The sequence below is a fragment of the Ochotona princeps genome, chromosome 28, assembly GCF_030435755.1.
Source record: "Ochotona princeps isolate mOchPri1 chromosome 28, mOchPri1.hap1, whole genome shotgun sequence".
Classification (NCBI taxonomy): domain Eukaryota; kingdom Metazoa; phylum Chordata; class Mammalia; order Lagomorpha; family Ochotonidae; genus Ochotona; species Ochotona princeps.
This window is the reverse complement of record NC_080859.1, coordinates 9,263,507-9,407,685: the sequence shown is the minus strand read 5'-3', so window position 1 is coordinate 9,407,685 and position 144,179 is coordinate 9,263,507.

Genomic DNA, 144,179 nt, shown 5'->3' with positions numbered 1-144,179 from the left:
GAAAGATTTGTTCTCTCTGTGTCTCTCTTTACCTCTCTGTAACTTTGTCTTTCAAATTATAAAGGAAAGAAAGAAAACTTCTTAAATTATTAATTTAGGCATCTTAAATTGGAGTTTACTGAGCAGATCTTTTTTTTTTAAAGATTTATTTATTTTTATTGCAAAGTCAGATACACAGAGAGAGGAGAGACAGATAGGAAGATCTTCCATCCGATGATTCACTCCCCAAGTGAGCCACAACAGGCCAGTGTGCACCGATCCGAAGCCGGGAACCAGGAACACAGAGAGAGATTGAGGAAATTTCCCATTCACAGATCTACTTGATCTGGACTGAGGCCAAGTTCAAGAGACAGGAACTCAATTTTATCACTGTGTGTGTGACAGAAACCCAGTTGCATGAACCATCACTGCTACCTCAAGAGTCAGCATTGGAAGCAAACTGGAGCCAGCAGAAGGAGCTGGCTGTGGAGTTTACATACTCCTAGAGCTGAAACTGCCAGATCAAACAGCCATCCCACAGGGAAGTTTTAATTCAACATTTCCACGTAGGAAAGAAAAAAACCACAATGAAAACAAAACTGTCATGAGGTTGAGGCAGGAGGAACTATAAAAGTGTTATTCATGGGATTATCCTAATTGTGAGGAGAATTGATCTTCATTCTGGCTCCTATGGCTATCCCTTGCCCAACACTACTTTGACACTATCTATTCTTTGTATTTATGATGTAACCTGGTGTGAATATAAATATAAGTATTATACTTATAGGTAAATTCAGCTTAGATATTATCAAATCAGACAAGAGTTAAAGCACTGCTTTTGTTCAAAAGAGCTTTCAATGATGGGATGGTGGATGGCTTCAGTAGGCAAATATTTTGGATTTTATGGATATTAGATGAATTTTAGCAAAAACTATTCTAGTTCCAGAATTTTCTTAGTAAAAATATAGATGCATTGATATTGGACCATTTTCCTTATGAACACATACTGCTTTACTTCAATTTAATGACACTGAAGTGTATTCTGTATGACCAAGGTTATAGTTGGGGGGTGCAGATGTAACATTGTACTATTGAAACAAAGCTTTGTACACTTGGATCACCTTCCATGCTTCTATTATTTGTAGGGGAAACTGCAAAGAGAGCAGAAACAGAACTTTTTTTTTTTTTTCCCAGTTTCCTTTGGTTTATCTTTTAAATGCTTTGACAATGTGGATTTTTTTAAAAATAATTTTCTTCACTTTAAAAAAAAAAGCAAATAAAGCCTGGCAACAGAATGAAGTCTGCTGCCAAGTTGTTCTCGGAGTCCAAGTCACCCAGGGCACCCAGGTTGGCGATGAGGGACAGAAATCCGACACGGAAATCAGAGCCAGCCCAAAGACACCCCAGAAACAGAACTTTAATTAGACTTGTAAAAATCTATTGAGATAAAGCAAAATAGATTATCCATTATCACTTGGACAAAGGAATGGTCTCATCATTCCGTCATTCATAATACTCTACATAATGGACTACCCTGACTACTTACCTCTGCATGTGTTGTCGTATGTAAAACCTTTAAAAAGTAATCTGTAGTTTATATCTTTCCTCCCTGTAAGTTCAGTATATTGTAACTTTTCACAAAGAATCCTATTACAATGTTCCTTAATTTCATGTGTCAAACTGGAAGTTATTTTGATCCATATTAAGTAAGAATTTAAAAAAAAAACAGAAAGAAGACATTGATGATAAACAGTATTTAATTCCATTTTGTAGAAAACAATCAACTCTCTTTCTGTAGGATAAAGGTGAAAATGGCACAAGCTCACACAAATATACAGTGCGGTATCATTCTCAGGTTAATAAAAACAATTTATATGCAGGGTAGTGAACAAGAGGAAAGTTATGGAAAACATTTCTCACCCAAGGACAGTATGCCATATGTGCTAAGACTTATGGGAGCAATCAGAAGTGACCAAGTCTCTGTGGAGGGCCTTATTAAGTTAGACTGTGACCCAGCACCTTCAACTTATTAAGCTGTCGGGAACTTCAGTGATTAAAACCAAGGAAAGGTCAGATGCAAACCTTCAGAATGTCCTTGCACTGGTATTTTGTCACAGGCATTAGACCCTCATGGAGATACGTCTCTTGATCTACAGACATTTAAAAATCATATATTTGAATTGGATTTACCTTGACTTGGAAGGTCATTGTAGTGGATGGTGCTTCCTCAGTTTTTCTTGTTCTAGTTCCAAGACCTTGCCAGAGTCTAAAGGCATACTCTTCTAAGGTAGTTTAGCGTATCATCAGAAATGAGACCAGAGGAGCAGATTCAAGCATCTGAACATGTTTAGTTGGGGGCATAGAGGAGCTTTAGAGACAGATGCTGAGGGGGAAATTTTTTCAGATTCTGATAATCACTGCATGTAAAGGAAATAATTACATTTGCGCTGTCCTGGACTCTTCTTTACTTCGTCCGAGAAAAACCGCACATTGTGGATAAACTATGCACGAACTTCAAGAAATGTTTGCCACAACATATAGATGTGATCATTTTACTTTCATGAACATTTCTGAGTTTTCTTGCATGTCTATACACCAAAATTTGAATATGCTCATCCAAATATGGGTAAACAGGAGTGTCCTATGTTGCTGCCATGATTGTATCTAACATAATGCTTCGTGTTACTCTTCATATTGTTTTTGACATTGCAGCAGAAGTCAACTCAATCAGCAAAGCTTTGACTTCCAAAAGCAAACAGCTATGCTCCTTCTAAAGCTTGCGCTAGGATTGCGAAGTTGGATGGATAAGCTCTAACCTATGGTTTATTTCCAAGTTACAAGAGAGTTGTTGAGAGCACCATGGATCCCTGCAATTCTTCCCCTTTCTCTTGTGGCCTTTTTTTCTACTTTGCATCAAGGGGGAGGGTTGACTTTAGAGTGTCAGAGAGGAATTTTGCAAGTTGAAGAGTTTTCCAATTTGAGAGTCCTGGGACCTGGACCTTTATCACAGATGTGAGCAGCAATTCCATGCCATGCAAAATGCTTAGGGGAAGCCCAGTGGAACCTCCCTTGAAGGGCTCCCACCTCTTTATACAGCAACCTGAAAGGCAAAGGGATAACGCAGAAGTGACGGAGGACTGGCTCTGTGACTGTCAGCTGGAGGAGATCAACAGACACCGTGGAGTTTCCCAGGAGAGAAGGGTTCCGAAAGTGTGTCATTCTTACTATGTCGGGAATCAAATGGACTTGGGAGAAAATTGAATTTGCTTAGGAATTTGGAGTTAAGTAATTTTTGGTGAACTGGATTTTAATTGTCTAAGCAGAATATGAAAATTTGTGGAATCTGTGCATCAGTCTCATCGAGGTATTTTTATACATTGGTCGTAATGAAGCAAACAGAAAAAGTTTTTCCAAAGGAAAAAAAAAACTAATGAGCATCAACAATTCTCCAGAAACTGTTATTATTTTTTAAAAAGATTGATTTTATTTCTATTAGAAAGTCAGATATACAGAGAGGAGGGAGACAGAGAGGAAGATCTTCCATCCACTGATTCACTCCCTAAGTGATCCAAAGTCAGACGCCCAGAGCCTCTTCCCAGGCTCCCACAGGAGTGCAGGGTCCCAAAGCTTTGGGTTGTCCTCAACTGATTTCCCAGGCCACAAGCAGGGAGATGGATGGGAAGCGGGGCCACAGGGCCATGAACCGGAGCCCATATGGGATCCTGGCACATGCAAGGTGAGGACTTTAGCCACTAGGCTATTGTGCTGGGCCCAAAACGATTATTCTTTAGTTTTTATCTCTAAGAATGAATCCTATGAAACCCAAGTTCAGATGATAATGCATACAATAATGCTATTTCTAATCATAAAAACACAGAAATAACTTACATGTAACAAGAAAAAGGTTCAATATGATCGATTTAATGATAGTTTTTGGAGATCAATAAGCAAATTGTCTACATAATAAATTAAAAAGATGCAAAATTATATATTAACTGCACTATCAATGAAATACATATGCTCAGAAAAAAACACTAGGAAGTTAAAATCCATGCCCAAGTCTGACGTGGTGCACCTCAGCTCAGCATTTGCTGGCAAGTGCAGAAAGTAGCCTTGTCCAGCCCGGCCTGTCCCCAGTTCCAGCGCATGCTGGTGGGTGCTGCTGCCCAGCCCAGCCCAGCCAAGCCTGTAATCCCAGCTCTACTGTAGACTGGCTGATGTTGCAGTCTGACTCAGCCTAGCCTGCATCCTGTCCTGGTTCTCAGATCTGCAGGTGGGTGTTAGGAACTGGCCCAGCTTGGCCTGCCCCCGTCCTGACCCTCAGGATTTGTTCATTTCTAACAGAAGTCTTTCTTCTCATCTGATATTTTGGATAGTGGCCTAGTACAGGGCAATGACTTACCACGGCCAAAGCATAAGAAAATTCTCTAGTTTTATCAAATACTTATTCTAATTGCATTCATAGTTTGAGTTACTCAGATCTTATTCATATATTGTCAAATTTCTGTTGTTGTTCTTCACATGCTAATCTCATGGTTAGTGTGGAAGTGTCAGGAAGTTCATAATGAACAAGAACTTGGCCTGGTAACATTGCTTGTGTTTCCCCCTCCCTTTTTAAATGTATTTATTTATTTGAAAAGTAGAGTTACAGAAAGACACAGAGAGAGAGAGAGAGAGAAAGAGACAGAGAGAGAGAGATCCTCCATCTACTGGTTAACACCCCAACAGGCCTGGCTATAGCTGGGAGCCAGGAGCTTCATTGGGGTCTCCCGAGTATGTAGCTGGGGTCCAAGCCTGTGGGCCATCTTCTGCCGCTTTCTCCAGGCAACATGTTGCAAGGAGCTGGCTCAGAAGTAAAGTAGCTGAGTACATGAAGCACGCAACTCATATGAGATGTCAGCATCCCAATTAGCAGATTGACCCACTATACTATAACACTGACCTCAATGTTAGCAAACTTCTGGAAGGTGTTCATACATAAAATCCCATTCATACTACCCAAGTTATACTGCAATTTTTGAACTTGTTTCTTTTACAAATTTTTGTTAAAGGAAGAAACTTTGAGTTCATCAGGACTGGAAACACAGGACAAGTATGAGAAAACGTCTCTGTTTTCGAATTTGCCCTTGACTGAGGCAGGTGTGGGTGGCTGTAAAGAGGCATTCGAGTAACTTTAAGCATGAGAACAAGCCCCGGGGAATGAGCTACCTGCCTGTCCTGTTGAGTGTCTCCCTGTATGTTTCCATAGCACTTAACACCACCAAGGATCTCGGCAGTTCACAATAACCAGGGCGGGGAGGAAGAGTGAAGGAGTAGCATTCGCATATGACTCCTCTGGCTAGGGTTAACAGGTAAAATTCTGGAAAAATGTTCTTTTCTCCAGGCATTCAAAATTTTAACTATAATACTGCATTAATGCACAGCAGTAATGTTGCTTGATAGAGTTGTCTTTTTCCTATTCAATGTGATGACCTTGTTTGGTTGAGACCAAGGGTTTGTTTATTGTTACAATTTTTTCATGAGATTAGCCAAAAGAAATTTCGATCTGAAAATAACAGAGAATATTGGTGTTGTTTTTTCCCTGCTTATGTGCTTGAGATGGGACTTAGGAGTAGGGATAAGTGCTTACCTTCCAAAAATCAATCCAAACAATATCTGGTTTCCTCCCAATCCCAAACCACCCTATACACATCACCTCCTTAATACTCCTCTTATCATTGTACTCAGTGTCATGATTCAAAATCTGACTTCTCTTTACTGGGTTATAATTTCTCAAAAGGTAGGAAACTCTTTGGGTTTTTTTTTTTTTTGTATCTTCAAACTTCTGCACAGGACAAGAGATACTGCAGTAGCTTGTTGAATGAATCAGCTGTTCATTAAATAATCATTTTAGTTTGTTCTCACATTCCTTCTGAACTTGATCAACATCACAGTCTGCCAAATACTGTTACAACTATTATACTTATATGTCGAACCGTTAAAATTTAAACAATTTTCTATAAAAAAAAAGGAACGGTTGTTTTCAGTCTGCTTCTCTTCAACTTACAGGGTAAATTCATGTTTGCTTTGATGAGTAGGTGTGTTTAGACATTTATCTGGCAAACATGAGGAAATTCCTCTGGGATGATAGATCAGTACACTGTTTTAAAGTAATAATATAGCATGTGGAATTTATTCTGACAGGTTCTAGCAACAGCAATTGCTAACATTTACGTAGCATTTACCATGCGGCAGGCTCATAACTACATCAAAAGCACTTGCCAGGGTTTTTTATATTTCTCGAGGAACTCTCCTATATTTGTTAATTCTATATATTAATTTGTCTAATCCTATCATTGCTTCTATAAAGTTGACATCATTCTCATTTTCACTTATGAAAAAAAAAAGGAAGCAGAGAAAGGTTAAGTGGAGTGGTGCAGGTCGTTCGCCAGGTAAGGGGTAGGGTAGCATTAGATATCAGACCCTATGGGCTTTGCGCTTTAGGACCACACACTTTCAAAGCAACAATATAAGCATGACCCTGAGGAAGAAAAAGTATTAGGTAGCAAATTATGGTGACAGAATGTCACCCATCCTGAATTCAGTAACATCAGTGTTAGGCTAAGGGAATCATATGCTTATATGTAATACCTTGAGATGAAGTAGTGGTACATCGTATGAGTATGGCTTTCCGCAGGGGCCCCAGCTAGTCTCAAATCTTAGAACAGACAATCCTGTGAGATCTTGGGGTGCGCTCATGTAAAAACAGGGTCTTCCAGTCAGGACAGATTGTTGAGTCCCAGGTAAGAAGAACTCCACTTGGAGGCTCACAGTCCCATTCCAGATCTTACTGCATCTTGGTGGGAATGAGAGGGTCCCAGAGAGGCCAGCCCTTCCTTGCCACTCTGCTGCCATCTGTCCAGCAACATTCCGCTTCCCAGTCGACATCCAAGCCCTCCAGCTCGCAGTGTACCTTGTTAGCATGGCCATCCTTTCTTGCAGTTTTGTTTTTAGATTCATTCTGTTGATTTGAAAGGTGGAGTATCAGAGAGAAACAGATAAGTAGAGAAAAAAAATCTCCATCCTCTGATTTACTTCCCATATGGCTGCGTCTATAGTACTGACCAAGGTCAAAATTGTGAAGTAGGAACTCTGTCTAGGTCTCCATGTGGGTAGCAGGGTTGCAAGTAGTTTGATCATCATCGGCTGTATTAGCAGGTCTTTGACAGGGAGCTGGGCTGGAAGTGGGCAGCTGAAACTTGAATAGGCACCCCAATAAGGGACACTAATTTTACAGGCAGCGGCTAAACGCTCTGTGACATAATCCCTAACCCCGAGAAGTGCTTCTTTTGAAAGTTGCTTCTACTCTTTCCTCTGATTAGAACCAGCAGCATGCCAAAACCTTTTGAAAAACAAATTAGAACATGGGTATAGCTCTCTGCATTGTTATAAAAGGTGACATACAGAATGAGTAAAGCGGGGATTGCTCTAGAGTGTTAGAAAGATGTTCTTATCTGCCAGCTGTGCCCACCAGAGACTCACCTTGACATTGGTATGGTCTGCAGCGTCGTATCATTCCTGAAGAGACACCTGGAAATAGCAGCTGGCATTAATATAAATTGATATCAAGCTGCAAGCAACCACTGTTTGAGCATTTGTGTTGTGTGGTACATATCCTATACACATCATTTCATTTAATCCTTGGCAGTTGCATTCTGCCAAGGTCTCAATCTTTTCCAAAAATTAAAAGAAAAGGAAAAAGTGAAATGTTATATTTCTCAGAAGTTTTAACGTCAGTGGGTTACAAAGCTGTAACTTGCTATTAGCACATTTTCACTCTAAGTCCAAATTGCCTCCCATAATAACATGATAAAGAGAGATAAAGAGACAGAGAGAGAGATTTTTAAGAAGTGACACAAAAAAGCAGCCAAAGATGACTCTTTGTGACCAAAGAGTCAAGTAGCCTAAAGGAGTTTCTGAATATAGACAAAATATGGAAGATGTGTAAAGAACATGTGTGTTTGCAATGTTTCGGGAAGCTGGCTGTTGATTTGTCTGCAGGATGAGACTGGGAAGGAGATGTGGAAACTTCATTGTCATTTTCAGCTTCACTAAATTTAGAAAAGTGTACTGTTTACAGGTACTGCTATTGGCTAGTTGAGGGAGTGTGAAGAGTATTGATAAACATAAAACAGCCCGAGAAGCAATGGAAGTTGAAGCCATGAGATTTAGCATCTATTGGAATGTGTGGTCAAGGAGGTACTTTGCAGAGATGTCCATGGTTGTAGAACTCAATGGGTTGAGTGAAGAACGGGCCTCAGTTTGTTGTGTTTGCAGGACATCTTGGTACGTATGCTGAGAAAGGAGTTTTGAAGTTTGAGAAAGTTCTCAATAGAGGTGACAGTCAATGTTAAGTTTTTCTCTAAAAAAAAATCTTCAAATCTTCTACCGGAGGCTATTTGGGGAAAGAACCCACAGAGATTAAGTCAAGAGGACCAAGCATAGACATTTGGTAGTTCATGTTGAGGGCACACAGTCCACAAAGATGGCCCTGGAATAAGTAACTGAAGAAAGCAGCATTGTAAGGACAATGGAGGAGAGCTCTGATGAAAGCCATACTGCAGAGAAGCTAGACAAGGAGAAGAGAAAGTGTCCTGCACTGGGGGAATCATTGATACACCCCAGCGAGAGCAAACTGCCAGATCAATGATAAAAAAAAAATGTAGCCAGGAAATGGAGGCTCCACTTCTGAAGGCAGTCGTTTGAGAATTGTGGCTGTCAAAGGGAGCTCACAGGTACGTCAGTGATGTGGCATGTGCAAGCACTGTGGTAGGTTTGCAGTCCCGGAGACAGAATCCAAGAGAAAGAGAGAGCGCGCAGTGGGGAAGATGTGTGAGAGAAGAAAGTTTATCATTATCAGGACACACTCGGGAGCTGTGGGAGAGATCTCAAGTGAGGAAGCCCCGACGTTTTTTCATCTAAGAAGGAACTGAGAGAAGAGCAGATGAATGGAGATGCAGAGGGTTTTTGAGAGAAGCAGGGGACATCAGGAAAACTCAAATACCTAGTGTGGATTTTATTTAAAGAACAGTGCAGTTATGTACAGATCTTAAGTGAGGATTGAGTCTTCATTCTTAAAGGAATGTAGCATATTTATGCAAATGCATCCAGTCCAAGGACAGATGTAAATGTCTGTTAGCATCAGTGGATGGTTAGTTGTGGTTTAGATTTCTCTCTATTATAATTTGAGAACCGAAGAGCAGAAAATTGGCCAATAGTACTTAGCAAGGTTAAGGATTCAGTATCTTTCTTGCTTCCTATGAGTGCTTGCATTTTTGTAGCATTTTTTAATACTCAGCAAAGTATTTCTTATAATCATAATCATTCTTGTCTACCACCAGCAACGCATCTGCTTTAGGGATCTCAGCACATGGTTCATGACCTTTTATGTAGCTTCATCATCCTCCAATTCTATCACTGTCTCCTTACTTTCTCAGCTCTAATGAAAACTGCGAGACCATAGCAACCAATAACATACCTATGCTACATGCACCCCTGTTATTCCTCATGGCTGCAACTAAACCGTGAGCTTGAGTTGCAAAATAGCAAGAAAGGAAGTTTTAATTTGCTGATTGTTGTCATCTAAGTTATCCAGTCAACGTCAGGCACTGTGGCAAAGTCAGAGCTGCAGCTTGAAATGGTGCATACCACACGAGAGTGCTAGTTCAAGTTCAAGCCACTGCACTTCTGATTCAGCCTCCTATTAATGTGCCCTGCAAAGTAGCAGAAGATGATGTAAGAACATGGGAACCTATCATTGATGGCCCTAGTGGCTGTGGACTCTGTGACTACTAATATTATCAATGTGTCACTCTAACATTATTTCCCAAAGAATTTTTAAGCCTCTTCTGAGGACCAGTTAGTTTCACAAGCCTCCAGAAGACCCTACTGAATTAGCAAGTAGACATCCTTGGTTGAAATATGTGTTATATAATATGTGTTATGGTATATTTAATTGATTATTATCAGAGAATTCTTAGACTTACATAAATTTTTTCCTAGTATAAACAAAAAATTCCTTATGTGACAAAAGAAAAAAGAAAAAAAAAAGGAAAAGATAGACCTCTGGTGTTCAGAAGCCAAAGTTGCTGTACAGCTGTAGTTCCCAGCCTGGATCTTTCCCAGGTTCATGTTCTGGTCAGGGAGAGGGGCTTGAGATTCAATATTTAGGGTCATTGTCTTAATTTCCTCCAATCCCTCTTCCCCAACACACACACACACACACACACACACGCACACACACACACACGAAGACTAACATATATATATTAAAAAAGAGCAATGTTTAGGGTTCAGTGCAATGGCTCTATTGGCTGATCCTCCACCTCTAAGAGCTGGGACCCTATATGGGCACCAATTCACGTCCTGGCTGCTCCACTTTCCATCCAGATTCATACTTGTGTTCTGGGAATGCAGTGGAGGATGGCCCAAAACCTTGAGAGCCAGCACCCACGTGAGAGATCTGGAAGAAGCTCCTGGCTCCTGGTTTGAGTTGACTGATCTCTGGCTGGTGTAGCCATCTAGGGACCGAAGCCACAGATGCAAGATACTTCTTTATGTTTCTCTTCTCTGTTAATCTGTCTCTCCAATATAAATAAATAAATCGTTTTTAAAAAGAGGATACCGTTTATGAAAGAAGACCTCTCTTGGGTTTATTGTAGCTAAAAGTTGCAGTGTCTTGGAAGTAGTTCTTGGACACCATAATCACAGAAGATTCTAGAATAGAGGAATGACATGATCTGACCCAGATTTCCAACACTCTGAAGGCAATGTGAAGAACAAAATGCAGGAGAGTCCAGAGGTCTCCTCTCACATGACATTCTCACTTGCTCTTGTCGAAGTGTGCTTTTTTTTTTTTCCAACTGGAAACACTCTCTAAATTGATCCTTTTTCCACAGTAACACCACTGTCTGGTAGACTCTGAAAATCTCTGGTGACAATTCACACCTTGGGTTTCACAGTTGCCTTGGCCTGTTGTCCTGAGGCAATTTGAAATTCTAAACAATTTTTAACATGGTGTTTTAGTGCAAAAAGTTCTAAGGGACAATTTAAGCCTCAAAAATCATTCCTAAAACATCACAGTGATATCAAAATTCTGATATTCTGATGTCTGAATTTTTCTTTTTTCCTCATACACATGCTTTCTTTGCTAAATTATTTATTTTATTCTGATAAATTATTTATTTTCCAAATAATTTAGGTGAAGGTACACATATAATTATCATGGAAATGTAGGTCATGGATTTCTGATGAATACCCCTTATAAGTATTTACTAAAAGTTATTCCTGAGCATGGGTGTTGATTTGCTTTAAAAACATAAATAAAAAATTGTGTTACCACTATAATGAAAATTAGTGTCATATTCATTGTCAAAATATCCTTAAATTATTCACAATTATGTAAGAATCAAGTATAAATAAGAGGTGAAAATGAGAATAAATTTAATTACCTCCCTCTATTGTGTTCAACAGAGTTATTATAAAATTGTGGTTTTTTCAAACTTTCTCAGGGATTCTTTCTTATTTGTATATGTTTTTCAGGCAGTTTAATTCACATGTGATTGAAGATCAATAAACTGAACATATTAAGGTAAACAACTTGAAAATGTCTTACAAATGTGTATGTTCCTGAACCATCACCATAATCAGGATGATAAACACTCCTTTGCCCCTGAAATGTTTCTCCTGTAGCTGGTAATACCTTTCTCCTAGACCGCCCTATCCCTACATTGGCCCCATAAAAGTGCTGGTCTGTTTTCTGTCACTATGGATTAGTTTATATTTCCTAGAATTTTCTATAAATGGAATCACACTGTTTGCATCACAGTTTCTGTAGCTTCTTTCAATAGCACAATTATTTTTTCTTCATCCGTGTTGCAGTATGAAGTAATGCTAATTCCTCCTGATAGAGGAATCACATGCCATGTTGATACGTCATTTGCTTCTTTACCTATTCATACCATGACAACCTTTTGGTTGGTTTACATATTTGAGTTAAAACAAATAAAACTTCTTCAAGCATTCAAGTACAACTGTTTCAGTGGACATACACTTTAATTTGTCCCAGGTGAATACCTAGCAGAGGAATCACTGCATTATAGGGTATATGTCTATTTCATTTTTTATTGCGTCATCAAATTGTCTTGCACTGTGTGACCAGGCCAGTTGCTGTACTTTGTGGCCAATACCAGGTATAATCTGTTCTTTTCTTAGCCTTTAGGAGCTCTGATTACAAGCATGTAAGGTAACTTGATCGCATACATATGATAATCTGCTCACTTAAAATTTTATTTTTTATTGAAAACGCAGATGTACACAGAGAAGGAGAGACACAGAGAGAGATCTTTCCACTGGTTTACTCTCCAAGTGGTCTCAGTGTCCACAGGTGAGCTGGTTAATTATCTGAAACAGTCTACTTCTCTTCAAAAATTCTGCCAGGTAGCAGTAAAATATATCTAAGAACTACACAGGCTCTAATAAGATACATGCTATGTGGAGTTTAAACATAAAATATTTACTAATAAAATACACACTTGGCCTTGATATTGTTGTATTTTAGGGTGTATTATGACAGTTTCACTGTTCTCCATTCTGAAAGAGGCACCTGTGATTCTTAACATGTACATATTGTAATTCCTGTGTGTATGGGTATTTAGGGAACCTGAACTAGTCCAGAAAAGCACAAGACAATAATCCTATTTGATGGACTTTATGTCTCTGGTGCCATTTGGGTAAGTTTTACAAAGGTCTTACTTGCTCTAACATGGTCAAAATATGTCTTGAGTCTCAGGGTGATGAAAAAAGGAGAAGGTTCCTTGGAGTCCATGGTTGACTTAAAGGTCAGCATGGAGAATTTATTCCTCTTGAGCAGATAGGTTTTGGATTATGAACTAATAATAATAGGGCCCATCTATCATTTGTCTATCATAGCTATTATCTACCTGTCAGCAGTTTCCCAATAACTTTCATATACCCTAAGTAATTTTAATCTCATACAATTTTAAGAAATAGACACATATGCATTATTAGCATTAATTTGCAGGGTAAAAATTAGGAGTTCAAGGACAGTAAGTAACCTGCTCAAGGTTGCATCATAAATAACGAAGTTAGAACTGTAACTTCAGACTTCTGATAAACAATCCAAGTCTGTCTCCTACAAGACACAATTTGTGTCTTTACTCAAATCCAAAGTAAGAGAATTGCTAAAAATCTGTGGATGAAATCTAATCACCTCAGGCAAAATCCAAAATAGTAGGTTAGATTCTTAAATGTTCCAACCCACTGTTGCTTTTTAAATCCACAGGTCTGATAAAACACGGATATACACTCCATGGCTCTCAAGTTCCATCAAATAGGGCTTCTTAAAGTTCTATGAAACATTTTTTATAAACTGTTTCAATATCTTTTCTCTGTTCATACTTTGTTAGGAGAAAATGGAACTCCTTGCATTGCTATTTCAATCAGAAAGTATTTCGTTAAACAGAAAGGCTTCTGTTACTGAAGAAACACATCTTTGACAGAGATCCATGGGGGTGAACACAACCTAGCAATAGGTCAAGGATGTCTCCCTTCCCTGTGCTGGTAGGCTAACCCACTGGGATGTTAGAACAGTACACGTATGAGATAATCTGAATACAAACTGTTCTGTGACGTTGTGAGATCATAACATTTTGAAAGCTCATTCTGTCCTCAGGTAAACTATGAAAGGCTAAAAAAATTGTGTTTTTTGGCAGTTGATTTTCATGATGCAATTGATTACTCTGTTATCATCATGATTTAAGATCTTTTCTCATCCTAAAGTTCATTTTATATTACAGAGTCTGTATTTTCTTCTTTTGTGTTCTGTGGTCTTAAACTGTCTGGTTAAGGTTCTTAAGCCTATAGAAACAGCCAGAAGATGTGAAATAGATGTAGGCTTTCCAGGTTTACACTAGTTGACTGTGAAGGAAGAGGACAGCATGATGCATTACTCCAGAGTTTCACTTCTGGAGCCGTAAGATCCTCGGCCATCTTGGTTGTCATGTGGGTCCTCTGGGCATGCAGCTTTGCCCAAGCCCCTCGACATGCAGCCGGGTAGTGGTTGGTGCTTATATCAGGGAGAGAGGGTCATGTTCCCTTTTTATTTATGTTCCAATTCATTTAGCATGCATACTAGGCATGGTGCCACTCTGACTTTTAATCCTAATGGAGAGAGCACACAAGTTGACTGGGAACCTCTAGGGAAAACGAGCTTTAATGACAATTTGAGTGTAAAATCTGGTCTCTGGAAGAAAGGTCACCACATCTACATAGCCCCTGGAGTCAGGCTTACAGACCTGTCCGCTTTCAAATAAAGGAGCATTTTCCTATGTCTTAAGGCTGCTTTAGTTTGAGGTACAAGGAGCACATGGCAGAATCAGGGGAACTCAGTGATGTTTGTGCATGTGTGACTGCACTCTGCATTCTAAGAGAAGGCTTTGGAGAAACCCAATCAATACTACAAGCATGTCCTGGACAGCAGCAATGCTGTTTTCATTCTGTTACAATAATGAATTGAAGTCTCCCAACAGCAGGTATAAGAAGCACCACTCAACCCTTGATATTCAATCACCTCTAACTGGTTCTATCTATCTAAAATTCACTGCTCACGGTGGTTTTACAATACTCCATTGGCAACCTTTTTATGGCTCTCTCTGCACAAAAATGCAAAAACATCAAAAATGCCTCTCGGTGCCATAGACTTAGTACTTTCCTATTTTTGCTAAAATGTTTTCTATTTTTTATTTAAAGTCCAGTGGAAGACATTCAGACACCATGCACAAAATGAAGTGACTTTGACTTCAGTTTGAAATTATTTTCTGCCATTACCGTTAGCCTAGAGTTCCTATCTTCATCGTTTCTGGTTGTGAAGTTATTTCATGTTGCCTAGATGCCCTAAAGCAAGCTAATCTTTTACAAATAAAAATGAAGCAACCACTTTTATTCTCCCTTCTAAGGCCCACTTACATTTTTCTTGGAGGTATCTGATCACATTTATTTATTTAGAGCATTTACTGTCTTTACTATTAGTATTATAATAATTATTATCATTTTGCTATAAAATGAAATGAAAAACAGATTAGGACATGTAGTCTTCCATAAAAAATTGCTATTTACTTCACCTTACTCTATACTGCAAATGAGACATGAAATCAAGCTCTCATGAGCATTCCTGGTCGAATCCACTTTCTACAGACAATCTGAGGTTAGAATTTGTAGTCATGGTAGGAACAACTACATCTCCCAATTTTACTAATCTATCGTTTGGTCTCTTGTTTTATTTTAAACACCAATAATCTATTGTTTCAGAATCAATTCGATATTTGTAATTCAGCAAGGTTTGAAAAGTCATGTTAAATTATGTTATTAAGTGTTAAGGTTTCAATTTGAACAGCTCCCAGAAACAGACAGTGCAGAGGCAAAGTGAAGAGCCAAGCAAGAATCTTTAGTTTACTTAACATAATTGTTTCATAATCATATTTTTATTTCTGATTTGATTCATAATTTTGTGGATGCTTTTAGTGTATTGTTTGAAGTGATTAATTTACAACATAAAATATAATACAAAGCAAAAATAACAAAAGTTCAAATCAGTAGCACTGGGAACATAATAGAGCAATCATAGTGCTTCGAAGGTCTCTCTGGTTTGTTTGTTTGTTTGTTTGTTTGTTTTACTTTAATGATGTAGGACCCGAAAAAATGTCTAGTTTAATCTCAAAACCAGGAAAAAAAATCACACTATGTAGTGAAGGTAATTAAGGAAGCTGTTCAAGAATTTTATAAATTTATACATTACAGTATTTCTAAAACTATTAATATGAGGATAGATTACAACTATAATAAAATATTTTACATGTAGATTAGATTTTGCATAAGATTTAAAATAATTCATTTACTTTTTATGTCTTGAACTTAGAAGAGTCAAACTTATCTTTCTGAACAAATTAAAGCTAAAGGTTTCATCAAAGCGAGAGTGGTAAAACCAAACTTAGCTTTTATAACAAAAATAGTGTCAAATTCAATTTCCCGTCCTCCTGCCATGTAATTGTGAAATGTTTTGAAGTGGCATCAGGCTGTAGGGTAATGCAATCTGCAAAATATCACCAATATTTTCAAACATGTGGTAATGATTTTCCTCACACTTGAAAGTGGCCCCAGTTCTAACAAGAAACTTCATTGCTTTTGAGAATATGTTAACTTTGACAGGTATGTGGGCCATTTTTGCTTACGTTTCATGAAAGATCACTAACTTCTTATAATACTTCAAAAGATCAGTACATGTTGGAGGAGAGGCGGCAGTGATCACCAGGAATCCTTATTTCCCAAGCAAATAGTGGAGACACAAGGCTAATGTGCTAATGAATGAGGTTACTTATATTTAGGAACTTCTCATTTAATTATTACAATTTCAAATTTTTGGAACCCATATAATCTATAGGAGTTATATTTTAGAATATGTTTTGTTCTTACAATGTCTACAATGCAAACTGTAGTCAATATATAATACTCAAAATTATGAATGTGTGTATTAGAAAACAAACATGAAGCATTTTTCTTAAATTCTAAAGAAATCTACATTATGTAAAAATTTGGAAATACATCCATTACCATTGCTCTCCAAAGAATTTTTTAAAAACAGGCTAGTACAATAACAGCTACATTAGTGAAATAAAATGATTTGGCAGAGAAACATTCAGGTTAATAGAAGCACAAAATGTGTATTTTATACCATATATTAATGATTGGAAGCATAAGAATGTAGAAAGTTGTGAAAAAAAATCTTCATTTTTGAAATGATAAATGTTTGTCATTTTGCTCTACCTTCATTCAAGGTAGTGAAGTACAATTCATTGAAGTTCAGCCACTGTAGAAATGTGTTTCATAGCTAGAACACAGAAATGATTTAATAAGTTCTACGAAAAGTCTATTTGCATGAGATCGGCACCTAGCCTCCAACGGGTGCTAATGTAATGGATTGTTGGCTTGATTTTATACCATTTGACATCAGATTACAACACACTGAATAAATGTTAACCTGTAATCCCTTTAGTAAAGGCGAGCATTGTTTGTCTTCCCTTGTAGAGACCACATTGATTTTCTTTTATTGGATGCTCGACCACTGCACCTTAGATTGATTACTTTGAATTGAATGTGCAGAGAACATTTTTATTATTCTAAATCAGCAATCTTAACTTCTAGAAGGCCACTTCCTCTGTAGTACACAGTGTATATGCAGCCATATCATTTAGATTTCTTTAGTTTTCTCATTTCATTTCAGGGCTGCTGTCAAGTTGACCCTAACTCTGCCCCTGCGACCCTTGACCCAGACGCATCTGACCAGTCAAGGCTCTGGGGGTGGCAAATTAATAGAAACCCTGCTTGTTAATTGCATAAAAGAAAAGCCAAAGAATTCATCACCTCAGTCATGGCCATTGCTTCCCTTTGACCCGCGTCTCCCATAAGGCTTTTGCTGGTGGTCACATCTGTGGTTTTCCTATAGCCCACATATTTGCCATATAATTATTCAGCATCAAACCTTATTAATCAAATCGATGCTGTGTTTTAAATGGAAATTGCAGGATTAATACAAGCATTCATTTCATCCTGAAAATCTTGATGGCTTTAGCACATGGAATCCAATTGGAATATAAAAGAAGGGATGTAGAGGCCTGATTGAATTAGGGGAAGCATGGTGTACACTAAATTACATATGCCAGCAGGGTTCCTTGCTTTTATAGTAAAATACTGCCTTGAAGTCCATCCATCCTAGACCTCTTGTGATTTTTTTTTGTAACTCTCCAGCACTCTCAGGACAAGTGAACACATGAAAGATATCTGTATATTTTTAAACGATTTTTTAAATACCCACTATGTCATGCATAAAAGAACTAATGCCCTTGACTACCTTACTGAACGCAAAAGATTATCACAAGAAAATATAGCTGAAACTATGCATATTTTCCGTCTAAGCAGTGCTAGATATCTCTTTGTGTAATGGGAGGAAACAGGAAAATTTGTAAAAATTAACGTTCCATAAACCTTTTCTTTTTAAGTCTAAATGCCTTCACATAGGAGATGAATAAATGTTAATTGAATTAATAAATAGGAGTTAAATTTTGAGTAAGGCATGGGAAATTATTTGTGTTGAGTATATTGTATTTATTATACAAAGGACAATTTTAGATGGAGGTTTGGGAACCAGAGTCACAGCGGTCATTGATGAGTTTCACAAAGATATTCGCAAAGCTCAGTAGTTTATTCTTTGGGGTTAACCCTGACCTAGTGCAAGATTAGCATCAGCACATCAATAAGCTAAAGAAATAAGGTCAAATTATGTTCTTTCGTTCTTGGATTTGAAAATTTGGTGATCTTCTAGAAATTCTATTCTCCCCAAAAGGATTTCTTAGTTAACCACTTGTTTTCCTCCTTGCCAAACACATGAAGCCTAAGACTTTTAATAGCCCCACTAGCGATGTAGATAGGTAGCCGGCACATTTGTACGTAACCATTTGAAAGGGCTTTAAATATAGGGGGATTAAAATAGTCACAGGGAGACTTATCATCACGAGATAGTTTTGAGGGCGAAGGGGTACACGTGATCTAATTAAGAAGTTAGATTTCATCCCGGTGCAATGGCTCAGTGGCTAAATCCTCATCTGTGTGCACTGGGATTCTGTATGGACACTGGTTCATTTCCAGGCTGCTCCACTTCCCTTCCAGCTCCCTGCTTGTGGCCTGGGAAAGCGGTCAAGGATGACCCAAAGCCTTGGGACCCTGCACCTGAGTTGGAGACCAGGAAGATGTTTCTGGCTTTGGATCAGCTCAGCTCCTGACCTTGCTGCCACTTGGGTAGCTAACTAGTAGAAGGATGATCTTTCTGTCTCTCCTTCTCTTTGTAAATCTTCCTTTCCAATAAAAAATAAGTTAGGTTTCATAGGAGGCTTTGTGTCTGGAATTTTCAAATTTCATGCTGTTTAAAAGTCAATAATCCAGAACATCATAGTTATAATACCTTAAGTTCTTTAAGAATTATGTAACGCTAAGGTTAACTTCACCATGGATTGGGCTATACCATCTTCATTAAATTCTCCTGTGGCTTGCTTTACCATTATAACTATGTCACCATCATTTGAATCAGGAATACAAAAAAATCCCTCCTTATAGCAGTATCTAGTTCTATCTGGAGGAAAAAAAAAACAAAAAAAATGTTGTTCACATTCATTTATATTGTCAATGTGCTTTGTTGGAAAAAAATTAAGAATCCTAATTTGGTAATGTATGGATAAACAATTTCTCAGCACTTACATAAAACTAAGGCATGAATATATGGAACAACACTTTCTGGGAATTTGTTCTTATACCCATACATGACATTCCCCCTCTGAGTTTAAATCTAAAGGATTAAATTAATCAATTTGTCTAATTATTGGACTTATTTGATGTTATCCAGTTTAGGTCTTGTCCTGGAATCATATAACAATGGTTTAATCTGATACACTTTGGAAAGAGATGAAAAAATAAATGTGTACTTATAACTTCTAGCTGCACTATTTCAACAGTATGGAATGTTCTCTGTTAAACTATATGCATTTCAAGATGATGTCCTAATGAAAAGATGCTTTCTTTTGCCTTTGCTAATGAGACAAAGGAATCTTAAATTGTTAATGTATTGACCCAATTAGGGAGTAGATGGCCTATATTTATGATATTAAAAAGTACTGTTAAATAAGTAACAGTAAGGAATAATCTGTTCTTTGTTTCTCAATAGAGTACAATGATAGGGAAAAGCATGTTCTAAGAACAGTCACACAGATAGCAAGGCATGAAACACAACGGTTCAGTGGAATCATTCTCAAACAAAAAACTGATAAAAGCCAGACATTTTTCAAGGAACTCATTTCCAATGTACAGATGATGCCTTATGTCTAGCAAGAGCCTTTGAAAACCTGTGAGTAATAGATTTGCTCAAAGTGTGCACATGGTTCAGGTCTCAACTGACTGTACTATGTACAAGCTTGAACAGTGCAAATGGACTGTGATAGTTTTACAGGCATCGCACAACCAGAGGTATTGACAAGCGCAAAACAGTGAGTCTACATTGTAATGTCATGTTTCAAAACCATTTTTTTAAAGCTTAGAAACAGAATTAAGACTGGATCTGTCCATCTTATAGTCAGCATTTAATAAACAGCTAGCCATTCGTTAATGAGGGCTCCTCACCCCCAACGAGGTCTTCCCTGCTTTTACTGACCAGATCGTGCCATAAGCAAAAAGGTTTAGTCTGTAAAGGCATCCACCCTTCCACCAGCCTCCGGGATCGTCCAGGCCATCTCAGCAAACACTTGAAATGCTACCGAACCCAAGCCGCCACTTCACATGATTTATGATGTCATTAGTGTCAAGCTATCAGTGGACAAGAGTAAAAGAGACAGCAGCAAAGCTGACTAAAAACAAATAGTTTTGATTAAACTCAAGGACGCTCAGTACAGCTTTCAGCAAAAAGGCATTCATCATTTCTGAAGCTGACCTTGTTTTGTTTTGTTTTGTTTTTATCCCTCTTCCTTTCGTTTTTTAAAATCCTAAATGCAAGCACGGTGCGTGTCAGTGTTCTTGCAGACTCTGAACTTTAGTAATTGTTTCCACTCTTTAAAGCAAAACGAATGAGGGGAAAAGCTACGATACCTTCTTCTATGGGGCTGATTGAGTAGCTAATTGACCCTTTTCCTTAAACTCTGCCTTCCTCTCTCCGTTCACTTCGAAATCATTTCAAAAAGATTGGCTCATCTCTCTCTCCGCTTTTCTATTTTTAATACCCTTTCTGTATTTAAAAAGGAAAGGGGGGGCTTAAAATAGACAGGGAAGATAAAACATATGGAAAGTAAAGGAGAGAAGCACATTATTTTCATGTAAACAGTTTTAACTACAAACAGTTGTAGCTGCAAACCTTGTTTTCTGGAAACAGTCAGATTAGTCCTCAGAGTATGAGCATGTTTACAGCTCCTGTAATAAACGGCCGTGATGCTCCTTCATCTGATGTGGGCTGTGTTTGGAACACACCAATTCTCTTCTAAGCAAGAACTAAAATATAAAAATGTGAAGGAGAAACAAATGATATGTCAGAGATTTTATTCTTTGTCAACATCCAATTGGACCAAGTCACCCCAGGAAATCTTATTTCATGCCCTTGTAAAAGCTGCCATAACTCATTCAAATAACAGGAGAAAACTAATAGTTCAGGCTTGAAAAATATTTTTTAAAAATCTGTCAGTTACCTTCTCTCTCTCTCTCTGTCTCTCACTAATGTAATAAGGGTTTAAAACTAAGTACAAATTCTAAATAGCGTTTCTCCCTACACATTTCTGATATCTTTGTGAGAATCTGGACTCAAATTATCTTATTCCAGGATTTCTTTTACTTTGTTAACATGACATACTCCAAAGCCATAAGGATTTCTTAGTAGATGTAGCTTTCAAAGGCAATACTATAAAGAAAATTATATTTCAATAACAGAATAAGATTGCGTGTTATGGTATTTAAATTTCACTCTACATGTGCTCATGTAAAATTTCAAAAGTAACTAATATCTCTTGAAGGTTAACCTAAAAACAGTAACACTGCATGTTTAAAAAAATAAATACAACATATTCTGAAATACTGCCTGTTTCGAACTGGAAGAATTTACTCACTCAAATATACTCCTCAGATTAGGTGTATTTACTCCAATGAACATAAACTTTATGTGGAGATTTTTTCATGAGAAATAAGACAGTCTGTTTCATAAGTATTAACTGTGCATGAGAACATTTGTAATATCATCCTTGGAGAATAATAAACAGATACTAGAGATTGAAATTCTGACATAGTTTACAGAACAATAATCCAAACATCTGTTACAATGACAAGGGGTTTGAACAGAATAGAGAATACATGAGAAAGCCATGCTACTTTTCGTTCAGTTATAACATTAAATCAAAGCAGTGCAGCTCAAGGCAGCTTGCTGCTAATACAAACAATTTTCTACATATTCCTGGGCCACAAGCCAGATCTCAGGATTCAGTTATAAGCACAAGGTCAAGAGGGAATCAACAGTATGAAATTACTGCCTATGAATCAAAAGAATAAATGGATAATTAAATATGAAAACAAATTAGAAGGTATACTCTCATTTAATTCTTCAAATGAATTTGTTGAGCAATTTTATATATGGAATTTGTTGCCAGAGCAGGATCAAGTAAGAGCTTTAATGTACTTATTGATTAAACCTGAGCTATTAGCATTTTCCCTGAGTCAGGCTTGTCATGCCATTTTTTCCGCATATATATATATATATTCGATTTCATAAGAAAACCCAACATCTAATCACAACCATGAAGATAAATATGTATGTAATTTTCTTCATGGAAGAAAAGAAATGTTGCTGAAAAACTACATACTGATACTATAAGCCAATTTCCTTTAACCTGAATTTCTAAGACACACTGTTGTACAGAGAGACCACAATCCAATTTACTAAAAGACCTAAAAATATTTAGACTTTTACTAACATCTGTGTGATCTTTCTGCGGTCTTTAGATTCCTTAAAATACAATTTCCTGTCAATTCAGGTTAGATTCGATAGAATTCAAGATACTTCCCAGTATCAAAAATTAGTACATATATATTCAGAAATGTTTGTAAATACACACTCATGCATTTATATATGTATGTATCTAAATGTTTGAAATTCAGATTCTAATGAAATTCTCAGTTTGGTAGCAGATGTATAACATGTTATATATACATATGTATATATGTATGTGTGTGTATATATTCACCTGGATATACACACATATATTTATGTATTTGTTTGGATATGAGTAAAAAAGCCACCAGTGACCCCTTAGAATGATTTCTTTATTTTCAATTAGTGGCTACATAATTTGCTTTTTACACAGAGAATTAGTTCTAAATTGGCTTCAACTTTCAAAGGACATAGCGCAACATTTATGCTAAAAGTGGGGAAGAGAACTCTTGTTATTTTTAAAGCTAGAGTAGAAATGTTCTGAGACCAAAACCTGTGCCTGATGCTAGCAGAAATTGTTGAAGACTGAGTTTCTAGAATGTATGTGGAAATGAGCTTCCATGAAATAGTAACTTTGCTGAGGGCCTGAAAAAGGAAACCAGAAGACACCTTTTTTTTTTTTTTTTTTTCACAGAAAGCATGCTCTGTAACCTTGGAGGAAGTCTATACAACTGGTGCACTTGTAAACATATCAAGAGGTCATATCCAATCTTGAAAACCTATCCTGTGCTAAATGAAGGCGATCTTCAATGTCCATTCCTTCAAAAATAGCTTCAGAAAATATCAAAATTTGAATATCTTTAATAACGGTTTAGATTTGCTAAACCAATTCATTATAAAAAAAGAAGTTAGGCCTTCCAGTTTCAGCAAAGACCAACACCCACCTAACTTTCTGCCTCGTTCAATGTGATGATTAAGCCTGCACGAATTGCATGCGCTCAGTTTGAGAACACGGAAACTTATTTGCAGGAGGAAGTTGGAAGTATTAGAACTTCCACCAGTAGCCCCTGACTTGTATTGCGGTCATTGTGACTACTGCACTATGAAACTTTGGTTCATAAATGTAGCTTTTTGAAAAGAAGAAATACAAATGGTAGCAAACACTCAGAAAAAAAATATTTAATGTTGGGTTCAGTGGCTGAACAGTCAATGTTAAATGACTGAATAAATAGGACAATCATCTCCCAGCAAGTGCCAGCATCCTGGCTGCCTCACTTCTGATCCAGCTCCCTGCCTGTGGCCTGGGAAAGCAACGGAGGACGGTCCGAAGCCTTGGGACCCTGCACCCGCGTGGGAGACCTGGAAGAGGCTCCTGACACCTGGCTTGGGATTGTCTCAGCTTCAGCAGTTGAGGCTATTGGGATGGATGAGAGAGAAGAGGAGACTTTCTCTCTGTATCTCTTTGTCTTTGCAAATCTGTCTAAGAAAAACAAATATTTTTTTAAAAAAGAAAAAATGTTCATTATCACTAGTCATCAGGGAAAAGCAAATAAAACCATGAGGAACTATTGTCTCATTTCAGCATGGTTATTATCTATAAGTTAAAAATAGCAATACCCATAAGAATCACAGAAAAAGAATGCTCAAACACTGTTGATGGAGATGCAAACTGGTATAGATTATGAAAATTAATATGAGATTTCTAAAAATATATATAGCTGACATATGAACAAGTTATCTCATCCCTGGGAATATATCCAAAGGAAATGATGTCAGCATATGGAAGAGACAGCTGCACTCCCATTTAATTGATCCAATCCACAATAGCAAAGATATGGAATCAACCAAGATGCCTTTCAACTTATGACTGACTAAAAAAATGTAACTACATAGTGGTGAATATATGCAGTGAAATATTACTTAGCTAAGAAAAGAATGAAACACTGACATTGTGACAAAATGGATAGAACTGCAGATCATTGTGCGACGTGAAATATATCAAACACAAAAAGGCAAAGTTCACGTGGAATTCAGTATCATGTATATAAAAATGCGTAATGCGAAACTAACAAGTCGGTGTTTTCATAATTGCATAAATCGTCTTCAAGATGTTATACTTTTAACTCTTTATTTTCTTCATGATCCTAGACATGAATCCTGTGTTATGTGACATTAATACATCTGCTTTCAGGAAAGACGCTATGTGACTATATGTATAGATAATATTTGCGTATGAATAGAAATGGAAATGTGAAAATAGTAAACCTTTGTGTTCATTTAACTCCTCTTTAATCATTTATGTATTAAGTGGAATATTTAAAGTATAAATTAAATAGGCAAGATGAGAAAGCCTGAAAACAAATTTATGGCTATTGCCAAGTTACTTTTTGAGGAGGTCATAACAATGATGTTCTCATTACCAACAAGCTGCTTTTTCATCATTTCCTTGTTGGTTGAAAGACAGTGGACGGCTTAGCTTGACTTCATTTATGTTCCTATAAATGAGCTGTGCATCATTTTAACTTATTTATAAGCCATTTATATTTCTTTCTTTGTCCATTTTTATTGGATCAGTCTTTTACCTTAACGACACATGAGACTGGAAATACATAGTCCCTTTATTTTTCGTAGCCATTGCAACTGATTTTTTTTTCCTGGTTAACCCCATTTTTTTCTTTAGTTAAACATAATGTGCTGTGAAAATGAAAAAAAAATATATGGATTCTGGATTTTGCCATCCTTGTAGAAAATTTCAAGTCTAAGGTTATTTAAAAAAATTTTTAATGATCCATTTTATGGCTCACCAAGTTGTGAGGTAGAAAAAAGTATATTAAAATCTAAAGAATCCTATCATTAATAGCTAAATTGAATTTATAATTTTAAAACTGTCCAGGGGCCCAGTGTGGTAGCCTAGCGGCTAAAGTCCTCAGCTTGAACGTGCCAGGATCCCATTTGGGAACTAGTTCTAATCCCGGCTGACCCCGCTTCCCATCCAGTTCCCTGCTTATGACCTGGGAAAGCAGTCGAGGATGGCCCAAAGCCTTGGGACCCTGCATCCACGTTGGAGACTGGGAGGAGACTCTGAGCTCCTGGCTTTGGATCGATGCAGCTCCGACTGTTGTGACCACTTGAGCAGTGAATTGTCGGACGGAAAATCTTTCTGTCTCTCCTCTCTGTAAATCCGACTAGCCAATTAAAAAAAAAGAAAAAGAAAGAAAAAGAGAAAAAAAAAACTGTCCAGGATATAATCTGGAAAATGTGCTGTTGGTTGATCTCATCTTTTGCAGCACTTTGAGATGACGACAATGTGATGAGGCCATGTAATTCTGCAGGTCAACCTCCGCAGCCCTGGGTGACATGTCACTATGCAGAGCATGACTATGGGACGCTTGTACCCTCTCTGCAGACGGCCTCTTTGTCACTGAGTGAGACTTGTTGTGACACTTGGCTGTCTTTACTCGAGTGTCTACCTTGTCCAGCTACCATACCTTCTGTGGCTAGGGATCTTGAGCTGCCTCTCTCTGCCTCTCTGCACCTGAGTGCCTGAGTCTTTATATCTGAAGTGTCTTTAGCATAACATAACATGTCTCTATTTTTGCATATTCATTCAATTTCTACTTTTTAATTCATATATTTAGAATAAGTATTTGAAAGGAATGATGAATAAACGTGTATCAATAAAAGGGAGGTTCAGGAAAGTTGTGAAAAGGTGCAATGGACACTTTTCATAACATTTCTGAGCTTTTTGGCGCCTCCTTGTTTGTATGCTAATTGTATGCTCGTGTTTGTGATTGTTTCTCTTCTAGTTTTATATCTTCCCTGAGCTCATTAAGCATGCTCCGAGACTCCATTTTTTTCTCCCTTTAGATAATTTCAACTATGCCCATTTACTGAATTTTACTGAAGAACAGCTGTGTTCACTCACATGCAGTGCAGATAACTTAGGAAAGAATTCTCAGTAATCACTCTCCCATGCACTGCAACACTGTTGAAAACATTTCACTTTTCTACACAGTAGAGTTACCTTCTGTAATGTTACTAGAGTTGTTAGATATGAAGATGTTTATTAGATTATTAATGGGAAAAAAATTTCATGCTTGTTTTTTTTCTTTTTTTGACACTCTTAAAAGATTTTAGATCCAATTTTTAAAAACATTTATTCATTTTTAGTGAAAAGGCAAATGTACAGAGAGAAGGAAAAACAAAAAAATCTTCCATACACTGGTTCACTTTCCAAATTCCTTTATGGCTGGAGTTTTGCTGATCTGAAGCCTGGAACCAGGAGCTTCTTCTGGATTTCCCACATGAATACAGAGTCTCAGGGCATTGGACCATCGTCTGCTCCCTTCCTAAATGGGAAGTGGGGACTGAAATGGCAAGTGGCACAGCTGGGTCACAAACGGGCACCCATTTGTGAGGCCAGCACTTGAATGTGAATAATTAGCTAATTGAACCATTGTGCTGACCCCTGAATCCAATATTTTTAAAGCCCATGAAATACACAAGATCCATAAGACCGTAGTCCAAGGAATCTCTGTTTCTCTCAATCTCTGTCATCTCTATCCCTATCAACTTTCTATCTCCAATTCTAACTTTATTTTTATCTCCAACTCTGTTTTGGCTAGCTTACCTTTAGAATCCTGTCACTCATCAGTCCGTGGAGCTATTTCCTGCAGTATAGATGGGAGTGACAACTTCTAGACTCCACCTGTTTGTCCAGATGAAACTGTAAGTTTCTTCCCTTATTTTTCCTCTGCTGCCTCTGTCACAATGTAATGGACTTTTATTTGCTCATGTATTTATTGTCTTACTGGTATGTAAATTCATGTGCATAGTATCTTTCCATCTTTGTGAAATATTTTTTAGGGACTGTCGCTAGAGCTTTAATAGTCTCACACGGTTAATCAATAATATTTGTTGATTTGAATTCACCTTATTTGAGTAAAAATGCATATTGGAACTCCTAGGTTGCCAAAGGATACTTCGTCTACTTAATATCCTACATACATCTTCATTTTCTGTCTCCCTTACATTCTGAAATTTAGCCAATTTGCACAAATATGTGTTGATTTTACTAGTATATTAATCATATAACTAATAATATGCTAATTACACAAAATTTTCAACCTACTTTAGTGTTTTCTAATGAAATAACATTCCTTTAGTTTCCAGTAACTAGTCAAATTTCTACTTATGTGAGTAATGTTAGGTCAGCCTAAGTACATTAAACTTGAATCCTCCACTGGCTTATTTATGTTATATCTTCCATTTGAATCATACTCCCTTTATCCTTACAATATTACATTTACTATGTTCAAGTGAAATCAATTTGAACATTATTTGGGTATGTTTGAGTTCTGGGAATTCAAATTCAGATTAAGTGACTAGAATTGAACATCTTTATTTTTGATGATAAGAACTTTAAACTACTGGTTCTCGGAAATTATGAACATAATCTCTTTATATATATTACTCAGAAAAAAAAAACTACAAGTTGTATGTCCAGCTTCAAGTATCAAGGTAAGCTTTTGTAACTTGCGCAGGATAAAGTTGAGTGGACATAATGTGAACATTGCTCTTTACATTGGTGCAACGATGATAGTGAAATTATTTGGATAAGAAGCTCCTAACATTTCATTTTGAAATCTAAAAAGTATTACTAACATATTTCTCCATTTTCATTACAGAGTGAAAGCTGATGGCTGTTTTTCGTCCTTCGTAAAATCTCGGCAACACAGTCTTATTTCTTGCCACTAAGACACTTATTATTACTCCATCTTTTTTATAATTTAAGCACGATGCGTCTAAAACAGTTTAAGCCTGGTAAGATGTACATGTGCTATTAGAAAGCAATGTGGGTTTCACTTGCTGCAAGACAGAGATGAAGCATGGTGAAGTACAATAAGATATATAACTTGGATGAATTTGGATTAAATCCAGATCGACTTCAGAAATCCCATTATTATTATACATTTGACTAGTCCAATATGATTGTGCGATTTACCGCCCTTCCTGACCTTCTACATTATGTCTTCTTTGGTTCTTGGGTTGGCATTTAAAGCTTCAGAGTACAGCATGAGGTAACCAGGTGGATATTATAAGATGCTTTCAAGAAATTTGATATAGCAAAGCCCAGCGCAAGATAAAAATTAGGACTTTTACATTTTAACATGTACTTAATTAGAATGAGTTTCTCAGGTTTTCTAGGACAACCAAGACTTTGCTTTTCTGCTATCTTGACTTGTTTTGCTTCGTTGCCCCAGAGGTGTTAATTTTATTCCATCCGGTTAAAAATATTAATTGTGCATGTCAAAATAAAAATGCCTTCCTGGAACTGGATGTCATATAAAAACATCATATTGAAAAAAAACTGAAACATGAGCTCTCCACGCTTTAGTTAGCAAAATTAATATTGACTGGCTAATATTACATGTCATGGGGAAAGTCTTTTAGGATCTCAAGCTATAATATGAAGACTACATCTCTGTTTCCAAGGTAACTATATTTTTAAGATTGAAAGTTTAGCTGCATTGAGATGATCAGACTGATCCAAAAGCATCTCTAATCTTCTGGTTAGTCTAACAGGTGCGTGTTGAGTAAGTAGAGATAAAAAGATGATCCTCCTAATGTATGGACTTCATCACAGTGGCTAACGTGCTTGATTGTGAGTATTCTAAGATATTTCCTATGCTACACGTTGGAAGAACGGAATAAGATGTATCAGTGTATTATTGGATAGAAAACATTGCTTAAGTATTCCTTAGAATGTTGATTTAACAGTAGTTTATGGACTATGATGTATATAAGGAACAGGTCCAAGAATGATAAGAGGGGATGTTTATAGTGTACAAGTCGCAATACCAAGTATGCATGTTGCAATCCCATGAACTGTGTATGGTATTTAAACTTTAAAAGAAATCCCTTGAGATAAGTGCACATTAAAAATTATCTATTCATTTTTAAAATTTATTTTCTATTGGGACATCAGATATACAGAGAGGAGGAGAGGCAGAATGGAAATTCTCCATCCTCCACTGTGAGGATTAAAATGCAGTGGGTTTTTTTCCCCTCGTTGTTACTGCATGGATCTAGCGCAGTGGTCAGAAGAGCAACTCCTGTCTGTCTTCAAATATTTTTATCTTAGGTATTACCTTGGAAGAATCTTTCCTGGGCCTCATAACTTGCTCAAGAATGTGCATTTTTCAAAATGAAAGAACACCCTTCCACAGACTTCAAGATTTCTAGAGGACTTTAATACAAGGATAATTCAGTTCCTTTGTCCTGGGGAGATAAAGACTGTTTAACACTGTGTGTTGTGGAGCTCATCCTTATAACTGACAAAACTACAAACTTCCAGTAGCTAGAAAAATGTGCCAAATTTGACTTACCAGGACAAGACCAAGAGAAAACTGAGTTATATGGTATGGTGTTAAACTAAATTGTGTTTGGTGGGTCCTAAACATTTGAGAGCTCCCTCTGTTATTCAAGAATAAATTATTTGAAAAAGATAACTGTGGGAATGATTAGTCTAATGTTCCATTTTGCCATTAGGGCAATCCCTCAAAACTAGGTAAGGTTAGCTTGGACTTCTTGCTTCTTTTAGGGAAATCTGGAAAGCCCAGTGATTTAAACCATCAGATAATCTAGAAGGCATTTTTAAGCAAGTAATATCCTCAAATATTAGAGTTTTTCACTTTTTATTTATACTATGAATTTAAACATTGCCATAAATATTTTTATGTTTCTGCTTTTATCAACCTGCAAAACATTATATAATTGAGAAAAATATTTTAAAAGATTTATTGTATCTTTATTTGAAATGCAGATTTACTGAGAGAAGGAGAGATGCAAAGATCTTCCATGCACTAAACCACTTCCCAAATGACCAGAGGCTTACTTGAGGTCTATGTGTACTTGGGTGCAGGGGCCCAAGTTCTTGAGTCTTTCTCTGTTGCTTTCTCAGGCCATAAGCAGGAAAACAGATCAAAAGTGGAACAGTTGGAACACAAACAAGCACCCAAATTGGTTGCCAGAGTTGGAAGGTGGAGGATTATCCTGTTGAACCACTGTGCTGCCCCCCAAATAGCTTTCTTTTTTTTTTAGATTTATTTATTTATTGAAAGGCAGATGTACAGAGCGAAAGATCTTCCGTCCGATGATTCACTCCCCAAGTGGCCGCAACGACCGGTTCTGAGCCAATCTGAAACCAGGAGCCAGGAACTTTTTTCTGAGTCTCCCACATGGGTGTAGGGTCCTAAGGCTTTGGGGCCATCCTTGACCGCTTTTCCAGGCCACAAGCAGGGTGCTGGATGGGGAGTGGAGCAGCCAGGATTAGAACCGGCGCCCACATGAAATTCCGGTTCGTTCAAGGCAAGGACCTTAACCATTACGCTATCGCACTGGGCCCCAAAATACCTTTCTAATATATTTATCACTTATCTTGGGTGTAATTATAATTATGCAACTTTGATAAAAAATATGTTCAATGAAGATCTTTTACAAAGGTTATTGTGGTAACTCCTAATGGAAAGGTTACCTTTTGAACTGCGATAATGTCTTACCAGGTGTATGCTTTAATTGAAATGAAGCGTAAGAATATTTGTAAATATAAAGTGCTTTGTCATTGCAATTAAATGTACTAATTAATGATAGAATCATGTAGGGTTTATAGCACACAAAGTGTCAGCCATCAGCTGAGCCTTGTTGTGAGATCCAAAACTTTGTGTGTGTGTAATGAAAAGTACAGAGATTCATAATAAACAATAATTAGTTCAGAGTCAATTTAAACATGGTTAAATAAGAATAAGAAGAGAGTAATACATTGGAAATCAGAAAAAAAAGTGATGTTTTAGGATTGATATGCAGTCAGTAGCCTTGCATGAAAAATTAACATTCTTCTGCACCTACCTTAAATAAAGCATCCGGTGCGTGATAGAGATGGATCACTTGCTCTCATAAATCTGGCATTTAAACTGAACTAGTTATGAATATTCGTGACAGAAAGATTTAGCTGTGTGCCTCATCCCCGAACCAGTGACTAAATAATTAGTCTTTCAGTTAATCTTCATTACCATTGTCATCTTCCACCTTGTCCTTTGAAAACAAGATTGAAGTAGAAGGATACCTAGAAATTCATATTGAGAAATATGAGGGCTGTGAGCCATTCATATGACAGAGGTGCTGGAAAGCGACAGCAAAAGTTATTTCATCTAATCTATAGATACACCAATGTTAAATTGATTAAAATTTCAAAGGGGATTTCAGTACATGGTAATGCTGATGAATAGTCCATAGACAGCAAAGGGTAAGATGAAATGCAGGCTAGGAGGAAGCACTAAATTGTCTTTCACAATCCTCGTACCTTCCTCTTGTTCCTGCTCCCATCACATCCAGGTAGGACTTAAGTCTCATAGCACATGTGTGTTATTTCAAATACGCTCATGTGATGTGAAATTAGGTCAAGGAAATACATTTTTAATTCCTTATGGGTTCTACAAGACAGCAAGAGAGACTGATAGAAACTTATCATTAGGAGTTATGTTCTCTATCACAGGGAATTCAACATCATGTTAAAACAATTGATTGGTATGTTATCAGAGGTGGAAGTCTCTATATAGACATACATACATGCGTATTTAAATAATAACTCATTATAATGCTATTTAGCATCTACTAAATAGCAGGCAATTAGATCACACGTTGTCTAATCCTTGTTATTGCCACCCCCCCCCAAATTTGTATTTGAACAGTAGCTTGTGGTTTAACAATAGCTTGAGATCATATTTGCAAGATTTCAAACACAGCCTTCAGATGGTTTGGAACATGTGTCAATTACTTGTACTAGTTTGACTAATGGCAAGGGACGTACTAAGCAAAGTTATGTTGGAGAACAAAAACAAAAGCAAAGTCAGTGAAGCACCAAGGTTTTTTGATTCTGCAGTGCCATGTTCCATTTGGTGCTGGTTCATGTCAGCTGCTCCACTTCCCATGTTCCATTGGGTGCTGGTTCATGTCAGCTGCTCCACTTCCCATGTTCCATTTGGTGCTGGTTCATGTCAGCTGCTCCACTTCCCATGTTCCATTTGGTGCTGGTTCATGTCAGCTGCTCCACTTCCCATGTTCCATTTGGGTGCTGGTTCATGTCAGCTGCTCCACTTCCCATGTTCCATTTGGTGCTGGTTCATGTCAGCTGCTCCACTTTCCATGTTCCATTTGGTGCTGGTTCATGTCAGCTGCTCCACTTCCCATGCAGTTCGCTGCTTGTGGCCTAATAAAAGCAGTAGAGGTGTCCCAAATGCTTGAGTCCCCACTACCTGGGTGGGAAAACTGAAAAAATCTTGTGGACATTGGCTTCAGCATGGGTCAGCCCTGGCCCGTTGCTATCAATTGGGGAGTGTCTTTCCTTCTCTGTGTAACTCTGATTTTCTTTCTTTTTTTTTTTTTTTTAAAAAAAGATCTATTATTATTGGAAAGCCGGATATACAGAGAGGAGGAGAGACAGAGAGGAAGATCTTCCATCCGATGATTCACTCCCCAAGTGAGCCGCAATGGGCCGGTGCGCGCCAATCCGATGCCGGGAACCTGGAACCTCTTCCAGGTCTCCCAAGCGGGTGCAGGGTCCCAATGCATTGGGCCGTCCTCAACTGCTTTCCCAGGCCACAAGCAGGCAGCTGGATGGGAAGTGGAGCTGCCGGGATTAGAACCGGTGACCACATGGGATCCCGGGGTGTTCAAGGCGAGGACTTTAGCCGCTAGGCCATGCCGCCGGGCCCATGTAACTCTGATTTTCAAATAAATAATTAAATCTTAGCTAAAAAGAGATTTCTAATAAGATAGTGTGTTTTCATGAGTTTAGATTCTTTTCCTGAAATGTTGATGTTAATAAGCAATTCATTCATTATAATAAAAAAATCTCTGGGTGTGTACATATTCTGGAACCACACCTTTTTGCACAGGCAGACTCTGATGGTTTAAATTCTTATGAATTAACTGTTGAAGCTAATGAAGAATTTGTACAGCTTCTTCTGTTTTCCCACCTTCATTGACAGTTCTCCATTGGCTGTTTTTTCAGGTCCTCCCTGGCCTTCAATATGTGTGTACAACAGCATCCTACCTGGGGCTTTCTTGGCGTTCAACAAGAGGACAACTTCCAGTGAAATTGAGAGAACTCACCTTCCTGTCAATAACTGTTTTAAGAAAGCTTTACTTATGTCATTTCTGAATAACACCAGTCACTTTTCAGTACTTCCTTACATCGCAAGATTTGAATCAGGTAAGAGCATCTTGTATTGTCACTGAGCGATGAGTTTATTTGTGAAAGACAGAGTGGCTCTTTTATTTTTTATTTAGAATTAAGTAAATGCACTTTCCTTCCTAGACATGAATTAATTAATGATCAGCTTTCCAGGCATTTTCAACATGAAAAGAGGGTAGATCTAGAGCTATCAACATGATTAACATCAGACACTAAGAGTTAGAGGAGAGAAGAGCGGCAATGAATTTATAAACATATTAGTTAATCATGAACTAATGAAATGTGTTGTGAATTCAAACAAGAAATAAAAAAAACACTAATGTATTTCAAGATTGGCTACTTTCTAGTTCTATTGTGTTATCTTGTGTATTATCTTCCTGCCATAATAAGCTGTTAAAGTGAAGTAAATGGTAATTTCAATACAAACATTGCGACATGTTGGGTGCTCAACCTGGAAGTAACTGCTGCTTTGTTCTAGGTTCCTCATCTTTGATAATCATTTTTTTTCTAATCAATGTAGAACATCGGGTAAGATTGTTGCAAGGCAAAGGTATTGTCAGCTGTTTTGCAGTTCTATATGGCTTGAAAACAACCGGCAATGCAAAGAAACACTCTGAACTCTTAAGTCAGGTTCTGGGAAACATTCATTATGAGTCACTCTTTGTAAGCGTTGGGAAAAAACACTACTATCTTGCAGTGATGAAGAAGTTGTGTTGGTCCTTTTGTTACAGTGGAAGACATTTTTAAAATAAGCAGAATGTTAAAGAGTTTAGAGTTCTGAGGTGATGCTGAAGAAAGTAGACTGAAAGGAAGCCTACTTTTCTACACTTAATATCATGAAAATTAGTTTAATCAAAGACCATTTTCTGAAATTCTTCTAAGAATTTAAATCACATCATGTTAGAATGCAGAATAGCTCCTTTAAATGTGAAAAATTATCTCAGTGCTGTTACATCTTAGATCAGTACTAATGAAGGTTCTATCATTTTAGAAAAACAATTCACTTTGTAAAATCAAGTGTATAATTCATTTCATTTTATACCTGAGTTAAAACCCACTCCTTGAGAAATAAGGTTTGAACCTTACTATAAACCAAGAATAGAAGTAAGCATGTAAAATCTTTCAGTTTTCTAAACCCTGTAGCAAACAGAATACCAAATAAAATTAAGGATATTATCAATACCTGGAACCAAACATTAGATTGAGCTAATCTTAACAATTAGACAGGAAAATCAACAGAATTTCCATCAAATGAGATAAACTAATAGGATGTATAATAGCAGAAGATCTATTTTATTCTAAGCTCAATAAGCCAAGACATTAATCTAAGCCTGGTCTTGAGTTTTGTGATTGTTTTCCAGGTTCCAATATGCCTCAAAACTAATGTGGTATAAGGGGAAGGACGCTGACATCGAATCCCCAGCTCTCCTGGTGGGATAGCAAGATCTCAGCTGTCTTGCACATATTCTTAATTCATCCTGTATGGTAATGAGTGTGTTCCTTTCCTTTCATACACTTTCCTATTGCAACTTGTTTACGATGTATTAATGTGTGTACTTACTCATTTATAAATTTGTTCAGATACCACAGCAATAACTTTTTAGCAACAGAGCCTCATGAACAGAGGTAAGCTTTGAACGTGTGAATTTCAACATTTATAAACTCTCAAATCTCTGCATCAAAAATCCTATGAGCTGTGTTGGTATTTCCATGTAGCTACTCTCTGACTCCCAAGTCTGAGTTTGTTCTCTCTTTAATCTTCTATTTCAATATTTTACATTTTCCTGATACTGCTTTATGTGTCTTTTTATTATTAGAAGGTCAATATCCTCAGAGAATGAGTGGTAAATTTTATTTCCCTACTGAACATCACATTACACCAGGGGTCACACAGAATAAATGCTCAGTAAGCATTTATTGCCTAAAAAATGAAAATACAGTAAATAGTGTATTTCTGGTGGTCAGATGTGCTATTTGTAACTAAACTTCTTAAAAAAATGTTTCCTCTAAAAAGATGAATTGAAGATTTCAGAACAAGAAATACATTTAACATGCTAGAGTTGTAATATGCTATTTTAATTTTTATGAAGCTTTGAATTTGCTTGATATATGAAATGCTGTTTAATGAGTCAACATACTTTTATCTTTAAAGGTCCAACAATCCCCACCAATACAACACTTTCTAGAAATTGAAGGTTATTGTTGGCACTAACAATTGCTCAACATTCGTGATTTCCAATCATTTCTGCACCTCAGGAAAATTGGAGGAGGAAGTTCTTCAGAGGAACTTCTATTCCTTGTGTTTTAATCCAAAACTATCTATCTGGTTCCTTTCATGAGTTCTAAATTTACATGATAAAAGGTAGGAAAATAATTAATATAGTTTTCTAGCGAGAGATGTTCCGGGCATGTGTTACAGCAATGAATTGTGAAAACTTTGACATATCTGATTTCTGTGTCTCACTACCGTGTGAGAGAATGAGCGAGAAGTCAGACCTGTTACCTTCACTTCTGGGAAGAAGTTTTTGGTGATCTATAGCAGCAAATCACAGGAGGTTAGTTTCCATTTTGCTCTTGAACATGTATCAAGCCCTACTGCCAACATGTAGTCTATCCTGTCACACATTTCACTGCTTCTAAATTGGTGAAGGAGCTATATCTCCTGGCAGCAGCATCACATCTGAATATGCTCTTTCAAATCCAATCTGTACTTGCTAAACCTGGAGATCTGCATTTCCAAAAAAAATGGCAATATCTATCAAAATTTATGCCATTAATATTCCCAAGCAATGGACTGACCTGAGGAAGACCTACTGGAGTCTAGGTGAAAGAAGTTGTTGGGGGGAAGCCTGCAATGCGTTTTCAAAAGTAGGAAGCCCCGGGGAAGGTGGTGGGTAGTGGGAAACCACCAGATGATTGTCAGTCTTTACAGGTTCAATACATCAATTTCCTTTGCAGAAGTTGAGTCACAACACCAGCAAGTATCAGAGACGTAAAATGAGAAAGAAGCATGTCATTGCTGAGTAACATACTGGAAACCCGGGGCCTATGAGTCATAAATACCAGAATCACTCATAACTGTTGCATGACAAACCGCTTAATTTCTGTCAGCATTTTCTGTAAAATATTTAACATAGGTTGAGGAAGCAATAAGAGTTTGTGATTAGTGCCTGAAGTGACCCTTGGTGGTGAGGGGGGTGTGGATATTACTGGAAGGAAACATAATTTGGAGGGGTTTACTCTGCATGTTTTCCATTGTTGATAGGTGCTTACAATTCACAAAACTATTTCTACTGTGAAACTCTTCTGGATCTTGTCGCAGTAAAAGGGACCTTATGAGTTTGAGGGAAGCAAAGAGATCCCAATTCTGTTGCAAGTTCTCACTTGACATTTAAGACGCACAATAAACCCGACCCTTCAACTGGCAACATGGATTGGAAGGAAAGATTTAACGACAAGCTTTGTCATCAGAGTATAGAGACAATCACACCAAAGGAAGATGAGTGTCATTTATGTCTAAATATCCATGTCAACTGGATATTTTGAGTAAGAAAGGTGTTTTTTATTTTTTGGGTTTTTTTCTCAAGTGATTAAGAGGTACGTGTCTGAGAATCTTGGGTGTCCATGCCTGGAGAACAGGGTGGGAACTTAGTTTTTAGGAATGCATGCAGGATATAGAATTTTGTTTTTGAAAAACAAACTAATGCTAACTATTCAAACTATCAAAGAACCATGCAGTTTTTCTTTTTTGTCCTAATGAATATTTCTTTAATCTTTTAGGCAAATGAGAATGAGATTAGTTACACTATCTATTTATTTTATCCCACTTTCATCAAAGTTAGTTTGTTTGACTTTCAAATGTTTTCATCATTTTCTTCTCATAATTTTGTTGTCAAAGGTTCACATATAATTTAAGCCATATTTAACATTTTTGGATGTTTTGTATTGAAAGCAATGCAGGGACTAACTCCTCGGAGGTTAATAAATGACTTTTTGTTAGTAACATTTTTGATAAAGAAGAACACAATTGAGATAATCAATCCTGAATAATCTAAATTATTTGTACCATTTATGAGAAATACTTTTGGATTGTCTTCAGACTCACTATGTAACTTTTAATAGATGATCTAAGTTATTTGCTTTCTCTGCCTAACTGAACTCCATAAAAATATTACATTGAGTTGATGTTGTGCTATTACATATATATATATGTATATATATATATATATAGAGAGAGAGAGAGAGAGCTCTGACTGTGCTCATACAATATTTTTATAATTTTCTGTTAATTACCAACCACCGCATTCTTTTTTTTAAACATTTATTTATTTTATTACAAAGTCAGATATACAGAGAGGAGGAGAGACAGAGAGGAAGATCTTCCGTCCAATGATTCACTCCCCAAGTGAGCCACAACGGCAGGTGCGCTCCGATCCGATACCAGGAACCTCTTCCAGGTCTCCCTCATGGATGCAGGGTCCCAATGCATTTGGGCCGTCCTCGACTGCTTTCCCAGGCCACAAGCAGGGAGCTGGATGGGGAGTGGAGCTGCCGGGATTAGAACCGGCGCCCATATGGGATCCCGGGGCTTTCAAGGCGAGGACTTTAGCCGCTAGGCCACGCCGCTGGGCCCAACCACCGCATTCTTGCAGCAGGGTAATTAAATGGGGAGTCTGATAGGTCCTAATGCTTTTAATACTAAGAGTCAGTCTCATGTTTGATGCTATCCATCCTTATGATGTCAAATAGATTCTCTAACTTGGATGAAGTTGACAAAAACAATCAAACGAGAGATTGGCTTTTTTTTTCTGATAAACTGTTTCCCAAACCAAAAGTCATAATTTGAAAATTTCCAATTTTGTTATGTTTTCTTCCCCAAATTTCCATAGTGTCTCTTACTGCTAATATTGTTCATTTGGTAATATAATAAATGATTGAAAACCTACCATATGGGATAGGCATTAGATGTTGAAGTTCTGATGCCAGCCCTAATACAGAATTTCATATTAGTGTATCTGGCTTCAGGTTCCAGTTTTCTCCCAAATTTCAGCCTCTTGCTTACTCAGTCCCTGGGAATTGATACTTGATGGCTCTAATTTGGGGGAGTTTAGGATTGGACTGTCATTTCTGTGGCTTATACCATGCATACCTTTGCAAGAATTTGGAAAAAGAACCAGAGGATGGTACTCATTCTATCTCTCTGTATTTATTTCTATCAGGCTTTCTAAAAGCAACAGCATATCTATCCTGAATTATGAGCTGGGGCACATAAGCCAGACTAAGTCCTCGACTCCCTGAAAGCTCACAGTCGGATGGAGTTAAGGGAGAGTTGGAGTTTATTATACATCCACAAAAGTCCGCAAGTGAGCCAGAGAGGAATGCCAAGGCCGTCAGCACAGACGCTGCTGCTGCAAGGAGCACAACCTTCGGGCTGCGCCAACTCCCTCTGCTTCCTGGACCTCACACACAATCTGTGGATCCCCCACTGTTGCATGTCATTTGTTAGCAGTGTCAGCAGACCTCCCATGAAGTGCCCATTCCCCATGCCTACAATACCCTTATCCATCCAATCCCCCATAGTCACACATCTCAGGCATTTTTCAAGACATGACCTACCCTGCTTAGACAGACTAGGACTTGGTGTAATTATTTCTAAGTGGAAACAGTTATTATTAAGGTTTTAGCAAAGGGCCTTGCACTTTGATTTTGCACTAATCCCTGCTAATTCTCGGACAGCCCTGATAACCCACCCTGTCACAATACTATTAGTCCTTGAGCTTCCGGGCTCTTCTCTCTGATTATTATCATTTTTTTTTTCAAATTTACTTCTCAGAGTCCTTACTCAATCTCCATTTCTACAAAACAACTTTCTGCCCAGTCACCAAAATCCTTTGTTTATGGGCATTAAGTGCCAGTGGCAATATCGAACTCTCGTCTATATTTCTGTTGATTTACTCATGATAGGCATAACTCATGAAAGGAGGAATTTTAATTAATTGTATTCAAATATTTGAACTCTACATCTTACAGCTTGTAATCAACATGAATGCAAGACGTAAACTAATACATGGGTTGCAGTGAATTTAAAGCATGAGAAGGACTAAAGAAAGCTAAGCAAGGAACAGTCCCCATCAGAGATGTTAGCTGCTACCGTTGCAAACAAAAAGGCATGTAAAAGTTAAAGAGGAGTGCATTTTTTCAATGTCACTGGTAGAAAGTGTGAAACTGTATTTTTGTTTAAAACTGATTTTTCGGGTAAAAGTTTATTTCTCATTACAAGTCATCAGGTATGTGGACATGTCAAAAGCATGAGACTAGTTGGTATTTTCATCATTTGTGCATTTACAATGTTTCAACAAAGGCCTTCAGTGTGCAACGAGCACTGCCTTTGGAAGACACAGTCATCACTTTGGTGTTACTTTATTTTTTATGAAGCTTTAAGAAAATTTATATAAGGTGAACAAGTTTGATGAATTTCATATATACCAATCCAAGAACATAATGCTCCTTAAGCAGCTTCTCTTCCTTCCCACCTAATCTTCCAACCACACCTTCATACTTTTTTTATTTCAATTTTGAATTACATCCTTTCTTCTTTTTTTAAATAATTGCTTGTGAGTCTTCTACCAAGTGAAGAAATCAACAAACAGAAGATAAAGTTGCAGTTCTGCACGAGGGTAGACAAGGACTGTGACAACAATCAGATTGTAAAATGTCAGTTTCACTCATATACGTTATATTTTTGTGCACAGCCTTTTAATATGAGGCTAAAACATTTCCATTATTATCAGTTTGTGCTACTTTATGAAATAGTTGTAATTAAAAAGAATATTTCTACCCTGTTTCTCAAGGGGAAGTAAAAAGAAGGGAGAAATATTATGTAAAATAAAAAGATCAAGGGTCATTTTGAATATTAAGCATAGGAAACTCTTTACAGACCAAAATCATACTTTCTTTTTTCTAAAGAGTAACTTCTTTCATGGGCATTTTATTTTCTTTTCCCTGAAAAAAAATTCTGTTAAAGTGATCTTATAATTGGGAGAGTAGGTGTACAGAAATGTCAAATAAGAATGATAATATTTTCCACCCACCTGCCTTCACAGGGTGCTGTGAGACTTGATATGAGCATGTCTTTGAAGTGTTTTGAGCTCCTTGGAGGAAAGATATGATATAAATACAGAGTTCTGTTTTGGAAGGGATTGTTTCAGTGGTCTCTAAGACAAACGCGATGGCTTTAGAGATGGATACCTTGTCTTCATTCCAACGGGATGAAGCTGAGAGAGGTGATTTCTTCTGTGATTTACTATAATATTCTCTTTTTTTTGCCACAAAGGTAAATATTAATTCAGTAGAAAGTTAGCCTTGACGTCACAGATTGGGCTGTTCAAGGATGCTCTGCCGGTTACTCTGAAAATTAGCTGGGTAAGGCTCCTGTAGCAAAATGCCACACGTTCACCACCAGAAGTAGCAGATATGTCTTCTCACAGATCAGGAGGCTAGAGGGAGGCAGGTTTATTTTTTCTGAGGCCTCTCTAGCTTGATGATGCTGTGCTTCTCCCTGTGCTATTCCATGATCTCCCCTCCCTACCCGCCTGTGCCCCAACCTCCTTTCCTAGTACAGACACGGGTTATGTTAGATGCAGGCCTATTCCTTCCTCCCGCCCCCCCGCAAAACAAAACACAACTCATTTAAACATCATAATCGCTTTAAAGGCCCTGAATCCAAACACAGTTGCGCTTTGCTGTACTGAAGTACGGAATTTTACTGTGTGAATGTACAGATAGGACACAATTTAGTCATTAGCACACGAAGGCCTGGGTTTGCATCCAGCGTGGAGCTACTCATTCGTCCTTCCCTATTATGCATACTACAGACTTGCAATGATTTCCATAATCAGGATAAAGGAACCCCTTTCCTACAACCTCCATGGCCCTGCATCTTTGGTCATTCTCCCTTCCAGTCCTTTCTTGCCAAGCACACAGTCCTTCTTTCTGGTTCTAGAACATTTCCAGTACGTCCTCTCCCAGATACTTTGTACTTGTCTTTTTCTGTTGGACTCTTCTGTAAGTACCTGAATGATTGCTCCTCCTCGTTTAATGCTATCTTCACAAAAGGTTCTTCTTGGCCATGTAATGTAAATTAGCACTGGTGGTATTTACCACCGCTTCCTGTTTATTTTCTGAATAATACATGACAGCTCGTGATCTGCTCTGTGAGGCAAACAACGCCTCAGTGTAATCCCAAATGGAGCCATTTGAGCTCAGTTCGTATGGCTTTCCTATTAGACATGAGGCTGCCACAGGATGCTGCTACCAACATGGTCCTCAAGCAACCTACACAAGAACAAAGCACAATGATCATTTTTTTTTATCTAGGTATAATTTTAACATGATCCACATCTACATTTTCGGTATGGTTTATTGAGATGCCCACTCATGGAAATGGCCATGCTTTGGGACAACAATTAATCTGAAACGAACTTTTGTTCCCTTAAATTCTCCCCACTAAACCTCATCTAGAACACAAATCCCATAATGGTTTTTCCCCAGTGTGCTTGCACCAACATGTACCACAGTTCCCTAAGGTGTGTTCTCCCACTCACACTAGGGTCATAAATGCAACATTCACATTTGCAAGTGTCCCTGATGATCGTTGACAGAGTTAACTATACCTAGATTAGTTGTTTAGCTTCTTGCTTATTGTCTGACTCCATAGTTCTGGTTGAAATTAAATATTCATTATTTGTACCTGAAATGTAAATCTACAAAACATCAACATGTCTTGGCAGGCTTTTATATTAAATACTCCTTTTAAATCAATGCTATGTATAATACTATGATAATATTCAAAGCATGCATGTAGTGTGTGTACAGTATATTATGTATGCATAATTAATTATATTAGGGCTTTCCTGTAGAAGATGCTATATGAAAATATTTGGTAATGTTTGTGTGATGCAGTTCTTGCTCTTCAAATTTATTTTCTTGAGACACTGAATTATAATTAGCCCATTTGAGAAAAAGAAGCAACTAAAAAACTTAATTTCAATTTAAACATTTTTAGATATTGGGTATGAAGCTATGTAATACCAAATGTATGACATTACTAGAGCTCTTTAATTTCACGAATATTTTCAGTGCTAAGTTTTTGCAAAACAATGTGCAATCTGAAAACAACAGAGATAGAATAAATTTAATCACTGTTTTGTATCTGATTTCTATGGGCAATCCAAGAAGTTGATTCTAATTCCTAAATTTTAAATTCTAAATAAACTCATTTGATGCATTTAGGATAATCCTACAGAAAATACATGTTCTATGCTTTATAATAGGATTTTAATTTGCCCACAAATTATAAATATTGGATTCAATGATAATGAAAGATGAAATTGGAAAAAACATTGTGTATTATATTGTTTAACTAAACCAGAAAAAAATATTAATTTAAATTTCTACAAGCAACAACAATGTGTATCCAGATGTTTTTAATTTTACATGATTCTATGTTTTGGGCTTGATGCAAAACAAAAGAAAATGAACAAATGAAGAAAACAGCAACCACAAAACCTCTGATGACTGATTTTAGCAACGAGTAATTCTATATGGAAATCACTTCTATAATAAATAATATGATATTCATGCCTCACGCAGCAATTACTCAGAATGTGCTATATTTTTATTTCAGTGTGTGAAATCAAATTCTTTCAGTGGCCACTGATTAAGATTTCCAGAATGCTGTGTTAATTATATTTTTCTTGTATATTTGCCTGGGTGTTTCACTTCTAAGTATCTCCTCAATTAAAAGTTCAATGTTGCCATTTTGTGATTTAACTTTCTTGGGGCTTTTCATTAAGAGCGATTATATTAGACTCCATGTCTTTTAATCTTTTGAATTGTGAATTACATATTTAAATCTACCTCATAATATTAAGTATACATCGTTGCTATCAATTGGAAAAATTTTTCTTTAATTAATACGTTATTTATTTTGACAGACATTTTCCAATTATCACTGGAAGATGAACTAGTAGTTAACTATTCAAAAATTCTTGGAAATTAAAAAGAATATTTTCAATTCCTATCTTCATAAGTGTAACAAACCAACTCATTATACTAAAGAGAAATGACTGAATCATACATATTACCAGAAAGCAATATAGCGGAGACTTGAAACATCTGTAGATGGTTTGACTTTTACTATCATTTATTTATAATTTTTGTATGATTTATTTATATTTTTGTCACTTCTTTATATCTGTATTCATTACAAAATTTAATAGGCGTACTATATATATACGTATATCTATCTATCATCTGTCTATATGGAATTCTACTTGTTGTACATACACCTTGTGTTATATCCTATCAGGGATATAAATTCATTCTTTAAAGCATTTCGTGTTTCTTTATGTTGGAAGCATCCAAAATCCTATTCTCTAAATTTTTTTAAGAAGTGTGTGGTCCAGCAGCATTGCCTGTAGCCACCACATTGGGTTTCAGAATCCCGGAACGCCTTATTCCTACCTAGTTTGCTACTACCAGTCAATTCTACATTTTCTCATCTTTTTCATGTCCCTGCTTAAACTCTGGTAACTACCATTACATTTTTAACTTTAATAAGATCACATGCTTTTAAACTCCACATTTAAATGACATCCCATGATACTTTCCTTTCTGTGCTTGGCATACTTCACTTAACACATTGACCTCCATTTCATCCTTTTGTGGCCAGTGACAAAATTCTGCTGATGGTTGCTTCATCAATTGTGTATATGGACTGGTTTTCATTTACGTGTTCATTGGTGGATGACACACAGATTCTTGTAATTCCTTGGCTATTGTGAATAGTGGTACAGTAAACACTGAAGTGCAAATATCTTCCCCAGATGGATTTCCATTCCCTTGGATATATACCCAGGAGTTGACGATAGCCTAGTTCTGTGTTTTCCACAATGCTGTATTACTTCACCTCCAGGCCAATGGCACAAAAGGCTTCCTTTTTATTCACATCCTCACTAATACTTGTCATTTTGTTTTTTATAAAAGCCAGTCTTATGTGGGTCAGATGACAGCTCACTGCAGTTTTGAATTACATGTCCCTCATTATAGTGATTCAGAGCATGTGTCACATGCTGATTGGTTTTCTATATGGCTTTCCTAGATTTATTAACTGTCTTACAATTGAGTTTTGTGGTTGTTTTTATGAAATCACTTGAGTTCCTTCTGTATTCTGAATATTAACCCCCATCAGATGTGGTTTATGCTTTCTCTCATTCTGTACATTGTTTCCTCACTCAATTGATTGTTTCCTTTTCTGTGCAAAAAAAAAAAATGCACTGTGAGGAAATCCCACGTACATATGTTAGCTTCTATTTACTAGTGTTTGGGATCTGACCTACAAAATGCTTACCCACGCCAATATCCTGAAGTCTGTCTCTTTCTTTCTTTCTCTTTTTTTCTTTCTTTCTTTCTTTCTTGTTTGTTTCAAGACTTCAGGTCTCATAGTTAGGTCTTTAAGCTGTTTCAATCTTATTGTCTGTACATAATAAGAAATAGTGGTCTAAATTTATTAGCCTGATAGCAGATTTCAAAATCTGTTTGTTATAAAGGCTATTTTAATTTTTAATTCATGTTTTAGCATCATTGTTAAAAATCAATTAGGTATAGTTATGTAAATTTACCTCTAGGGTAGCTATTCCATTCTACAGGTCTATAAATCTGTCTTATGCCAATACCATGCTTTGGTGATTACCATGGCTTTGTAACATAATTTTAAATCAGCAGGCATGATGCTTCAAGTTTCGTTATTTTTGCTCAAGATTGCTTTGACTATTTTGATGTTTTATTCTGCTTTCTTGGCAGCTATTAGAAATAGAATTCTTTCTTGATTTCTTTTTCACACGATTCATGATTAATATCTAGAATTACTACTGATCTTTTATATTGACTTTGGATCCTGAAATTTTTCTTGATTTGTATTTATTTCTAACAGCTTTTTCATGGAGTTTGGGGATTTTCCATATGTCAAGTCATGTTATCTGCAAATTGGAACATTATATGACCTTTATTTATTTCTCTTGCATTGTTGATCTAGCTGGAACTTCCGATGCCATATTAAGTACAACTGGTAAAATTGGATACTGTTGTCTTATTCCACATCTTAAAACAGAAAACTCCAGCTTCTGTGCATTAAATACAGTGATAGCAGTTTGCTTGTGATGTATAACCTTTTCAATGTGGAGGTATGCCCCTTCTTTATCTGAGGTGATTATAGTTTTTATCATGAGTGGATATTAAATTTGATCAAATGTCTGTTCTGCATCTATTGAGATGAGCATATGAAGTTTGTTTCAGATTCGGTTGATAGTGCGTCACACTTGCTGATTTGCATGTGTTTAACCATCCTTGCATTCCTAAGAAGAATCCCATGTGATCCTAGTGAATGTGATTTTTATATGCTGTTGGATTTAACTTAATAGTGGGTTGAAAATTGTTGCATCTGGGCCCAGCGCAATAGCGTAGTGGTTAAAGTCCTCGCCCTGCATGCGCCGGGATCTCATATGACCACCGGTTCTAATCCCAGCGGCCCTGCTTCTCATCCAGCTTCCTGCTTGTGACCTGGGAAAGCAGTTCAGGAAGGTCCAAAGCCTTGGGAACCTGCATCTGTGAGGGAGACCTGGAAGAGTTCCTGGCTCCTGGCTTCAGATTGGCTCAGCTCCAGCTGTTGCAGCTGCTTAGGGAGTGAACCATTGGACGGAAGATCTTCCTCTCTGCCTCTCCTCCTCTCTGTAAATCTGCCTTTCCAATAAAAATAAATAAACTTTTCAAAAAAAGAAAATTGTTGCATCTGTGTTCATCAATGATATTGACTGTGTTGTGATTTTGTGCCCAATCTGGCTTTGGTATTATAGTAAGACTGATCTTACAGAATGACAGGAAAAAGCAAACAAAAATGTGCTTCCTTTTCTATTTTTAATAACTTCAGAAGGATTGATGCTTAACTGCTGTTTAAAAATATGGTTTATTTCACAAGTGAAACCATTTGGTCTAATGCTTGCCTTGGATATAAGGTCTTTTTCTTTTTTTATTTTGTTAACTATTTATCCAATCTCACTAGTGATTGGTTGGTTTGTTTATAAATTCTAGTTTCCTGTGATCCAATCTCAGTGCGATATATGTATCTAGCAATGTTTTATTTTTTGAGATCATTATTGCTTAGATTATAACAATCCCTGCCAATCTTTTGAATTTCTGAGATATCAGTAGTAATGGCTCCAGTTTCATCTCTGACTCTGTGCATTTGAATTCTGTCTTTTTGTCCTCCTTAGTCTATCCAAGGGTTTGCCAATTCTGCTTATTTTTTCCCAAAGGACAAATTCTTTGTTAATATTTTTAATTTCATATTTTACATGTTACTTATTTGTGCTCTCAGTTTTATTTGTTTTTCATTTTATTAATTTTGAGTTCGATTTTGCTGTTTTAGTTTTTCAGGTTCAGTGATTATTTATTTAAGTTTTTTTTTTTTTTTTTACTTCTGGGCCCAGTGAAGTAGCATAGTGCCTATATCCTCACCTTGAATGCCCAGGAACCCATATGTGCAACCTGTTCATGTCCCGAATGCTCCACTTTCCATCCAGCTCCCTGTTTGTGTCCTGGGAAAGGAGAGGACAGTCCACATCCTTGGGATGCTGCACCTGCGTGGGAGAACCATAAAAAGCTCCTGGCTTCTGGCTTTAAATCAACTCAGCTGTTGGCAAATTATCTGTCTTTTTATAAGAATTGTGGGCTCATGGCCCAGTGCAGTAGCCTAGTGGTTAAAGTCCTTACTGTGCATGTGCCAGGTACCATATGGGCACTGGTTCTAATCGTGGCAGCCCCACTTCCCATCCAGCGTCCTGCTTGTGACCTGGGAAGAGGACGGAGTAACGCCTTGGGACACTGCACCCACATGGGAAACCCGGAGGAGGTTCCAGTTTCCTAGCTTTGGATCAGCGCAGCTCTGAATGTTGCAGCCTCTTGGGGAGTGAATCATTGGATGGAAGACCTTCCTCTCTATCTCTCCTCCTCTCTGTATGTCTAACTTTCCAATAAACATCAATACATCTTTTTGAAGAAGAAATGTGGATTCATTTAATGAAAATATAACTTTTCCAGCATCTTTTCTCTCTACCTGGAGGATAAACCAGTGTGTTCTGCCTTTAGATACAGTGCTGCAGGAAGGGGTTACACACAGATTTCTTGAGCTTTGCTCATGTTTTAGCAGCTCTGGGCCCTGCAGATTTAACCCGTGGAGATAGAGTGCCTCTCATTGCCAACATCAAGTTCTCCCCAAAGCACACATCAAATTTCCATCTTTCACTCTAGGGCATTTGCTCTCCAGAAAAGGGCCCCTCATGAATGTTATACAAAAATAATAGCATGGCAATTAAAACATATTGTTTCTTTTCAAATCTTTCATTCCGAGACAAAGGAAATGTGCTAATTTGCCTCCTTTATTCTCCTAGAAAAATCTGCCTTATCTGACTCTCTGACAATCACCATTGAACTAAGTAAACCAGTCCAGCAGCAGAAAAATTATTTATAAATAAAATATCATCTAAACTGTCACTGAAGAAGGGCCAGTACAGAATCACTTAATGCAGAGCTCAAGCAACTCAAATCAATCTCAGGATGATTTCAAAGGTGGCCTTCACTGAAACGCATAGTTGAACAGGACATATTTACAGTACATAATAAATATTTAGGTTAGATTAATTAGTATGTACAGTTGAGCCTTTCTTACTGTTCAGAAATATTGGCCTTGCTGAAGTAGTAAATCTAGATGAGCTGAGAGCTCAAATGCTTCTAATAACAACACTTGGCATTTGTACAGTGCATTATATTTTCTAAGTACTTTATAATTATAGTATTAATTAGCTAAGTGACACAGTGATCTTGTGAAGAGGTCTGTATCATTATCCCCTTTTACAAACGAGGAAACATTAGAAGCAAAGGACATGGCAATTCACACGGCAAGTAAATCAGGTTAGTACTGAAAAAAACTTGGGCAGGACTTGTTCATGTTCAATGCTGCATTTTATCAAGAACAAACACATTTTCACAAACCTAACAGTGAAGAAGAAATGGAAAAGAAAGGGTTGCTTAGTATAACGGCATTTTGTTTCCTTTACTGGCCTCCATGGTATACTGAAAACGAAGTGTTACAAAGGGAACAATGCCAGTGAACTTGTGAAGCTCACTAACCCCAGAGACCTCTGTGTCCTCTGTCGGAGGGGAGCAAACACTGTCTTTCCGACTCTGGGGCATCTCTGGTGCTTTGTGTCACGGCACATGCAAATGACAACTTCAAAAATGAAAGAGAAATTCAATGAAGACTCTTTTGGCTTATGATCTCAATGCAAATTAAGTAGAATTTCCAAAATATTATGGAGTCATTTTAGATTATTTTAAGCAACAATATATACAGACATCAGTTCATCACTAATGATATAAACACATAAATAAATTAGAGCAATGCACAACTAATACTTGTTTTACTTGCACTTCTTATCAGGAAAAGTAGTAAGGAATGCAGCAGTAAATACAACAGGAAAACCAATGCACAGTGTAGTGAATACTGTACTGGAGAAGAAAAAACAGAACCACTGTGCTGTAAGTTTGCAGAGAAGACATAAATGAAGGAGTCATCAATACCCATTTATTTGCAGGATTTTGTGGTCAGGAAAGGCTTAAGTGGTGAAGCAGCATTTGAATTTAATACAATCAAGTGAGTCGATGTTTATTTGAATGAAAGAGGGAATATGAGATTAGCTGGAGAGAGGAAGTGGTTGGAGACTGTATGGTAACTGAAATGAAAAAATATCAGGAGTAAAGGAACTGAGCAACATATATCCGGTGGACACAGACCTGGACACAGGAATACAAGAACATCTAGAGAGCAACAGATGCTGGTTCAAGTGCCTGGATCCCTGACATCCTTGTGGGAAACCTAGAATAATTTGCAGTCCTGGTTTTGGTCTTGCCAAGGCCCAGGGATTCGGGGAACAAACAGTGAATGGAAGCTCGCTCTCTCTCTCTCACTCACTCTCTCTCTCTCTCTCTCTCCCTCGGCCTCCCCCTTTCCTTCTCTGTTGATTCCTTCTCTATTTAGTTATTCCTCTATTTATTCCTCTCGCCTCCTCTGCTTTTCAAATTGAACAAAAAAAATAGATTCATTAAACAAATCCTGGATTACTGCCAATAGACAAGGTTGACCTTAGGATAAATGGGACATGGGTTTCAATCAGTCGAAAAATTACAGACAGAATTTGGGAAACTAAGGTCATGTTGGTAGAAAAGATGGCTGACATGGATGATGCTGGCAGTGCCTTGGAATGGAGGTAAGTCAGAATGGCAAAACAGGAAGGGATGAGAGTAGGACATGTTCTTCAGCATTCCAAATGACAATAACAATGTCTAACTCTTTTCTCATCTATTACAAATTACCTCTCTATATTTTCTTTATTCTCCTTCAATGTTATGGATTAAGCGAAGTATTACCTAGAGCAGTACAAAGTGAACTAAAAAGATGTTGAAATTCATAAACTAAGATAAAAGAAATAAAATGATTCAAGACTTGGATAAACATTGGCTACCTTATAAGAAGCGGTATTGCTTTATAAGCTGTTTCATTAGTCTCCTTATTTCACACAAAACAATAATTGAGTTTTAGGATGGGTGAATGATTTCTCAAGTCTTCATAACATGTGGAGACATCTTTCCCATCCAAATTACCAATTTTAAATACTCTAACTGGTATGAATCAATGGGCTGCTATAAATACATTACACTGTGGTTTGTCTCCTGTCATTGATTTCAATAGCGTAGGGGCTCATTTTTATCTTTATTGAATATGTACTTATTTATTTAAGTGGCAATGAGTGAGAGAGGTATCTTCCATCTACTGGTTCACTCCCAAGATAGTGACAAAGACCAGAGCTGGGCCAGGCTGAAGCCAGGAACTAGGAGCTTTCTCCAGGTGACCCACTTTGGTTGTAGGGGCTCAAACACTTGGCACATCATCTGCTATTTTCCAGGCTAGTAGAAAGTAGCTGAATCAGAAATGTAGTAGCTGGGACATGAACCCAAGTCCATACAGCATGCCAGCATCGCAGGTTTCAGCTTAACACACTACACTACCACACTGGTCTCATACTTTCGCTTCCTAATTGAAGTACCTGGTGCATAGTAAGACCTAAACATCATTTATGCTTTGAATAAATCATAGAAAAATTCCAAAATCTTCCCACAACAAAAGTACTGACATTGAAGAAAGAAACTAATGGCTGTGAGGCAGGTTATCCTTGGAGTGCAATGAGGCAGCACATTCAAGCCTGAGAGTGAGATGGAGTAGGCACACAGCATGTCCAAATTAGGAAGAGATAGGAAATGTGAATATACACGTGAACTTGTGAGGAACTTGAGTTAACTCTCAATAAAGAGAAGTCCAGGGATCTATAGCTTTAATGGTGGCTTCTACTACATATTTTAAAAATAATTATCACAAGCCATTCTTTAAATTCTTACATTGAAAAGGAGAAAACAATTCCAAAGTGATCCCATGAGGCCAGTATCACCCTGACACAAAGTCAAACGTGGAAGGAAATGACAGACCAATATCTCTGGGGATTATTGATGAAAATGTTCTCAGAAAAATACCAGCAAAGAGAATTCAACAGCACATTAAAAGGATCATACACCATGACCAAATGTGATATATTCCTTGAATGCAAAATGGCTCAACAGATGAAAATCAATCTGCCTAACACACATTAACAGAATGAAGGCAAAAAAAGAGATTATCTCAATTGATGCAAGGAAAAAAAAAGATGGACAGAACTCAGCATACTTTTAGGATAAACAGAAATCTGTCCAATAAACTGGGTTTTAAAAGTAGGATTATCTTAGCATTCAACAATTATAATTCAGAATGAATACCCCCAAAAGGTGAAAAGTCCTGGACAGACACTTGTACACCCATGTTCATAGAAGCACTATTCACAAGGGCTGTGGAGTGGGAGAAACTCCAGGGTCCATCAGTTGATAAATGGACAAATAAGTTGTGGTCTGTGCATAAAGCGAAATATTATTCAGCCTTTAAAAGGTTAAAGATTATGACGCATGTTATGAAATGGATATACCATGAGAATAACATACTAAATGAGATAAACCAGTTACAAAAAGACAAACAACCTTGTATAAAACTCGACATGAGGTATCCAGAGCAGTCAGATTGGTGGAGACAGAGAGTGGTTCCATGGAGCTCTGATGGGGTTGAGAGTCAGATGTGATTGGCTAATGACATAACATTTTCTTGTTGCAACATGACATTCATTCTGGACATTGTGCAACAATGGGGTTGGATTTAACACTACTGAACTATGCACTGACAAGGAAATGAGTTTTCTGATGTATGCACTAAAGATTATCAAAAGCAAGGGGCAGAGTAGCAGTGACTATGTAGTAATTTAATTTTTGCAGGTCAGAGGTCATAATGAGCGTTGAAAAGAAATGGGAGGACAATTCTATGTTTTTTATTTGCCTTTGGCATATTTTAGAACTTTGCTCATAACATTACCTTGAAAAAAATATTTACAAAGGTAAGTTTATATAGATAGATGGTATGGAGGTACATAGGTGTCAGGAGACAGATCTACGTATACATAAATACTTATGTGGTTAGATCAACTGTAATTATACGATTATAATTAAAATCTTATAAAATCAGGACAACAGAGTGGGATTGGTGAAACACAACTGTGCATTTATCTAATATTAAAATTCCTTTCTAGTTTAGATTTTAGGAATCCATAAAAAAGCAGCTACAAAACAAAGCTCTCAAATGAGTGCTAAAAAAAGTTACAAATCTCCTGAATTCTTAACATCACAGGCCAAGTTGCCTCATTTTAAATTCTGCTTACGAAGTATTGTTTTCTGCAAGACATTTCAACTCATCTTATTCTAAGATTAGAAATCTGTCTTTACTCTGTAGGTTATATATAGTCATTTGTGGAGATAAACAATGCACACATCTTTAGCATCTTCAAGGATATTTCTATGCACATCTTTCTTTGTGGATTGATTATTAGAATGTTTTCCAAGTAATAATTACACCAGGGGAGAATGTTTGCATGTTTTAGAAATAGCATTGCCCGTTTGGGATCTGCATGAGCAGCCAAGTCTCAATGCAGAAAAGCTGGGACTGCGAGTGGGAAGAAGCTGATAGGGTTCGGCTCCAATCTTTTTTTCTTTTGTGATGGTGTTCTTGTTCTTTAGGCAGATGATATATAGTAATAGTTGAAGCATATAATAAATATCCTTCCTCACTAATGTATTACATTTTATTAGCTAGATCAATATTGCTGTAATTTCCACCCATTAGCATCTCATTGCTGTAAAGTACATAAAAATATTTACATTAACACTGATCAAAATTGCAACCGCGTATATTAAAATATGAATGACATATAATCAGAATTTTCTGTTTCTACTGCCTCCAGTTATTTGTGACCCCAAATATGAAGTTCAAGTTTATACTTAATAGCACAATTATGTAAATCTGTAATTCTAACACTGAATTACAGCTGGTAATGATCAATAATTATATTTATGTATGATGTGAAGTTAATACTGCCACCATAGATTAATGTAAACAACAAAATTATTTCTGCCGTCGAGAGCTAACAAATCATCATAAACAAAGAGAACTGAAACAATCCCTTCAGAGCCTAATTCCTCCAGCAGAGTAAACAGATTTTTCATTTCCAGTGAACGTTAAAGCCACGATTAAAGCGAGCACTGCTCTACCAAAAACAACATGAAGGCTTCGATACACTTTTCAATTCATGCTTTAGCTTTTAGAAAACAAAATATGTACCAAACTGCCTGATAAAGCTTTGCTGACACAAGTCCTAAAGGAAATGAAAGATGAAGAAAAGTATAGTATAGAAAAAATTCAACCATCTAATTTAAGACACTGTTTGCTAAATGTTTGCAATCTTTAATAAATCAGCCTTCCCACCTTAAAAAATGTGTGATTTACAATGATGTTAATTAGAGCTTGGATGCTCAATGCACCCTTTCGTGGAATTTGGGAACATAAAAGAAAGAAACAAAAAAAGAAAAATATTCCATCTATGTGAGATGGAAGTTTGACAATTAGAAACTTCAGAACCACACAGAAGGTGCAGGAATAAGACACAGAAATCATGCTGCACAGCCTGGCATCACTGAGTGCTGTGTGAATAGTAGATGCTTCATTAATGTGCATCGATTCAGAAGAACCATGTTACAATACAATGGAAGGAACTGAGGAACAAATCAAACATTATACAAGAGTGTGCATGTTGCTAGGATTAAAATCGATATGATAGTTCCTGTTTCAATAATAAGTTTAAAAGAAGAGGGATTAACATGGGAGAATAGACAGTTTAGATTTGTGTTATTATTTTATTGCTCAGGTACTTTTAGATAATATATGTACAATTAGATAATAAACGTGCAGTGTTTTTCCTTTGAGCCAGGAACCATTGTAGGCACTGTGCACACAATAACATTGATGCTCACAACTAATCCAGGAAGTGAGAGCATCTACTCTTTGCTTGTGAGAAAGCTGCGTCCCAGGTGCTCATGGTCACATTGTTAGTAAATGAATGGGAGGAGGGAAATCAGCATACCAGGAAGTAACAGGTGTATACAACCCAGGTCTCTACTCCCTGCTAATGGTCGGAGTGCCATTGATACTTACAAACATACCTTTATACCATCATGCTAAATTTACTACCTTTTCCTATATTTATCATGTCATGCTGTTTATATATTAAAAGGTTAAGCTTGTGGGTCTGGAGCGGTAGCCTAGTGGCTAACGCCCTGGCCTTACACGCACTGATATCCCATATGGGTGCCAGTTCTAATCCCAGCGGCCCCGCTTCCCATCCAGCTCCCAGCTTGGGGCCTGGAAAAGTAGTTGAGGACAGCCCAAAGCCTTGGGACCCTACATCTGCGTGAGAGACCTGGAAGAAGCTCTAGGCTCCAGGGACCGGATCAGCTCAGCTCTGGCCATTGAGGTTATTTGGGGAGTGAATCATTGGACGGAAGATCTTCCTCTCTGCCTCTTCTCCTCTTTGTATGTTTGACTTTGCAATAAAACACATAAATCTGTATTTTAAAAAGTTTAAGCTTGTAATGGTGATCTGGAGGACCATAATTTTTCGGTAACTTGGAGACAGAGAGAGGGGATTACCAGGAGCGAGATAGGGGTGGGGGAGGGATGAACCCCTAGGATGACTCAAATGTATCATGGAAATACTTTTACCTGAGCTAAAAGCATATCAGGTATGACACCACATTAGAGTCCTAGTTCTGTTTTGTGTAGTAGCACTCTGTTAACACGTAATTAAGATTTGGGCCAGCCGAACTAGATTAAACGTCTTCACCTCTGTTTTTTCAGTGTGGCTTCTCCCTGAAGAATCTCTTGACTCTTAGGAGCCCATATTCCTTTTATTCGGGATTGTCCTCTGTACTTGGGATGCTTGACGGCTTTCCAGACATCCACACATCAGATGCCAGGGACATCACCCCCCAGCTGTGACAGTCGAAAGGTATCCCTGGAGGAAAAGTTACTCCCAGGTGAGAATCATCATCTTCACCAAAGTCAACAACTACAGATTTTAAGATGTATCTCCAATAAATATGTTCAATAACATTCGGTCATAGTCGGAATGCCTATCTATTCCCAGTCTACCTAGGTGACTTCCCATCTTGATGTTAATCAAAGATGAATCTGGGAAATTGAACCAGACAATGGGAATGACTCATTCGGTGTTCCCATCTCGCATGACGAAGCTGCAAGTCATGAGTGCCTCCCTGTCGTCTCTGGGTTCTTTTCTCTGACAGCTTTACTTTTCACTCGTGACTGTATTGAATGTGGCTGTACATTAGGAGGGAGATCATTTTTGCTGCTCCAAAATTAAGACCATGATTGATCCACAGATCCAAAAATCGACTGACACTGAGATAGCAAATGAAAGCCTTATTAGCAGGTGAAATTCAAGTTTCTTTAAAATGTCAACTTAACAGTAAAACTCTATTCACTTTCATAGCAAATATACTATTGTTGGGTTATGAGAAGCAGTGATTGGCTGATAGCCAAATTCTGTCTAAACACTCTTACCCAGCCTCCTGGCTAGGGAGGGATGAAGAATCATTCTTAACCCTGTGATGTTATTTCCCTTCTTGTGAAACTGTTATATTCTCCCAATTCATGCATTCACTACAGTGATCTGGAATGATGGGCTCACCTGTTTCACTGGTAACTCTGTGGACATTCCCAGGCTCCTCAACCAAGACTACTTTTTGTTCACAGATTTTTAAGGCAATGATGACTCAAAGACTATGTATATGTGTGTAACGTTTTTGTCCCACAAACATCTCTATAGCATTTATTATGTGCTAGTCACTAATGCAGAAAATTTTTATTAAATTAGCTCATGGAACTCACAGAGGTCCTTATAATATTGTATTATCATCTAAAATTCAGAACCAGAATGTTCAGAGAGCAAGAATTAAATCTGGATTATAATCTGCAGTATGAAAAAGTACTTGAGGGAGGACTGTTTACCATGCGTGTCACATTGCCCTGGAGGAAGGCAACATATTCTTTCCTAGTGTGAAGAAGGAATCAGCTAAGCAAGTGGGATGGAGTTGATTGCTAAACTGGTCCAGATGTGCAGAAGGATAATTAGTAGGCAATTCGAATCTTCGGTTCCCATTTGTTAAACACGAAAAGGTGAATTATACTGATAAAATATCATGGTTTCCGTAATTTGTATGCTACTTAAGCTTCAGTTTGAGCAAAGAATCTTTAAGAACACACGGTTCTGTGTGATTCGCTACTTAGCATAGTCTCTGTTCTACATGGAATATGTTCCCTGAATCCATGAAGTTATTTATTGATTTGCTTGATAGAGAGAAGTGATGCTATTAAAAATTGCTTCAACTTCATGTGGCTAGATACTGAAATTTCACAAGGCCCAACAGTGTTTAACCAGCTTAAACTAGGGGAGTTGACAATTAGGTCAAATAGCTGGAAAACTTTGTAAATAATCTGCTGGTTGGTATAAATGACTATATGCCAAGATCTTAGTAGGGAAAAGAGTGGAATGCTTTGAAATTAAATTTAAAGATACTTGCTTTTAAATAACATATCATTCAAAGCTGAAGGACTAGGGCTGACATTGTGTTGTAGTAGGTAAACTGATACTTTGGAGGCCATTGTCACATGTTGGGATCGGCTCATGTCCTGGCTGCTTTATTTCAGATCCAACTTTTTGCTATAGGGTTGGGAAATCAGCACAAGAAGCCTCCAATGCTTCAGCCCCTAGCACCCATATGGGAGACTCGGACGAAGTACTGATTTCTGGCTGTGGCTTCTGCCAAGCCTTGCCATTGTGTCCATCTGGGGAGTGAACCAGAGGATGGAAGATATCTCTCTCTCTTTCGATTCAGATAAAATAAATAAATCTTTTTAAAGAAAGAAAGGACCAGGGTAGGCATTTGTGCCTTGTGATTAAGATGCTGGTGTATTATTTATGAGTGTATGGCTTTGATACCTGCCTTTGATTATTGACGCTAGCTCAAAGAGAAGGAAAAAAAAAAAAACTAAGACGTTAATGTTACCATCCATTACAATTTTCCCTGTGGAACAGAAACAGCATAAAAAACCCCTGTGTCAAATTTACATTATCGTTTCATGAATACCATTTTCAACAAAACATTGTGCAGAAATTCTTTATTGTTGAGACACTTGCTGTAAATGCATGGATGAATCACTGGCATTCCATATCAGAAACAGCATAGCCTATGGTGTCTTGATCGATTTTTATCCACGAAACAGTCTAAGCTGAGCTATTGAAGGTAGACTAACATTATTCTGCAGTGAGAACATTGCTAAAAGAACTAGAGGCTAGAGAATAAAAGAAGGATTCATAGAAGAATAAGTGAGAAGTGACTTGAGGTCCAATACCCAAAGGAGAAAAACTTGGTAGTTAACCTCTTCTACAGAATGTTGCATTTAGTGGCCACATATGTAATCCCACATCTTTATTCTTAAATTATTTATGTAATAAATTACCTGCAGTTTAGAGTGTAGTGTTTGTTGTTGTTTGTAAAGCTGTCCATGGCCATTTTCAAATACAGAATTAAGAGATTTTAAAATTTAATTACAGAGGAACCAGGAGTTGATTCCAGCTACCATCTGAAGATGTCCTTCTTAGCAAAATAGACCGAGTCTGTAGCATGCTGGGTGAAGAGGGCAACTGTGAACACGATGAACTGAGCAGAGTCCCAAGGCCTGGGATGGGTCAGGAGAACAGTGGACCACAGGCTGGCTCCCTTAGACGAAGGCAGAGCACTCTAGTGATGAACAAGTGTTCCTCAAGGTATATTTATAATTTATAACAGCAAGCACTAAAAAACATTAGATGGTCTAAATACAATCCAACTGTCTATTGGGAGAGAGTAATTCAGCACTGTGCCAATCATATATTGCTGCCTATTACAATTCCTTCCTTGCTGCCTTGCAATTCCTTCCCTTGATTTTGTTTTGGTTTCTCAAATGTGATTAAATTCTGCTGGGGAAATCTGTAGGCTGTAGTACCCAATATGGTTTCATTCAAATATCTGGTATTGATTGTTAGCTCTTGGCTGGGAAGTCTCCATTCTCATGGGACTGCCTAGCCTGTAGGAGTCTGGGTTGGCTGCTCAGAGTCACACCATGAATTAATGTTGGAGGGTGAAGGTGAAAGTTAGAATGTTCTTGATGACCAGGTTCCAGAACTAACAGAACTTGAAGCTTCATTCTAGCCAAAACAGCATGTTACAAGACTAGAGTCTAGACGCATTGTCTAGAAGACGAAATCCAAACCTTTAATAAGAGAAGTTGCAAGAACCTTTGACTATATGCATACGTAACATGACAGTCAAAAAGCCAATATAGAACATGAAAATCAGGGACCCAAGAAAGTGTTCCAGAGTTTGAGAATAGGAAAATCTAGAGCAATTTTCAAGGCATACTGTGGGTGTCACCAGTAAATAATTAAAATATTATTCTTGCATTTAGTCATTGTTGGCAACGCCCGCGTCGCCACGTACCCCAAGCTGAGCGGAGGGACTAGGGTTACAAAAAAGACAACGCAGAGAGACAACACAAGATAACACGCAGTACACAGAATGCCGATCAATGATAGATTGATCTTTATTGAAACTCCAGGCTTTCTTTTATACTCTGCCTAGCTCCTCCCAGTGTTTATCCAGTCCTCAAGTGGCCACCCTAAATCCTTCGAGTTCCTCCCAGTAGTGGCCACCCTAAATCTCTTGAGTTCCTCCCAGTGTTTATCCAATCCCTTGGCAGATAACTTGACAAATAGGAAGCAGGAACTTGTGGTTAAGCCAGTGGCTAGATGTATCAGGCCAAAATTGCCCATCCTGTTACCCTCTGAGAAACAAGCTAAGTTGTGGAGTTAATCCTTGGGAGACCGGGGCCTGCAAGTCATATATGTGTTTTGGTTATGTATAAAATACTGAGAGGTAGAAGAAGTGAATAGCTATAGAAGGAGAAATACCCAGAACATTTTTTCCATAGGCATGCGGTAAATTATTTTTCCCATATATACATATGTATATATATGCACTATAAATATATGTGTGGCTATATGGTATGTAATATATATGTGATATGTATTATGTATGTATGTAACACACACATATAAAGATGTTGGCTTAAAATATGCATTGCTACTTTCAAAAAATTGTAACAAACAACTTTCTACTGAAGCCAGACATTCTAAATCTGTGTGAACATTGGGTATTTTCTGCTGTTATATAACTTTTCGTTGCAAATTAACTAGGAGGTGGGTAGTTTTCTCAGGATCAGATGATTATGCATGGATATCAACATGGTAGGTCATCTTTCTTTACAACATGTAGCCATACAGTGTGAAGTATTCTCTGTCCATTTGCCCTTCTGTTTCTGTCTCTCTGTCTTTTGAATAAATGAGCAAATAAAAATAATGAAATGGGAAAAAAACAAATTCAGAATACTATTGTTTAAACAAGAATGGGAGAATGGTTATTCCGAGATGACTACCAGTGTTTTTCGTAATACTCAATAAGAATGAATTGAATACAATAGAAACTGCTATGTAGCTTTCTCTGAGAAGCACTCAGAAATTCACCAAAACTTGACAAAGTGTTTAAAATGACCTGACTTTGTGTTGTTTGGTGATTCATGCTATTTAAAATGTAGCTTGAATTTAGATGATCAGAATACGCTGTAACCTCTTAAAGCATGAATCTATTTATCTTCAATTTCTGTGCTGAAAGCAACAGCTGCATCTTACCAATGAACCCCCATCTGATAGAAACATGTGTCTGATTTCTATTTTCGTCTTGGCATAGTCACTGTGAAAGACTTTGGTTGGCACTTAGTTATATTGCTGATATGTCACCTGCTATTATTGCTGCTGCACCAGCTTTTCTGTCACATCCCCTATCATGGAGCATATCTCTAATTCTTATAATAAATAAGCTAGAATTATATTCTTTTACAAAAATGCAAATCCTAATTTTATCCGTAACTGTATACACCTGCACTGAATTGTGCATTTCATATTTTGTTTTCGATTTTCACTGAAATTTTAATACTGTTATTTAAAAAAAACTCTCAAACACCCTAAAAAATCTGCGAAGAGGGAAATTAACTAGAAAATTACACATTTGGCAATACTGTGCTAAAGAATGATAAAACCAAGAATATTATTTTAAAAACAAGAGAGAATTATACTGCTTGGTTTTTTTTTTTTTTTTTTTTTTTTTGGCTTTTTTTAACCTTGCAATTTTTGTCTGACTCAATCATTTATCACTTAGTGCTTGAGATTAAGACATGGTCACTGTCCCAAAGTCTGAATTTCATAAGCATACAAAGTGGTTTAATCAAGTCTACTTTATAGAAATTTATTTAAAAGGTTCCAAGACTGTTTGGTAATACGGCTGCTGTATTTCTGCGTTATGGGTTTGAGCCTGATCTTTCATGCAGAGAATCCAAATGGCCCACATCTTCATTTTGTAACTGATTGCTCGTTAAGCACTATTTCCTGTGCATCCTATTGACCTAGGACTTCATTCGCAATGGTATCCACTTTCAAGTGAATTATTTTAAATATATGCCCTGATGAATTCATACCTGAGTTTAGGTTAAGAATCAGAACTTCATTGGCTCCCAGACGCCATGGGTGTGACAGTCTGGAGATCCTGACTTCTACCCCTGAATATTTCTGCTGTTTTTAAACATTTAAATACAACCACGCGGCAGTGTAGTTTCGTGCCTGTTTTTTCTTACTTAAAACCACTTTCAGATTCATAGACACTTTGTGATTGTAGCTCATTTGTTCTCCTTACTGATGTGTTTTAGTTGTCTTTGGTTTTCAGAAGTGTGGCTGTAGTCTGCCTTCATCTAATGGTCTCTGAATTATTCGTAATGAGATTCACAGAATTTCTTGAATTTGTCAGTTGACATCTTTTCTAAGTTTTGAAACATTTGAAATGATCATCTCTTTAATTTTTTCTCATTCTCTTTCTCTTCTGTAAATTCAGTTTACATGTGTTTGATTTGAGTTTTTTACTTGTACTACTATTTAAAATTGATTTCCAGGCATGTGTTTCGTCTTCACTTGTCTCTTCTTTGTTCACCAATTTTCATATAATCCATTGACCTAAATATTTTCATTCTGCTGAACAACCTTATTCTATGTCCAAAAGGTACTGTTACTTCCTTTTAATGAGTACCTACTTTCAGAAGGCTTATTTACCAGGTCTAAATTTTTCATTTTATTCTTATTAAAGATTCACTGTTCACTGTTCAAGTGTTTCTCTAGCTTCATCACCCTAATTGTTGTGAATATATGTTTTCGTAGTTGTTTAGCATTCTTTCCTCTTAGCTCTAATTATAACAGGATTTATGTGTGTTTGTTTTCTCTTTCCTTCATAGTTTTTAGGTATGTTGTTTTCTCTTTGTTGTGCCAAGAAACTTTTGGCTAAATCCTAGATATCATGTATAAAGACTGTTGGAACTGACTTGCACATAACCTAAATATCTTGGTAGACCAGAGGGGTAAAACCTGATTATCATAAGTAGATGGTGCTGCTGTGGTGCTGTGTTGTAGTCCAAATGACTGGATGAAAGCATCTTTGAGATCTCATTCTCTGGGAAGATACAACATTTTCATCATTACTATTGGTGTCTAACAAAGTTTTTAGTCTACCTCCCAATGGTTCTATGTATTAGCTTTTAAACCTCCTACTAATGACTTCTCAGAACTAAGCTATTTGTCCCATTTCTACCCTGAAGTTTCTGTCCAACTTGCCAGAATCTGTTTCATGTTCTTACTTATTTAAAAAAAACTTTACTTGTTATTTCAATTTTACATATTAATTTGAACTCACTGACTTTTCAACTCTATTCTAAACAGTATATGTTATAAATAGATTAGAAATGTGTTCCTCTTTGAAGTTTATAATTGTTGTGCTTTTTAAAAAATTATTTTTATTGGAAAGTTAGATTTAAAGAGAGGACAGGCAAACAGAAAGGTCTTCTGCCTGTTGGTTCACTCCTTAAGTGGCTGCAACAGCCAGAGCTGAGCGATCTAAAGCCAGGAGCCAGGAGCTTCTTTCAGATATCTCATGCAGGTGCAGGGTCCTTTTCCCTATTATTTCTTATCTTGCAAAACACAGGGAGAACTTCCAGACACTACTTTCTGTTTCTCTTTTCAAAAAATTATCTTTTCATTCCTCTCCTTTTTTTCAGATTTAAGTTATAATTTCTGTCTTTCAAATATCTGAAAGAACTTGCCTTCCCATGTCTATTTGAGGGTAAAGTACAGCTTCGTGTCGACTGTCAGAGCTTCATGAGTGACTGATTTCCTTCTGGGGTGATAGAGAAGAGACTTGTCAGTAACACTGGAAAAATTCAAATGCCAGCCAGCCTTTCCTTCCGAGCTTTCACTTTCAGGCCTCCTTCCTGGAAGCTATTGCTGTGCAGCTTGGACTTATCTCACTTGTAAGTATATACAATTTTACTTAGTATCCCTAACTTCAGCGTAGTAAATCAGACTTAAGCTTTAGCATTTCCAATGTCCCCAAATACAAATATTCGCTAGTTGAATCGATACAAAGAATTAGTTTGTAGGATTTTGCCTGGTACATACTCTCAGGATATTCCCTGCGTAAGTCTAATTACAGAACAGGTACTTGTCTGTTGTGCTGTGGTACACATCTGTCCAACACGCCTTCTCTTGACTCTGAACTCCTTGAAACTAGACACCATTGTTTTTTTCAAAACATTGAATACATTCTTGAAAAACTGAAAAAAAGGATTAACTGAAATATCTAGGATTAACATTAATGCCTACAAGCAAAAGTGTGTGTTTTCAAGATACTTAGCTGTATCTTTCTAAAGGGTATTCCGTGCATTTATTTTAGAAAACCTTCTTTAAAACTACATTTCCTGAACATATTTTCATTGAATAGATTTTGGCATGTGCATAAGAAGTTGTGATGCATCAACAAATCAATTAAGAAATGACATTTGACTTCTGGCATATCAGAAAACAGACATCACCAATAAATGTAATAAGTAAGTGAATGACGTGAGATAAAAGTTGATAAATGATGTGGAAGTCAGAAAAAAAAAAAAAGAACAAGAGCAGGGTCAAGACAATCAGGAATGTTAGGAGTTCACGGTACAGCTTTCATGGGGCTTGTTAGACCTCACTGATAATATGAGAGTTGAGAAAACACGGAGAGAAGGGATTACCTAAACAAATATCTCCAAAGGGAATGCACTACATAGGAAAAAAAATTACTAAAATCATGATTCTGAGGGAGGGAAGCAACTAGCTTAATGCGATTGATGTGGAATGAAAAGGAGAAAAGAGAGTAGTGGGAAACGTACCTTTTTGCCATCAGAAAGTATGAAAGGAAGTCACCGGGAGAGAAATGAGTCATGGATAGCACAGCGAAGAGCCATGAAACTAGAAATGAAGAGACAAAACAGGTCCAGGTATTGCTGGTATTTTGTCGCTATTGTAAGGGGCTTGATTTTAATATTAATATTGATTGAAATGTGCTGTTATTGTTGATTTTTTACTGTGTGATGACATGGCTCTAGATACATTTTATCTGATTATTCTAGCTATTTTAGTAGGAACAGGCTTTGAGGGAGAAGAGGAGAATCGGGCTGAGCAGCCAAAAGGAAGTTACAGTGGTGGAGAACAAGATGATGTTTGGGACCAGCATAGCAGCAACAGAATCAGCAAGTAGTGCTTAGATTCTAGCTGGTAAAATTTCTAAGTGAGTTATACACGGCTTTATCCTGAATAGCTGAGAATACCATTGTCACCAATGGGTACAAGGCCACAGGAAGAAATCAGTTTCAAGGAGTTTAGACTTAGTCATATATTGGATTTTGCTATTGGATAGTTACGTAGCTATGTCAGGTCCTACCTTTAGGGGAATTAGTTAACCCAGAAATACACACTTGGAGTGTTGGGTATACATGTTACCTGAGATTACAAGGAAAGGTTACCCCCACGTCCCCTCCTCTTTCTGCTTGTGTCCTGGCAATGCAGTGGAGGATGGCCCAAAGCCTCGGGGCCCTGCACTCATATGGGAGACCTGCAAGAAGCTCCTGGCTTCAGATTGGTTCAATTATTGCCATTTGGGGAGTGAACCAGCAGATGGAAGATCTTTCTGTCTCTCCTTGTAAATCTGCCTTCCCAATAACAATAATAAATCTTTCGTTGCCCACAACCCTTTTGAAGTACCTTAGCATTTACAGCTGATGGAAAGTCTGATATAGGAGACAATGAGCAGTAGTAATCATGGATCTATATTCTTCAGGGAAGAAAAGATAGGAACTCGGGCCTTTCCTTCTTTGGAGCTCCCTCCCGTCACCTTGACAGGAGACACCTCTCTTTCTTTCTCCTTTCTCTCTCTTTCTCTTTCTCCCCTCCAAGTACATCTTGCTTTGCACATTGAAATTGCCTGCATGAAAATTCTTTTTGTGTGTGTGAGACAAGACATGTTGATTTCCAGAGTTTTGGTGCTGTGACATGGATCAACATTAACATGACTCAGAAAAAAATCTCTAACATGACTCAGAACTAGTTCCAGTTTGACTCCAGCCAGCATTGGATCATTTCACTGGATGGAGAGTAAGCACACTGTTCACGTTTCTGATTGTCAGAGACTCTTGTCCTCCACTCTCTCAGAAACACCAGTTCCGGTCAGCCTGTTAAATACTGGTGGTGCACTGTGAGTGTTCAGAGGTCCAGCTTGTGGACTGGCTACATTGGATCAATCAGCTTCAGGATTGTTGCTCCTGTCCAAACTCAGTTTCGTTTCATGAAGCAGGCCCATCATGTGAGACTGGGAGACGTTGAAGTAATTCCTAAGTTCAGGTAAAGGCTTCTCTCTTATATTTGTCAGTAGACTCCTTGACCAGACACCAAACTCTGATTGCCCATCAGAATGCCAGGATAAAATCTGCATTCTTTCCTCTCTTCAGCAAAGATTAATTTATCCAGAAGACTGGGCCCAGTTCTGGGCAAGGTCATGGACTCTGTGTTGTGTATCTCAATGAATTCCCAATCTGCCCCAAACCCTGGCAAGTCCTCCATCTCTTCCTCTGCTTGTCACATCTAACTGTTGACTTGAACTGCTAGTAAATTTCCTCAATTCCTGTGGATTCCGATTCCTGCCCCTGCTAACTGGTGTTTGCTAGGGATCTTGTTGATTCAAGATCACGGCTTAAGCAACCCTTCTGCAGCAGGCAACCTTTCTGTCGGGCTGTTCAGAAGGTAAAATGCCCATGCTGTCTGAACGTACGGAGCTATGTCCTCTGGTAGGGTCCCGCATGTCCCCTTTCCTTTCTAGACCTCTTCTTTGAATTCCTCTGCCAGGTTCTTTCCATGCCGCCCATATCTCAGCATATTGGGCAGAATTTTTATTTCCTCACTATGCTTTTTTGCTATTTCACTTGCCTACTCACCAACCTAAGCAGTGGTCTGGACTAACACTTTCCAAATTCTGGCTCAAAACTCCTTTGCTAAAACTCTTAGGAAGACTGATTAAAAAAAAAAAAAAACAACTTCTTCCTTCAGGGGCAGAGTGATAATGTGTATACCCATATGATCTTGACAGTAAAGCACAGTGCAGGTGCAGGAACACGTTCCTTTCTCCAATGTGTGGCACTTTGTTGCCCATGAGGCCAGTTTTTAAAGCAAGATGTTTGCTTGATTTTCAGTGTTTAACATGGTACTCAATTGCCTACATTCTCATGAGACTGGTTAGTAGTAGATTCTGTAGATTTGTGTTTTTATGGGTACGGAGGCAAGTTTATGTCAATACAAGTTTATTGTAAGGTCTACTAAGTTGCATGAATGCCTTCATATTGCTGGAAAAAAAAGTTGCCTGTGTGCTTGCGCTTGTGTACCTGTGTGTGGCTAGAAATCCCTCCCTCTCATGAGCTTCTCACTGAGCACCTTGACTTCCCAAGAAAGTGGTGACAATCACAAATCCATGGTGACAGGGATGTAATTGCTCCTGTGGTCTAAAGAAAGGCACCCTCAAAGAAAGTCTACTAAATTTAACCAGAAAGTTTAAAAAGCAGCACTTAGTAGTTCTTTTCTGCATGTAATGAAGCTAGGTTACTGCAAGGGAAAGCAGATTATCCAAGTCACCTAACAGGCAACAGTAATAGTGTCAAGTACAAAAAAAAAAGCCTCACTTCCTTTACATGCTAACCAGGAGCACGCGGCACTTCAGCTGTGAGCAATCGACTACTGATAATCTTGTTCATTAACAAATCAAGCAGCTGTTCAGATCTGCAGAAAAGCACCCCCACACACCCAATGTTGTCCCTAAATACTCCAGGACAAAATCAGTGTAAACCAATTACGTTTCATGATGGGAAGAGCATCGGATGTATAACAGATGATTCACTTAACCTCAGCCTGGTCTTCTTTTAGATTTCAATAATCAACACCAGAAAATGAGAAGCTTTTACATCAAACTTGAATATACATACACACATATATATGACTATATGTGTACGTGTATATATATGTGTGTATATGTATATATATATATATATATACATATATATATATATATCATAGTAATTCTACTATTTAAGGGCAAGCATGTATTTCAAAATTTCTTGTTGCTACCTGAATTTTAATTCTCTTTATTAGTGGAAAAGTAACTTGTATCAGTGACATAAAGTAACCTGTGGTACTTAAAAAGATGTCAATTATTGATGCCAGGAACAAGGAAGATAGTGTTTTAAAATCACATCATTGTGACCATGTAAAACCATCAAGATATAGTTAGTTCATACAAGATAGGTCACAAATAAATCTCATTTAGGATTTAAGGGAGATGACCAACGTTAACACAAAAAATTGTACATATCTGAGTTTTTCACAAAGTGACATGAACTTGGTCTATATCTTTTCTGCTGTTAGCATTTTTGAAATAATTTATTTCCAATCTTAGTATGCAACTCATCTTTGTAATGTATTGCAGTTCTTTCAACAAGTATTTAGAGGGCAAACAGATTTAGATTTTTAAGTTCATATTTTTACAATATTTTATGAAGAAGATACATTTTTAAAAAGACATTTGTGAGAATTGTTAATGCTGGTGGTTTTTTAAAGTTGGGTTTTAAAACACTGTATTGGTTTTTTATCTTACAAAGCTACCTTTAATTTGGTAAATACTAATTCTAAAATCATTGAGTTTTTACCGACTTCAAAGAGCCACAAAAGTTTTCGTGTCTACATCCTTTCACTTCCTCACCAAAACTCATTAGGAAAATAATTCTATTTTTCACATTCATTTCTAAAAGGAACACAGATTTCTATACTTGGTCACCCAGCTCAGCTCTCTCAATGAAAGGAGTGACCTTGAATTGAACTGTACTAAGTAATGGAAAAAAAGAAGTTTACCAGAAAAGTTTAGGAAGGGTACAGGAGATTAATGCATGTGTTAGTGTTGGACACCCTTCTCTGTGCTACATATTCAAAGTGATGGGATCAGGTTATTTATTGTGTTTTTCAGATCATTTGCAATGTTAATTTATATGAGTTTGATATCGCTTTTGTCTTTTAGTTGTGTGTTATTCCGAGAAATCCCTGGGGAAGCAAAGGATTTATATGCTTTGTGTATCCGTTCTGCAGACTAAGCGCTCTGGCATAATTATTTTTGGCACTCGCTAACTGATTAAAACATCTAATTTAACTCATGATCAGTAAGATTAAACCTTTTTAATATACCTCAAAAGTAAATTATCATTCACTACTCAAACATCCCTTTCTGCACATACCCCAATAAAGCTGTTCTTTTTTTTCATTAATGTACCTTTTAATGAGGATTCCCTTTTATTTCTTCCTTTGGGCAAAACTGCCTTCTCCTTTATAGAGAGGTAGGAACAAAGATGAGATGGAACTGTTTAGATAGGTACATGGATTTCTAATGTCATACCAATTACAAGTCTTTATTTTTGTGGTATTTTGTAAAGAATTTGCTCTTGAAGAAAACGTCCCTGCTTTCCCTTTGTTGGATGTACAGGCAAATGTGAACAGTTGATAGGAAATGATATTTGAGTAAAATCATTTACATGTTTTGGGGAAAATTATCTGTAATTTAATTCTATATTAGTTTAATGATTGTGTTTCACTACTGCTGTGAAGTGCTCCCTTCCAAGCAGTAAAGCCCATTTAGCAGAATTTCCAAAATGAGCATCAATATTAGGATAATTGAAAGTGCAAAAGTGTTTCAAGGGTTGAAAAACCATTGCATAGTTCTAAATTTACGTCATTGCGATTGGAGTTGTCTAACCTGCAGAGAACCCTTGCAGGGGTTGGAGGAATGCAGAAGACGATGCATGCCTTGAATGGTTCATAGAGGGCCTTGTGCAATCTGCAAGCAGTCGCAGGTATAAAGCATCTCACCCAATGGGGGAGACAGGGACGTAATCAGATGAGCAGAATCCTGTGTGTGTGCACGTGTGTGCGTGTACATGTGTGTATGCTAAAATAGTGCTCAGTACAAATATCCTTATTAATTTTATGTGTAGGATTAGCATCAAATGAAACAAGAGTTATGGAGTAGAGATTTAGATAGGTCAAGTCAATGCAATAAACAGACTGTCAAGATTTTGATCCACAGTTACAGATAATTCACTGGATTGCTAATAAGCCTGTAGCCCTGCATGTAAATATTTGAACAGTATGAAAAATGCATGGGAGTTAAACAACATGAAAAAGATTGAACTACTGAGATGTTCAGAAACCAGGGAGAAGGAACACTTCCTTGGAGTAAGTGGTAGATAGACCAAGAAACACTGCCAAGAATTGCTTCATAAATTGTTGGGAAACTGAAATCTTGATATGGAGTGAATGTTGTTTACACAAATCCAAAGAATTAGCAGAAGCAAGCTTAGCAAGATTTTGCATAGCTTTCCCAGTAGGGGATTTACAACTGTATTTCCTGGAAATACCAAGGGGAAAAGGAAATTAAAAAAAAATTGTTCTATTTCCATGGTGGTCTCTGCCCCAAATACAGTCTGGGTGTGGAAGTACTTTGTGGAGCCACTGGCAGCTGTGTGCGTGTCACGGTGTTCTGAGTCGTATAAACCGCAGCCATGCCTATGTTGAGTGGGCAGCAAGAGTCTCCATCTTCTGTACTGACATACAATTAGGGAATACCTTCTTGTTGAAGCACCACAGGAATCCCTGGGTTAGCATGTTAGTCTCAAAAGTTACTCAAGTTTTTGCAAAACCTATTAAATTCCCATTGTACCATATAGCCTTATCTTTGGTATTGTTCAAATCTGAGAATGAGGACTTCAAGTAAAACATTTGCATACTAGTAATAAGAGCGGATATTCATCTTTCTGCCCTCCCATTCTCTGAGCGATTGTACCAAAAAATTCTAATATATATTGCTTGAGGCTAATGATGAAATGAGAACAGCTATCTTTTTCTAATGTGAGATAAAGTCAACGATTGTTCTAACAAACCAAGTGTGTGGTTCTTTTTGAGAGTAAAAATGTTGAACATGGGAGAAGCAAGCTTGTTGTGCTTAAATTGTCACCAGTTTTCAACTTTGGGCAGAGGTGCCAAAGAGAAGGAAGAATAAGCATCCCAAGCCTTGTTGTTAGGGCCCGATCATAAGCATGGGAGTGTGGAATTCATGGATTATTCATGTGTAATTACAGATAGCTATTGTGCTCCTTTAAATCATCCCTGTGTCCCATTACGGCCCGTAACAACTGAAATAGCAATTGTCATGGTAAGGTTTGGGCTCTGTCACCGGGTGTGGGCGCTAATCAATCATGATGAATGGTAAAATTTTACATCATGCAGCCCAAAGTCGGGTGGGCCCCCTCCATAAATCCTTGCAAACACCAAGCAGAGCAGCTGCAGGGTCTGGAAATTTAAAAGCCAACTCTTGCCTTACCCCCTACAAGCATTTACCTCTGTAAAAGTGAAAGGGAAAAAAAAGGTACAGGAGAAAAGGAAATGTATCATCAAGTCTAATACTTCACTTTCTCTTGGAAGAATTTCCCTCCTATTTAAATAGGAGTGAACCCTACATTATTTTCAAGGTCAATTTCAGGTGAAAGGGGGGTCATCTAGAGGTCACTTCGGCTCCCATGCAGGTCAATAACGCCTCTTCACTTCCACAGCAGACAAGCTGCTCACACCCAATCAATCCGCCGACGCTGTGGCTGCACCAAGCGTAATGAACAGTGAATAAATGTAGCCTATCATCACAAAACATGCTTTTTAAGTACCTTTCCTTTTCATGTAAAACCTCTCGCTGTCAAATTCTACATTCACTCATCCAGCAGTGAGTAGCAAAAGTGAGAAATCAGACTCTCATTGGGGTTGGTAAAAGGTCACAGCTGACAGACACGGAGGTTAAACTGCCGAGTTAAAACACTGTTCATTACCCACTGCAGCTTTTTGCTAACTACACTTCTTTGTGTGAGAGTCAAGCACTACATCAATATGCCCCTCCTCCTAATTTATTAGCAATTGTTGAATTGTATGGCGGGGTGGAAGCTAAAGAAGAACTCGTGTGTGTGTGTGTGTGTGTGTGTGTGTGTGTGTATGTATTTATATAAAATATATGTATCCATACAGGCATCTTTTACTCTGTGAATATTTCTGATTTCTTACACATTTTCATTTCCTATACCCTGTATGGCATTGCGACTGCTGGAGATCCACCTTCATTACTGGGAAACACAAATTCTAAGATCAGAAGAGACTGAATCATCTGAATTCCAAAGGCCAAGGATCAATTGAGTGGAGACATTTTTTCTCCATTCTTATTTCTTTTTTCTTATAATTTCATGCAGGATGCTTTTATATGTTTTTCACTGAAAGACATTTTGCTAAATCCATTGGGACCTAGCATTTACGTAGGAAAATAAACAAAATACTTAGTACAGACGATAGTTTTAAATGTAACGTATTTAATATTATAGAATACACTGTGACAAGGCTAGCATCTAGCTAATGCATTATTTGCCCATAGCATAATCACCGTTTTCAAAGTACTACGTAATGCCTGTATTTTGGTTATAAACTCTGATATTGTCCAAGGAGCTTACAGAGGTGAGTAGTCGCTGGAGTTTTAAGTGGAAAGAATACTCCTACTGCATTCAGTTGACTAAATGAAATGATTTGCTGTGAAATCTGAATGGGTGAGAAAAAATCTCCCCAAAATGGAATATCATTCTTTGATTAATTAGTATTTGGGCAGAATTCCCTTTATTGAGTGTAGACTTTAAAGATAACTTACTTCTCATGAAAACAAGTCATAGCCTGAACAAATTCAAAATCACAAATCATGAAGGAAAGGAAGGTTTATTTACAAGCTCTCTACAACAATAATTTCACTCAAGAAAATTACCATTATCTATTTACATATTTTTTTAAAAAACACATTCTGAGATTTATCCTAGAAAAAACACGTCTCCCACCCCCTGCTCTTGTGTGCCTGCTCTCTCAGTGGGACTGAAAATAAAATGTTATGACTTAAATCACAAGAGGCTAACATCATTTTTAGCAACAAGGGCTGCATAATTTCAAGACTATGAGTGAGTGGCTGACTTTAACTAAAATGTTTCAGTTCTGTGCATATATAGGTACATAAATAATTCAGAATTAATCCCTGCAGAGGGGACAATGGGAATCGTAAATTATCCATGTGCCGTCTTCAACATTAGAGGCAATGAACCTATAGTAACAAACTATGAGTGTTACTCATTACATACATTTCACAGACACCTTAACCTTTTGAATATTAATTTCCCTCTGCAGCTTGTAGTTAGGCAGTGCCATTTTTTTTTAATTTTCCCTCCACTTCTCTTGCCTTAATTTCCTTCTCTCTCTCTTTCATGAAGCTTCCAAACCATACTTAAGCCCCAGCTCTGAGTAAATGTGTTGGAATACATTGATTTGTTAGAGAAAAGGTGCTTTTTTTAAGCTGCATTTTTTTTTAAGAATCCCTTAATATTACATGTAGCTCTTCTATAATGTGTAAGGGTTAGTGTAACAGACAATCTTTATGAAGACAAACAATATTGCAAATTTGATCCACTTCATTCTATTGGGGTCAACAATGTTCCTTGAATTTCATGAACATCTCTCATACCTTTTTCTGATGCTAAGAAGATACCGCAGAATTGCCCTACTTTTTATCTCAAAAACAAAAATAAAAAATGAGTTGAAAAAAGAACCAAGAGAGGTTCTAATTATAAAATTTATTAGCTCTTTAACTGTTAAATTAGGGACTTTTTAAAAACGACTTAATGATTTTAAAACAATGAGTGTTCTGAGTTTAGTCTCCAAACTGCAATTCCAATTTAAAATTCTAACAATCTTTATTGCTTTTTTATGAATGGTATTAGAGGAAATGAATTTTTTTCCAGCATAATGTGTTATGCCTTGTTTCCATCTATCGGATGAACAAATGTTTGTAAATAAAGCATTTGCCTAACAAGCAAAATTTATAAAATAAATACAAATGCCCATTTGAAGATTTACATGTATATGAACACACATATTTACATTCATGTACGTATTATATTCATGAATTGAAAGAGTAGAGTTACGGGTCCTAGCATCCCAATGGAGCTACCCATAAGATGAAAGAGGGCCAGAATCGGCCTCAGGAACAGGAACTTTTCAGATATTTCTGCCCACCCTCCCCACAACGCCTCACTCATCTTCTATAGCTCCCACCAACACCTGAATTCAAATTACAAATCCACCAAGATTTAAGATTTTTCTTCATTTTGCTGCTTTTGTTTTTCATTTCTTTCTGAAGCAGTAATATCACTGAATAGTCATCAATTGGAAATATCAAACACTACTTGTCCCTTCCAGAGCTCAAGCTGAGATTTGGTCCCTGGTCGAAGAGTGTTGAGAGATGGTAGAATCTTGAGTAGGTGACTTGGTCCTTGGCAGGGACTGATATAGGTCTCCTGGGACTTGATTAGCTATGATCCTAGTGGATTGTCTGTTCAAGCAAGGCTATCCCTCAGGTTTGATCTCTCCCATCTGCATCTGCTTGCCTGTCTGCTTCCCTTACATAGCATGAGGTCCTAAGCAGCTATGATCATCCAGGGTCTAACCCAGCTGCAGCCTAAACTGTTTCAGGAAATGAACTAGCAAACAGATAGAAGTTCTCAATCCATGCTTCCCCAAGAACCATGATTGAAGCTATCACATCTGGGTAAACTGTTCCTAGCCAAAAATTCTGTTGATTCTGAAAATGAAGACTCAACATGTAATAAAATGGTAACGTTTCTATGTTAAGCTGTGAGCACATTGCTTGTGCACATCTAGGGACTATCATTGTCACCCAGACAATTAATTAACAAGTTTAGCAGAAGCTATCATTTAGTGAAGAATGACAGCAGTGTACCAGGTTGGAAATTGGTCCTTAATTGAAGTTGTATAAGAAATGCAATATTTTAATTTGTCATAACTAAACTCAAGTTCTACTTCGTCTTTGACAGATAAAATCAGGCATTGAGGATGAACTATGCCCATTCATGTGTTATTATTGGAACATTTCTGAGTCAGTTTTTTTTAATTGTTCATTTTTAAAATTTTTCATTTTAGCTTAAAGGCAGTGGGAGGGAGAAGAGGAACAGGAATAGATAAGAACAAAAAGAGTTTCCATCCAGTATTGTCTTCTCCAAATATCTACAACAGTCTGGATTATGCCAGGCCAAAGCTAAAGATTCGGGCTTCAATCTAGGTCTCCCATATGGTTGACAAGAATTCAATTACCTGAGTCACTGTCCAAAGGTGTCCACTTACATAATATGCTATTGTTTTTGAACCAAGCACAACCAATCACAATGTTTCCTGTGTCATTTGGGGCTGAAGCACTTGACTCTTAAGCTATACATTTCACTCTCAGCTGCCTAACTTCTTTGATGCAAAGATTGCTTTTTTTTTTTTTTTTTTTTGCCTCCTTCTGGGACCTCAGGCAACTTTGTTGTCTCCCTGACTTTCAGGATTCTGTAGCTTTTGTATCTTTGCCAAAATCATCTGGTAAGATACCCCACTGAGTCATGGCCACCCTCTCTTTACCTGCCTATAATGTAAGAGAGGGTGCCATTGGGGATGTGTGCACTCCTGCCCACTGTTATAAATGTGGTGAGTATACACTGCTCTTTTTCTTGTTGCTTTTATATTTCAACACACTTCCTCCTAATCCTTCCTCTTCTTTGCTCATTTCCTTAAGGATCAGGACATTGGAATCTGATTTGGAAACAGACCTTTTTTAAAGAGACTTATTTATTTTTTATTGGAAAGTCAGATTTACAGAGAGAAGGAGAGAGAGAGAAAAAAAATCTTCCATCCACTGGTTCACTTCCCAAGTGGCCCTAACTACCAAAATTCAGAGATACAAAGCCAGGAGTCAGAAGTCAGGTCTCCCATTAGGATGCAGGACCCCAAGGCTTTGGGTCATCCTCCATTGCTTTCCCAGGTCACAAGTAGGGAGCTGGATGCAAAGCAGAGCAGCTGAGAAACAAACTGGTGCAGACATGGGATCCAGACGAATGCAAAGTGAGAGCATTAGCCACTAGGTATCGTGCTGGGCCCTTGGAAACAGAATTTTAAGGAAGAATTATTTAAGATTCTTATAATGGCCTCTCAAGATGCTATTGAAATGTTTAGAAGAGGCTGTTGATGCACCAACATATCCCCATAGCCAACTACCTCTGTAATAAAGGGAGTTATCCAACGGTGATATGTATAACTTATGGAACCATTCCTTTAGTCTGCTGTATAGTCTCTGCTGTGGAAGCTAATGACATCCTGGGAAATTTTTTAAAAATCAAGCACAAGCAAACAAACAAATACCAACCCTCTGAGACCTACTTGATCATTCCTAGAGAAGCACTGATTGCCCAAAGATTTCGAAATGGAAAAATCCACTCAAAATGGTCCAGATTCACAATTTTTAAGACATCAGACATCCCTTAGTCCAGAAGAAACTAGTTTCCTTAATTGTTCATATTTTTCTTTGGTTGTTTATTTCTGATAATAGTCAGGCTATGGTTTAGCTGGCAGATATTTTCTTGGAAAACATTCATGTTTCTCTTTTCATAAAATCAATTCCATTCTGTAGGGCAAGAAAGGAAATAATGATCCCATGTCCTAGTGATTCACTTGTATTACTCTTGAGACCAAAAATACTCAGCTCTACAGTTTAAATGTATCCCACTCAAAATCATATTGAGACTGTAGTCCTCAATGTTCTCATCTTAGAAGGATGCTTGGATCCCAAAGACTCTGCCAACCCCATTTCTGCTGGTTCAGGAAGGGCTTGAGACACAGTCTGAACTACAATTTCCCCTTCTGCCATGGGCCCATGTAGGGTCACAGGAAGGCTGTCAGCTGATTTGACCCCTCAACCTTGGACATTCCAGACTGCAGAGCTGGAAGTTATGAATTTTTCTTTTATATAAATGACCCAGTCTCAGATGTCCTGCCTTGGCAGCAAATAGACTAAGGCCAGTGGACATGGGTTCTGAGTTGCAGCGTTTACACCAGCCCTCTAAAAGTTAGATCATTCAGTTATTAGCAAAGGAAACAACATAAAGCACCAGGGACATCTGTGCTTTTTTCATAAGAAAAGTGTTTATTAATATGGCAACAACATCTTCACAAGGAATTCGAAGCGAGCTTTTCCATCCCATCAAATCAGCCTTGTACATGTATCTGAATGGGGTGAAATTATGCTGTTTTTTTTTAATTGAAGTTGTGATGTGTAGCACCACTAGATTATTAAAATCTGTGTACAGAGTCAAATTAATTTTATTTAAATGGACAGAATATTCACAATTATTTGGAATATATAATGGGAAGCATGTTGACAAAGGACTTTTTCTAGGTGCGATGCGCAATATATTACTATCCAAGCCATTTACATTACTTTGCACACAGTCTATGCCTAAGAAAGGTTTGCTGAGTCACCAGAGAAAGTTCTCTCTCCCCACTCATTTAGCTGCCCACACGTTATTTCTTCCTGAAGAGTTTTTAGTTTAGCCTCTTAGAACACTGAAATTCTTGTTAATATACTCTACTGGCCTACATCATAGTCATGGTTAGCTCTGAAAATTACATGAAGAAATACAAAAAAGTATGGAAGGAGACTGTGAGAGTACTAAGCATTTGGAGATAGAAGTATTGCCAGAAAGGTAAGACAACATTTTATAAATCAAGAGGTTATTTCTCAATTTTGCACTATGTGACCATTGTTCAACTTCCAGATTGGGCAGTGACTACCATCAATTAGTTCAAACTTTGGAACTATATCCTGGAAAAGAAATACAGGGTTTATGCCTGTGTAGGAAAAATATATGTAAATACACATAAATCAGCATACTATTAATTGAAGTAACAGAAGACAGGTTTTTGAAGCACTGACTACTGGCTTGAAACGCATCTAATCCCTTCCTTGGGCAGAGTATTGTTAAACTAAGGTTCTATTCAAAAATAAAATCATGGAAAAATGAAATCATGTAACAACAGACACAAAGAGGTTCTGTGTTGTTTTCCTCAATGTCTCAGTATATCCCTGTGTTACACAGAATATTAGACATATGTTTATCAGTAACTTCATATTAAAAAGTTCTTAGTGAAAATAATGAAAACTCAAGTTTCTATAAATCAAATTTTTTTGAAACAACTATAATCTAACTTGGAAGTTGTTATAGTTGTTACGTAAAGGAATATTTCTAGAATGAGAGTTATAGTTAACAGTCAATTTTGCCTTGCCCTACTTTTCCCTGTATAGCCCTGTCATCTACCGTGGCCAGACTGCATGCCCAGGGCTATTGCTTCTGTGAGAGAGTATTTCTGGGAGTGACTTTATAATACCATCAGACGTATTATTGCTGCCAACTGTTGGTAATAGTACCTAGAGAAGGGATTGGGACTTTATTAGAAAGCCCCCCCAACAACAACAACAAAAAACTATTTAAAATGTTACCATTAAGAGAAACCTCTGAAGTTTCACTCCTCTATGTGTACAAAGACATTTTTACATGCTCAGACACACATACAACCTCACGTGTGACTGCAAAAAATACGTTTTTACAATTCAAAGAGTTTTAGACATGCGCGCATGGTTCATTGCATGACTTCCATGTTAAACAAACAAACGAAAACCACTGTATAGCATATGTGTGCCTCAAAGTAGTTAGAATCCAGAGGATCTCACAAATTCAACATCAATTGTAACCCACCAACGGTAGTGTTACAAGACATGTTCATTGAGAAGTTTTTTAATGCCTGATTTATAAAGGGCACCATGTGTTCTGGTTTTGTTTAGGATTGTTGCTGTTGTTGTTGAAAAGACAGATTTTAACGGGAGAGGAGAGGCAGAAATATCTTGCATCTGCTGATTCACTTCTCAAATGGCCAAGCTGCCAGAGCTGAAGCAATCTGAAGCGAGGAACCTGGAGCTTGTTCTGGGTCTCCCATGTGGGCAGTGGAACCCGAGGCCATCTTCCACTGCTGGCCCAGGCCATCAACAGAGAGCTGGGGGTGGGGGGAAGAGGAGCAGCCAGGACACAAACTAGTATCCATATGTCATTCTAGTACAGGTAGCATGGAGTGTCGAAGAAGTAGCAGAGGCAATGGGTGTTTGGTAATCCTTCAGGAGTCATTCACTAGAGTAAATAAATGTCAATTTATTAAACTAATAAAAGAATTCAGGATCAGCTGAGTTGATAAATAAACCAATGAATGACTGAGAAAAGAAATTGAAATATTACTTCATTTCATTATCAAATTACATGTTACTTTAAGGCATGGCCTAGGCTAAACATTTCTTACTATGCAACAAAATGTAGGATGAAATAAGTGAGTGCCTAGCACTGAAAATGCAACATTTCTATGTAATAGTCATGGAAAATAAAATCTTTGCCTACAAAGCAAATATAAATCAAATTAATTCTAACTTTTCCTAATGTTATAATGCATACTTTTTATTTTTTTCATTAGGAGAACATTTCTGTTATCTTCAACATTGCTCTATTTTTTCTCAGGAAAAAAAAAGCTCTAGGTTAGTGGAAAAACTATTGTGTTGATTTTCTGGTAAAAGAGCATAAAAATATTTTATGCTTCAATGTTTATTTTGTAGGTTCTACTAAATGACTGTGAGGTAATTATGTCCTTTAAAAGAATAAATCAATAAAAGCAAATAAATCTTTAAAAGTAAATGATTTTTTTTACACACGCAAACAGACATCATTTATAGGAAACTTACAGAATAGTAACGTGATAACTGCTGTTTGAAGACTTTAGCAAGAGGGATAGAAAAGACAGGTCCCACACTAATAACAAGTTCTATTTTTGACATAATGTCAAGTGGTCCGTAATGTACGTACAAAGTTGTAGAGTTATTTCTCAGAAGTTGTAGGCGTCTCACTCTGCACAGCCAGCAAAAACACTTTCTTCTAAAAGTAGCCAAGGATTACACTTAGCGTAGGTATTCCAGGTGAAAAGAAACCGATTATTTGGATTTGAAGAGGAAAAAGAAATAACTTCTAAATACATAAGAAAGTTTGGGACACTAAGTTATGACAAATTTACATTGATTTTGACTCTTACTTGATTCTCATAAGAAGCCAATTAGTTAATTCATTCTAGCATTGATATTTAACATGTATTTATAAATAATTGAAGGGCTGAATTAAAAGCTACATTTTCAATAAACAAATGTTCACACATTTTCGCTTATTTTGAACTTCTGAAATAGGGAATGAAATCCCCCAAATTACTGAAACTAAAAACATGTATTTTCATCTCATGTCATGATTATCTGGCTACATTAGCTGATAATAAGACACAACATTGATTTTCCTACATAAAAAGCTTGAATTTTTAAAATTGTGCTTTAATTAAAGAATTCTCAATCTACCCACAAAATGAAAGCATAGTTACCAAAAAGAAAAAAAAAATTAGAGTTATGAAACAAGATCCTATATTAATTTTTTCCACTAAATGTAACTAATTCTTTATGTCCCGTCATTCTGAAAGTTGATGTTAGGAAGATAGATCCTAAATCAATGACTTTTGTATTTAAGTGTAAGTAAAATTGAAATGGTAATTATTATTTCTTTCCTTCAATTATCTGAGCATTTAAGCTAAAAGTGGTATTTTCACTTAAGCTATCTTTTGACAAATAGCTCAATTCTTTCCTTCGTTTTGAACCTAATTCTCATGTAAGCAAAATTGTGAGATTTTATTTGGCCACAATTCACTTGTAACATAGCCTACAAAACTAGGGTAAGAAGTCATTTTAGAGTGAACATCATCATGATGAATCCATTTGATCAACAATGTTCAATTTCACTTATTTTCACAAATATAAAGTGTTCTTCTTACGTTCTTGCCCTGTGTAGGTGAAATAGAAGTGTAAATCATTATCTACACGATTCAATCAAACACCCCTTTTGTAGAGCCCACGCACTTTAGTTTAAAACAATATCTGTATGATTTATTTAACTCACTAATCTTTGTTGTGATTTTTTTAGTTTAGATATGATTTATGTAAATTTGAGAATGTACATTCCATATCTAACCTTGTTCAGTGCCAATTGTAGCCTTCAGAACCCTAATAAGCCTACAGATAGTTGAAAACTTTGGAAACAAAGCAATGGAGATGTTCTCTGTTGTTTTAAATATTTGTCATTCATTTAGCTAATGGCTATTTTAATCTTTTTCCAAAAAAAAAAGAGAGAGAGAGAAAGCAGGGGTAGAAACATACTAACCAAGAAGTAAGTTAAGACTACCAAGAATCCGTTAATCACTTGTTCTTAGATTAGAGAGAACCTGGGTCACAAAGGTAAGCATCTAGCTATTATATGACCAACTTTATAGCCTTCAAGTCAAGCTGGAAAAAAGCGTGTTTCAGATGTTGACTTTTGCTTTCCCCAGATGTATGTGATCTTTGGAGGAGAAAAGGACAGCATTAGGCCCTTGGTGTTGGCATTTTCATGTCTTTCTCAATGCTGCAACCATGCTGTGTCCTTTGGAGATGTTCTTTTACTGGACTGCTCCCCAATGAAACTGGGTCTTGAAGTGTCAATGGTATCAAGAGAGATCATAGGGTACCCCTCTAAACCTGCCGCTGGTTGATGTCAGCCCTGCTGGCCCTGTGGATTCTGGTCATAGCTGCCAACTTTCTCTTTGAAACTTCTTCCTTTTCATTATGTTTAGGTGCCTCTCAAGTTACCTAGCTTTGGTCCAGACTCAAAATCAAATTTCTTTCTTCTCGTCTCTCCCTGACTGATCTCAGAGATATTACAAAGCACATTAAATCTCCAAAGAGAGACAGCACTTAAAAGTGCTATTTCACTTTTGTGTTAACTCACAAAAGTCAGTATCTCTGACTGATCACATATGAAAGAACCCTTAAAAAAGACCAGTATCACATTTAAAAAAAAATTTTTTTAAAGCATTTTAAAGTGCTCTTCTGGGTCTATCTTCTTTTAGACTCCTCAACCTGATATAATGGTGGGGGTAGGCAGGTGGAAACTTGGTCTGAAAAATAGTGATTAGCAAATTTAGCAAATTCTTTAAGTTTGACTGGCTACTTTTTGCTTTGTCAGTACTCCTAGCGGTGTGGATATTTTATCTCGCATTTGACCGACTCCAATTACTCCATAAGCATTCCTGGCTTTGAAAAAACTAGTCTCTTATCTCTCTTGAACAAAAGAATTCGCAGTGATAATGGTGGAATATGATACAGAATTATGTATTGTCATAAATATAAAATTAAGGAGTGTTACTTTAGAAAAGGTATGCCATTTTTAAAAATGTTAAGAAAAATTTGATATTAAACATTTGTGTGATTTGGATAAAGAAGGGGGAGAAAATCAGGTTGATAACACAAGGAAATGCTCTCAGAACTCTGATGATGACAAATTTTGCTCCTAGTCAAGAGAATATTATATTTACCAAATATATTAAGTGTATTTAATGTATTTACCAAGGAGCCTGCTCATCCTGCCAAATAGAACTAACTCAGCAGAATTAAGCCAAGCCAACCTCTCTAAAATCGTATGTGTTTGTCATGCTTATGTTGTAGGGGTGGAAACCACATATTTAACTAGCTTTTATACCACAAATGGAATTCCAAGCAAAGGTATGAGATGAATAGATTTTATTACATCAAGTAAAAGTGAATAATTGTCAACTTCATACATCATTAATAATTATCAGTCACTAGACATTCATTTATAAAATTGAATTTCCTAAAATTTCTTATCACTTTAATCTCTGAAAACTAGACTTAGATCTCTAGTGACAATTTAATTTTAATTTTCAGTCTGATGTGTATGTGTGCGTGTGTGTGTGTTTTCTGGTCTTTGTTAAGGTGAACACACTAACAAGGGGAAATGTGGAGACTAAATCGAGTTTTGAAATAGCTAGTATATTTATTGTGAAAAATCACAATTGCTCATCAACTGAGATTTTATTATCATTTTCCATGTGGAAGAGGCAAACTGACTACAAAATACTCCTTCTACAATGGCTTTTATGACTGGTGTCAAATTGATATTTCCTTTGCCCCTTTTGGGTGTTAGGGAGCCGTTAGAGTCCTTTATATTTTATCCCATAAAGTCACTGCTCAACTTTTCCTACTGTCGGACAGAATACATATTGTGTGTGAGTCTAAGAACATTCTTAGAACTTGCTCAGTCCTTCTGTATTTACACAGCTTTGGGTTTAGTCCATTGCTCAGTTGGTTCTAACTCAGAGTGGTTGACATTTTGATTTTGATTTTTCATGAGAGAAACTTTTTTTTTCCAAATTCAACTTTCCAAATGGCTTATTTGTGTCAAAGTTTTGTAGATTCACAGCAGTGTACATTATTGACAGCCTTTCCAAAGTTTTAGTTAAAGTTAATTCAAGATCAAATTGAAATACATTTTTTAATTCATTCTTTCAAAAGTGTAAATGCTTGAGATGGTAACCTAATGGATCACACATATTAGTTCGCTGTATTATAGATCAATTGTACTATTGATACTCACTATATAAATAGGATCAATGGATAATTTGTATGATTTGTAACTGCAAACATATGTACAAACAGAGCTACTTAAAGTTGATGTAGCCTATCTATGTGATAATAATAATGGCAGAGAAAAAAGAAATAATGATAAATTGTTTATAATATTTGAAACAAAAATTGTGTCCCAAGTTTCCAACTTGAAAGATTCTGGGGAAAAATATACTTAAAGAGTTGTGTTCCTGATTCTTCTTAAATGGGCTATATCTTACAAAATCCTCGGGTAGGTCTGCTCCTGTGGAGTTGCTCTCAGCTGAAAGAAGTATTTTATTTTTGAAAGACACAACTGCTGTTTCAGATATGTTGAGTTAACTAAGGCAAGTTATTTCTAGTAAAATAGCTGTTCTTATCAAAATTACCACAGTGCTAGCTAACATTTTGTGTGCAATGCTTGCATGCCAGTCACTGTTTCACTCACTGACAAATGCAAACTTGTTTGCTCTTCCTAAGAGCTCTAGATGGTCACAACCATTATGAGATCATTTGAAGGTGAGGAAGCCTGGGAGGACAAACCTATAGAAAAAGTGTCCCAAGTTACACAGCTCATGCATGTTGGATTCAAACTCTATCTTCTTAAACTCTGATCTATATTGCCTATAACATTTGGCAGTTTTTGTCTTTCCATATGAGAGAGGGAGTCCTTCAGGCTGTATTTGTTTCTTCAGAGGACAAACATTGAGAAGAAAGTGAAAAATACAGCTTATCATCTGGGCATCCTGTTATTTTTCACTAAGTAAGGCAGGGGAAAAATTGATTGCAAAATGTCTTTTGTTCTTACTGTTCATTAGATTTCAACAAGATGTTTGGTTCTGTGTGCATACAACTTCACCAGTTTAAGCTGAGGCGAGAGTATGCTGCAGAGACATGATTGGTTTGGTTGAGCTCCTGACTCCTTGCATTTGTCCTTTGAGAGCTGAATTTCCCAAAAGCAAGAACAACAAAACTACCTATCTTTGAGAAAGTTTTTACAATAGAAGATATATTGAATGGAAAACTATGTTAAATATGTGGAATGCTGGTGTGATCAACTTAAATGATTGCTTATACTCTTAGCACTTGCTGCTATGTAAGTGTAGTCCTACAAGACTGAGAAGAGCAAAACCTGACTTTCTTATTTCAGCTCGGTTTCAACAAAGGGAAAAGTTAGGTCTGCCTGAAAGCAGAGATGAACATCAGTTCCAGAGAAGAAAAGTGCTGAAATGAACAACACCAACAAAAAAACTTTTAAAGAAGTTTTAAGAATTTTTAAGAGTTGGATAACACATCAAGTTTTATGAAATAAACTAATTAAGACAATTTACACAGATGCCAAACACTACAGGGGAAGCACAGACAGGACACTACCAAGTAACATATTGCTCAATACTTATTTTTTAAAATCTGCATGATTATTCCAAACATCTGAAACCCTGGTAGAGAAACACATACTGAATTTATATATATATAAATGTTATATATTTATATATAAATATATATACATACTAAATTTATATATATATTTATATAAATGTTATATATTTATATATAAATTTAGTATGTGTTTCTCTACCACGGTATATATATATATATATATATATACACACACACACACACACACACACATATGATTTTAAATTGAATTGCCCATTTACATTCTGCAATATATTTGAATGGGTAAAGTAATATTTGTGGCTAGTATTTGCATGGAAGTACTAGAAATGGAAAGAAATGTGCACACACAGGAATCCTCTTGAATAAACCATCTATCTACTCAATATTGCAATGCATGCTATTTTTTGAGATAATGTTTTCCTAATTGAATCAACATAAGTTATTGTGCTTAGTTGAAAATTATTCAAGTTTAACAAGAAGTGTGAAACTCAAGAAATTTTATCTATACTCTAGTCAGGATTTATTTTCTTCTTTTAAACTACGTTGTTTTCCAAGGTTTAGAAGCTCATTCTGTTTAATTCATACTGATGTTACTGGTGTTATAATGTTTTCTGGCCCGGTGTTAGAAATAAAAATACTGAAATTTAATAATCACTGCTAACTGCACCCATGCAATTTCCTCTAATGTTATTAGTGAGCAAATTTATATTGTTTTGCTTTATGCTTATCTCTTAAAGATGTATTTTGAAAATGACTGCAGTGCCCTGAGCAGTGTATAGAAAAACATTGACTAAGTACCTGCCTCTTCTTCTCAGAGTTATGTCTTACAATCTGCACTGCCAATATTCCTGGTGCTCCTTCATCGTTTTATTTTGCTTTCCTTTTTTCTGTTTTCTTAATGGCATAAGCCAACACAAAACGAGAGTGAGGGTTAGGGTCAGAGCAGGAAAAAGCTTCATGAGTGTTGCTTTATATTTCCCCAATTCCTCTGCAATCTCTAGTTAAAACATGCAATATGCAGTCTCTTTGCCTCTGACCTTATCGGTATCCCTTTCAAATGGGCACTAATAATTAATACAGAGCCATTGAGTGATGTGAATATATTCTCTATTGCATTGTTGAACATGCTAAATAATTTAAAACGCACAGAGGACGCTCTAATGCTTGGTGGGGGAGATAAAACCATACCCATTTGGATGGGGGCAAAGGGTTGGGGGGTCTTTGCTTTTTGTTTCTATTGAATGCGTTTCGGTGATACAGCTGGAAAGGGCATTCCTATAGGACTTTAAAGGCAAAGTAGAAAAATGACATAAAAGCCTTGCTTGGGTTTGATTGATGCACTCTCATATTTGAAGTTCACTTGGAGCTTTGTGCTAGAAGGCCTGGGTCACTCTAGCCAGCACTCTAATGAGACTGTGTGTGAACACTTCCAGCTTTGTAAACCTCGCTTTAATCAGAGATTGGAAAACACTCCTGACTGATAGGCTCCAGAATCAGATCTAAACAGAAAATAACATGCTCGATTTGGCCTCGGAAGGTGGGTTGAGCAAATCTTTGTGATGTATTGGAGCATTTGCAGAGTGCAAGCGCACGTGGGGTGGTTCCTATTTCTGTCGGCAAATACAAATTTTTCACTCAGCAGGCGTAATCAGAGCTAACTCGAGAAGAGAAATAACAAAAACTCAACAGCCCTTAGCAACTCAGCATGGCATAGAGGGATTTAAGACTTCAGCATTTTATCTCCATCAGTATGAAAATGTATGAGGAAATCCGAACTTACAAAGTGCAAATAAACACATTGAACACATTGCAAGCCACGGATCTTACCAGGTTATTTTTGCTGGGCACTTTCATTTCTTTATCAGTTTCCTGTAATTTTGTAAAATCTGTTTCCGAATTTTCAAAATTTAACAAAATGAGCTCATTCGAATGAGCTAAGGGTAATGCAGGTAGCACTACTAGTGCATGGTAACATTCTAAAGTTTAAAATTTTTTGTTGAATGACAATAGATATTGTGGTATAGGCAAACATTATTTTTACTCTGTGTGAAAGTTACAGGAAATCCCCCAAATTCAACACCCATAGAAATATTTTGGATTTATCAATGTAAATTACTTACAGATTTTGAAAATAATAATGCATTCATAAAAAATAATTAAGGAAAGCACATACTGTCAGTGCACTGAATACATAATTTTTGCATCTTTATTTTTTAAAAGTTTATTTTTTTAATTATTTTTTAAATGTCTTTTTTTTTTTTCATTTATCAGAAAGCCAGAATAGAAGAGAGACAGATAAAAAAGGGAAGGAAAGAGAGAGACTAGGCGACAGAACTCTTCCGTTAAGTGGCTCACTTCCTACAGCCAGGAGCTCAGGACTACACTCAGGTCGCTCACATGGGTGACAGGAGCCTAAGCCTGTGAGCCATCACCCAGTTTTCTCAGGATGTATCAGCAGGAAGTTGGATTAGAACCAGAAGAGGTAGGACTCAAATCAGCACTTTCATATGGGATGCAGGCATGCCAGACAGTGGCTTAATTAGTTGTGCCACAATGCTGCTCTTGACTCTTTTTTGAAATTTTATTTTACAATATCTCTGTTTGTTAATATCATTTCTTATAAAAGTAGCTAAATATTGAAATGCATATTTCCACTGCTGAATGCCAAACCGATGTCCCTTTATCAACATATCTGAAATACAGATTTCTTTTGGGAACAGTATATGTCGATACTGTCCAAGTATCTATGATGTCAAAGTTGTAATAGGAAGACAACTATGTATTTTGTCAGCTGGACTGAGAATGCGGAAGAATGAAAACTCACACTGTAAATAAGCCCAAGATCAGACGTGATACGTAGTCTACTGGCAAAATCAGGACACGTGATAAACTATAGAGAACTTTCTTGAAGTAAGGTAGATGTTGTCTGACTTTATGTTAGAATAATTCTCCCAGGAGACAAACTGAACATGTATGATGAGTTTTGTTTCCATCACCATTCTAAAGATATCCATCTCTAGCTCAGATGTCTTAGCAACTGAAAGAGTTCATATTGTTTTGCATCTAAAACAATCATGTTTGAGTCTGAAGGCAATGTGGTCAATAAGCAAGCCCATGACGTACATTTCTCACTACAATCTTCTAATCATGCAATAGAAAATCATTAACTCAACTGAAACGAAGGGTACTGATTTTGCTCCAACTTTAGGAGACCGAAAAGACTGCCAGAAAAGTATCAGATATGCAAACCAAAACAGAAAACTTAAAATTAAACATTTCTTATACTGCCCTATGCTCTCCCCTTCACTTTTTCTACTTTCTCACTGAGCTGCTGGAGATGTTTATTCTGAAACTAAGGAAGCCAGCAGTAGCTCAGAGAAGCCTGCTATGCTTTTCTTTGAAAGGAATTAAGTACATACCACTCTCTAAACCATACATTTTAGGATCAAACAGTTGAAACAAAATTTGTACTGATGGCTGGATATTCTAATTTTCCTAAATTCGTTTTACAGAAGGCAGGTGAAGTATTCGAAGTATGTCTCTCTTTCTCTCTCTCTGCACTAATGCTTAAAAGCAATTACCTGGAACGAGGGACTATTTTAAAGAATCCAGTCCCCTTACCTTTTATGTTGTAATATTTATACTGACTTCTCACTTTGAGGCTTAATTATGTGGATTTGGTACGTAACACATGTTTAATATTGATTGATCAATTGATCCAATAAATGGACAATTAGATATTGGCATCTTTGGGCATCATTTAATATTAAAGACACACATCTTCCTATCAAACACACTTCCTGTAGTTAAGAACCGGTCTCAAATACTTAAGAGCAAATTCATTATTTGACTTCAGATCTTCAGTAGTCAGTTATTTATTTTCTGTTTATGGCTATGTGCCCTCTCTCTCCCTCAGCCTCGCTCCCTCTAGTCCTACCTATATTTCAAATGAAACAGACCAGAGAAAGACAGCAGTCTGTCTCCATGAAATGCTGAGTGGCGATACCACAGAAACCTTGAAGGAACAAAAGTGACAATGATTCTCATTTTATATTTGTAGTGATTAGTAGACATTTATGTCAATACATATTTGTAAATAAGTTTTTTAAGACCTCAGAAAGTGTTATTTTTCCATGTCAAGTGAACATTCAGCTAATGCTCTTTTTTTATTGTTTATTTTTATTGGAAAGCCAGGTGTACAGAGAGAAGGAGACCCAAAAAGAAACAACTTCAGTCTGCTGCTTTTCTCCCCGAGTGGCCACGTTGGCTGGAGTCGAGCCGATCCAAAGCCAGGAGCTTCTTGCAGGTCTTTCATGCAGGTTCATGGTGCCAAGACTTTAGGCCATCCTCTACTACTTTCCCAAACCACAAGGAGGGAGCTAGATGCGACGTGGGGCAGCCGGGACAGGAGCTGGCACCCATTGTGGGTTCCCAGTCACTGCAAGGCGAGGATTTAGCCACTAGGCTACTGTGTAGTGTCCCAGCTAATTTACTGTGAAGTCATTTTTTCAGACCAGGTGTCATTTTTTATTTCCCTTTAAGACTTCTAGGTCTCACACTCAATTTATGATTCTGAAATGATGTCTTAGACATTCCAACAATAATTTGATTATAGTACTTTCAAACCTGCAGCTTGACACGATAAAATTCAAAAGAGAAATGTAATTAACATAAGAAACAAAACTTGTACAATGAGCATGAATAACTGATATCATCCTTCATATTTTAAATATTTTCAAAATTCTTTAAATAATGAAAGCTACTTATTTAACTTCAGTCCTCATTAAAGGAATACTAAAACTCAGGCCAATTTGATTTTTAAAATTAAAAAGAAAAATCTAGGTTTCTAGGTAATAAGTTACTTGAAACATAAATGAAGAAGATACTGGAAAAATTAATTTTATCAGAGAGATTTCAAGTACCGAACAGACTGAAGAAGTTGAGACTAATCCGCTTCAGATTTGATATACTTCCCAAGCATATCGCAGCCACGCAGGAGCCCAGTTCACCTGTGCTTTGCATTCCAGGTTTTGATCTGATTGAGCAAGTAAAAGGCTCCACTATAATTTACTAGTATCTCTTTAGAGGTATTTTCTGGCACTTAAGTTGTTTTTGTTTTTGTTTTTTCCTGGTGCTGAGACCACGAATGATCAGCTGGAACTTTCTCTTGAATAAGTAAAAGGATCCAGTCTTGATGCACACAAGAAAAGTTGAGTTGATGGATTGCTCTTGGGCCATTCCAAAAGGCTTTATCCCCAGCTTGCATCCTCTCCTCTCAACACCAGAGCCTCCACGACCTTCTCTGCCTTCCTACCCTGCTCTCTCTCTCTCTCTGACACACACACACACACACACGCACACGCACTCTTACCTACACGGACAGAGCATAAACGATATCTTAGGGGAACAGATCTACATCTTCAGGAGGAGACCAACCACTGGCTCCCATTCCATGAAACACTGGGACACAGAATTTATTTAACACAAGCTGCTGCTGCTTTATTCTTTAGTCACAGAACTGCAAGTGGCCTCAGATAGTGTTGCACTCTGTGGAAGTTAAAAAATCACCTTCCAAACACTTGGGCACAGGACTGCTGAGATGGAGCAGGGGTGTGAGTTCCCCATCCACCCAGCACGGTTCTAGGAAGTCCCTTGGAAAGCAGAGATAAATCCACATCGTCATGTGTTGCTAAGAAAAGAAGAACTCATTAGTCTATATTCTTCCGTCTGTATAAATAAATTAACTTAAAAATGTCAGAGTGGATTAGTTTCTACACAAGGGATATACGCCCCCCCCGTCTCTCTTCCTTTTAGTTGTCAGATCTGAAAAAGTTAAAAATCTTTCTTGAAAATATCTGAAACTTTTTTTATTTACTTTTTAACAGAAATTTCAGTCTATTAATAAGGTTCCCATAGCTATTTTTGTTTTTTAATTTCACAAACTATTTTAATGTCACAAATCAGACGTTCAGAATATTTGCAAAAGTGCTGCTCTTTGTGATCAAATTACTCTTCAGTCAATAATAGAATAATAGAAAACTCTGAATAGGATTGCCTCCTGAATTCACACAGTGATTTATTGCAAACAGAACTTGATACTTGGTTGTGGAAGAAGTAGGAGCTAGCGGTGTCAAAGAAAATCAATTCTAGTTTTGTTTTTGTTTTTTTCTTGGTTAATCTGTTCTTAGTTTTTGTTTGTTTGTTTGTTTTCTTTCCTGTTTGGAAAATGATGTTTGTTCTTCTATCAGTGTAACTTATCTATCTTGTAAAATGCTATGGAAAAGAATAAACTCAACAAATGAAAAAACAACTCAAGACTGTCTACCAAAATTATCTAAATATATATGTTTTAATATTCTGTTGGCTTTCAATGTGTGTTTTAAATTGTCCCAAATTTAGCTCAATCGTTAAGAGCAATGAGCTCACAGTTGCAAAAGATGAGTGTAAAATAGGTAAAGTTGGGTTTATAATTCAACCAGAGAGAAAAGAAGCTGAAGTGAGTGTTTGCCTGCCACAGAAAAGGATCCTACTGTTTTTAAATTAAGAAGAAGAAGAAGAAGAAAAACTAGGGTCTAAATGCCGTGTAAAATCATTTTAAATGTCATGTCTGCTTAGAAGCTAATCATCAGGATGTCTGTTTCCCCCTTTTCCTCGAGCCATCAAATTTGTCAAAATTGTATGATAATTCATTCCTTCATTCCTTAGACATTCAAATAACAGAGTCATAGGAAAGGGGGAAAAAGAGCCCCTCTGCAGTCCTCCTCCCGTGAAAGCTGCCTCAGAGGGGCTGAAAAATGGTCCGGATCCTGACACGAGCAGCAGCTGAACTTCTCCATTCCAGTATGATTTCTTGTCTTTTCGGAAAATGACAATAAATTGGCTGCCGACCATTCTTGACCTTGGACCTATGAGCCCTGGCTGACCACTGCTTCGCTTGCCTGTTTAAGTCAGCAGCTGCCCCGTCATTCTAATCCTCTCCCAGAGGGTGTGAAAGCTCTTACTCTCCTGAATGGGTAAGCTCCCCCTCTAGTGTTCAGTACTCATCAAATTATTCCTCCAACAAATAAGAAAGAGAATTGTTTAATTTCTGTCTCCTGCAGAAGAACAAATTTTGCAGCAACATTTAAGGGGGTTGTGAGGCACAGAGAGCGAAGGGCAAGGATGCGCTTTGCATTTTAAGAAAGCCCTTTCCTTTTCATTCCCTTGAAAGCATGCCGACAGTTTCCTGTGGATCTCTAAGAATTTGGCTGCTCCAGCTGCCACACAAGCATACAGAAAGGGTGAGCTTGAAGATTATGGGGTGACCTGGCCAAAACCTGGTCCTCTGCTTTGTTCACAGAAGACTAACTATGAATTACAGGACACAGAGAAATACTGAGCACTGCTCTTGTACTTTGTTCCAGAATTTTGAAAAAGAATAGAATAGCAATGACTGCAAGAAACTTGATAAGTAAGACTTATGCTTACTTTGCTTGACACAGAACTACAGAAAACGTTCAGTAGATATTGGTATAATTTTACAGGACGTTGTACAGATAACAATCCAAAAAAATCTAATGTTGAAGCATTACTGAGACAGTTAATTCAGATTTTGTCATGCCTTTGAGAGGGAGAGAGAGAAAAAAAAAACAGAGAAAAGGAGAGAAATGAAAAAAAGTAGAGAAAGAAACCAGAAAAAAATGAGAAAAAAAACACCCGAGATAGTTCTTTAAAGTTAAACACATTAGGTCACCAAAGTAAATTCCACAAACTTTTTTTTATTATTATTAACTATGGTACATCATTTCAAATTTAAAAAGAGAAAACACATACCGAATTAATTTAAAAAAAAAATAATAGGCAAAGAGAATCTCAGTATGTTTAAGATTAATTTATTTTTACTAGGAGCGCAGATCAGAGGTACAGGGCGAAAGAGACAGATTCTCTGTCTACCTGTTCATTCTTCAAGTGACAGTGGCAGTTAGAGCTGAGTCCATTGGAAGCCAGGAGCCAGAAGCTCCTTCCAGCCCTGCCACATGACTTCAGGGTCCCAAGACTTTGGACCATCTTCTACTGCCTTCTCATAAACTCGGAGCTGGATGAAAGTGAAGCAGGCAGGACGTGAACTGGTGCCCGTATTGGATCCTGGCTCTTGCATGGTGAGGGTTTAGCCATTGAGTCATTGTGCCAGGCCCCAATATTTTTTTTGAAGATTTATTTTTTTTTTCTTTACTTGTAAGGCAGAGCGAGAGTGACAGTGAAGAGAAACAGAGGCGGAGAGAAAAGGAAATGGGTCCTCCAACCTCTGATTCCCTCTGCAGCTGGAGGAGCTAGTCACCTGCTGGTCAGGAATTCCACCTGTGTGCCCCAGATGTGCGACAGGCACTCAAGTGATGTGTGCCTTCCTCAATTGCCTCCTCAGGTGCATTGGTGGGACCTGGGTTCAAAGCAGAGCGGCTGTTTTAAAACAGCTTACTGTTTAAAGGTTGTTTCAAACACTTATATAAATCTGTAAAATGATCATATGACTCTGAAAGCTCAGGTCAGAAATAATGTGACCATGTTAAATTAACATTAGTTAATGGTTTTGAATTTGAGGGAATTAAATAAGCTCTCCAGTGATGTTGCTTTTAATAATTCTAAAAACTGCAGCTGATTAATATTCTTGTATTGTTTTTCTCTCTATATATAACTCTGCTTTTCAAATAAATAGATAACATCTTCAGAACTACTCATTACATAATTGTTATGATTTTTTTACGATGTCACTTAAAATTAGATTGCTCAACACAGGCAGAGGCAGAATGATGCGTTCCAATCCTGCAGTGTTAAAGCACCACTGTTTTCCTCCTGCTTTTCATTTTTCTGGGTCCCTTTTTAACAAAGACTTGCTCCTGAACTACTGGAACTGGGTGACATGAATCTTCGTCTGTGGGCTCATTCAGTTCTGAGTATGTGTGGCGATTCTGACAACCATGGGATGATGTGAGAACTCTCACTTCACCCTAAGTGGATGGAGAACACTGATACTTCTCTCTGGACACCAAGGATTTGTCAGCTGCAACCTTGAATCACATTTCTCGTGGCCAAATACTCCACATGAATGGGGCAGCCAGCACAAGCATAATTTTAGTATTCGTTGGTTTGATTCTTTTTAAATGGTGCCCTAAACTGTTGATCCAGGTAACGGACACCATGGTAACAAACTTCCAAAGGAAAGGCAGCGTTGTTTGTAATAGAAAAATTCAATTTTCTAAAGGTTCCTTAGCCTAACTTTTTAGTTATTTGAATTTCACATTGAAGTTCCCTCTATGATGGAGGTCATGAGTTATGACATCTTGATTAATTTAATTGCTGAAGATTACAGAGTATTGCAAAGGACAGATGAAGGGATGCCTGTTGATCAGGATGGTTAAAGAGAAACTCAGAGAAAACAAGGGCAACAGCAAAAACAAAGGCATGGAATAAATTTAATTATACAGAACCCTAGAGGTCTTTGCAATTTGGAGTGATTTATAATAGGATTATAAAATATAAGAACCATAAGGGACCTCAGAGATGATCTCATCTACTTTTCTCATTTGTCAAGTCTCTGGCTTAGGAAAACTGAATTGTTTGCTTAATGTCCTGTGGATGCAAAATAGAGCCCTAGCATTGGCTTGCAGCCCTCGGGGTCAGCCGCAGTACTGTTTGGCCAAGGGAGCCGCAGTTGCACTCTTAAAGATGACTAGGAGTGCTCAGAAAAATCAAAAGAAAGGAAGAGACATTGTTGGAATCTTCAGAGTTTCTATGTGTCATTCGAGTAGGTAGCAAGACTCAGAGAGGGGGAACGCTGGAGGTTTGAAGAGGGGGCAGGAGGTGCCCTTACTCTGTTCTTGAACCCGTGATCTGTGATTTTACTGTCTCTGAAATAACCAAGATGTAGTTTCTCATGGAGACTGAAAGTTCAAATGAGAATGGAATGAAGGATATGTATTTTTTTTCTTTGTTAAGATTTTATCTATTTATTTGAAAGCCAGAATTACAGAGAAAGTGTGCAAGACAGAAAGAGAGGTATCTTCCATCCACCGGCTCACTCCCCAAGAGACCGCAATGACCAGAGCTGAGCCAGGCGAAGCCAGGGGCCAGGAGTCAGGAGCTCCATTTGGATCTCCCAAAGTGTAGCAGGGACCTGAATACTTGTGCCATCTTCTATTTTTTCCCCAAGGCCATCTGCAAGGAGCTGGATAAGAAATGGAACAGCCAAAGAAAAAACTGATGCCGACACAGTATCTAGCATCTCAAGCAGGCGTTTGATCATATACCACAGTCCCAGCCACCAAAGCAGTATGTTATTTATTAATATGAAAAAGATAGCAAAATAACTGTTCACTAGGCAAGTCTGTAAAGTAGATTGGTAATTGCTTTTGGATTTTTGGTCAAAATCATACATTTGTGAATTTTCTAATCAGCAGCATTCCAATGATGATAAAACTAGAGTAAGTGACTTAATGACTTTTTAGCAATCAACAGCAAAGTCAAAAGAAATTGGCCTGGGAACAGCTTTCCCAGGCCACAAGCAGGGAGCTGGATGGGAAGCAGAGCTATCAGGGCACAAACTGGCACCCATGCGGGATCCCAGCATGTATAAGGTGAGGACATCAGCCGCTAGGCTACTGCTCGGGGCAATATTTGGTACTTTTTTGGTTGCTTCTTTTTTATATGATTGTTATTATTATTTTATGATACAGGTCCATAGGCCCTGGGATTTCCCTTACCTCCTCCCAATGCTCCACCAAGTTCCTCTAAAGTATTATTATAATTATTATTATTATTATTATTATTATTATATAGTTCTTCATAAATAGTCATATGTCCATCATTGATGGCATAGACAATGGCAGAGAGTCCAGCATCCTATTGTTGGGATATAGTAAACAGTTTCAGTGGGAGTTCATCTTTGATCTGGAAGTAGAGATGCATACTGCATCGTATCCTCATATGTGGATATGATAGTCTCCATTACACAGTTACTGTACATTCCTTTAAATGAAAATCCACAAAACAAAATCAACAACAGGGAGAAAAAAAATTTAAAACCCCATGAAGTTAAATAGCATGCTATTAAATGACTAATGTGTTGCTGAAAAAATGAAAAAGAAAATTAAGAACCTTCTTGAAGAAAATGATGCGACTGTATGATGGATGAATCAGTAAAGAATTTAATGACATATAAAGGAATGGCAATTAAATTCACGGGAGACCTCTCACAGGAAACTGTACAGACCGGAAGAGAATGGAGCGACATGTTTCAGATTCTAAACAAAAAAAAATCGTCGACCCAGGTTAATGTATCCAGCAAAGGTTTCCTTTGTCTTTGAAAATGAAATAAAATTCTTCCACAGTCAAGAAAAGTTAAAAGAATATGCCTCTTCCAAACCTGCCCTACAAAGGATACTTACAGATATTCTTTTGACAGAGAAAAGGAATAACGCCCACCAAAACCAAAGACAAATGTGAAGAACATGCTGATAAAATAAAAACAGAAGGCTAAATCAATGAAAAACTCCTTGCTAAAATGAAGGGACCAAATTACCACCCATTCATATTAACCCTGAATGTAAATGGCTTAAACTCATAATCAAATGTCATAGATTAGTTCACTGGATTAAAAAAAAACAAAATCCATCTATTTTTTTGCCTACAGGAGACTTATCTCCCAACAAAGATAAGCGGAAACTGTATCTCATGGATTTTGATTCTTTTTTGGGGGGGTTCATCTCTTCAAAATACTTCCCTTCTCATTAAAAATGCTATTTTTAAGGCCCTCAGTCTTTGTTAACTTCCTACAGCAACACAAATTAACTAAGAAAGTCTTCCTAAGATTTTGGAATCAATTTTCAGAACCCTAGAGTAACTAATAAAGTTATACTTCAGTCAAGAAACTCAAGGAAAACAATCAAGTTTTAATATTAAAAAATTATTAATGAGACGAGAATTGATTTCTTACAATGTCACTTAGCATGTGAAAAAAGTATGTGTGTTTTATCAAAGCTAACCTTCTATGTCTTCACCAAAAGTGTTGTATTACCGTCCAAGCTATACATCTGTAATTTCATTAATATTAATTTAGTGTACAGGGTAAGAAAGAAAAAGCAACAGTGCCCAGTTGTAGAGAGCCCATGCACCTGGATTTAAGTATTACATATATCTTGCTAGAATGAAATTTTATACTTTCATAAGCATTTTACAATGAACCCATGTTTGTATCCTGATCTTTAACAATCCTTCTTACCTGATGTCATTGAAAAATGAAGTTTACATCCATTTAAGTGAAAAGGACAGAAAGGAAACAGAAGACCAACTTGAGAACCCATAGAGAGTACTAGAAATGAACCATTTATTCACATGTTTATTGCGTGCCCAGGTATGTCAGTTGCCATTTTCAGAGCTTATGATATAACCATGAGTAAACCAAATAAAATATCTTGCTCTCTTACAGTCTAAATAGTAGTGGGAGCCAATTAGAAAGCATTAAGAAACAATAAGTCGATGCATAAGTTTAAGGTTAGGAAAACAGTCCATGGTGAAAACCTGGGCGATGATATCTGTGGAGTAGGGGAAATCCTAGAATAATGGTAAAGAGGATGAGGTATATTTGACATGTTGAGAATAACCTGGTAGAGTAGTTAAAACCGGTTTCAAACGAGAGGATCTGAATATAGCACAAAAAATAATTGTGATTATAGAGAACAGTTTTTGGAGTTCACATCCAGTAAGTACAATATGAAATCTTTACCTGCAGGGAACAGTGGTTTCTGCCGTAGCTCGTGGTTCTCTGTGTGCTGTTGAAAAACTTACATGGACAAACTAAGCTATAAACACAATCTTACATTTCTATCTAAAATAAAGTTTGGCAAAGTGTGTCTTTGGCTCAAGGGTTAGTTGGTGACCATCTCATGTCAAGAGCACCTGCCTCAACTCTGGCTTTTTCTCCAGTTCAGCTTCCTGTTAATGCATGCTTGCCGGCAGCAGAAAATTGCTCTAGTACCTGGAGTTCCAGAGAGAGGGAGAAACACACATGAGGGAGAAGACAGCAATTTCCTTCTGCTCCCTCGCTCCAGAAGTGGTTGCAATGACCGAGGCTGTTCCAGGTCTAGAGTCTCTGTTACCAACTATAGAGACCAGGGTTCATTTTCTGGCTTCCGACTTCAATGTGGCACATCCCTGAATCTTTACGTCTCTCTCTGCTTTTCAAACAAACAAAATAACTAAATTTAAAATATTGGGAATGAAAAAATTCAGTTCGTGAAAAGCTTTCTAAAATGATAGAATTAGTTTCAGTCTAATAAAATTAAATGTAAAGTCTGTGCTTCGGCCTCGAAAGTCTATCATATGGAAAATTTCAGCAGTCTATGGTAGAGAAGTTTGTTTATGAACTATAGATCCCGGTCCTCTTTCTTCAAGCTACCAGCTCAACTAGCACCGTATGATGCTTGTTCATTACTTCTCTAAATAGAGTGTGAATTTCCTGTGTTCTGGCTAGAGTTGTTCCAATAATCTCCTTAGAGCTTACTTAACACACAAATTGGTGCATTCTGGGTACTCCACAAAGGTTTTTCAACAACTATGGAAATTTTTAAAGCAAACTACCTTCCCCTTATCTTTGAGGAGCCCCCTACTTATGTCCAAACTACTGAGTGTTAGACAACAAAATTATTATTCCTGAGACAGTAAAGGAATTCTCAAACACTTCATGGAAAATACAAACAATGATAAATTACACATTGATTCTGAAGTGTTTTGCATCACAAGAAAGTTACACTTTAGAATTTCTAAAAGCTTTTTGAACTACTCCCTTGTGTAAAGACCTTGCCTTGATATCTGACATACAGCAACAGAGATAAATGCTAATTTTACTCCTCCTACCCAGAGCCGTTATGTAGGGGATAGGATTTCTTAGCACAGAATGAGACAAGACTGTCGTTCAAACACCTTGCTCCAATAGATTGCTTAATCTTCTATATACTTTATCCTTCATAGAAATCCCTGAATGATTGTTACAATAAAAGATAACATTGACCACTATGACTCTAGTAAAATATTGATTAAAAATGTCAAGGAAATTTAATTCCATTAAATTCAATAAACACTTATTGATCTCTATTCCATTATGTAAAGATAATACCATCCTTTCTTCAGAGTATAAGCCCTGGCTGGGTGGACACAGATTAAATAGCTACATTGCAAGGAACATATAGAACAATGTAAAGAGAACTTGGAGTTGCCATTATTTTCACTATATAATTCCTTAAATATAATTGATATTGAACTCTAGAGACGTCCATTTTAGTACTAATAATTGTATACTTAGGGTTTCCGGTGGTTACAAAAAAAACCCACTGAAAGCAGTAGAGCAAATCACAAAAGGTTATTTCGCTGTTTTTTTAAAAAACTTCAACTCAGAATGAACACAATTATATTTGAGATGTGCATTTAAGAAATGGGTGAATCATAAGGTCAAATTATCTTTAAAACAGAATCAAATGACCATTGAAATCCCTTACGAAAGACATTTAGCTAAGGAAAATTGTTTTCTTTTACTTGAGACTCAGCATTTATACATTTGTTGTTTTAAATTACTTCTAAAGATTATCTTGGTCTTATAATGAAATTGTTGTGCAAATACAGCTTACTACATAAAATGAGAGCTATTAGAGCACCCCTCGTGTTTCCATCAAAAACCATAAAGAGTTCAGACGGTGCTTGCAGGTCTCTGTGCAGTCTGCCCTCAGGTGCCCTGGGCTTGGGCTGCCTCGGTCACTCAGTGCTGACGGGAAAAAGCCAGTTGTTCGCTCAGAGGGAGACTTGATGTGGCAGCCTAAATCCTGCTTCACTGAATCAAATACTATCACTGATGGACTTTGAAAGACAACTTTGTACTATTAAACAAAAGTCACTCAAACCAAAAACAGCTCTCACAAAGTGTCAGTTGGGCATAGTCTAATTATCAGGGCAAAGGAATGATATGTAGGAAACATTTTCAGTATATGTAGTTCAGTTTTGGCAAGGAAAATGAATTTAGAAGTTAGAAGGTGGAAGTGCCAATGGGGGGAAAATGTTCTATACAATAAATCTATTTGGTAGTGGAAGTAGTCTTCATTATTCACATATTTCTTTTAAAAAAAAGTTAGCACATATTTCTTTAAAAAAAGAAAAAGTACCAAGAAGTCATTACTTCATAAATGTGCTTTAATTCAGCACAGTTTCAAAGAAGGTGACCCCATACTACATGTATCTTTCTTTGTGTTATAAATTAGTTATCAAAACAATCATTGTCAAGTCATCATGGGACATAAACTCAAGGTGAGGGAAAGTGAATACTGAAACTTTCAAATGTGGTTAACACTTTAAAAATAACACCTTGAGGGCCCAGTGCGATAGCGTAGCAGTTAAAGTCCTCGCCCTGAACACGCCAGGATCCCATATGGGCGCCGGTTCTAATCCTAGTGGCCCCGCTTCCCATCCAGCTCCCTGCTTGTGCTCTGGGAAAGCAGTTGAGAATGGCCCAAAGCCTTGGGACCCTGCACCCACCTGGGAGACCTGGAAGAACTCCTGGCTTCAGATCAGCTCAGCTCCAGCCATTGCGGCCACTTGGGGAGTGAACGATTGGACGGAAGATCTTCCTCTCTGTCTCTCCTCTCTGTAATCTGCCTTTCCAATAAAAATAAAATTAAAAAAGAATAACACCTTGAAAGTTTATTCCTATAAATTAAGTGGTCTAGACTTTATAAAACCCATGGTGCTACTGAAAATTCATCAAAAAATAGAAAAAGAAAATGAGTATTATTGTATTTAAAAATGAAATGATAAAAATCAAGCTACATAATACTTTCTTATTTGCAATCCATTAGAAAAGATGACTAAATCCAAAATCAACTGGTTGAATAGGAGCTAACAGAATGTGAGCTAGCCTGAAAAATGACTATCACTTGTGTAACAGAGTTCGTAATCAGTGACCCATAGGCAGTACTACCCACGTGACAGGCACTACCCAAGATGCAGGGCAAAGGGAGAGAGTTGTCCTGCGCAGGCATACCCAGCAGGCTTTCACTCTAGAGAAAAAGCACAGTAGGTTCCAAAAAATCTAAGAATCTTTGCATTCATTAAAATATGGCCTCATTGTTGAAAGGAAAGTGGAGTCGCAGCTGATTTTAATGACACTGAACAGCTTTCATGCACAATAGTGCAAATGTCTTTAGTGATAGCAACCTTAGAAATAGATTATTTTAAGCTGCAAAGGCAGCTGTTATAAAAGGATGTCGACTTACAAAAACTGAGCAATTAAGACAGGGATTTTAGTACAGCATGGGTTCAGTGTAGACATGGTTTTTCATATTCATTTCTGTTCTATCGTTTTATGAAACACTTTCATCTCTCTCAAGATCTCTGGGGTTTAAGTAAATCTCACTAGATATGCAGCATGAAACCATACTAGTCATTTTGGAATTGGGGAAAAAAGGAGGTAATAGCGCGTTGTTTTCAACTCTACTGCTCCAATTCATTGCGATGAGAATCAGTCAATAAAAAGTCCCTGTTTCAGCAAAGGCGGGAGAAGAAACAAAAGGACTTAATGAAATGATCTGTTTACAAAATGCTAAGTGAGGGTTCTAAGGGAAAACAGCATTAAATCCAATTCTGGTTGCTTAATGCAATTTAGGAAGTCTCACATGCTCTCAGTCTCTCAGTTTTTGCTTTTTTTTTTTTTTTTTTTTTTTTTTTTTGTAAATGGACTGAGGCATGCGCTGTTTTTTTCTTTTCTGAACGCTAAATTCAAGGACACAAAAAGCTATTTAACTTCTTTCTCTGCAACTTTGTTACAGTTTTTCTAAATAGCCCAGAAGAGATAAATCAACGCCTGAACTGTAACCTTACACTTGCATACTTGTTAAATGACTTTTTTACAGTCTGTTATTGCTAGAAATTGGATTGCTTTTAAACTAATGCTGTCTGGCAGGCAAAAGTGAGTGAAACCGCAAAGCCGGAGGAACACTAATGACTTGTTTTAATTAGCAGCAACTTTCACTGGAGTATAATCTCCCTACAGGCCACTTTTCGGTAGGTGTAGAAAAAAAAAAATCATGTAGGAACAAACTGATAATCTCTTACTTGCCCCTAAATGAGAGCAGAACTACAATTCTAGTGTAGACACATGATCCTATGCAGGCGTCTAAACCCTTCGGGAACAGGGCCTTACCAGGCAAGGCTACCCAATTCAAAGATCTTTAGCAATCAGTTGTACAATGGAGCCCCTTATTTTATACTGCTACCTCATAAAAGTGGGCCTTTTGTTACATTTCCATCCTTAAAAGGCTCTTAATCCCTTTCTTTTCAGACCAGTGTATGGCGGATTCCACTGGGACATCCCATTCGCCACAAGCACGGCAATGACCCACTCGGAGAGCAGCGTGCCGCCTTTGAGCCCCTTTCCCCCTGCCACTCTCAAGAGAACATTAAATCGTACTTTTCATTCCCTCACCATAGGGGGAACCCCCTTAATGATGACAGAGAAAGGAAAATTCCATCACTCTGTCGTATGATACCATTCCGCTGACAAGCAGGCGTTTCCCTGGTCAGAGGCTCAAACATGGCTTCCAGCAGGTGGACGCTGCCACAGGTCACAGGCAACAAAATGCCGGGGTTACATGCGGAGGAAGCACAGGTTCCCACAGCAAATTAAGTCATCTGTGAAGCCTTCGCATTTCCCAGCCACCACATTTATGACTGTTTCTAAGGGTCATCATGGCTTGCAGGCGCATGTGCTTTATGGAAAGTGTTTGGGATTTTGCAAGAAAAGGATTATCCCAATTTAAATCATGTGCAGGAGTTAAGCGGTGAAAGAGAATGGCTGAAAATTTCAGATGTGTTTAAGCAACTCTCTAAGACTGATTTAAAAGTAAGAATCTCAGGTACTTAATTGATAATCTAAAAATCAAGGCTTCAATAATTTGACATGAGCACATTTTGAATGTAAAGTAGAGGTAGAGGGAATAGTAACATTTCTTCCTCAGTTAAGAAAATTATTTTAACTTTTATGTGAAAGAGGTTTTAAAAACCTGCAAGGATTCAGTTATATCATGTCGTTATGAATCTTGATTTCTATGACCTTGATTCCTATAGAACTTCAATTATGGCTTTCATTTTTTTTTTTAATTTCAGGCAAGCAGCAATTTTCACTGGATTCAATGACCTGCAATTGAATACACAGTAAAAATGCAATTTTCTTATAATCTTAGAAGTATTTAGTTCTTATAGTATTGAAAACATCTTTTAAATTATGCTGTAATTTCTGTTCAGTGACAATAATGTACAAGATTATTCCAGTTTACACCAATGACTTGGAGAATTGTGTATAAAAACCACAATTGTTGACATTTCCAAGAGTAAATGTTAATTCAATAATAAATATTTTCCTGACACAATGATGGTATCATTCATTCAAACATCTAAATTTGTGGAATATTCTATATTCATTTTCTCAATTAAGAGAAAACTTCATTTAAAAAACTCACAATTTTTGACAGGCATAATGTCTTGCAAATTTGTATATAATTCATCATGCACACTAGAAACTATCATGTATGTAAATAACTTCATAGGGTCATATCACATACACACTTATTCATCTCTTTTGTAAAGATTCAAACACATAATTGTCAAAGATGTCTAAATAGACCGAACTAAAAGCTCAATTCATGACAAAACAGATATTGATTCTGTCATTCTTGCTACTTAGGCAGAAAGGTTTGCCCTTAACTATGTGAAATATCAAGCAGGTGGAATAAACAGCCTCTAAGATGCTAATATAGTCACTTTCCTTTCATTTGTGCACTCCTTTCATCTTTCCTCTCGTGCAAGGGTGCCTCTGGTTACTGGTTCCTTAAAAGTGAAAACTCACAGAGAATTCACCAAGTTTGTAGCGTGTTTGCTCTGATGGGAGCCTTGTGGTTAGCTTGTCTTTGGGGTCTGGCTTGCTGGAGAACTGGGAGTGCAAGCGTGAGATAGCAGAAGAGAGGCTTGAATCTGAGAAAGTAAACATGAACAAGGAAGAAAGAGGTGAAAGGGGCTTTGTGAACAGGGCGTGAGCAGCAGCAGAGAATGGCGGAGGGTGGGGCTTCCCAAACTCCTTGCCTTCTCAGCGGTGCCTCTGAGCGCACGCCATTGTCCCAAGAATGAGCTGACCACCTTACGAACAGGCTAATGGCCACCCCAGAGGCACTATTAAACCAGCTAGCCTAAATATTTAGAGTTATTTAGGGTTCTCTTTTCCATTAATTAGTGGCTACCTATGGATCATCCATCTATCTCTGTTTTTTTTTTTCTCTTTCCATAGTTCCTTTTATGAGGTATATTGTAACACTCTTGGGCTTTGGTTTGGTGCTATTTGACCAAGAATCACTTACATGCCGTAAGAAGGGAAACTCATCACCCATTTCCCCATTTTACGTTTTCACCACTAGACCAGATACCCTTCCGAGAATCACATCCTCTCCCTTGCTCTCATGTGCGAAAAATAAACTCACATCCGAAGAATTATTTTTAAGAACCTTCATGTCAAGGAAGATGGAAACAGGCCTAGCACAGTGAAGGTGAGGGACAAAAAGGAGAAATAAAACAAAAAAGCAATGTGTTTTTTTCCCTACCACTAAATATCAATGTATTTGTATTTTATAATCTTCAAGAGTCTCTAGGTGGATGTCTTGATGAGAAGTAAAACTTGACTGTCCACGAGGGATTCAACCACAGTTTCCAAGTGTCATTTAAATTCCATGATTAACTTTTTCAGCTTTGTGACTGGTGGTTAGCCTCAACGTTATTAATGAAATGGTTGATTTTAATTACTAAGAATCCAAGTGTAGGATATAAGCATATTTAATTATAGTTTATATTACTGTAAGATCACCTATGTATGATATAGCTGATATTTTATCGAATATGATCTTATGAAAAGGATAAATTCTATGGTAAATAAGAGTTATTGACCTCTAAAGCAAATAGTTATTCCTGACACAAACACCTTCACCAATTATGTAGCCATGTATGGCAAGAGCCGTGAAGGTCCCACATTAGTAATAGGATTATTATATTTTCTTTGGTAAACATTCATCTTTGACTTTAAAATGTAGATAAGAAAACAAAGGTAACTTATTTGAGAAGATGTGGTAATATAGAAGTTTTAGTTACAAAAGAGAATTTTACCAATTCATAATGTAGGTTCTTGTTACATATCAGTATTCAAGGAGTAAAAATAATAATAATCAAACTGACCTCTGTGTCAATCAGTGTGAATGCCCTGAGTTTTCTAGATGAAATCTGCTACAATTAACAATGATACAGTTTAAATCTTTTGTGTCCATCTCATTAATTTAGAACTTAGAATGGATTTGCATACAGAAATACTATTTTAAATATCAGTCTTAGTTTGGAAGTCTGTGTAACGGATGGTTTGAATTTTTTATTCTAACCTTATGAATCAAATTTGCTGTGCTTTGTTTGATGAAATATTCAATATTTAACATGCATTTATTGCATGTGTATTCTGTGCCTCATCAAAATAATGGCCTGTAATTATTAGATACACAATCAAGCAGAAAAAACAAACCATGAAATTATATGAATGCGTTGTGATAAATCATATGCGAGGTACAGAAATCTTTCACAGTTATTTTAAGGGTGTAGTAAATATTTTACTGGAATATTTGCAAGAAAGATTTCAAGTTATATACTTAGGGTTGGCAGATTATTAATCTGGATTATAAAATTGAAATCTAACTTGGAACCCAAAAGAATAATAGAATTTTGTATGAGTAGATGAGAAAGGTAAAGACGTTCTTTCTCTAATGTTCTAGGTATTCGTGTTCTGCAGAACATGTGTCAAATGTTTTGCCCTATTAAAGCATTTGTGGGAAAAAGAAATCAAAAGATAATTTATTTTAGCAATCAATTGTTTGCAATTTAGGAATATGCAGAGTCATTATCAGGTTTATTGAAAATCTGGAGCGTGAATAAATTCATGGTTATCCTCAGATTCTCTGTGCCAGTAATCTTATTGCCTCTCAATTCAATATCCATTCTTCTTTGCTCTGCTTTGTAATTCTAAAGATGAGCTGTGCAATCATTTCTGTTCTGTCAAAGAACTCAGTGTTTGATTTTGCTAGTAAGGACCAGCAGGAGAAAAGTGAAAACAAAACTTCTGGGGGACAAGATCAGCCATACACTCTGACAGTTCTCCTGACCACATGACAAAGGTTGTATGGGAATAGGGTCTGCCCTGACAGCACTTGCTGGCGAGTTTCTCAGCCTTGCAATGGGCCAGGCTCCCCATTCAGTTCCTTTTGCAATTCCTCTTTGAGTCATTCATAAGGATGGGTAGGCCCAGTTATCCCAGCAGTGGGTTTCTTAATCAACAGGAGACATGGGATTTCTGTGACTAGCCTGCTTGTTCTAATAGGATCCAGCTCTCATCTTATGCGGAGTGGGTAGTTTTCCTGTTCTATAGCTCCTTATTGTTGACTCACTCTTAGTCCTTAAAGATATAGTGCTTTTTTTTGCACTGGCTATTTCATTAAGCTTGAGAATCTTTCCAAGTCCTATTTGTTAGCTAACAATTCTTTGTATTAAAGTGTTCCCAGTTCAAATTCCTGGTATGGTTTCTATCTCCTGGTTGGATCCTAACATCTTCCCACATGTCCAGCACATGCTGAGAACCAAGCAAAAATGATTGGTTTGCTTTTATAATGATAAGCAAAAGAGGCTAAAGTTCTTCTTCTGTTCTTCTTTTACTTCTTCTTCTTCTTCTTATTATTATTATTATTATTATTATCATTTTATAATGCAGTTTCATAGTCCCTGGGATTTCCCTTAACCTCTGCCCAAGTCTCCCCCATCCTCTGCTTCACTGAGTTCCCCTATATCATTAATATAGATAGTTCTTCACATACAGTCATATGTCCATCATTGAGGGCATAGACAATAGCAGAGATATGAACATACTTGTTTTTCACAATACTCTTATAGTTTATTTCATAATATTTGTCACATTTTTAATAATTAATTAAAATTATGTTTCTAGGTTGGGCTGGAGGAGACATCTAAATGTTTGTAATGATAGGAGCTGGGCTATTTATTTATTTGTTTATTTGGGGGGGTGCAAGTCATGTTCACTGAGGGAAGGAGAGACAGACAGAATGATTGTCCATCTGCTGGTTCACTCACCAAATGGCCACAATGGCCGCAGCTGAGCTAATCTGAAACCAGGAACCAGGTACTTCGTCTAGGTCTGCCATGCTGGTGCAGGGTCCCAAGGCTTTGAGGCATCATGAACTGCTTTTCCAGGGCACAAACAGGGAGCTGGATGGGAAGTGGAGCAACTGGGACATGAACCGATGCCCATATGGGATCCCAACAAATGCATGACGGGGAATTTATCTACTGGGCTACCACACCAGGTCCATCTAATTTATTTTAAAAGAATTAAATCTTCATCTTCTATGAATACTAAGTTAGATTGTTTTTCCTAATGATTTTATGAACATGAAAGCTTATCATGTTAGTATGAGTATTCTCATTTTAAAATACCTTTTCTAGCTTGTCATCTTAAAATACCATTTCTATCAAGTAAAAATCCAGAATATAAAATCAGCCCTGGGTACCAAGAAGGGCTGTAAAATAAGTTTTCCATGCGAAGTCACCTTGCAGACAGCAAGCGCAGATAGTCTTTATTTTATGAAATTTAAAATTTTTATCATTCTTCAAATTGTTTCAAATTGTGTGGAGATAATTCTATGCTTTGTTGTTGCATATTTTTCAATTATATGATTTGGGGAGTGACAAAGAATGTTGGGGTACAGGATAATACAGTGAGGGACAGTAAGTTACAAGTGACAGAATTAGGATTTTGAATGAAACTGACAGGTAGAAATGATGGGTTCATGCAAATGAGATGAAGTTCAAGAAGAAGAATTCTGGAAGATGCATTATCATAGAGAAGGTAAGAAAAAGGTGAAGGAGCAGGAAGGATGGTTTTAAAACAGTTCAAGGGAGAGGAAATGAAGACTTGAACTCTGTTAACACAAATGGATGTGAGTGACACGGAGCATTTAGAATCTACCTACCTTGACAAGTGAATGGATGCAAAGATGAGATTGAAAAAAATCAGATGAGACTTTGAGTATTCTAACCTGGTTAACGCAGAAAGGTGAAGACATTGACAGAGACAGAAAGGTCAGATGGAGGAACTGGTTGGGGAGTAAGGTGAAAGCAAACACAGTGATTTCAACTTTGGGGATGCAAGTTATTCAAGGGGAAATAAAACATTTACACTTTGGAAACGGGACTATTGTTAAGTCATCCTGGCTACTTCTTGTAGGCAGGGAATTTTGTCTATCAATTGCTTTTAACACTTCCAAACATTGAACAACTACTTTGTGCCAATAGCAAAGTAGAGAACCTTATGTGCATTGCCTTATTTAATTGTCATAACTGTTCAAAGGTCTTATTTGTAGCTTAGGAAACTGAAGCTGACAACGAGAAAAGTCAATTTAACATTTCCAGAGATGTTTTTAAGACATCTAAAGACATGTGGAAATCACTGAAGCTCATATTAAATTCATTACTAAATTAAACTCTTTTTGTGACATTTCCACCAAATGTGAAGCATGCTTTATGCTCCGTTGGAAGCTCTTTGGATTTGATGTATGCCTTTGTTTTCCACTTCTCCCCTTTTGGATATGACATCCTGTGTGGAAGCCGTGTGTCCTTGCCTCATTGTGGAAGAGGAGTTCTGGCATGTGGAACTAAAACCCTGAATCTACCCTGCCTGCCTAAGAGCTCCTCTTACTCTACCCATGTGCTAACTCTGGTCTTCCTGAAACTCTTATTCTATATGACTTTTTAGGACTGTCTAGAATAATTCTTGAGTGCCATATGTCAATTTCCTGGGTAAGGAGAAAAAAAGAGACATTTCAGACAGTACAAACAGTGTGTGAAAAACTATGCGAAAAGGTATAGCTAGTCTCTGCTATTTAAAATGCAGAGACACACAGATGCACAGAGAAAGGAGAAAAGAGATCACCAATCTGTTGGTCGCTTTTCCAATGCCTGTAACTAATAGCATTGTGGCAGGTGAAGGTGTGGGAGCTTGGAAGTCATCCAGGTCCCAAGAATACAATTATTTGAGTCATTACTCACAACCTCTCAGGATTACCATCAGCAGGGGTAAAAACAAGGAAGCTAGAAATGAGAGTAGAGTTATTGTCCCAAACAGTGACCAAATTGTTGAACCACAGGCCTGCCACCAGAAGAACCAATCATAATATTGGTTCTACTCTTACCACTATGTAGGGTCGTCTCATGGGAAGGTGAATAAAAAGGGTAAAAGATGAGTTGTTTTGTGTTTTACCTCCATCTCCTCGAGGCAGTTGATTTTCCCTTTGCCATCATCTTCTATTCCAAGTACAGCTAAAGTGGCCATTCCTATGTCAGATACAGCCTGAACATTTTATCTTTCTTTAGCTGTCACACTTTGGTCAAAGAAAGATAGGATATTAAAATTTATAGGTACATATGAACTCATCAAAACAATCCCAGTGATTTCCTTAGTTATTAATTCTCTTACTCATGGATTGCAATATTATTTTTGTTTATTTTTGCTTAAATAAATTTTGTCTTTAAAACTTATTTTGGGGGGAAGGGAGGGTGGAATTAGCGGAATCTAGAGGGTGATTTTCCCAAAATTTGGGCAATTTGTACTTTAAAAGTTTTCCCCAAAAATTTAATATCTGAGAATCATCAGCAAACTATTTTTGTATTTGTATGAACCTTATAGAATATGTACTTCCGAAACTATCAGTTGGGTCTGCCCAGTATTCGTTTGCTTTTATTTCCTGAATGATAAGTCTCACAAGCTTTTCAGGGTACAGAAACTGCATCTCAGTTTTTCAAAATCTTATATCCAGGCCTGTTGCTGCATAGTTTTTTGAGAAACTCATTTAGAAAAGCAAACTTATAACTGAAGGAGGAGATAGGGGAAAGTTGGAAAAAGGGAGAGAGAGATTTCGTCTGTTGGTTCACACCCTAAATGGCTGCATATTAAGGATAGGCCAGGTAGAAACCAGGGGCAGGGAAGGTTAGATATCCATGCACAGCAGGGATCGAAGCACCTGACCATCTTCTGGATTTCCAGGTGAATTAACAGAAACCCGGGTAAGAAGTGAAGCAGCCAAGATATGAACAGGTACTCATATGACATTCTTGCCTCACACATGGCAGCTTAGTGTGTAGAGCCACAGACTGACCTTGTTCATGGCTTTAATTACGATCAGTGGGATACCCAGTAAAGATTAAGTGTTATACAGAGGGCACTGCGCGGCAGCCTAGTGGCTAAAGTCCTTGCCTTGCATGCACCAGGATCCCATGTGGGCATCAGTTCATGTCCCGGCAGCCTGGCTTCCCATCCAGCTCCCTGCCTGTGGCCTGAAAAAGCAATGGAGGATGGTTCAAACCCTTGGGATCCTGCACCCGAGTGGGACATGCAGAAGAAGCTCCACGCTCATTGCTTCGGATTGCTGCAGCTCTGGACATTGTGACCACTTGAGGAGTGAACTAGCAGATGGAACATCTTCCGCTCTGTCTCTCCTCCTCTCTGTATATCTGAATTTCCAATAAAAATAAATCATTTTTAAAGTAAATGTATGTAGGCAGTGTGCTTAAATGAAGACAGTGAAGATGAGATGCCGGGCACTCCAGGAGCCATCACGGACAAGAGATGCAGCATCCACAGATAGAATAACGACTAACTGCCACCGGTACATATGACCTTTACTCCGATCCAGATACGTAGTTACCATTTCTCATACATTTTCTCAGTTACGATTCACAACAATCAGCCGACAGATCATTAAATCATTCATAGATATTATGAAAATCTGTGGAGTGGTATGCAAAAGTGATGTCTGGAATTCAATATTTTTAAAAAATACTGATACACTCACTATTTCCACAAGCACTTTTGTGCTGATCTCTGTAAGGAGGAGGGGCTGTGTGGCCCCATTGTCTGGGTTGGGGATTGCATGCTGCCTTTTACAATTTTGTGCCTTTCTTAGGGAGTAAAATGTTAAGAAGAGAATCTGGATATGAAGAACACTCATGAAATGTTGCTACTATTACTTATGGGTAGTTATTAACAAATTAGTATCCACAGTTCCAATTAGTAATTTCCATTAAAGTGATTTAAAGCTAGTGATTATAAATCTGTTTACACACATAGAAATAGAAGCATAGGGCAATGAAGTGAGTTGTAGAAGATTAAATAAGTAGCAAGTGGGCACTGTGTCCCTGCTATTTAATGTTCTGCTTTGAAGGAGTAGCTGAATGGAGCCAGAGAACCTTACTCCAGACTGATTTGTGACATTGATCTACTAACCCCAAAGAACTGATGTCTGAACCTATCAGTAAGGATTCAAATCTTCTGCCTTAACACAGTTAATTTGGAATGTCTATTGTGTGAAGTTAAATTCAACTCGACTGCATAGTACTTTAATTTCTCCCAAGGTTGCTGTCGCATCTAGAGCACTGAACACTTGTCCCTTGGAGAACAAACTGAAATTCAGAGCGATGATTCCTACCGTTTCTTGGCCTTTTGGCTAAGATCAAGTGCAGAGAGATGATTCCTGCTGTTCTTTGTATCTTCTGCAAGACAATATCAACCATGTTGGTGAAGACTCAAGTGATTCAGCTTTGGCAGCGTTGGTGTTCCCAAAGATATATTGGCAGATGGAAGCCCTCGCCCTTCGGCTGCCATCACAGCATCTTTTTCCAAAACCATTTTGTCACCAGTACCAGGAAATAATCACCCACATATCCATAATACATTTATGTATTCAGTAGAAAGTGTACACCAGTGCTGCAGTAGAGTTTCCATCCTTTTTGCTTTCAAACTGCAAGAAGCAGATTTCTGTCTTCATTATTGTACATTTTAATACAAATTTTATACTTGAATCGCTTATGCTCAGGCCTTCTTATTGTTAACTTCAGGTTTATAATAACCAGCACATTTTGAGAAATCATAGATTCCTTTATTTAAAGTAAGCATTTATTATTATTCTAGCAATTCTGTGATTTCATCTAATAAAAATATGATGAAACTCAAACTTTTATTTTTAATTTTATTTGTCAGAACTTGTCAAATCTAGAGTAAAGTGGCATAAGTAATGAATAGGGCAAAAAACAGGGTATGAATATCTGAACAAACAACTACACTTATAAATATTACAGAATAATATCTTTTTATTATTCTATCTGATGATGCTATTAGATAATGATATTTAGTTGGAGCATAGAAATTCATACATAGCTGTGATAACTTGACAATTGCAATGATTGGGCTAGACAGAGTAGAGAGATTCAAGTTAGCACATGTCAGCAATTTGCTTTTTAACTGAATTTTATTTGTATAACTCTTCCTGGAAATATGAGACTGAGCCAATCCTGATCAGTACTTGCACATAAGAAAACAAAGAAGAAAAATTATGCAGTGTAAACTTTAGATAAGAATAGTCAAATGGAATATTGTAAGAAAATGAATCCATTTTCTGTCACTGTCTCCTAGAAAGTCAACCACAAGGATTATTTGATTTAAACTAAAATCTTCTGGAATGCACTGCGAGGTGTGACGCTACCACACTGAAGTAAATACTACAAAACACCCTTCGCCTCTGAAACATAACTGCTGTCATAATGACCATCTGCTGGCTAGAGGTTTCGAACATCAAGTGACCTCTGACATTTATGACAAATTATGTACCAAAGTGCTAGCAACGCCTTGTTAAAATGAAGCCAGAGGCCCGGGAGTTCTCAACCCCTCTTGTCTTTTTAAAAGCATGGGTTAAACGGCAACAAGAGGCATCTTGGACAGAAAACAGACGTGGCAACAGCTAAAAGGAAATGAAATCCTAATCCTGTAGCCTTTGACTTGTGCAACTAGCTGCAACAGCTATGTGCTTTCAACCATTAAACCACCTTAACCTTTGCAAGAGTCAACCCAGTTAAAAAAAAGTGAATGAAAATTTGCACATCACTACACAAGACGTGATGGATTCTTACTTGCATGGAGGACAGTTGCTTACTGCAATATTTTCAACCAACAGAATTTGTTTCTTAGTCACCTCCAGTTCACAGTGAAACAGACATCATAAAAAGCAATGAGAAGAGCACTTTTCAAAGTCACAAAGTTAGTCCAGCTGCAAAATAGAGTAACACTAGTTGGATTTGGGCAGATAGATGTAAATGTATATGATTTTTTAAAATGCATTTGAAAACCCCACTTTTTTATCACAATCCCAAAGATATATGCTGATTTTGCATAAGTCATTATAAAAAAAGATTGGTTGGTGTATATAAAAATCTCTCTATCTGTATTTTTATAAGTATGCTTTTATAGTCATAAAAATGAATGCACATGAAATAAACTTGTGCAAACACAGAAATTTTTTAAATTATCTTTTGGTTTCTTGATACAGGTGATGTCTTTGGATCACAAATCAAAACAGAATAACTGAGTACAGTAACTCGTAGGTTTCTATGGCAAATGATACTTTACAGGAGAAGTTTTGGTAGCTATCCATCATGTATTAGCCAAAAGAAGCTGACATACTGTGAAATATTAAGATAGGCTTTAAGTAAACTTGGTTCAGTGTCTATTCCACTTTTAAATCAAATTTGAAAAATCACAAAAAGGTAATGATTTTGAAAAAGAACTTATTTTATAGGGGATTTATTTTTGTGAATGGTAATAACATTCAGCAAAGTAAGTAGGAAACAATGGGTTGTTTAAAATCAGAATTACCTGGGTTATTTAAAAATTTCATGGGCATTTTCATGTATATCTTGAAAAAGTTATGTAAACTTCTAAAATGTTTCACAGCATTGAACTTGTCTTTATTTTCTGTGAAACTTTTTCAAAAGAAGACATTTATTTTCATTCAAAAGCCAGATTCACAGAGAGGAGAAACTCCCCCACCTCCAAAAAAAAATCCATCTACTGTTTTTTTTCCCTCGAATGGCCGCTGGGCTAGTCCAACCCCAGGAATCAGGAGCCAGGAGCTATTTCCAGGTTTCCCATGTGTGAGAAGCCTGTTTTTAAAACCTTTTTACACCGAAAGCTAAATGAGGCACCTGGTTTCTCGTCTGAAATATTTTTTTTTAGTCAGCCTTGTACTTCAAACCCTCGTCCAGGCACATTTACCCTACCATGACTTTATGTTTTAGCCTCATGCTAGAAAAGTCATCCTAAACTATTTTGTTGCCAAATACATTTTCTTCCAGTAATTAAATAATGCTCTTCTGAAGTGGCTTATCTCATCCGTGGGAGCAGAGAATGGAGTATCTTTATTTCCATCATCTCTAAATCAGCATCTGCCTGTATCAGGTGTTGATTAAATGTTACCATCAGCCTTTCTTATATTTAGAATTCACAAGTGTTACACAGCTTGGCACTGGCAAAGAGCTAGCAAGAGTGATTAATCTTTACTATATGAATTTATCTACTATATGATTCTACTCAAGACTTTGAGTATTATAGACTTTGAATATTGGGGACTTTATCCTGACTCAAAAAAAATGAGCCGTAATGAATTATATAAGAAACTCAAGTTCAAAATAAAATTTATTCAACTAGACTGAAGAAGCTACATTGTGTCTTGTTTTGTGGCTGAGTCCCTGTGCTAACACTTATGAGTATCCCTAGGTATCTCTTGTCCTGGGGGTTTTCTTTTTCTATATGTGTATACCCCAGTCCTCATCTGGACAAATGGATCAGGACATTCAGTCTACCCTCTTCATCACCTTGTCTGTCACTGATTTTGCCCCCATCATGCCTCTCTCGCGCTCGACAGGTTTTGTATCTCTACTTAGACTCAGTGGTGCAGTTATCTGGAAGAAGAAATTGAGAACCCCAAAGACTGAAATGGCCTGGGCTGTTTTACAACACAAGATGTCAGTGATGTTGATGGGTTCAAGAAGACGGACTGTTACCCAGATGTTCCAAAGGGGGGATATGTTCATTGAATGGGTGATTAAGCCTCCTTCCATTAGTGGATGCATTATTATGATCTCATCAGTACCCCAAAGGTCTGTTTGCTCTGCTAAAACAGATGAAAATCTGTCTCTTCAGGTAAAACCCTGTTCTTGCACTCTAAGGGTATCTCTCATCTACTAAGAGATACCACTTGAGCAGGTCTCCCTCTGTCTCCTGCAAGCTCATTGCTTCTGTGCTTTGCACACAGTGCGGCATCCTCAATCTGTAAGACGAATCCCTCCCTCGAGCTCTCTTCATTCTTATCTCTACTAATCACTGTACTGTTCCCACTGCCTTGCCAGGAAATTCCTAAAAATGGATCTTGAGTGCATCTCATTTCCTCTCGTTTTTGTTTTTATTTTCCCTTGAATCAACTCTAGTCAATTTTCCTGTGACTCTCAAACTGCTACGGACAAATCACCACTAACGCTCAGTTACCAAGCCAGTCTCAGCATCTTCTAGCCGATGCCTAGGAGACGAGGGCACAATCTGGAGTCTTGTTTTCTCATGACTGACAGTTGTTTGGTGGACCCTGGATTCCATAAAGCACCATGAGAGCTGAGTGAGGTTTTCCACTTCAGGAAAGACCTTGTGGCAGGCAGAGTAACTGGGCTGTTGCTGTGTCGGGCAGGGATTGTCCACCGCCGTCTAGGCTGAATCTCAACATCAGTCAAAGGGAAGTGACATGTAGGACGCAGAAAGGAACTGCCTTGACCTTTTCTCTGTTTGCTCTGTTTTACTCTCTTTTCATCAATCCTTCTAATTTTCCTAGCCTTTCAGTTGATCTCTCCAAGGAGTTAAGCCTAAGACCTTTCCTCTTCTCTAATTACATTCACTACTGATGTCAGCTCACCTGGCCCACTGATTTTAAACTCATGTGTATGACGTTAAATTCCAACTTTGTATTTACCTCTTTCCTGAATTCCAGAGCAATATACCAGGTTCCTCTTTTATTGTACAGGTGTATAGCTACTAAAGTCGTAGAGTGTTTAACTATAATCTGAGAAAAAAATATAAAGAAAGATATTGTGGCTACATTGAAAAATACACTGATAATACGCAGCATTAATTCCATTTGTGTAGAAACAAATAACATAATTTACTTAATGTTCATGACAGGAAGTGGGTCTTTCACTGCCTTCATCCTTAGGTATAATTTTTTATCATTAAAATAAAAGGAAAGATAAAAAAGGGGAGAGTGGAGGGAAACCATGAAGAAGGACAGCTAACAGCCTGGGTGTTTAGCATTATTTAGGTCCCCAAGTTCAACCAAGCTTTCAAAAGTAAATTATGAAAATGTCTTTCAAATTACTTAGGCATTAAACTTTTAAAAATTAAAAAAATATGAAAATATTACATGGTGGAAGAAAATTATACGCTAAAATATTCTTATTTAAATTTAATGCTTATCAAATCAATGAACTACATTTATTATTTTACTTCATGAATAAGAATAATTGAAGATATTAAGCGTCTTCCAGATCACATAGTAAGTGTTAAAAACAAGGTCTTAGCACATCCAGAAGATCATTTCCTACATTAGATACTGCCTTTCCCTGTATAACGAAAATATGTTTTGCCTGGATTAATTGTCTTTACTTCTTAAAATATAGCCTATGATTATATTTCAAAATCAGTTGTAAGAGACCACCGGTTTATTTATGTTAAAATTTCTCAATCTGTGGATTCACATTTAAAACATACATATTGTTAAAATGATAATATGTGGGGCCCAGCGCTGTAACCTAGCGGCTAAAGTGTTCTCCTTGCATGCCCGGGGTTCCCATATGGGTTCCAATTCTAATCCCGGCGGCCCTGCTTCCCATCCAGGTCCCTGCCTGTGTCCTGAGAAAGCAATGAGGGTGGCCTAAAGCCTTGGGACCCTGTACCTGCATGAGAGACCTGGAAGAGGCTTCTGGCTCCTGGTTTCGTATCAGTGCAGCTCCAACCATGTGGCCATTTTGGGAGTGAACCAGCAGTTGGGCGATCTTCTTTGTGTCTCTTCCTCTCTGTATATCTGACTTTGCAATAAAGATAAAATAAATCTAAAAGATGATAATATATGGGTATCATTACAGATCAAACTTCTTCTCCCAAAGTGATTTGTCAAATATCTATCAAACAGGGACAATACCGAAGAGCAAGTCAGAAGAAGTTTGTGGTATTGGATCTGGTAAAGATTATAGGGCATAGGTCTATAGATCTGTTGGCAGACAGGGGTGTGTGTGTGTGTGCGTAGGAGGAAGGACTGGAGGAGGAGGACCCCTGAGCTCTTTAGTATGAACATGATAAAGGACGTGGAAGTCTACCCAAACCAATAAATGCCTCAAATTTCTTAAAGTGCATTGAGTTTGATACTTAACATTAGGATGTTAAAACAAAATTCAAATGGACTATATTTCCTTGGAATAAACATGCAGATGTTTTTATATTTCAAACACTTTGAAATAATAATGCAGATGACATCATCGTATTGCATCACAGATAGTTTGGCAGGGTTTTTTCTAAGGTTGTATAACCGAAGGCTATTAGTGCATATGTTTGACAAGGGACAATAAGGTTCTTCTGCGAACCAGAAGAAATGATGTGTAAATCTAAGCTCCTTCACAATGATTAGCACAAACTCATTTGACACGAATTGTGCTAGTCTTTTCGTACAAGGCATTGTCACCCAAGTTGGCCATTCGTAGTCCTTTCTGCTCCATTCCCCATGAAGGTAGTGAGATTTTGAGAAAAAGTGTTAAAATATCCTCTTTAAATAAAAAAAATATGAGGACACTTCAAAAAGTTTTTGGGGAAAATGCAATGAAAAATAGATTTGTTTGGCGTAAAGTTTTTTTTTGAGAACCACATATAGTTTGACAGTATGCATTTCCATGAACATTCCGATGATAGATCACGCATAAAATCTAAGAAGTATGTGTTCGCGTCAGCAGCAAATATACTAAAATAAAATCTATGAAGTATTCATGCATTTATAAAAGAAATTGTAAAAACCCTCCAAATTCAGGATAGTTTTACTTTGATTTTTAAAATTTTGCAAGATGTTTGATTTTTGGATCCATCTGTAAGTTGCAAGACATTTTAGCTAAAAGACTGTGAAATGTAAAGATTTTGTTCAATCTAAGTAAATCTTAACTCTAATAAATAGAGTGTATTAAGCTCAGAAAGCAAAGCTCTGCACGGTGTATTTCTAGCTGGCTTCTCAGCTTTTGTTGTTGTTTTTGTTGTTTTTAATAAGGCGTAGTTTTCCATGCAGTAACATATGGTTTCAATATTTGAACATTCTCAGCCATTTTTTCCCATATGTTTGTTGTAATCAACTAACCACATAAGGCCAAATTCTGCCCTTAGACAAGCATACAGAATATTCACTGAGGTCGTGAAAAACAAATACATTTCATACAGCAACCCATGGCCGCAAAGCAGGCTTCTCTCACCATTTGCATAGAAAGGAGTGGTGCGAAATGAATGAGTATGAACGTTACAGAAGTGACTGATTGCAGAAGCCCTTAGGTCTGGAATGCCCCAGATGAACTCTCTGAGGAGTTGTCCAGATGTGGGAAAGTATGTCTAAAGATGCACAAATTTTGGGTAGAGAGATTAGGCAGAGCCATTGGCATATATAATGTTACATGGTAAAACTATCTAAGGTATTACAGAATTATTTCATTGATTGCACAATTTTAGCACTCTTCCGTGTGCTATGTACGCATATGTACACATCTTTCATGTGGCTTTCCTGCTAGAGGTACGGAACCCACCATAGACACGGGTGCTAGAAAATCTTCCAAATGCAATGAAAGTGACAAAAAAGGTAATGTTAAAAGAAATGTGCCTGATTCCGAGGGTGAGTTGGGAAAGTGATCTCTCTGACAAAGTGATGCTTGACCTAAGACCACAAAGACTGAGAAATAGCCAACTGGGCCACATCTGCAGAGGAGGCATGAATATATCAGACAAGTGGTTAGTTGTACACAACAAGCAGCTCTTGTGTAGTTTTGTCTGCAAAACCACAGGAAAAGATCAGATCATGCAGGTTTGGTTAGACCACATTACGTTTTATGAATATTAATCTCAGCACATTGAAGTAATTTTAGTAAGAGTGCTACCAACTGACTTATTTGAACTTTTTAAATATTTAATATTCATATCAGCTACTTTTTTCAAAGGAATACATCAATAACAATTTAGGAATAATAATGAAAATGGTGGACCCAGAGCAGTGGCCTAGTGGCTAAAGTCTTCGCCTTGCACAGGCTGAGATCCCATATGGGCACTAGTTCTAATCCCAGCAGCCCCGTTTCCCAACCAGCTCCTTGCCTGTGGCCTGGGAAAGCAGTCTAGGATGGCCCAAAGCCTTGGGAATCCACTCCTGGGTGGGAGACCCGGAAAAAGCTCCTGGCTCCTGGCTTTGGATCAGCTCAGCTCTGGCTGTGGCAGCCACTTGGGGAGTGAATCAACAGAAGGAAGATCTTCATCTCTGTCTTTCCTTCTCTCTGTAAATCTGACTTTCCAATAAAAGTAAATAAAAATGTCTCAGTAAAAGAATGAAAATGGTGATATCAGTAGAATCACTTCAAGGCTATAATAAAAATCTGGGAAGTTTTGTATTCTCTAAGCCTGGAGTCCTCATCAATTCAAGAAGAAATTTTTAAATATTCATTGATTTATTTGTATGCCAGAGTTTCTGAGTGAGAGGGAGAGAGAGATCTTCCTTCAACTGGCTCACTCCTCAAATGACTACAACATACAAAGCAAGGCAGGTCTGAAGCCAGGAGCCGGGGATGGTCATACACGTGCAGGGTCCTGAACACATGAGCTATCTTTTACTGTTTTCCCAGGCAGATCAGCAGGAAGTTGAATAAGAAGTGGAGCAGCCAGAGCTTGAACTGGAGCCATTAGGATGCCGGCACTGCAGGCAGCATCTTGCTCTCTAAAGCACAGTGCCAACCACAAGGAAATCTTTTTTCATGTGATTATTGTTTGATTGTTTACAGCCATGCCTAATTCCTGTTGAACTATGGTCTTTGCTCTTTTTATTAGTTGAAAACTTTTGTTTTTCACTTCATTTTCAATTCATTTATTTAATGAAAGACTATGCTTTTGGCTTTTAGGTTATTAAAATATCTCAAAAATTACAAGAAAGTAACGGAGTGATTTTAAAAAACAAGCAAAAGAGATACAGAAGAAAGGGAGGAAGGAAATTTTTGTATTTATAAACTATGTTCTGTGTGTTAATATCATGCAAGTTTTGATCAGAATTGTTACTCTGAAAATATAATGTATTGATAAATTTCTAATTTTTTCTTTAACAAAATAGAACCAGATGAGTGAGAAAAACAGACTCACACACACACACACACACACACACACAGAAATCTTACTTTAATTCTCAAATGCTGGTGATGGCTACAGTTGGACTGAATACAGTTGGACCCTGAAATCCAGTGTAGGTCTCCCACATGATGGCAGGGCTTCAGTCGCTTGCGTCAACCCTGCCAGCTCACAGTCCGTTAGCAAGCAGCTAGAGGTAGGAGTTATGGCTGGGGATTGAGCCCAGACCTTCTGATATGGCACGTTGGTATGTTGTTGGGTGTCTTAACCATTGGCCTGCTCCTAATCCTGCTTATTTCTATAATATGAGTCAGTATCTTCCCCCTGGCATTTTGGATTTCATCGTCTCTAATTTTTCTTCTTCAATCTGCTACAGATAATCTATTTTTAAAATATGTTCAAGGAGCAAACTTTTCTTTCTTTGATTACTTTATTGTCAATGGTTTACTGCCCAAGTAATCATTTCTGTTATTTCCTTCTTCCCTAATTTCAGATTCCTGCCTTTTCCAGTTTTTCACTCCCCATGTGACCTCAATGGCTGGGGCTGAGCTGATCTGAAGCCAGGAGCCAGGGGCCTCTTTCAGGTCTCCCACACGGGTGCAGTGTCCCAAGGCTTTAGGCCATGTTCAACTGCTTTCCCAGGTCACAAGCAGGGAGCTGGGTGGGAAGCAGTGCTGCTGGGACACAAACTGGCACCCATATGGGATCCCGGGACTTGCAAGGCGAGGACTTTAGCCACCAGGCTATAGTGCCAGGCCCTCCATTCTGCTGGTTATTCCACCTCCACCTGGGATGACTGGCAAAGACTCCAATGTAATTGACAGGCTGGTCCAGCACTGCTGGCAGCAGGGAGAGAACTTGGGACAAAGTCAAAGAGTGGAATCTTGGTGTCTTCTGTTTTTCTTATTGAGTTGGATAAAAAGCTTATTTTCTGAGAGACTTGGAGGCTGAGTGAATGGTTTGGAGAGAGGAAACAGTTTGAAACAGTTGTCAAGAATGAGTGAGAAGCGTGATGAGAAAAAAGTTTGCAGACAGCCTTATGGGCTTGACTAGGATTGCACACCATTACCACAGAGGTCTACAGTGGGAAGGAACCCAGAGGTACTGGTGAGTTTTTCAATAAAAATCTGCATTCTCTTGAATAAGAAGACTTTTTCTGAGCTCTCTAATCTCAGCAGGAAGCAGTGTGTGTGTGTCTGAGCTCTAATTGACCATCTCCAGCCATGTGTGGTTACAAATGAATGTTGCTCTGTGTCCTAGGATGGCAGCAGCAATTAGGGACTTCCATATAGACCACAACACATAAAGAAATTATTTTGCTTTCTCACTGGTCAATGTCCCTGAACTTTTACTATAATTCTCTTTGTAGCCCGATCTTCGCTTTATAGCCCAGTATCAGCAATATTAAAGGCTATTAGTAACGGAATACTAATTATTTACTGAATCAACAATTGCAAAATCTTTCGAAGGAAAGTTTTGATATTTCAGCTACATTAAGGAAAGTTACCAAAAAAGAAACGTTCCACTTGTATAATGAATTGAGTTCCCATTCGTCATTTCGAAACTATTTTCCATCACAGCAACAAAACGTTGCTTAATGTTAAACAATTAGCAATTCAGTTCCAATTTGTAAAATCAATATCTTTAATTCTAAATAACTGGAATTAGAATTACGTGTCTTTTGCAAACAGAAAAACATCATAAACCTTTCATGCCATAAGATTGAGTAGACTTAATTCACAGCTAAAACTTGAACTAAAACTCCAAACTGGTTCAGTGAGAGAAAATCAATGGCCCAGAATGTTACCATTAATATTCTCTGTTTCCTTGATACCTTGTGGGAGGTTTTCTCTCATATGGGTGGTTAAAAGTAAGTAATAATAATGATGATAAAAAGAAGTAACTGTATGAGCTGGATCCTCCATGCAGACTAACAGGAAGGGGCTTTTTCAGATTCATCATGGCCAATCACAGCCATGTCATAAGACAGTTGGGAAAAAGCATCATTCATGGTCAGATATTCCCTTAATTCTGGCAATATTAATAAGGAGGGTATTCTGGGACTCAGGTGCATAACAGATGTGAGACTTTTCAAAAGGGGACTGTCTGGGCTCTGTGAGAACACTAAGCCTTCATCCCTACATTGTACAGACCTTGGTATTCACTTAAAAAGTATGCCAGACAAAAATTGCCTGATCACAGTAATCTTTAATGCTTGCCTGTGATTATAGGTGAATTTTTTTTTTCAGAAAATCTGGCTTTCCTGTGAAGATTGGCCTCTTCCTAAGCTGCATCAACTTCAAATATTCTGCTGGAAGCGACTGCACAAGAGGCTTCCAGGCGGCAGTGTGCCACGGGCCCTGGGATTCTACAGGGTCTAGGATCCTATGGCGTACATCTATTCATTTCTGATGGTCTTCAAAAATAGAAAAAAAAAGTGAGAGGATAAATGCTTAATATGAAATGAAAAGAATCTTGTGCTACGAAGCACACGTTCCTTCTCTGTTGCACAGAGTCGTCAGTTGGAGACTGAAATTGATATTCTTAATGTAATTTTAAAGTGGAGTCTAGCTTTGAAAACAGCAAAACAATAAAGGTGGCCATGCATAGCTTACAGATGGCTACTGTGCCGCTGATACCCGCGCGGGAGGTGTCGGAGTTCTCCATGCTCAGGTTCCCCTGAACACAAGCCAGGACATCACGGCCAGTAGTAAAACACTTGAACCGTACGCTGAGAAAATAAGGAGCAAGAGTGAGAGAGCATGAGAGAGGTACTTGTAAGTTTTGCATCAACACTCTTTTAATGCAAAAACTCAAATTCTCATTTGTTTCTGCCTGACTTCTCCAGGCACTCTGTAATGTTAATTATATCTTACAACTCCGGGATATCATTAAGAATATGTGAAATTCTCATTTATATCATTTTTTAATTTGCATTTATTCTTAGATTTCTTTAGGGCTTGAATAATACTAACAGGTAAAAATCAAAAAGTCAAACAAAGACCTCATTATGAACCACAGGGAGAGATGGGACATGCTGATGGTGGGACCCAGTGTTTGTAACTCCAGCTACCAGCTGCTTTATTTTCCAATCATAGGATGATGGCCAGGAATGAATTTTTGTCTTCCTAGGAGGAATTTTTGCATATCCAAGAGAGTTCAACAATGTCAGTAATAATGGCAGTAACAGATACTCTGACCCAATACTTGCCTCATGGTCGAGATATCATTTTGGAAGTCATTTGCAACAACTTTTAGCTTCCTTTTCCTCAGCTATATTGTATATTCAAGTGCATTAATTTCCAATTGAGCTTAAGAAGTGTGAGAAGACTTTTGATTCCAGTTGCAAATATATATCAGATTTTAAAAGCGGTGTTCTGTTGCACAACGAAGCAGAAACAGAATGATTTGAACTTTAGGATTCATCTTGGTGAACACCATCTTGATGTGTAAAAGTGACATTACACCTTATACTCACTCTATAAACTGTTTTCACTGAGCAGTTTTGATGTATTTTCAATACTTTGAGATTTTCTTTGCTTATATAGGCCCTGTTTCCTTCTTGGAGGACAAAGAATTAAGGAGGAGTTCCTGCCATAAGTTTCAGCACTCATTCCTGCCATGCGCTGCTTCCAGACACCACAACAAAAGCAAGCTGACCAACTTGAAAAAGGACTTGCCCTTTTCTGGGAGAGTTTGATGTGATGAATCAGCTTTCTGCTGTGTCTGTGTGCGTGTGTGTGTGTGTGTGTGTGCGTGTGTTGCTTCTTTTTAAGATTAAGATTTCTGACTCCACAAATTGTCAACCAAAAGCAAGATATCAGAATTTATGTATCAGTTGTAAGGCAGTGGGAGAGGTTCTGCGACTATTGTCGGCCTGCGCACATTTTAGTGGATAAAGGTTGTCTTCCTTGGCAGCCTTCCATGACCTCCTACTGTTGACAAAACTCGCAGTTTGAAGTATAACTGTGTGGCAGGGGCCGCTGCTTGAGAGCATTTACAGGATTGACCTCTAAATGAATATTTCCATCGAACACAGTCACCAGATACCTTCCCTAATCTCTAAATGATAGGAAAATGCTAGAAGGTGGTTTTGCACGTCCCCGGCCCAAGCCAGCCTGGAGATTTATGCATCTCTGGAGTCAATATTGGTGACTGACCTGCAGCTCCCCAGCACTTGCTGTTTCCTCTTCCTCATTCCTGGTAAGTGCAGCTGCCTCCTACCCGCCTCTCTAGGCCCCTGGGACTCAGCTCCTTCCCTGATGGTAAACACGCACATCTCCAGCCTCAGGTCTCCTGTACAGCCGTGATGAAGTTGAATAAAAATCATGTTGCCTTTTTGGACTTACCAGTGATTCTACGCCAGTGCCTGTGACCCTGAGTCCTGCTCACCTCCGGCTCCAATTAAAAGGGATGCTTGTCAATGTAATTTACAAAAAAACTGCGTGTGTGTGTGTGTGTGTGTGTGTGTGTGTGTATTTTTCCCCTTGTGACTTGGGTTTTAAGGTCTTGGACTGTGATGTCTCGTTTCTCCGTTGTCAGGACCATAGCTAATTAACAAGAATGTGTCTAGAGTGCTATGAAGGTAAATCTTAAAGGCATAGAAAGGGGAGGGGAAGCAAATCATTTCAAATGTCAGAGACACCGAGACATTCATCTCACCCGCCGCAGTTTGTTCTTCATTAATAAAATATACATTGTTTCCCGCCTGCAAAACTTATTAGTAGCAACACAGTCTGCTTGATGCTTTGTCTCTTCTGAAATGAAGTCTTTGTTTGGACCTTGGTGATGTGGCTTTTGTGCCATTGTCTAATCTGCCAGATTAGATGAGCAAGTGTATTTAGGGGTGCAAAGATGTGCAGCCACACCTGCTGTGCAAAGCTGTGAATTCACGACTCCGTTGACTATTAAAACGTGTTATGCTGGAAGCCCTTTTGTTGTCAGAAACTGTTGGTGGTTGCTTGTTTGATGTGGCGCAAGTATCAGGCCCTATCACCATCATAATAATCATTGCCAAAAATCACCTTGTAGTTTGATTATTTCATGTTAATGTGGAGTAGATTAAAGGTTAAGCACCCAGTAGCTCAAGAAATGTTAAATTGATTTCAGTCTCGAATTTTTTCTAAGCAAAAGCAATAGTCACAGTCCAGAAGAGTCATCGTCATTTGAAAAAGAGTTTGAAATCCTACAGGCAGCAAACAAAGGGTGCACAATAGAATATGAGGACCATAATGTGCTGATATGTTGTTATCAGGAAGATGATAGGAAATACGGCCCTGAAAGAAAGCTAATTGTCACGTGTTATTTGTTGAGGCTTTTGCTTTTACAGGAATGTGTCATGACATTTTTTTCTCTTTAAATACTGAATTATACTTCCACAAAGACAATTGTTTTATTTCTCCCTAATTATTTAGGTTGATTTTTCACAGTTTCCTTTATTTTCTTTCACTACAATTTAACTGTATCAAATAATCTCAAAAATAACATTCATCAGCTCATTTTTAACTCACCCTTCAGTTTCATAATTGTTTTTCTCTATGATTTCAATATTTGATCTTTTCTTTGCTGTATTGGTATACTTAAATTCTGTCTGATATATCTATAGGAATTTTTTTCAGTGTTAGCTAGCAGGGTGTTTGCTGAGGATTGGGAAAATGGTTTTTTTTTTTTTTCAATATGCTAAAAAGGAAAAGAAAGGGATAAAATATTAAGCCAGAACAGGCTCTGTTGTCACTTTTATAACTGTGAGCAGCTTGTGGCAGTTTTAATAGACCCTAATCTAGAGAGGCCTTTTTAGGGACCTTAGACCCACATGGCCTCATTAATTCAAATAGTACGTGACAGTTCAGAGGTATCCTAAACCAGCCATTCGCTGCATAAACAGGCTTGTGTGCCTGTGTGGCACGCACATTGTCCTCGGATCAGAGTCCACACACCCCAAAGCTATGATGAGAGGAAAGCTCTCAAATGTGACTTTACATCTCCATAAGTGCTCCATGGAACCTGGTCCTAGGTTGCAGGTGATTTCCTTTCTAAAATAGATCTTAAAATATTTTAATTTGGTCCTAGAAGAAGCTATGGCAAATTTAACAGGGGGAAGACAGTGGTTTGAAACATAGAAAGCTATTGGCATCTTTCAGCTGTCCCCCAATTGTCATCTTACTGAGATCTGGACACGCACTCAGGTTGCTTGCATTTGACAACCCCTGTGAGCTCAACTGCAGACTTCACATTGTGTAACTTCTGGATTGTCCTGCGGAGAGAACAGGGTGACAGCTTCGCACGTTCCCTGCAAAGAAGAGTCCCCGCACTGACAGCTCCTCATCATTTAGGGCAAGGAGAGGGAGCATGAGAGGGGACATTTTAATTTCAATCTGTCATTTAGGTTCATGTACATACAATGTATCATCAAACAGAAACCAGTCCAAGAACTGCTCCCAGAAAAACTGGAAGCCACAGCTGGTCCAAATTACAGCAAGAAGTATTTTGCATTGCAGGAGGAAAGACAAAAAGTTTTATTGAAGCCCGAACTTCATAGTGTAAAGGAAATTGAGAGTAACTGAAGATGGGGCTTAATTTAATTAACTTTGTAATGATCTTAAATCACTTCTCTTATTCTTTTGGAGATGCTGAATACAGAAACAGAATCTAAACATGCAAAAATAATCTGTAAACCGAACACTTTAATTAAATCATGTCATCGAATTTCTAGTCATTACTTATTTGAGAGAAGTCTTAATAACAGAGATTATTCGTTTTAAAACTTTATAAAAAATAATCAATATGGACACATTGACATGGACATATGTAATTTTCTTTGAAGATAGGCTACCATTTCCTTGGAACTGTCACTGTTTACCTTCTCAGTAGCTGTCTGACAATGCAGATGCTCACTTCTTCTCTGTTCCAGTGAAACCCTGCACTTTCATTTTCAGACTCAATCCTGATCAGGACTGGAAAAAAAAAAGCATCGTTTTCTGAGAGGACATGTAAAGCAAGATAAAGCCAGAGAAATTGGTTCCCATTTCCTGAAATTAATGAAAGTTGCTCTCTGCAATGCAGCACAAGGGGAGAACAATACATTATTTTATGGCAATATTGAGAAAGTGCCGGGCACACATCTTGTGTTCTGTAGAGTAACCAGCCCAGCAAAGCAGACTCAATAATCTGACTTTCATTTCTACGTGCTGGATTAGTCTTTATATTTGTTTTGATAGAAAAGCAGGCAACAGCCTATTTCATGGACAATAAATTCAAGATAGTAATGATGAGATAGTACTGCCTCAGCTAAGTGTGCCCAGATTGGAGGGTCACATATCTGACCTCCATCTAGTATGGTCCTTAATGAATCTATATACTTGATTAGAGTTACTGTCTTTTTATGGTTCAAAATAGCTATGCATGGAAAATGAGCTCATTTTCACTAGAGTTAGAATCATTTTGCTTCTCACACATCCTTAAAACTTTTTCAAAGACTTCCCAGTGCCTGTTTTTTAACTTTCAGAAAGCTTTCCATCTGACCATTCTGCTTTTGTTTCGTGTAAAAGATACCGTAATTCCACATTATGTCACCTTTTATTGGCATAAAAAAGTTCAGAATTTTAAATGAGGAGCAGCATTGATGAGATATCATAGCAGAGCCCCAGTCTTACAGTTGAGTCAGCATATTTAACATTTGCATAGTGTGTCAAGACATTTGTATAGATAACAGTAAAAATGTGGTGAGAATTAGAACATCGTATGTGCTTATTCAATTATTTTATTGCTATCCTAGCTGTTTCCTGATAACTAATATTTTTACAGGGTCCCGTTGCAGGTGTCCCTGTAAGCACTGTTTCGCATCCAGCCCAACTTCTTTCTTGTGTGACTTCCTCCTTCAGGCATCGGCATCCGTGGTGAAGCTCTTCTTATCTGTGTGGGGAACTCCATCTCCCTGTCTCTCTGCCTCTCCAGCTGCGTCACTCACTCTTAATCCCAGGAAGTGATTTCTTACTTCCTGTCACTCTCTTTCTTTCTACCACTCACTCTCAATCTATCAGAACACGTTTCCTGCTGCTGGGACTACTCCAGCCTCCTGCGTCTCCCGGACTCCATTTCTCTTGGAGAAATATGATCCAGCGACTTGCTTTCCTCTCGCCTTTTTTAATGCACCTTTTGATACTTTTATTTTTCCTTTTTTTTTTTACATTTTAGCAGTTGCAGAGTAGACAAAAATAGGCTGTAAAATGCCAATTCTATATTTTTACATATATTTTTCCAAAAGCTTTTGCCAGTTTCAGGATGTGGGACATGATGGCTTTCATATGATCATTCATTCCTGCATACAGTGAATGTTTTAAATCAAGGATCTATAGGGATAATCACACCTAGGTATGATATATTGTCGATGGTAACAACAAAAATGAGAATGAAGACTGGAAATGTGTACTTTTCCTTGTGGTTCCTATTGTTGGACTCAGGACTGGATGTACAAAAGCAAAAGTTTATAGTATGTCACTTCATGACTTACAATTTTTTCATATCATTACTCTCCACATATTTAAATAGGTAGGTTCTATTTTCCTTTTAATGCATAATAATTCAGTGGATATATTTATTTCAAACTGAAATAATTAGCTTACTCTAATAATAGCAGGAATTTCAAGTAAATCATAATAGGTAAGTAAGGATTTTTATAGCATTAATATTTTCTTAAACTCCTCAAAATGAAATTCGTGTAGATTTATTAGTCTGAGTTCTGTAAAACAAAATGCAACTGAAAAAAAGCGACTTTGGCATCTCTTCAAGAACTTCCTTCTTGACAAATTATAGCCAAATACACGTCCAATTACACACCAAAAGCAAGCATCTCAGAAATGATCATTTCAATAGTCATTTTAATAGCATATAATTCCAATTTTGAATGAGAGTTCTGCAGTAACTCTGTGTTGCACGCTGTCTTAACCATGTCAAAGACTGTGGTTGTTGGGATTTCCAAATATGTATTAGAACAGGAAAGGTTAAGAAACAGACTGTAGGAGGAAAAAAATCCGCACTATAGGTTAAACTACATGGAGGACAGTACATCCAATCTCCACCATATCTGCATCATAATTTATCTTATTTTTCCTCATTGAAATATTGACACATGTACATGACCAATAGTGGCCAGTGGTGCTGAGGAAGACCTAAATGATACGCATAGAACACAAAAGGAAATAAATTGATTTTCCTTTGCTTCATGTCATTGTTATATAAGTAGGCCGTAAGCTACAGCATAGACAGCAGTCACAGCTTACTGTAAGCAAGCTTGCATTTCCATGGTCCATTTTTCACACATTCCAATAAACAGAATAAAATATTTAGCAGGGCAGAAAAATTTCAGTTCTCTTCCACCTCTCCATAACAATTATTCTGTAGTTCAATAACTTGTGGGTTTTTGCTCAAAGAGGAGGAAGCATTCTTCCTTCCAAGTGATATTAATCTATTTCGCTGTCTTAGTAGAGATACATTAACCAGGCCGGAATCCGAACGCGTTTTTATTTCTTACCGTAGAAAAGACAGCTAGATAGCTCATTAAAATATATCAATGAATAATAACTTCTTCCTTTAAATGAACTAATATCTAAGTTTAATGAAGCCCAGTTCATAGTGATTTTCTGGCTGAAGTGCTCTTCTTTCTGCCTAATTATGTGCACAGCTTTCAGACAACAAGGCATGTCTTTAACATTAGATAAGAACCTGGGCTTTTATCTCAATCAATAGTCTTTAGCCTTTGAACTCGTGTCAGTGGAAGACCAGTCCGTCATGTTCAGTTCAGCCTGACCTCTTCTTCTTTTTTCATGCATGCTGCCATTTACAAAAGGAACACACACACGCGCACACACACAGACGCATGAGCGCATGCACACACTCGCACATGCTCATACACACCCACGCTCATCCTGATGACAGAAGAAGGGAAAGTGTTCGGATTCTTTGCGTGCCGGTGTGTGCATGTGGCACGCGCACATGCATGTGCGCACAGAATCTTCTATTGCTGTAAAGATGTGTGACTGTAATGATGATGTTAAAATTTTCCTGTTTCCTTTCACTGGGCTTTGTGTATCTCAAAGGAGCCCCATATGGTGCTCTTTGTCCGGGTCATTACCTCGTTACAGCCACTGTCTGCCAGCCAAAGGTAGACCGAGCACTGCAGCTGTAGACAGCGATACAACTGGAATTGTCTAAGGTCAACAGTGCCGTAATTACTTTAAAATGTCAGCGTACAATAAAATACAACAGTTCATCTGGCAGAAAGCAAATTAGCTTTGACCATAGCGTAATTACCCTTTTCTCAGCACCATTAGAAGAGATCAAATCGCCACATTCACTGTTTGAGGAAAGGCCATCGGAGTACACTCTACCTGACAAGGATGCACATTTGCCATTTTGAGATGTAATTAATTGTCCCTATAATAGAAACTTTTATATTTGACTCTGGAATTGAAATGTGTAATAACCTCGCTTCTTCATTTTAACCATTTTGGTGCCGGGAAGGAAAGATTCATTGTGCCTAGTACAAATAGGTACCCAGCACATTTTTTTTTATTTTGATAACAATAAGTCCCCCCGAAGAAGGAATCTCCCTGGAATGAATCCACACACTATTGGAATAATACTAATATCTGGAACCAACGTCAGTGGAAACAAATTAAGAAAATAATGTCATTACAGTCTTGATTTCGTAGCTTCTTCTCCTTTATTGTACATCACTCTTTCTTGTTAGGCTGGGTAATGTGACACACGGGATGACATGCTGGCTTTTGCCCCAATCTTCATCTATACCTACCCCTTACACGGAATGACTCCCTAGGCTATATGTTCCGGCCCCAAATCAGAGGCATCAATGTCCTGTTAAGCCAAGAACCTCCTCTCTTTTCTCAAATATTCATGATTCATGATAGAGCATAGCAAAACTGCACCAACGAGAGAGTTGTTTGTTTGACTCAAACAGCAAGGAGCTGACTGTTGACAGTCTCTGCAGGGACAGAATTATTCAAAGCTGCTTGTTGACTTTCATTAGTATTTAAGGGGGCCCAAAATGAAGTTGCTTTGAAAAGACTGGGGGTGTCTGGGTAGCATTTCTTCTTGGATTTGGTGTTAGGCACACATGAGACAGCTGTTTCATATCAGAAGAGCCTTGCACTGTTATTTAGAGAATTCCACTACCATAAAGATGTTTACATTTTCTCGATGCTTCATTTACTATGTTGTGGCCTTCTTCATACTGTGTCAAATCTGAGTGTTTCTCTGGGCTCAGAAATCTCTCTTTTAAGCACAAATTTCCTGGCGGGGGGGGCGGGGAAGAGTAGCAGGGTCTATCTTGGTAACCAGCAAGAAACTTTATCATTGGCAACAAAAATCTATTGCATGAGCCTTTCACATGGAACCACTGGGAATTTTAATTGCTAAAACTAAGTCGCTTTTATTTCTTAAAGGTCTTTCTGGTAAAATGACTGTAGCATATAACGGATCGATTAATCTCCCCAGAGCACAAAACTATAACATATACACAGCTTTCTCCTAAAGCATTACATTCCTTTGTCTTTCTCCAACATCATCTACAACTCCAGTTTCCTTTTTTCCCCCCAGTGTCAGAAACCATAAGGACATGGAAATATTGTAAAAATGCACTAAGTGACCAGGTAAAATTTTTCAGTAGAAGTCAACATTGAGAAAGAAAAGTTGCTTCTTTAGAGTCTTTGATTAAGCCAAGATGTCCATGGAGGCAATTCACAGAATTCAAGAAAGTATACATCCCACTGAGAGCTTGACTGGACCTGGCTAAGCTAGTACCTTATAAACTGGCCAAGTTGAAGTGTTCAACTTTCATGAACAGCACAAAGTAATAACATACTATTACTTTGAATGAGAAGTCATTTTTTTTTTCACCCAGTGATGCTTGAAAGTGTCCTGACTTATACTGAAGTAGTCTGAGACCTGCATTAGCCAAGGAGTGAAGGCCTGTCCCCGTCTTGCTAGAATTCACATTTCCTTCTCCCTTTTTCAATTGTAAACTCTACAATCCAGCAAGACGAGACCCATGACATCATCACATCCTCTTCCACCTCATCCACTCCACTCCCACTACACCCTCTTGAGATGGCCTTCCGCATTCAGGTTTGTATTCCACCCTCTGTTACCCAGTAGTAGGTACACAGTAATACTTTTGTTATGCATGTACTAATTGTATCTTTCTCTTCTAAATGTATACAGTTTAAATTGTTTGCTGGAGCAACAGGGAGACTAACTTGTTTTTTACAATTTTCTTTCTACTTCATCTTCATGAACTTTGTGTTAATAATTACGAGTTCTTAATCACACAAGGATCACATATCACTTACTATTGCTTCCTTCATGGATCTGCTATATCCAGACGAGCAGTTGCTCAAGTTCAACTTGCTTTCATTTGATTGAGTACCATAAAGCAAGTCAAAGGAGAAAAGCCATCTACAAGCACAACAAATTACACTAAAATCAATGACGAGGTGGGTCCTGAGGTAACGTATTTTGCTACATTAACAACCTTGGTCTTTGAAAAAAAACACGTATTCTAAAGGAAATCACAACATACATGCATTGAAAGATGTAAAGATAAGAGATAAATCTTGAAAATAGATTAAGATGAATATTACGTGCAATTGTCAGAAATAACATGTTTCTTACAGAAACAAACATGCATTACAGAAGGCAAACAACATCATGGGAAACAATGTTCCAGTATTTTTTTTCCCAAACTAATTTATCAGACAATTATTTGAAAGGTAACCAGTTGTTCATTTGACATTAGCAACCCAAACTGTTTGGGCTATATTTTTATAATGAAATGTTGATTAAAACTATTGACACCCTCCACATTTTCCTTCAAATACTGACATCTGAGAGCATTTCCTTTTCACTTAACAGAAGATATTAAATCTTTCTCCATCTAAGCTGCAGGAAAATTGAGCAAACAAGGCCTGAAATTGGGCTTTAGATTTCAAAATAAAGACTCCAAATGCAGTAGAAATCAAGACCAAAATAAACAAGTGGGACCTCATCAAACTAAGAAGCTTCTGTACAGCTAGAGAAACAATCAACAAAGTAAAAAGGCAACCCACAGAATGGGAGAAGATCTTCGCACACGACTTAGGTGATAGAGGGCTGATCTCCAGAATATACAAAGAGCTACAAAACAACCAAAATGTCAAAACAAACAAGCCACTCAAGAAATGGGCACGGGAAATGGGCAAACACTTCACAAAGGAACAAACCCAAATGGCAAATAAACATATGAAAAAATGCTCAAGTTCCCTGGCAATAAGGGAAATCCAAATTAAAACATCAATGAGGTACCACCTAACGCCAGTAAGACTGGCCCACATGAATAAAAGCACCAACAACACTTGTTGGCGAGGTTGCGGGGAAAAGGGAACCCTACTCCACTGCTGGTGGGGCTGCAGGCTGGTACAGCCTCTATGGAAATCAGTATGGAGAACATTCAAACAACTCAAATACAACATACCGTATGACCCAGCAATAGCACTCCTAGGAATATATCCAGAACAATTGTTTTATGAGAAACCAACATGCACTCCTATGTTCATAGCAGCACAATCAGTAATTGCAAAAACATGGAAGCAGCCAAAATGCCCATCAACAGAGGATTGGATAAGAAAGCTATGGTTCATCTACTCCATGGAATACTACTCAGCTATTAAAAAAAACAAAATGCAGTTCTTTGTGGCCAAATGGGCCAAACTGGAAACCATAATGCTAAGGGAAATGAGCCAATCCCAAAAGATTAAATACCACATGTTTGCCTTAATTTGATATGATGTTATGTATAACAAGTTATGTTATGAATGTTATATGTTGTGTATAAACCAAAATGGAAATGTCAATGAGGTGGTCACAGAAGGTGGATAAGAAATCGCATTTACTTTTACCATATTGGTTACTCATTACTATGTCAATTAATTCCATAATGATGTAAATTTTTGCTGATGGTATGTTGGAGCTTTTAATTGATCGGGATGATACTCTGCTGGCTCTGTCTTCAGACCAGAGAGAGTATACCTAAGAAGCCGTTGAACTTGACTGGACAATAAGATGCTGGACTCTATGTTTGGTATATGCTTGCAATGGGGGAATCTCAACTGAACTTGAACTGTGGTTATGCAACAAGGTGGAGGAATCCACCATGGTGGGAGGGTTTGGGGAGGGGTGGGGAGAATCCCAGTACCTATGAAACTGTGTCACATAATACAATGTAATTACTGAATTTAAAATAAAATTAAAAAAAAAAAAAAAAAAACAAAATAAAGGCCATTTTGACATGAAGAATTCAGGGTCTTTCGATTTTTGTACCTTTAGCTTTTAACTCTGCACAACAGCTTTATTTTGAAGTGATTGACTTTTGTGCACAACATCTAACAAATTTAATATGGATCTTTAGACTAGGCTTGTTCTACCAGTTATCATCCTTATTTCTCTGGGTCAGTCTCAAACCCTTGCTCTTCCTCTTGTCTCTCCCCCATGTACTGGCTTCTTCTTGTTCTCTCCTGTGACTTTTACCATGTTAAAAAGTAGCCAGAAGGCCCGCACCATGTGCTGCTCCTTGCTCCTGGGTTTTGTAGTTTCTGAATCATGAGCCAAAGACGTTTCTGATAGTTACAAATGACCAAGTTTGCAGTTTTCTATAACAGCAGCATCATATGAACAATACCACTTAAATTTAATTTTCTTAAAAAATGGAAAATACATTTGAAAAATATTTTTAGGACAATAGAAATCAACTGACACATGACTCCACACTTGTGTTAAAGGGGAAGAAACACAAGGCAATAGATGCAGATCCCATCAAGAAGGAGAAAGTGCTGAGATTCTAGGGACATGAACATAGCTGGATTTCCCAGGACAGAGACCTGAGAGGACAGCATCAGAGAAAGGAGGTGTTGAGAAGAGAACACTCAATAGAATGATGAATTTCTACTAGCAAGAAGACCTTCCATATTCAGAGAAAAATCCAGACAGAGAGCTTAAAGAGCACAGTAGCCAACATGACACATGGTTGGGGACAATGTCTGGTTCCATTGATTGGACTGGAAAAATTCATAACTCATAAGGCTCTCAGTTGAGCACTGAGGAAGAACAATCCGCAGTAGTGAGAAATGAACAACTCTAGACTAAGCACTGTTCCATATATGCTTTGAAATCACAATAAAAACCTAAAAGTATCTACCTGTTTGCAATGCCATGAAGTTAAATAACATGCTGCTAGATGTGATAGTCTCCATTACACAATTACTATACACCCTTTTAAATGAAAAGCCACAAAACAAAATCAACTACGGGAAGAAAAAAAAAGAAATTGAGAACACCATGAAGTTAAATAGCAAGTTACTGAATGATTAATGTTTTGCTGAAGAAATGAAAAAGAAAATCAAAAACCTTCTTGACGACAATGATGCTACTGTATGATCTATGAGTCACTGAGGAATTTAATCAGAAGAAAGTGTTTTGAAGAGATGAAACTAACAAAAAAATCAAAATCCATGAGATAGAGTTTCCACTGATCTTTGTTGGTGAAATGTGTATCCTGTAGGTAACAAATAGATGGGTTCTGTTTTTTTAATCCAGTCTACTAATCTATGATGTTTGATGAGCTTAAGCCATTTCTATTTTTCTTTCTGATGTTAATTTTTTATTGTGGCTTTTCATTTAAGGGGATGTATATTAGCTGTGCAATGGAGGCTATCATATCCACATGTGAGGATACGATGTACTACACATCTCTACAGTCTCAGCAGCCAGCTTTGGCCCCAGCCTAACACCAGCTGTTGTTGGAATTTGAGGAGTGAACCAGTTGTTAGCATCTCTCTCTCTTTTTCTGCTTGTCAAATATGTAAATACATGAGTAAAAAAAATACACACCATGAAGAAATTGAAAAGATCACAAACCCAGAGAATGTAATAACAAATAATTCATCCAAAGATCTGCATTCAGTACATATTAAGAAAAAAACTTTAGGAAATCAATCATAAGAAAAGAAATAACCCAATTTTTAAAAAGATGCACAACATTTGAACAGATGCTTCAACAAATAAACATATTGAAATAATGTTCAAGATTATTCACATATTCAGTAGGAGGGTGCAGATTAAAGCTATACCAGTATGCCGACCACACAGCTATACCACAGCTAAAGGGAACACACTTGAACATATGAAAGTGTTGGTGAGGATGAAAAGGATTTCCAACTTTCATAGACTATTGATGGGAATATAAAATGTCGTTGTCATTTTGGGAAATAATCCGTGGGATTTTTCAGATCATAAGCATACACCTACCACATGATATACCTATTCCGCTCCTTTATATTTTACTTCAAATATAAAGAAAAAAGGGGTAAATTTTTACACAAAGAATTACATATGGATATTCATGGTACCTTACTCTGTAGCAGTTGAAAAGTAGAAACAAACCAAGTATCTGCCAACAAATGAATAAATGCACAAACATAGCAATACTCATTGAATGGGATCTTACTCAACTTGTAAAGTAAAGGAGGGAACTATAGATACATTTAAAAAAAAAAAAAACCTGCAAGATTTTTAAAAGAGTCAAGCTAAACATAAGAAGGCAGCTAGTAGTTTATATAATATCGGATTCAATTTGTTCAAAACCGTAGGAAACACAAAATATTCTATAGTGACAGAAATTTGATCAGCGGTTTCCTAGGGAGGATGAGACTGGAGGCACATGGAGCCTGCAGGAAGAGATTACAATGGAGTGCCAGGAAAGTTTTGAAAGTAATGGATATGTCTGCAACCTTGATTGATTGTGGTGATGGCTTCACTAAGAATGTATTTGCAAAACATCCCGACTCGTGGAGTTTCAATAGGTGTAGTTTATTACATGTCAGTTTTACTAAATAAAGCACTAAGAAGCAATTATATGAAAAGTAAAGATCTCAACTTCAGATAAACTGTAGTATCTGCTGTTTTCCGCAACGCTGTGCGCATGGTCCCCATACTGTGGATGGGTAGTTTTCCTGCCACCTGAAGCCTCATTCTGCATTGGTTCAATTCTCCCTTGTGCCTATTCAAAGGGAATCACACGTGTAACCTTTCCTTCACTCCCTGCATTGTCAAATCTTCCTCTTGACTTAAAAACACTCTGCCTTCAAACAGCTTGTAATAGATGATATCATAAAAGACATTGCTACTGACCACTTTAATATCTCTTGTATTGTTTATTTTCATAACTCCCTACAAAAGAAGCATGCATTGAATGCAGCTAACACTACTGCCTATAATGTAGCTAGTTCTTTCCTCTTTGAAACACTCTCCTTGCCTTCCTTGGAATCCTTCATCTTTTGCTCACTCCTTTTCCTCTTTTAAAAGTGCAAATGCTTAAATTACCAAATATTCAGACCTCATCCCTTTCCTCTCATGGCATTTCCTGTGGGTGATTTCATCCGATCCCATTGATTTAAACATCATCTATTTGCCAATGACTCCCAAATGTGTACTGTCATCTCTCACCATTTCATTGAGCTTCATACCCAAACACCAAACCTAAATGTTTAACAGTGTGTCCAATCCAATGTATCTAAAGCGGAATCTTTGTGTTATGATTGCTCAAGTAAACGGATTCTTCCTTTGTTTCAGTAACATTGTCACCTTTTACTCAGTTGCTCAGGCTGATTCCTAGAAGTTGTCTGTGACTTCTCCCTTTTGTTAAATCATCCATCTTTAAACCATTTCCTTAATAACTTCCAAACATATGACAAATTCAATAATTTCTTACTGCTTCCAGAACACATGCTCCAGTTTCATGTCTTTGTTATCTTTCACTTGGATCTTGATAATTTCCTAATGGGTCTCCTTGTTTCATCTTCCCTAACACTGATTACTGGAGTGACTATTAGGAAAAAAATCATAACATGGTTTTCTCTGTTTTGAGTATCTCAGTAGGTTCTCTATAATTCTGAAGTAATATTCAGTCTTCTTATTTTGATATTGAATGCCCTAGATAACACGGACTCATACCCACTCTCCCAACCTCTCTCACACATGCTGGATCTCAGTGCATTCCAGTCTCCTGAGTTAGTTCCATTTTTAAGAAGCATTTCTCGTATTGGTGAGAAACACATATTGTATCTTCTCAGGGATGCCCAGTGCACATTCCAGATCTTAGAAGAGAGTTCACCTCCATTGACTACTCTTTTCTGGTCTCCTCTGTAAAATGGGTACCACCATACTCCCCAACCCTGCAGCCTAGTCTATCAGTGCATTATTTTCTTCAAATCCCCATCACTGTCTATTCCATCAGAGGTTGGCAAGTTCCATAAGAGTAGAAACTTTATCTCTGGTGTTTCATCATCTAAAATAGTATATTTTTGCAGGTATTTGTCAACAGCTGCTCAGAGAATGAACAAATGTTCCTTGTATATTATGTAGACATAATCTGAATTGTTTCATTCTGAGCCATTAGTCCATTTTTAAAGAGCTTTTTATTCTATTTTCTTTTGTTTAAGTATTTATTTTTAACTTGAAAGTCAGTCTACATAGGAGGGAGAAGCAGAGAGAGAAGTCCTTAATCCAGTATTTCACTCCCTAAATGGCTGCAACTGTCATAGTTGAGCTGATCCACAGCTGGGGACCAGGAGCTTCTCCTGGGCCTCCCATGTGGGTTAAGGGATCTGAGCGCTTGAGCAACCTCTGCTACCTACGCAGGTCCTAAGCAGGGGAGCTGGACCAGAACTGGAGCAGCCAGGACATGAACCAGTGCCCACATGGAATCCGCCACAGGACAGAGGATTAAGTTGCTGCACTGCAATGCCAGCCACCGGTATTTTCTCTTTTCTTGGGATTTTTATTACTTTCAACAAGTTTTAAATGTCACTGATTTGAGAAACAGAAAGACAAATACATTAAAAAGAAAGGCAACGAAGGAGACAGAAAGCTTTCATCTTTCATTGCCTTCAGTGACTATGGGAGGGGCAGCCCAAAACCAAGAGTTCAGTTCCAGTCCAGAGTAGGGCCCCAAAGGCAAGAACCAGGAAACTGGGCGCAGTGGGAAGACAGGAAAGTGCAGCAGGTGAAACCCATGCAGGTAGCAGTGATGGCGGCCAACTGCCAGCAGAGAAGCCAGCAGAGAAGCCGTGTCCCTAGGTTCCCCCGTGATTGGGAGCCTAGGGGCAGCCGCTGAAGTGGCCAGTGTGGCTATGGTGTCTCCCTGCCAGCCGCATCCTTAGCAGACGCGACAGAGCCTTGAAGAGGAGGGTGAGATCCACTTTCACTTCTCTCTGACTGAGAGGAGGACTCCGCCTGCTGGGCATTTTGGGTCCACTTTTTGGATTTTCATGGTGGCTCGTGATGTCCAGCTGTAATTCTAAGGATGGCTGACAGACACCAGGCCAGCCGGGGTGAGGAACCGCACCAAACCGCGGGCTCCAGGAACCAACCCTGCGGGGGAGAACACGTGGCTCTTTGGAATCTTTTGAATCCGTTTGACCCATGGCCACAGTGAGACAATTACCAAGGGGCAAACACCTGATGGGTGTTGCCAAGCGGGATCTCTGATACACAAAGTCTCCTGAGGGGTCCTGACAGAAGAGGCGACTTCTCCCCCTTACCAGGCAGAGAGAGGGGCCTCGTCCGTGCCTACCTGATGTCTTCAAGCGCCCGTTCTTGGCAACTTTCTGCTCCCGCGAACACCAAGGGAAGAGGTGGCAGTGGAGTCCCTCATCACAAACCACGGGTCTGATGCAGCACCTCCTTGCACAGGACGGCCCACGACACAGTCGTTTCAGGTGGCTCTCCAAGTAGGTTACACGTATTAAAGCTGCGACTGGGACACAGGCATCTTCACACCATACTCCCTTAAAGTTATTTTAAAATTTTATTGATCAAAACAACTGCTTATATTGATTAGAAACATCAGTGCTAAGGAAATACAATTTGTGATTTGGTGTAATTTACATCAAATGGTTGCTTTGTTCAGCTTCTGCTGCCTCGCATCCACACAGCCTTCCGCTTTCACGAACATAAGCAACTGCTCAAAAGTTATTTTGAGTAAGAGATGGTGGAAGGCGTGGAACTGCCTATCTGTAAGAATGGTCGTTAATGGCCCCATGTCTTGCAAGATACTTTTAAGACTTGTGTTAAGAGTCATTTGGGAAGATGGAAATTTTAAGTTGTTTTTCCAAAAGTAGAGTAACAGTCATGGAGTCACTCTTTCCGACCTTCTATTCCAATATAGAATCTCATTTTTCTAACATCAAGATTTAATAAACACATATTTTTAAATAAAATAACTTTCTTGTTCTAAAAAAGCAGTCTTTATACATATCACTAAATGAAGACATGTGTTAGCACAGGACCAATAAGGACGGATCAGGTGCTTATGTGTAAGTGAAAAAACCATGTCAGAATGCATTCCACACTGAGACGGGGTAAGAGAGATGGGCAGGGCAAAGCTAAACACCACATGGAGGCATTTGTTCCTTCAAAGCGTGGTACAGATTCAAACCTTCATATAAAAATGTACAAGCTGCAACTTCAAAGGAGAAAAATCAAAAAACTAAAAACTAACAATTGGAAATTGTACCTTGAGTGTATAAACACTCTGTGTCACGTGTGTGCTGGTACCTCACATTCACAGAACATATTCATGTCAGCTGATATTATCTTAATAGCTGAATGAGAAGATAACTGCCAAATCTCTGAACTCATAATGCTTTGTGTACATAAAAAAATGCATGAGGTTCTGCAGAAATCGTGGCATATACAGCATTTAACATTATTTACATTTAATTAGGCAAAATCAAATCCGACAAAGTTGGTTTATTAGATTTCTCCAAGGCCAGTTGTTTATGTAACTACTGAATCATTAATATGCCGCTTCTTCCAGAATTATAAGGCTGTCAGATAAGAAACCTACTGCCTAGCACAGATAAAGAAACTTGGAGATAGTCACAGATATTAGTCCCAACTCACACTGAGAGAGCATCTAGAAAAATATTGCATGAAATGTGAACTGCTTGCTAAAGGTAAGCTACATGAACCCAAATAAAGCAGTGAGAAGCTAATGATCATTTGTTTCTTCTGACTTGCAAAATAGGGAACTAAGCAGAAAGTCAAATAATGAAGTTATTACAGATTTTTTGAAAGAGTTACTAAAAGCTGTATTAGTTAAAAGTTACAATTACAGAGTAAGAGAGGGAAAAGCAGAGAGAAAGAGATTTCACTCACTGGTTCACTACCTAAATGGTCACAATGGACAGAGCTGGTCTGGTCTGAAGCTGGGTACCGGGAGCTTCTTTGGGCTCCCATGTGTGGGCAGGGGCCCAAGACCTTGGGACATCCTCCATTGCTTTTCCAGACAGTAATCAGGAAACTGGATTATAAATGTAGCAGCCAGGACTGAAACCTGTGTCATTGAGAAGATGGAGTTGAAACATCTTAGCATGAGTCTGGAAGAGCCAAGTCCTGCTGTACAGGACTTGTTTATAGATGTCCACATAAGTAAGTTCATAAACTGATTAGTTATAATTTTTTAAGATTCATTAATCTTTATTGGAAAGACGTATCTACAGAGAGGAGAGATAAAGAAAGATCTTCCATCCACTGGTCCACTACCCAAGTGGCCGCATAGCTTGAACTAAGCCTACCCGAAGCCAAGAGCATTCTCTGTGTTTCCGACAGAGGTGTAGGGTCCCAAGGCTTTGGGCCGTCCTCCACTGCTTCCCCAGGCCACAGGCAGGGAGCTGGATGGCAAGTGGAGCAGCCAGAATATGAACCAACACTCATATGGGATCCTGGTGGATGCAAGTGAGAATTTAGTCACTAGTCCTCCGCACCGGGCCCCAAGTATAATTTTTAATTTAGAAATCTCATTGCAAAGGTTTAACAGAATATGAGCATTATCAACCTAAATTCCCAAGGCATTCAGAATTCCTATGTTTTCAGTTGCCAAGGATTGGGGACATGCCAGTTAGATAACATTTAATTACACTGAAAAGTCTAAGGAAGTGTAAATCAATTATAAACAGAAGTCTTATAGATTACTTATTGAATAGAATTCCATCATTAAACTAATTTCATTTACATTGTTGTTTCAATTGTACAAGGGTTCTTCAAAATGATCAAGGAAATGGAAAAAATAAATTTTATTTTAACGCAATAAATTAGGAAGTTCATGAAGAATGTTTTCATATAATACATTTCCCATAAGTTTTGAAACCCCCTTGAACTCATGCCATAGTTTAATATAAAGTCATATAAGCAAACATTCTTTTGTTTTCAAGAACCAAACCAAGGCAGAAAAAAGGGGGGAATATAGGAGTTTGAAATCGCCGTAAGGAAAAAACTTCAGAACCACTGTCATGCAGGGAGAATTAAGTGAACACAAGGTAGAAATTCCTTCATCTTTTATTTTTTCTTTAGCCAAACAAAACATTCTTTGGCTTATTTTTGCTTTTAGTATTTAACTTGGCTTTTAAATATAGAATTACTAAGAGAAACTTAAAGACAATGCTTTTATTCTCTTTGGATTCTAATCTATTTGTCCTCAAGTATCAGCCCCTGAAATGTTGTAACTTTTTGCAGTATTGGGGATTTTTGGGCAGGACTCCTATGTCACCTCTGGACATATTTCCTACTACATTAAGTGCCATCAGCAAAAGAAGCCAAGTATTCTGGTGTAAAACAAAGGGCAAATACCCGTTCCTACTAGTCAGTCTTTCTTTTCATTTACCTGAACACAAGGATCATTTGTTTTGAGCATGAAATGAGGGGGAATGTCCTGATATTTCTGTAGCAATAAAGCTGGAATGTTGAGAAGTAGTCTTGCATGTTGAGATTGCTTTGCAATGTTTGATGGCCTAAAAGAATGAAGTGTCCTGAAGTGCTTGATTTGGCTTGATTAACTTATGTACAACAAGATTTGTCTTTATTTGTAGCCTTATTCTGAGAGTGGGAGGCGTTGAGTACTAATTTTTCAGGCTGCTATTTTCGGAACATATGGGCAAAGCTGCAATATATGAACATATGTATGTATGTTTGTGTACGTAGCTGAACATGGATATTTGTATAAGCAACCACATTTTTATTCTCCCCCTTTCTCCCCTCCTGCTTTAGCATTTGGAAGATATTTGAAATATGGGACATGTGGTGGGTGGGCAGGCAGTAAGTATTATTTTATAATGATCAACAATCAAATGTGTGTGCATGTGTTTCTGTTTTCAAAACTACAAGCAATTAATCTATTATATAGCTAAAAAGTATTCCTTATGAATTATTCCCATTTTCTTGTTATGCATACATTACATATTCTTCTATGAAGGAAGAGACAATATGTATAAACCGGTGAAGAAAATGTGAATCTGGCTGTCAAACATGAATTTATAAAAATTATAAACCACAGATGACAACTAGTGCTGCTTTGCTTGGGCATTCAGTGTTGTGTGTTCCGTGGTATTCACATGGGCAAAACTGTGCTGTGAGTTCTCAAACACGCAGGCAACTTTTCTTTGACAAATTACGTGGGGCTGATTACTTTCTGTATTTATTTAGTTTAAATTAATTTCTTTTCATGCTATTTGAAAAACAGAATAGCAGAGACATATCTTTCATCTGCCTGGTTCACAGCTCAAAGTCCCCAAAATCTCAGGGTTGGGTCAGTCTGAAGTCAAGAGCCAGTAACTCCACGTGGATCTGCCATTACAGTGGTGGGGACCTAAGTTCATCAGTGCCATCACTCTCAGCTGTGCCGCAGCAGGTAGCCAGCTCATGAGCCATGGATGCTGAGATGGGATGCAGGGGCCCAAGGAGCCACTCAGTTGCTATGTCCCACATCACGCCCTTCCACCACCAGCCTCGACTTTCCTATTTTAAGCACACAATTGTATTGATAACACATGCGTGTGATAATGTCCCTAAATACCAATAAGCACATTGTTTCACCATGTATGCATCTCTAGTGGTATGTGCTATCTTTAAAATGCTGTACAGATATCACACACAATCACACCTTAGAAGGCCTTCCTGTTCCTGTTTCCTTTCTCTACCATTTGCAATTCAATTCAATAAACTAAAATGTATTAAAATGCGGTTGATGACTGATTATAGCTATAAATTTGGATGGCCTATTTACATTCTCTGTATCTCAAATAGAATTATCAAATGCTAGATAACATTAGAAAGAACAAAAATTTACTATAAAATTATATCAGAAGATATTGGTAACAAAATATTTTAAGACTCTTTAGGTATATTTTATGGTTTAAAAATTGCTCTTTGGACCTCCTAGTTTTTGAAAGTATACGGCAGTTTATGTTTTATCGTATCTGAATTAGCAATCAAAATATTCCACTTTTCACTTGGAAAAGAGCCATCCTTCTCTCTCTCTCTTTCTCTCTCTCTCTCTCTCTGTAGGATTTATTTTACAACGTAGAGTGACAGAGGGAGATGCAGAAGAGATCTCCCACACGCCACTCCACAAGCGGCCCCAATGGCCTGGGCTGCACCAAGCTGAAACCAGGAGCCCAGAACTCCATAGAGGGCTCCTATGTAGATCCCAATAGGACCAGTATTTGTGCCATCTTCTGCTGATTTTTCAGACACATTAGCAGGGGGCTGCCTTGGAAGTGGAACAGCAGGGACTCAACTGGTAGCTGAATATGAATGCCAGCATATCAGGCAGTCAGAGGTCAAACTGCCCCACAAGGAGGGCCAGAGAATACAGCCACTTTATAATATACAGCAAGCTGCACCACACTGTGTGTAGAAAGCATGTG